The 108,346-nt window shown below is 41.2% G+C and overlaps 1 protein-coding gene across 2 annotated transcripts; it reads right to left on the bottom strand.

Annotated features, from left to right (window-relative positions):
* Positions 1 to 460: 460 nt before the first annotated feature.
* On the bottom strand, positions 461 to 86,488 carry LOC136876113 (cytochrome P450 9e2). 2 transcript variants are annotated; one of them, XM_067149785.2, is made up of 8 exons: positions 86,204 to 86,488; positions 63,906 to 64,308; positions 62,111 to 62,248; positions 51,307 to 51,518; positions 20,551 to 20,713; positions 15,662 to 15,883; positions 12,844 to 13,107; positions 461 to 1,291 (listed from the first exon to the last, which is right to left on the bottom strand). In XM_067149785.2, the coding sequence occupies exons 2-8, from the start codon at positions 64,306 to 64,308 to the stop codon at positions 1,110 to 1,112; spliced, it is 1,584 nt and encodes a 527-aa protein (XP_067005886.2). In that variant the 5' UTR covers positions 86,204 to 86,488; the 3' UTR covers positions 461 to 1,109. The 2 variants fall into 2 exon arrangements, with proteins under 2 accessions (XP_067005886.2, XP_067005887.2); XM_067149786.2 differs by having other exon boundaries at positions 63,906 to 64,329.
* Positions 86,489 to 108,346: the final 21,858 nt, after the last annotated feature.

A 108,346-nucleotide genomic window follows, 5' to 3' on the forward strand; every position in this document is an offset into this window, starting at 1 on the left:
AGCTTGCATTCGGGAGGTAGTGGGTTCGAACCCCCACTGTCTCCAGTCCTGAAGATGGTTTTCCGTGTTTTCCCATTTTAACAGCAGGTAAAAGCTGCGGATGTACCATAATTAAGGACGCGGTCGCTTCCTTCCCACACCTAGGCCTTTTCTATCCCATCATCGCCATAAGACCTATCTGTGTAAAGCAAAAAAAAAAAGCAAATTACCGAGCTCGATAGCTGCAGTCGCTTAAGTGCGGCCAGTGTCCAGTATTCGGGAGATAGTAGGTTCGAACCCCGCTGTCGGCAGCCCTGAAAATGGTTTTCCGTGGTTTCCCATTTTCACACCAGGCAAATGCTGGGGCTGTACCTTAATTAAGGCCACGGCCGCTTCCTTACCACTCCTAGCCCTTCCCTGTCCCATCGTCGCCATAAGACCTATCTGTGTCGGTGCGACGTAAAGCAAATTAGCAAAAAAAAAAAAAGCAAATTTGAAAAAAATAGAGGCATTTTCTTCGCTTTTGATCAAAATATATAATTCAAATTTTTAGGACAATGAAAGCGTAGGATTGATTTACTTTTTTTTAAATGTTGATATTTCAGCGAACATCTGGGTATGTTCCAAATCCATTCATATTATTGTTTCGAAGGTGAACTTAAAATAGTTTCTTTCTCGTATTTCTTCATTACGAGAACTGGTTGTGTGTTGAACACCCTTGAACTGTCAAACTTCATTCACGTCGTTGTACACAATCGACAACCGGGTGAGTAAAATACATTTGGATTCTTTAAATAATACAGCCGCATATATTTTACATGTAATGGTACTGTATGGCGTAGCCTATGTCCTCCGAAGAGGACTGGTGTAGATATTTCGAGTTGACTCCCTATAAACAACTCGCGTGACTGTGAGCATGGGGCCTTACCTAAGATGAATTCTAATGTTGAAGACGTCACAAATACCCAGCCCCCGAGCCAGATGAATGGAGCCAGACTACATGTATTTTTATACTGTATATCCAACCTTCTGTTGACGAATGAGAAATGCGCGGCACTATTTCGGTCTTTGTTAGTAGTTGACACGACTACTGATATACACTGTAGGTTTTCCATTAAGTTAGACTCTGATTACTTGGATTTTTCGCTGTTTCTCAACGAGACCCCGATCGAGAAGCCGGTAGCTGATGTGTTGGTAAACGTAGCAGTGCTGTATCGCATGGGAATTGGAGTCTTGTCCACCACATGTAGACTGAAGTGAGAGAGCAGGTACACGAGTGCCACTTTAGCCTCCATTAGAGCGAAGCGGTTAGCTGAAAACAAACAGATATATTTAGGCAAGTAAGATCCAATCAATCTTTTGCATAATCAATTGCTCATTTAGCTCCAAATATTCTGTAATATTGTTTAGGTTGTGCAATATAGATACAGTTTTCAAGTTAATAGTTTCCCTCAAAATGCACTGCTTTTAAAAATATCTAAACATAGTGAGGCATGATCTTCACATATTTATTATTCAATGAATAACACTTGGCTGTCATATAAGTAGCCAACAAGATGTGCAGATTAGATCAATTAATGTTGAGCTCACATCTGGCTTATGAGACATCCTGTATCAAACAAACATCTAAATGCTATCTTGGGGAATATCTACCCACACAACATACGCAAGAAACACGCTGCGACCTACTGACCGTGCAATGTTTCGAAGCGACACATTTCACTCTCACCTGCCAACAATGCGACCTCTTTCAAAAACTCAGATATTTTTCTAACATGCGCAGGTGTGTTTAGGATTACCATTTGACTATTATGAAAAATGAGGATATTTTCCTGAAAAGCGAGTGCACTTACTTTGTTTGCTAGCGGCTTTACGTCGCACCGACACAGATGGGTCTTATTGCGACGATAGGATAGGAAAGGCCTAGGAGTTGGAAGGAAGCGACCGTGCCCTTAATTAAGGTACAGCCCCAGAATTTGCCTGGTTTTAAAATGGGAAACCACGGAAAACCATCTTCAGGGCTGCCGACAGTAGGATTCGAACCCACTATCTCCCGGATGCAAGCTCACAGCCGCGAGTGCACTTACTATTTCAAAATATTATTCTATACAAAATTATATTTACTAGGCACAATATGACAAAAAACATGCTTTACTAAACAGTTTCTTCGTCTTAAGGGCCAATTTCACAGTCGATCTTTCTTCAGAACACTTCACTACCAACATTTTCAGTATTCAGTTTGGTAGCAGGGTTGTAGTGCCGTGGAGTTGATGTTGGCTGTTGTCATTTTTCAGTTGGCTTGATGTCTTAGGAAGCCCGAGCTAACTCTAGCATTGCTTGCATTTCCAAACACCAACGCATCGATGTCGGCATGGAAGAAATCTATGTCCAGTCACTGAAGCCACGTCGCAACGACGTGCTGAACGGCTGTATCTTCGTTGAATCCCTTACCATTCAGGTGGTTCTTTGAAGGTTCGAAGAGATGGTAATCATCGGGTGTATCGTTGGAACAAGTGCTTGAACGAGAATGATTACTATGTTGAATATTAATGCATATTAGTGCCCTGCTACTGTGTATCCCTACATCTGCTTCTAAAAATAAAATTTATCTGTGAAAGCCCTGTTATCATATTTTTTAAACACCTTTGTACTTAAGAGGAGATGATAATCCTATTGATTTCCTTTTTTATTCTTCACTACTTTTCCCACATCCTTATGAGGCCGTGGATACAATATGTGTTGCAGAGTTTTTCGGCAAATTCATTTCCCTTATGTGGTGGGATATAATCACTATTTGCGTGTTTCTGTGATGGTTGGTAGTGTGATGTGTTGTGTGAATAAATAGGGGTGCACTAGGCGTACACAAACATTCAATCTTCAAGCCAAATGAATTAACCAGAAGTGGCTAAAATCCCCGATCCGACAGGATGAATCCACTCCGAAAACCTCCGAACCGTAGGCCTCAATACTGACGTTTCAACCAAGAAGCCAGGCATTGTTTTTCTTCTTCAATAATAATCATCATCACCACTACCTTAGTCATATTTGACTTCCCATGGTTTCAAAAACCAGCTGTGAGCTTGCATTCGGGAGATAGTGGGTTCGAACCCCACTGTCGGCAGCCCTGAAGATGATTATCCGTGGTTTTCCACGTTCACTGCTGGGGCTGTATCTTAATTAAGGCCACGGCTGCTTCCTTCCCACTCCTAGCCCCCTCCTATCCCATCGTCGCCATAAGACCTATCCGTGTTGGTGATTCGTAAAGCAACATTTTTTTTTTCCGAATTCGGACAGTTATGGACTGCATATAACTTACATCTTCTCGGCATTTCTTCTATTCTTTTCTTAAAATCTCATCCCCTTCGGAAATGATCCGTTTGGATCTCCGTTTTAGTGGCTTCTCTTCAGATGATTTAGACTGTCGACGCTTCTTCTGAACTCTCTTCTATTGTGGATGATCTGTAGTGTAATTCCAACTTCTTCTGTACCCCTCTTGACTTCTTCTACCCATTTGGAGGTGGCCTTTATCTCCGTGATGTATTTGAAGACATTTTTAGTCAGTTATTATACGCAGAAACCGCCTATTATCTTTAATTAACAGTTAATCTTCCACCTCCGTATCGTAAAGCTAGTGTTATTAGCTGCCGTCCTCGCGGGACCGGGTTTGATTCCTGGTATTGCCAGAAATTTAAAACTGGCAGGAGGGCTGGTATGTGGTTGAAATGGTACATGCAGCTCACCTCCACTGGGGGTGTGCCTGAAGAGAGCTGCGCCACCTCGGTATGTGGACACGAGTTTACTTCACTTTTACCAATTATATTTGTACCGGGCGGTACACCTCTACACCGTTTATTTAAAAGTTGCGCCAGTTGAAACTCCTCTTCTGGAGGAAGATTGAACTTTATCTATTCTATTAATTCTCTACTTTCTCAGAAGATGTCACCACGTGGAAAATTTTGAGTTTGTGAACTGTGTCATTTTCGACGTACTTTTGTTTTGCTTGTATTAAGAAGTGTGAACTTTCTCTTCTAGAGGACACTACTGAAGATCAACAATAGTGCAACCTAGTGCGGAGTCAAAGAACTATTTTGTTGGAGAAAATTTAATTTCAGGAGTTTGTTCTTTGTTAAATTTCTTTCTATCATTGTTTAAGTTGGCAATATTTACCCCTTTCTTCCCCTTGCTTTGAATGTATCCAATCACGAATTTCTTCAATGAATTTCTGGCCAATCAGGGGTATCTTCCCCCAACTTGTATCTGTTGCGGGGTCCTACCCAATAAAATCTTTGTGGGAGGGTGTTTTCTTTCCCCTAACGCCTAGAATTCTCTACGAGAGTATTTAAACTGCTGATTTTAGGGTCTCCGGGCCACTTCTGTTCCATCTTTCAGTGTATTAAGTACATAGCAGGAGGCGGGAAGCGCCTCTTTCTTCTTCAGCCGTTCAACACCAGGTAATGGCCTATTAATATCTTCTTTTCTTGCTAGGTCGGCAGTTTAACTCTCGCGGCGGGTTCGAAGCGTTTTCCATCATGTAACCTTTTCCTAAAATGTAACTACTCTTTTCTTCCATTCTCTTGTAAAGCTACATTATGGGATAGAGAGTGCTAACCCTCTCGAGTTCCCACTCACATCGTCTTGAGGTGAACTTATTTTTCTCAACCAATTCTCCCGTAATGTAATGTAAATTGCCATTAAGTCACCTCTGTAGTATGGGATTAGCCCTTGTATTAACGGCCTAGTGCCAAGTAGGTCTTAAGCAAAGTGTATTAGGAGTGCAAGTTCGCCTCCTCTCAAGTTGTATTTTAGAGGTCATGTATTAATCTTTTCTCACCTAATAGACCTCAGTAGGTTGGGTATTTTACCCCTGTGTATATGTCCTTTGAGGACAACTTGAAAGTTGAGTTTGGTGTGGCCTGGGAGAGGCTTAACTTTAAGAGCGAGTGGCTCTTGTCTAAGACTGAGAGTTGTATGCCTCGAGGAGGCTTTGCTGTGTAATTTGGAGCAAGGGCTCCAGGGTTTGATTGGGGTCTTCTGCCCCTTTTGTTGAAATTGGTATATCGTAAAGTTGAGCTAGTTGCTCAAGAATTGTGTTTTCAGGGCTCGAAGCCCAAATTCTTTAATCCCTGTAATTGTACATTTCAAGTTGTATTTCGGCTACTAAGTACCTGTTCTATTTGTTGTTATCTAATTTTGAAAAGAAAATATAACCTCGTTAAATTTTAAAATTTAATTTCTCTTTAGTAGCTTGAGACCTATTCACCACCCAGCACCTTCTTTCATGCTTAACTACCGCAAAAACACGGTAACAAGTGGTAGCAGAGCGTGGTTGAATGGGTCTCAATTTAGCCCCTTTTGACGGCTAAACATTGCTTTAATTCAAACTCTAACCATTTTCTCAGTTGCTGGCATTTGTGAGTTTTTCAAAATCGTTCTGTCATCATGCCCGGCCCTCGCGATGTTCTCCTTCTTAACTATTTGCGCAAGGAGGAGTTGATATATGAATTGACTATTAGAAATGTGCAATCTGGAGGCACGGTTGCAATAGACACTAACAAGCTTAGAGAGTCCCTTGATTTGCCCATTTCCGTCCCCAATTTGGGAGAGAAAGAAATTGACGACTCTCTTTCCACGATCACGGAGAATATTACTGGGCTAGCTTCTGTAGTTAGTTTTTTTGATGAAAATGATCCATCTCCTAATCAAATTAAGCGTGTGCAAGGCAGACTGTATCACTTTTCAAATAGAGTTAATGATCTGTTGTCTCTAAAGGTGAATGACGTTCAGAGGAAGCAAGCTAATACGCTCCTTGAAACTATTTCTGAATTGTCTAATAAGGTCACTCAATTGCTAACCGGCGAAGCTCCTCCCAAAACTGATCAACCCGCCGCGGTGAATGTAGGTAACGAGGAAGAGCCTCCTCAGGGAGAAGTCAATAGGATAACCGTTGCTGCTCAAACTATATCTGCCCCATCGAACAACGAATCTGAACGCCGTGCGTCATTGAGTAACATCCGCTCTGAATTAACTTCTTTGCCCTTGAAACCTTTAACGACTATGTCACCTGGGTTCAGCAGCTTGCCTCATCCATTGGCAATGTTGCTTAGAGGTATCTCTAAGTTTTCCGTCAACACCACCAGTGACGTAATTTCATTTTTAAGATTTCTAGTGGAATTTCAGGATCATGCCCTTGTGTTTTCTCTTTCCCCATGTCAAATTTTGCAAATTATCTATCCTTATGCTATTGGTGTCCTATCTGACAAAATAGTTAGAGCCATCGCCGAGCAATCTTCTATTGAGAATTTCCATGCCCATTTGCTAGCTAACTTCATCCCGGCTAGGGCCAGGTCCTCCCTTATTCAGAAATACTATTATCGGGTACAGCGCTTGGATGAAAACCTGGCAGACTTCATCCAAGATATTAAGTTTTATACTAGGGTGTTTGCTCTCCACTTCCCTGAGGATCAGATCGTGCAAGCTATTGTCGAAGGGATTTCACCACCCTACAGGTCATATTTGTGTTTCGCGGCGTGCCCGCAAACCTTCTCTGAACTGGAAGCATTAGCCGTCTCTGCGGAAGGAGTTAGGTATGCCGATTCCTTGCGTGTGGCGAAAGAACCCCCGCCTTCCTTTAGTAACACTCGGCCTCCACCTCGCCGACCAGTCAATCCCCGTAAATGTTATGCTTGTGGGTCGCCTGACCATCTGCGGAATAAGTGTCCTCTGATCAAGTCAAGTGGGACAAGGAATGGAGCAGGGTCATCACAAGGCTGTTTTAAGTGTGGGGCCTTCTCACATATCGCCAAGAATTGCCCAAACTCAAATAGCACCCCCTCCTGCTCAACTTCTGGTGCAAATTCCAGCTATGCCAATAATAAAAAGTGACTAGTGGCGTCGGCTGAGCCGACTAATCCATATTCCCGAGACTCAGCCCCTAGTAAACAGGTTGTAAATGCAGAGAACGACCAGCCTTCAAATTCATCTTTTGAATGCCCTAAAGAGTGTCTTAGGATTGCGGCGGATACCCCCGCACCTGTTCCTTTTCTTAAGATTGAGTTAAATAACGAGCCTATAACAGCTCTATTAGATTCAGGCAGTGTTTGTTCCATTATTTCGGCTGTATGGTACTCGAAATTGAAATCTGTTTGTAAACTACCTGTCTATGACTCTTCTCGTATTCAATATGTTTCGGCTAATTCATCTCCATTAGAAATTCTAGGTTCCGTACTGGTCAAAATTCGTATTTTTAAATTTACCTGGAAAATTAAACTGTTTGTGGCTAAACACTTGTCTTGCCCCATCATACTGGGAGCGGACTTTATTTCTCACACTGGTCTTGTGCTCGATCTCCAGTCTAGGTCGTGCACATTCAAATTTGCTTCTAGTTGTAAAATACCACTATTAAAGTGTAATTCTGTGTCATGTTCTTCTATTTCGCCTACCCAGGATGAGATGTTGTTAGACCTTAGACATCTGCCTGAGGAGCAGGCTGATAGTATTCGCAAACTGTGTCAGTCGTTTCCCGAGGTGTTCTCTGATTCTCTTGGTGTTACTGACCTTATTGAATACAAAATTGAGGTTACGGATTCGATTCCTGTCCGTTTTCCACCGTATAGGCTATCTCCACCTAAAATGAAGGCTCTGAAAGAAATCATCGATCAGATGTTGAAGGATGGTATTATTAGGCCCTCTAAGTCAGCGTATTCTTCGCCTATTTTTCTAGTCCCGAAACCCCAAGGAGGCTTCAGGCCTGTCATTGATTACAGGGCTCTCAATCGGAAGGTGGTGTTGCAATCTGTGCCCCTTCCCGACCTTCATTCTTGCTTTTCATGGTTTCGAAAGGCCAAGTTCTTCACTATCTTGGACTTGAATCAGGCCTATAATCAAATTCCCCTTGCCGAGGAGTCTAAACATCTTACAGCGTTTGCCACGGACTGGAATTTATATGAATACAACCGCGTGCCTTTCGGGCTCCCCACGGGGGCAGCTGTGCTCACTAGGCTACTAGATAGGGTCTTCTCCGACATAAAATTTGAGTACTTATATCACTACTTGGATGATGTCGTCGTATTTTCCGAGACTTTTGAAGAACATCTAGATCATCTGCGAGAAGTTCTGAATCGCCTTCGTAAGGCTGGGTTAACTGTCAAGTTGTCCAAGGTTGCCTTTGCTAAGCCCTCTATGTCATTCCTAGGGCATATTGTGTCACCCGATGGAGTAGCAGTCGATCATTCTAGAACACAGGCCATCCGTGATTTTAAACCTCCCAAGGACATTAAAGGTATCGCTAGATTCATTGGTATGGTGAATTTCTTCAGGAAGTTTATTCCTAACTTCGCTAATAGAGCGGCGCCCTTAAACCTTCTTCGTAGGAAAGGCATCAAATTCGAGTGGGGACCTTCTCAACAAGCCGCTTTCGAAGACCTTAAATTAGCTCTCTGTAATGCCCCTGTACTTGCTATGCCGGATTTCTCGAAAAAATTCATCGTCCAAACGGACGCGTCGTCGTCAGCTGTAGCTGCAGTCCTTCTTCAAGAGACTGAACTAGGGAGGCGTCCCATCGCCTATGCATCTAGGACTCTATCGGCTCAAGAAGCCAAGTATTCCATCTATGAGCTCGAAGGGTTGGCAGTCTTATTCGCCTTAGAAAAGTTCCGTCTCTATCTGGAACATGTCAAATTCGACCTGGAGACAGATAATCAAGCCTTAAGCTGGGTCTTAGGTAGGCCGCGTCGTACTGGTCGTATAGCCCGTTGGGCCATCCGTATTTCTGCTTTCCAATTTGATGTACGACATATCAGAGGTACCGAAAATGTTGTTGCTGATGGACTCAGCCGTATGTTTCATAACGACGTAGAGACCCACGAACCGGTCGACAGTTCATCACCTTCCGAGTCCATACTATCTCAGGTTAATGCCATCTTAACTGATGCTCCCATGCTCTTTAGGGATATTGAGAAATACCAACGTGAAGATCCGACGCTGGGTCCGATAATGGAAACCCTTTCATCTGGGGAACAGGTCGTCCCTTATGTTCTGAGGAATGGTGTTTTATGTTGCCCATCGAGGCATGATAAGATGATGAAGGTTGTCGTTCCAGCGGTTCTTGTACCTATGATCTTCAAATACTATCATGAGACCCCATTGGGGGGGCATCTTGGAATCTTTAAAACTCGTGAAAAGATTCGTGAAATGTTCATATGGAAAGGTATGGACGGCGAAATCCGTGAACTTGTAAAAGCTTGTAAATCTTGTTTGCTCAGTAAACCCACCATGTCCACTAAAGTAGGCCTTTTGTCTTCTCATCAAGCGTCGCGCCCCATGGAACGCCTGTATATTGATTATGTAGGACCCTTCCCCCAGTCGAAGGGAAATGCCAACAAATTTATCTTTGTATGTGTAGATGGTTTTACTAGATTTTCCTGGTTATTTCCGACTAAGCGGGCTACCGCTCAGTCCACCATTACCTGCTTAAATTCTATTTTTGCTTCCTTTGGTCCGTGTCAATATATTGTATCTGATAATGCTAAGGCGTTCACATCAAATTTATTTCGTAAATTCTGTTTTGACTTGTCCATCTCTCATGTAACTACTTCTGCTTATTACCCTCAACCTTCTCTGGCTGAACGGGTTAACCGTAATCTCAGGTCCGCACTCATTGCCTATCATCATGAAGATCCTTCCAGGTGGGACACGTCCCTGCATTGGATAGCTTTTGCTTTGAATTCGGCGGTTCATGAATCTCACAAGTTTACTCCAGCTTCCTTGATGTTCAAGTTTGTTCCCAACTCGCCGCTCTCTAACCTCTGGTCTTTGAATGACATTCTACCCGAGACAATAGATCCGGATAACATTAAAGATCTTTGGAAGAAGGCTAAAGCTAATCTTAAAGTGTCTCATGAAAAGGTTAGGGAAAGGTATGATCGTGGACGGAGACCCACCACGTTGAAGGTAGGTGACCAGGTTATGGTCAAAAATTTTGTTCCCGCGGGCAAGCTTGCCCCCAGATTTCATGGGCCTTGTATCATTCTCGATTTTCTTACGCCGGTTACCTTATTGCTAAGTAATCCAGCCACCGAGAGGATATTTAGAGTTCACCTGTCCCAGGTGAAACCGGTGTAATTTCTGTGTTAACTTGCTTCATAGTATTTTGAAAGGATATGAAGGTTATATTTTTTTTTTTGAGTTTCACTTTTAAGGCATTCTGCCCCTTCTGTAATATTTTGGTTTTAGATGTAAGCCTTATGTAAAACCTGCCCCGACCCGTTAAACTGCCATCCTGTTCTTGCCACGGCCATTACCACGCTCCCGTCTCCTGCTCCACCTTACACTGTGGCTTCATAATAGTAAATGCCATGGATATCTACACGCCGCTGGCCCCTCAACCTCTCCACAAGCCTGTACCCTCAAAGAAGATGATTGTCCAACACAATTCTGCCGCCTAGCTTTAATGTTTCAGCGCCCCCGCAGCCGCGCAGCGCCGTGCAGCGACTGGGGAGGGGGATGGGCCCCCTCCTCTCCAGCGAGGACGACATGTGCACGGCGAGCCGGAACTCTCCTCCCGGCCAAGGCTGATGTGCGGCGCACGTCCTGCTACTGGCCCGCAGCCTGTATATGTTCACCGCGGGCGCGGCGTGCTTCTACACCTCTGCTCCCCTCATAGTGCGGGCGAGCGGTATCTCAGGGTACTTAAGGGGTCCGAGCGGCCTCCTTTGGACGCAAGCTGCAACGGCCGGTCCGGCCATCCAACTTCATCTACATCAACTACATGGACAGTTACTATAAGAGATAACTACATATGGGAATTTAACAACAATATTTGGTGGACATTGCAAAACTTTTCTTCACTTTTAAGCATTAAAGGTTTATCTTCAGAAATTCAACTACTACAACAGAAAAACTTTACTGCACCTGCAACAACAAAATTTTGAAATTGCAACCAACCAAATTACTAAAATCTTATAAATGCTTCCGCAATTACTCTTAATATCAACATCAAAACTTGGACCTTATTTTGGAAACAAAGCTTATGTTCTTCTGTGTTACCCCTTGGAGGAACTTTTGGGGGGGGAGGTCTGTACCGGGCGGTACACCTCTACACCGTTTATTTAAAAGTTGCGCCAGTTGAAACTCCTCTTCTGGAGGAAGATTGAACTTTATCTATTCTATTAATTCTCTACTTTCTCAGAAGATGTCACCACGTGGAAAATTTTGAGTTTGTGAACTGTGTCATTTTCGACGTACTTTTGTTTTGCTTGTATTAAGAAGTGTGAACTTTCTCTTCTAGAGGACACTACTGAAGATCAACAATAGTGCAACCTAGTGCGGAGTCAAAGAACTATTTTGTTGGAGAAAATTTAATTTCAGGAGTTTGTTCTTTGTTAAATTTCTTTCTATCATTGTTTAAGTTGGCAATATTTACCCCTTTCTTCCCCTTGCTTTGAATGTATCCAATCACGAATTTCTTCAATGAATTTCTGGCCAATCAGGGGTATCTTCCCCCAACTTGTATCTGTTGCGGGGTCCTACCCAATAAAATCTTTGTGGGAGGGTGTTTTCTTTCCCCTAACGCCTAGAATTCTCTACGAGAGTATTTAAACTGCTGATTTTAGGGTCTCCGGGCCACTTCTGTTCCATCTTTCAGTGTATTAAGTACATAGCAGGAGGCGGGAAGCGCCTCTTTCTTCTTCAGCCGTTCAACACCAGGTAATGGCCTATTAATATCTTCTTTTCTTGCTAGGTCGGCAGTTTAACTCTCGCGGCGGGTTCGAAGCGTTTTCCATCATGTAACCTTTTCCTAAAATGTAACTACTCTTTTCTTCCATTCTCTTGTAAAGCTACATTATGGGATAGAGAGTGCTAACCCTCTCGAGTTCCCACTCACATCGTCTTGAGGTGAACTTATTTTTCTCAACCAATTCTCCCGTAATGTAATGTAAATTGCCATTAAGTCACCTCTGTAGTATGGGATTAGCCCTTGTATTAACGGCCTAGTGCCAAGTAGGTCTTAAGCAAAGTGTATTAGGAGTGCAAGTTCGCCTCCTCTCAAGTTGTATTTTAGAGGTCATGTATTAATCTTTTCTCACCTAATAGACCTCAGTAGGTTGGGTATTTTACCCCTGTGTATATGTCCTTTGAGGACAACTTGAAAGTTGAGTTTGGTGTGGCCTGGGAGAGGCTTAACTTTAAGAGCGAGTGGCTCTTGTCTAAGACTGAGAGTTGTATGCCTCGAGGAGGCTTTGCTGTGTAATTTGGAGCAAGGGCTCCAGGGTTTGATTGGGGTCTTCTGCCCCTTTTGTTGAAATTGGTATATCGTAAAGTTGAGCTAGTTGCTCAAGAATTGTGTTTTCAGGGCTCGAAGCCCAAATTCTTTAATCCCTGTAATTGTACATTTCAAGTTGTATTTCGGCTACTAAGTACCTGTTCTATTTGTTGTTATCTAATTTTGAAAAGAAAATATAACCTCGTTAAATTTTAAAATTTAATTTCTCTTTAGTAGCTTGAGACCTATTCACCACCCAGCACCTTCTTTCATGCTTAACTACCGCAAAAACACGGTAACAATATTTACTGAAGCAACTTGTAAACGAACAAAAAATCCAAAAACCACGACACTCCTACAGTAGAGTGAGTTTCCTTATTCTGAAAGTAGCGCCGTATGTGGGTGTAATTTGAATGCTGCCAAGTCAGTAGGGGCATGAAGAAAAGGATCAAGACTAGGTTAAATAATTAGGGTATCGTTCATTTTTAACAACTAGAGATGGAAAATTATGTCTGCTTCCATACAAGCGATAAAAACTGATCTACCTTGGTGAGCATAAATAAGATATGGTACAGCCTCTGGATATATGAAAACTTTTAACTTACCTAGACACATGCGAGGTCCTAATCCAAAGGGCATGTATGTGAATGGAATGATGCTATCCTTACGCTCCTCGCTGAACCTCTCAGGATCAAATTTCTCTGGTTCTGGGAAATATGCAGGGTCATAATGAAGGCCAATGATCGGTATCCAGATAATATCCCCCTTTTGAAAGGCGATTTCTGGTTGTGTATCAGTTGCTGGTATAGTCAAAGGTCTGACACAAGCTCTGTCCACTGCTCCGACAGGTGGATACATTCTGAGTGTCTCTAAATACAGAAAACAAGAGAAAAGTCTAATTACTGTAAATAAGTAACATGTTTGATCACTCCTCTACTTGAAAGGAAAGTGATTAAGGAAGGACGAAACAAAACATAACATAGGTCAGTTTAGATAAAGTTTATTCTTTTGACTATTTCCCATCCTCTCCATGCTTCTCAAATGAAGTGATCACTACATTGCAAAGTGGATGTAAGACGGATCGGAGCGATGAAGACAACGAGTAGAGTGCTTCCATCAGCTCGTATCGGTTCGCCTCCCGAATGCAGAGCTGTAAAGTCGGTTCACAAACAACAAGTGCTCTCTTGTGCTTTCATTCCCCACCCCGATGGGGTGGGTTGGGCCACCTAAAGGACAACACCGTCTCTCTGCGTAGTGGGTGGGTGCGTAAAGATTTCCAATCCGTACCCGCACAGGGTAACGCCGCCTCTCAGGCCAGGGAGATTTGTGGCAGTGGTGTGATGTTCGGTGAATGCGGCGGCCGTGACCTAAAATAGGAACTGTCCCGGCATTCGTCTTAGTGCATGAGAATGACCGGATATGAGGCCCAGGTTAATTTCTGGGGGCAAAGGCGACCGAGCATAAGAATAACCGCTCTATCCCACAAGTGCCGAGGTTACGAAAGATGGAAACCTTTACTTTTTGCTCCTTCAAAGTATTGTATAGCCTATATAGAAATTACTTCGACTTCAAAAAATATGTGAAAATACATTTGTAGCTAAATATTGTGTAACACAAAAGGACTTGAGAAACATAAGTAGAAAACTAAAATTGCAGAAAACTCTGTCCTCACCCGTCGTCAGAGGGTCAGATATAAAAGACCGGAAATTACGTTTTTAACAGTATGTGTTACAATTTTTCGATAGGACTAATATCAAGGAGATATTTGAAAATTCCATTTCAGATCGTCCTCTGTCCTACAAATCCATTCAACTTTAATAAAAATGATGTATCATCTGAGTTCGAATCCTGTTTTCTACAACATAAATACTGAGTTTCATTAAATTATTTTCAGTAGTTTTCACATAATGGCATAACAAACAAGAATACAAAGTGAAATAAAGCAATAAGCCACCTTTTCACAGGCCATGAAGGTCCACTGTAGGAATGGAAAACGAAGACTGCTCTCTCAGAAATTTGCTTGGTAGGCCTAATCATTTATGGTGTTGGGCGAATGAACCTCAGGGTTATGTGCCTTGGCGGAAAAGGAAATCTCATTTCTAAATTTTTCGACTCCCTGCCGGAGAGGAATATATTACAACTAAACCTATTTTCTACTTACCTGAATTGAGAATTTAAAAAAATCAAGCTGCGGGACAAAAATGCAAAGGTTACTTGAAAATAATTATTTGTATAATATGTTGATATAATATGAGCCCGGTTTTTTAGGCAGTACTAGATTAGAACGCAAACTTACTGAGGCGGGTAACAAGTATACACAACTGCACAACGGTTATGCTATGAGCTTTGCATATACGTTAGGTGTTCGGCCCATCAGAACCCCTAGGATTTATGTTACTCTCACTACATTACGGAAGACGTGCTAGTCGACACTTCCTAATAACCAAATATTATAGGTCATTCCGTGTTAAGAAAACAGTATTGCTCTTATGACAACAGGGTTGCCATATTGAACGGCTGTGCTCAACAACATCACGGAAAAATGACGGCACATAAATTTGTGGAAGTCAGTATTTATGTGCAAGCAAAAAAGCGGAATAAATTAAGCTACAAATTATTTTTATGAACTAAAGGGGACGGGGGTTTACAAGGGGCTATTTTTTGGTTTGTACAGAATCATAGGTAAACTACGGCACATAAAAAATCCTCAACAATGAAGTGTAAGGCGAACTGGGGGAGAAAATAGACAAATAATTTGTATGGGCTCGAGGGCTGAGGGATGCATTAAATTGCATTTAATAAATCTCTCCAGGCAATAAAGGTTAGAAAACAGATGCAATAAATAAATACTGTAGATGACTTCACTACAGAAGTGAGCTCCCGGCGGTTCACAGAGTGAGGGAGGCTAGTACCAGAGCAACATAGAAGAAGGAAAATGAAGGAAGGCAACGAAACGATGGCTGTTCCCGCCATTGTGCTTCCTCCCTACAAACGTATTTATGAAAAAGAAAATGTTATGTAGTTATTTTCGGGCAAAAATGCCTAATCCTTTTTACCTGTCTTTCATAACACATTACAAAGTACAGTATAATATCTGTTAATAACGAGAAAATATGGGTGTCTCAGAGGGGGGTGCGTGCACTCCTTGTAGGTCCATAAGAGAAATATTTTCTTAACGTGGAATGAGCTATAGTATGCATTCTAACCTATTACAGAATAAAAATTCGGGGTGTAAAGATAAGCATTTGCAGTCAGTCATCAAGAGAGGGCAGAAAAATTTAAATTAAAATATTTCTTCTTAGTTATGTTTTAACTATATATATGGTAATTCATACTTATAAATTCACTATTTTTCCTTATATTTAATTCAAATCGACCCCCTTCCTTTATAAGGTACCAGGAGTCTGTCTGGAGTCAACTCACCATTTACGACCATATCAAGATATTTCATCTTCTGCAGTGCCTCATACGACAACTCCCCGTTGTGTTCCTCAAGCACAGAGTCAATTTCTCGCTGCAGCCTTTCTTGAGCATCAGTATGTATTGCCAGGAGATAGGTAGAAAAGCAGATGAGAGTCGTCACTGTCTCGAAACCAGCAAAGAAGAAAAGAATCGCCTGTGCAGCAATGTCATCTTCGTCCAGCTCTGTAATAACACATGAACACTACTTTCAATATCGTCGTAAATGCACGCCCATTAGTCCCAACATTGAGAAATGGTGGAACTTTTGAAATTAAATACCACGTTCCATTGCTACAGAACGGATTCTGCGGCAAAGTAGAGCTCCCATGGCTATGGTCACGATATCAACAATCACGTAACACTACACACTTGCTGTTACTTTTCAGAAATTAGGACAGATTAGTATATATTTCATTATGTTACAATCTATCCAAAAGAATCTATTGGTTTATAATTTACCTCTTTCATCCATTCTTTAAGACAATTTAATTAGATATAAAATCGGATTTCCAACCCTCGGAGGCCCGGGTTCTATTCCCGGCTCTGCCACAAAATTTTAAACGTGGTACGAGGACTGGAACGGAGTCCGCTCAGCCTCGGGGGTTCAACTGAATAGAGGGGTTCGATTCCCACCTCAGTCATCCTCGAAGTGACTTTCCGTATTTTCCCACTTTTCTGGATATGCCGGAATGGTACCTAACTTAAGGCCACGGCCGCTTCCTTCTCTCTTCATTGTCTATTCCTTCCAATCTTCCCATCCCATCACAAGGCCTCTCTGCAGTATAGCAGTTGAGGCCACCTGGACGAGGTACTGGTCCTCCTTTCCAATTGTATTCCCGACCCGACCCAAAGTCTCGTGCTCCAGGACACTGCCCTTGAGGCAGTAGAGGTGGGATCACCTGGAGGGTAAACTGATTAAGTGTAACGGTTCAAATCCCGTTACAAGATGATATCTTTATTATTTTATTATTATTATTATTATTTTATCTGTGAGATCACTATTATTATATTATCATTCTTATTCAGTTCGATTCTGCAATGCTTATCGCTTGCATGATTGTAGTTAACTGTATGCATACATATGTGTGTGTAGATTAACATTAAAGACATGCACAGTGGGAATTGTTATATATCAGATGTTGGATGTGGCATTGTTACATTGTGCAATACTGCTGGAGTAAATGCAAAGTCATTGCTACGTCATGGCTACGTCATCGTGCTCATTTGGCGGTGCGCTCACTGCTGGGAGAGACCTACAGGGAGCCCCAGGGAATTTCACCATTACATGCAATATTTGTCGCGAGGTGGGAGTATATTATAGTTATTTCTGGAGGTTACGAAGGTGCGTCAACCAACGTCTATAAAAGGTGGCTGCATCTTGTAGTGTCAGTCAGATTATTCAATTGGAAGCAGAGGCCTAAGTCGGTCAGTCAACGAGTGTGAACGAGATGGAGAAGGTTCAGTGAACCATTAGTCTTTTGTCATTGAGAGGGTGAGGCTAAAGTTGGTCGGTCACTTAGTTGAAGATACGGACGGGAAGGCTTACAACGAAGTCATAGAAGGATAGACCTGCAATGAGGTCATACAGTGCAGACTTACCAATAAGTCATATAATATGGCGAAGAAGCAGTCACAAGGATGCATCACCAAGTTAGGCGTGACACATCTACAGTAAACACCAGATCTTAGGAATACGCCGTAATTACACTCAAAGTGTTGAAGGTACAGTCAAGTGAAACAGTGAGGGATACATTTCGTATACATTGTTAAATGTCCGGTCAAGAAGAATCCAAATTCATGCCTAGTTTCTTTCAGTTGCAATGTCATAATTTCATATTCTTATCTGTTTTAATCGCAGCAGTTCTCACTATTTTATTGAAATTATTTAAAGAATATATTTTGTTCTATCAGATGAATTCATAGTATTATTTCAATGACAGTAAAATATCTTAACCTCAAATTTAATGGGGAAACCGAACGCCAATCTCCTTTTCCTAGAACTGATATGGTATGCCGTCAAAAATAAGTTTATTACCCCACACCCTAGAGATAGTCAAGATTCTCATTCTGTTATTGCTGCACTGAGTGGTAGCTGGCGCCCTTCAAATAACGTATGTGTAAATAAGCAGGTAAGAAGTGTGAATACAAGGTTTGACGATTGTGTATTTTATTTAATGAATATTAATTTTCATAATTTCCATTTTAAATGCAGATATTTCATTTTTTCAAGTTAAATTCAGATTAGTATGTTTGTAAAGTTAGTAAAGGAGTTAGGAACGTCTCATAAGAAAGAAAATAAACATCTGATTACTAAGACCTTGTAATTAATTAACTACAGTATGTATAATGCGAATTCATAACCTGAACCATCCATACAAAATAAGCCAATAATAATAATAATAATAATAATAATAATAATAATAATAATAATAATAATAATAATAATAATAATAATAATAATAATAATGGTCTTCTGAGCCCAAGTTAGCGAGTTCGGTTCCGCCTCAATCTGCTCGTAACCCCCTGTACTCCTTGCCTGTCACAAGAGACGACTTAAAGGGGCTTTAAACCTGGGAACTAGGGTTGGCGACTACGGGGTCCTAGCTGAGGCTGGTATTGTTTCCACTTGTGCAATTCTTCTCACTTTAATCTTTTCTATTTCACCTCCCTTGGTCAACTTCTGTTCTCTTCCGACCCCTGTGATATTAGGTTTGTGAGGCCTACGGAGGCGAACATTTTCACTTGCTTCAGCTGTTACAGCTAAATAACTTATAATCCATTGAAGGTACCCGTACGCTGTTTTCATATGGTAGTGAGGGGTTCGTAAAAAAATGTGCTGCGTTTTCCCATGGGATGGTTAAAAATCGAGATATCAATACCAACTTCATTTTTTTTAATGGAACTGTGCTAATTAATACATCTAGTTTAAAAGTTCAAATTGTTATAAGTTGAAAGATCTATTTTCAAAGTATAGGATTATTCGTGAAGAGATCATTTAATTTTACTTTACCTTTCCAGCGAAACGAACTAAAGAAAAAAGTGCTTTACAGACAACTTCCAAATCGTTGTAACTATATAGCAAATAACACACAAGTTCATATGAAATTTCTTTGCCATAATGTATTTAGCAATCAACTCGGTAAGAGGCTGTAACTCCTCAAGGATAAGCGCAGTTCAAGAGCAGCTGTTCGCTGGAAGTTGCCGGACAGTTAAGGCTTATGTTGCAAATGATCAATTGGTTTCATAGAGTGACAAGCGACTAAATGGCCTTGGAAATGGATGAGAGATTAACCAATTGAGAAACTCGAGAAGGAGCAGTGTCGCAAATGTGGCCCAAGACTTTGAGATCACAACAATCATCTTATCACATGTGTGGACGGTCTTCATTACAAGGCAGACCGTATTCACTCGTATATAACTCACTTTCTTTCTTCTCAACATTAGAGCTTAAAAATTGGGGTGCGAGGTTCATGCGGCAAGCTGGTAAATCGAACTTGTTTAGAATTAATACAGCTTTACGGTTTCGCATAATAGATTGTATCTTATTATGTTCCGTAACACGTTACTGAAGTTACAACTTGTAGGATTCCATTCGCAGACGAATACGCTCCCCTGATGTTTCTGCCACCTCTTCATGAATCGACAATCGACTCAACCAGCCACGGCTCACCTACAAGTCAAGAGGTTATATCCAGTCAACGAGTCCCTTTCGCCGTAAAAAAAAAGGTCGTGGAAAAGTTTCACTAAAGTAATTTACTTTCACGCGGTAGGAAACCCTCATGGAGGAAGAACATGATTATTCACCTTCTGGTTGCAGAGATACCGCAGTGGCGGTGCTTGCATTCGACAGGTGTTTCATGCAGCTGCAGTAGTATTTGTTTCCATTGGAAAATTGTATATAGACGCTCATCAACTCGGATATTCCGGAAGAGCAGCAGCACATAAGCCCCATATCGCGAAACACAATAAAGCTGGGCGACTCAAGTCGTATTTTGACCGTCGCAACTGAACACCGGAGCAGTTGAAATCGGTTCTGTGAAGTGATGAGTCGAGATTCACATTATTTCGGTCCGATGGATGTGTATGTGTGTGGCGTCTACTCGGGGAATGGCTTCTGCCGGAGAGTATAGTACCAACCAGGAATTTCGGTGGTGGTGGTGGTGGTGGTGGTGGTGGTGGTGGTGGTGGTGGTGGAGTAATGGTCTAGGGCTGTTTCTCGTACTTCGGCGTGGGACCGCTGGCGTTTTTTCTTCGCAGTCTGAACACAGAGACATATTGTAACATTCTTGATAATGAAATGCTCGCAACAATGTGGCGTTTTTACGGAATGGACCTCCAGGATGACAATACTAGATGTTATGTTTCGGAGGCTACTGTGAAGTAGTACGCCGGCAATTATGTTCGCCAATTGGACTGGCCGGCCTGAAGTCCCGACCTCACTCAACAGAATATCTTTGAGGAGCGGCCAACATCCATTGTCTAACTCTCTGAATGGTTGCAATAGGAACGGCTACGAATCGCGGTAAATGTCCTGCATGCACTCGTCGAGAGCATGCCGGACATGGGGCTGTTATAGCCGAAAAAGGTAAGCACTACGAGGTTCTAACGGGGTGATAATCACCGAGGAAAGATTGTGAGCAGGTGCCCAGTTACGTTTTGGTAGAGATTGTAGTTCGCTTCCTCCTTTTTTTTACCCGCATCCTGCGTTGGTATGAGCAAAACTTGCCGTGCGTTTCCGCATTATTGACTAGAGCGATTATTGGGAGTGCATTCTTTCCCGGGAGGGAGGCACATATCATCAACATGAAGTTAAACACAAGAATTTGAATTAATGTGAACATTGGACTCACTGATTTTGTCTGAATCTATCTCTCCTGCTTTGCTGGCCTCCTTCATCAGATGGATCATGTCAGGTCGAACTATCTTCTCTCGCTCCCTGGTAGCGATAGTGTCGTGAACAAGAGAGGAGAAGAATTGTGATGCCTCTTTGCTGAAGAACGAAATCCTCAACACCTGCAAAAAAGAAACATAGATTATCTGATACATATAGAACCTCTTGGCGTAAATAAACAGGTAGTTAAAAGAATCCTTCCCGATGTAGGTTGGGGTGGTATGCCCAGTCTGTCGTTAGAAGAGAAGGAACGGGGAAGCCCCTTGAACTGTCATTTTGGGAGAGAGGGTGTCTGAGTCTGACATTGCTTCCATTTACTTGTACCAAGCTCCTCACTCCCATCATTCCTATCAGACCTTGGGTGACTCTTATTTTCTTACGACCTCGATGCTGTTAGGTTTTCTAGGCCTAGGCGATGTTTCATTTTCAAGCCCTTCATAGCCTCTCCCTTTCTTTTGCCGACATCCTAATTCTTCAAAGGGTCGGGTCCTTTCCATTTCTTTTCCTCTTATTAGTGTTAAGATATGACGGTTTTTCAGTTGCACTTCCTCTGAAAACAATAGGCCCTAATCATCAACACCGTCTACGTATCAGGTCAGCGATACATTTGAGATGTACAAATATCTGGCCAAGGCATTGTACAACTTAAATACATGTTTGTATGTTTCTTTGTATGGCCACACATTTCTTATACGTGATGATGATGATGATGATGATGATGATGATGCATTTATGAAGAATAAGAATCTACGCTGGTCCGGGAGCTTCAGTAACTCCTCGCCCATATATGGAATGGAATCGGTTTCCGACTTCGCCTTGAATCTATAACTACAATAGTACGACGATTCGGAAGATGGTGCGCTCAACCATTTGAACACAAACTTCTTATACTCTATAGATTAACGTTTCACTAGCACTGATGTGGTTTTTTTTCGGCTAGGACTAGGGAAGTAGTGATCATGATCTTACTTAAGGTAGGCCTACGCACCCAGAATTTTCCTGGTGAGAAAATGGGGGTTCTTGATGTTGAGGATCGATACCACTCCCCCAATCTCCTGAACGTAAGTTTAAATTGCAACACTTATCGCGTAGCATACTCGTTCAAAGACAGTAGTGGGTTGAAACATGTCTGTCAATATGTACGTGATGTTCGCAGCCTGTATGTCCTTTTAACGATTTTTACTAAATCGGAACGGAACGAGGAATCTCATGAGTCCGGGAAGGCTCATTGCTGCTGATACCATTAAATGTCCCACACTACATTTAGTTCATATGCGCAATATCAACTGCTATTGGAAAGCCTTGTCCATAAAAGAACGAGGAAAAATTTACATTTGGGTGGTACGGAAAGCATCCGTCTCTGAACACAGGGTTGCCATACGTTCCGGAAAACCAGGACTGTCCCGAATTCAAAGGCAAAAATGTTGTTTGGGCCGGTTCAATACTTTTTGTTTATCCATTACGTGTGTAATACAGTATTAGTACAATGCTGAAATAAATTCAAACTTCTGCTATTAAGTAGTCGCTTTTCTAGTGGAGTGATAACTTTCACACCCAGCGAGTTGGCTATACGGTTTGTGTCCCGTACCTGTGAGCCTGCATTCGTGTTGAACAGGTGAAGATATTGATGTGATTGGCATTTCTTATTTTTTCTGAAATCAGAATATGGGCAATTTTTGCAAGCTGCAATAAAGGCTTTATGATCCCAGTTAGTAATGCTGATAGTGAGAGGTCATTTTCAATGCATTTTAATATATTGTCTGACAAGAGAACAGATCTGACTCCCATTAATATAGAATTCATGCTATCCCTTATCTTTTTCAGACTGATGTGTAAATTATGAAAGTAGGCTAGGCCCTGCTTGTTAAGCTGGCACGTAAAACGTGTCCAAAGATCCGTGCTTTGGTATATGTAATGTGCTTTCAGAAGGAATACAACTCGCACGTTTTCTGTATATAAGTAAAATTAAAATATGTTTTACTGCAATTATGCTATCAACTATCTGTTGGTTTAACTTTTATTGACAAAAAATAGAAATAAAATTTTGCAAAATTATTTACGATATGAAGTAACAGTAGCGAAAAATATACCGAAATAACTTTTTTAAATGGCAAAATTTGGCAAAAAGTTTCACCATACACAGAAGCCTCTATCAATACGTAGAACGAATAAGTCAGTTCACATACCTTGGGAGCTCCATAACAGACAATCCTGAAAAAGAGATCATACGTCGTACTGAGATTTCTAGATCATCTTTCCAAAAGATGAGGTCATCATTTTGTGATGATAATAACTTAAACCTGAAATCCAGACAAACGCTGTTGAAATCTTATATCAGTTCAATACTTCCTTATGGAGTACAGACCTAGTCTGTCAAAGCTTTCCTCTATGAACAGATTAGAGGCATTTTAAATGTGGTTATACAAGAACATGCTTTGAACACCCTGGAGAAATTTTGTAACAAATAATGTTTTAAGGAGAGCTAAAGCTGAGCGATAACTGGGAAACATCATCGAGGTCGTGTTCTACGAGGTAGAAAGTACTAGCTACTACAACTGACATTACAAGACAAGATAGAAGACAAGCAAGGAGCTGGTAGACCTCCGATGTCATAGCTCCAAAACATCAAGGACTGGACTGTCATCAACAACACCGAACATCCCTTCAGATTAGGTAAAGAAACGGGCGCTTTCTCCAGGGTGATCGCCAACGTCTGGGGGATCGGATATGGCACTTGAAACATAGTGAACTATATCAAACATCTTGAAAGAGTTATAAATAATTATAACATTTTTACGCTGTAGTAACTGTGAGACGAAAATACAAAAGAAAAGGCGCAAACATTTATCAGTGACGAGGCATATGGGGAATTCAGCGAAATTTCAGGAAATGACAATTGGAAAAAAGATGAACTCGTGGCGATTCCAAGAAGGTGTCACTTTTTAGTACCGAACGCAACAGACACCATACAGAGAGTAAGAAATGTAAGCACTAAGACGCAACTCAGCCTCATACCAGTACAAGCATTACAGACATTTATTTGCCTTTGGATGTAGACATGGATATGAGTTCCAGTGAACTCTCTCCATTCATAGGACATATCGTCGCTGCCGGGACAAAACCTCCTATGTGAAATATTTTAGCTTAAAACTTTGGCCGGTAAGGTTCTGTCATCTAAGTTGCAATATTGTGTTAATATAGCCAAGGCATACTCGCTCTTCATAATGTATGTGCTGCAGCTCAATATAACTCTATTATCACAAAGGAGGTATTATCCCGGCAACGACGATATTCACGTTAAAAAAAGAAACGTCCATTTCCTGGCACAGTCTACCCTATTTTTATTAGTACCATGAATCCTCATTTGCTACTCAGGAAAAAGTTAAGAACTCTGCCTCGATGACTTTTGAACTCCGACGATGACCGATCCTATAAACCACCTATTAAACAGGAAATTTATAGTCAGATACATCTGGCACAACCTAAAGGGTAAATTTTCAACCTTTCTTTTGGGTTTTATATTAGCAGCTGATATTGCGTATGTGAACTGGATATCGTGTGGTACTGCTAACCCTTAAATGCATAACTTATTCCGAAAATAATGCATAATCAACAGAAAATATTTGAAAATATATTTTGTCATTGAATAGTCATATTTTAGGCAGCATGGAAAGCTGTGCAATTAGCTGCATAGGGTGCTACAGCACTTCATTCTCAAGAAATGTCCGTGCTCGTGAGTGTTTTGAGATTTAAAAAATACATTTTGTAGATATTGAAAAAACTTTCGATAATATGAGTTGGGACAAACTGTTCAAAATTTCTCAAAGCTACAGATTTGGACGGTAAAAACAGGAGGCTGATACTGCGACTCTATAAAAGACAGGCGACGATGGTAGATATTGGAGGAAGTATCCAGACAGCAAAAATCAGGAGAGGCACCGGGCGAGTTGGCCGCGCGCGCGGCTGTGAGCTTGCATCCGGGAGATAGTAGGTTCGAATCCCACTATCGGCAGCCCTGAAGATGGTTTTCCGTGGTTTCCCATTTTCACACCAGGCAAATGCTGGGGCTGTACCTTAATTAAGGCCACGGCCGCTTCCTTCCAACTCCTAGGCCTTTCCTATCCCGTCGTCGCCATAAGACCTATCTGTGTCGGTGCGACGTAAAGCCCCTAGCAAAAAAAAAAAAAAATCAGGAGAGGTGTAAGGCAGGGATGCTCTCTCACCGTACCTTTTTAATGTATTCATTGCAGAAGCTACAAGTAAGTTTAAGGCAAATATCAAAGGAGTGAACCTAAATGGACATCATATCAAATGCATTCGATATGCAGATTACATAGCAGTTGTAGCAGACTCCGAGAAAGAGTTGTCCAAGATACTGAATGTATTGTGATTAGCATTGTCAGATTCACGCTTAAACATTAATGTTAAGAAGACCAAGGTATTAGTTGCGGGTAAACATCTTGAACGAATTCACACCAACAGCCAGCTTGCTGACAAGATAGTGGAACAAGTCACCAGTTTACGTTATCCAGGAAGTCTGATCACCGATGACAACAGGTGCAGCAAAGATTTAAAAAGGCGAATAGCACTTGCCAAAGAGGCGTTTAGTAATAAGAGAAATCTTTTAATAAGTACACATTTAGATATTGGAATTAGGCATAAATTTGTGATTTCTATTATATGGAATGTGCTATTGTACGGCTGTGAATCTTGGACATTCAGAGATCAGGATTGGAAATGACTGGAAGCGTTTGAGATTTGGGTCTGGATATGAATGCTAAGGATTATGTGGATTGAAAAGAGAACAAACAAAAGCGCTCTGCAAGAAATTCGAGGGAAGAAAGAACTGATGTTAACGATACAAGGAAAAATAGCTAACTTCACTGGCTACATCTTGCGACATAATACCTTTCTTACCAATCTATGAAGTGAAAATCACGCGGAAGAAAGGCCGAGGACGACCGAGGAAAACTTCCTTCAAGACTTATCATAAAGTCTTCATTATGGTTCTTATAAAATGAAATGAGGAGCTGAGGACAGAGAAAAATGGTTACATAGACAAAGCATTGCCTTTAGACAGTGCTCATTTTACTTAACATTGTTATAAATTTAATTCCAGTTGATTAGCATGAAAAGCTTTGGAACGTTTTTTCTATCTATTCAGATATCAGTTCACCTTATATTCCTTACATAAGAACAACTTGCATGTTGTGAGATTTTCCTTCCTCAGTAGTCACTGTTCGCGAGAATCCTTCTTTACATCAGTTGGTGGGATTGAAAACCCTCGAAATGTTGTTCCACATTTATCAGTGATGTCCGAACTTGGTCTCCCTCGTTGAAATTCCGCTTTCCAGTCTGAGACAGGGTTTGTGCAAAATCAGTACGATACTTTATAACGCCGAACTATACGATTACTTAGATTAATTTACTTTTCTTTGCACAGTCCAGTTGGCCCCGTAGTGTAGGGATAGCGTGCCTGCCTTTAACCCGGAGGCCCCGGGTTCGATTCCCAGCCAGATCAGGGAGTTTTACCTGGACCTGAGGGCTGGTTCGAGGTCCACTCAGCCTACGCAATTAGAATTGAGGAACTATCTAACCGTGAGGTCTCGAAAGCCAAGAATAACGGCCGAGAGGATTCGTCGTGCTGACCACACGACACCTCGCAATCTGCAGGCTTTCGGGCTGAGCAGCGGTCGCTTGGTAGTCCAAGGCGCTTTAAGGGCTGTAGTGCCATGGGATTTATACACAGTCCAAGCATTTATTTCAACTAGATGGTAAAAAAATGTATATTTAATTTTATTGTAGAAATACTTAACTGCAAAGCTTTCTTTGAACTTAAATGCTGCATTTAAGTTTGAATTTTTCTCAACAACATATTCACTGCCTTGAAGTGGGGTAGGTTCCTCGTTAGTCAGTGTGCATAACAAATACGGGGAACGCTTTGTTTATTTGTAAATATATAACTCCGGTTCAATGTACAGATCTCGACCTAGGCTTATCAGCAAGATTACATGGCCCAATAAAAGAACAGTCGCGAGGTTTGTCAACAGTTATGCAAGTGCGTATATTTTGAACGGCTCTAATTTCTTATGTTCACGAAGCGAAACAGACTTGTTTATGAAAATTAAACGGGATGATGATTGCTAGTGTTCTATTAAAGAACATCGGAAGAGATCGAAATAAATTATTAATCTCGCATAATCAGGCAGATTTAGTAATAATAATAGTTTGATAAAACCCAGAAGTGAAGATGGTTTTCCGTGGTTTCCCATTTTCACACCAGGCAAATGCTGGGGCTGTACCTTAATTAAGGCCACGGCCGCTTCCTTCCAACTCCTAGGCCTTTCCTATCCCATCGTCGCCATAAGACCTATCTGTGTCGGTGCGACGTAAAGCCCCTAGCAAAAAAAAAAAAACCAGAAGAAGACCAGGAAAATGGATCACAAGTACAAGTATCTGGCTAACGAAACAAATCTGGAATCAGGACAGAGTTGTCGTTCTAATATTGGTGGGAGCACTAGAAAGCGGTATGATGCATTTCCTCAGTTGAAATTTAAGAAAAACATCTGTACTGAAGTATATTTTTTTTTGCTAGTTGTTTTACGTCGCACCGACACAGATAGGCCTTATGGCGACAATGGGACAGGAAAGGGCTAGGAGTGGGAAGGAAGCGGCCTGGTGTGAAAATGGGAAACCACGGAAAACCATTTTCAGGGCTGCCGACAGTGGGGTTCGAACCTACTATCTCCCGAATACTGGATACTGGCCGCATTTAAGCGACTGCAGCTATCGAGCTCGGTGAATTGAAGTAGATGGTGTTTTGTGAACCTGAACAACATTATGAGGAAGTGCTGAATAAGGATTTGAAGAATCCGTAACCAAAGCAAATCAGATGGTTAACAGTGTTCCAAACTTAGCATAACAAAGCGCAATGCCCTTTCCAGTTCTTTACAAACTACTTCATTAAGTCAGAAAATGAGTCTGAAGTGTCTTAAATCCTTTGTCAGGGATAATAAAACTGTTATTGAAGAAGTAACTAAATGAGAATATCACGTCAACATATTCAATTTCTATTCGATGCTCCACCATGTGCTGTTGATCATATCCATCATTCACTCATACCCATACTCGTACTTCAGGCAACATTTAAAAATATATTTCTCTCTATGTAATTAATATTCTAAATTACCACACACAAGGTTTCACCTTTCGTGGTATTTTACTGATATATACTCGACTCTGTTGAGGTTGGTGTGATTTTGTTATGTATAATAATAATAATAATAATTGTTACCGTGTTTTAGCGGTAGGTAGAGGTGAAAGAAGGTGCGGGTGTGAATGGATCTCAAGCTACGAAATTATAGTGCCTGTAAAGTAAATTTAAAATTTAATACGGTTATATTTTCTTTTCAAAATAAATAAGTAACAAGCATGGCAGGTACAGAATAGCAAGTCAAAATAAGGTAGTTACAATATTTACAGAATTTGGGCTTCGCGCCCCGAGTTCACAATGCTTGGGCAATCAGCCCAGTTTTACCCCAAACACAAGTTTTAACAGAGGGGCAGAAAACCCCATTCATACCTAGGAGCCCTTGCTCCAAATTACACTGAAAAGCCTCCTCGAGGCATACAACATACAATTTTCAAAAGAGCCACTCGCTCTCAAATTTAAGCCTCTCCCAGGCCACACCAAACTCCACCTTCAAGCTGTCCTCAACGGACATAAACACAGGGGTAAAATACCCAATCTACTGAGGTCTATTAAACGAAAAGAATGTTAATTAAATGACCTCTAAAATAACAATTTGAGAGGAGGCGAACTTGCACTCCTAATACACTAGATTAAGACCTACTTGGCGCTAGGCCGTTAATACAAGGGCTAATCCCATACTAAAGAGGTGACTTAAGAAGAGAACAATTTGTTTTACATTAACGAAGAATAGGTTGAGAAAAATAAGTTCACCTCAAAACAATATGAGTGGGAGCTCGAGAGGGTTAGCACTCTCTATCCCAGAATGTAGCTTTCCAAGAGAATAGATGAAAAGAGTAGTTACATTTACATTTTAGGAAAAGGTTACATGGTGGAACGCTTCGCACCCGCCCCGAGAGTTAAACTGCTGAGCTAGCAAAGAAAGAATATATTAATCGGCCATTACCTTATAGTTGACCGCTGCTGGAGAAAGAGGCGCTTCCCGCCTCCTGCTATGTACTTAATACACTGAAAGATGGAACAGAAGTGGCCCGGAGACCCAAAAATCAGCAGTTTATATCCTCTCGCGGAAGGTTCTAGGTGTTAGGGGAAAGAAAACACCCTCCCACAAACTTTTTATTGGCTAGGGTATAGAAACATATTCAAGTTGGGGGAAGATACCAATGATTGGTCAGAAATTAATAACAGAAATTCGGGATTGGTCAAATGCAAAACAAGGGGAAAGAGAGGGGTATACAGCCAACTTAAACAATAACAGAAAGAAATTTAACAAAGAACAAACTTTTGAAATAAAATTTTCTCCAAAGAACAGTTATTTTTCTTCCCACTCGGGTGCACTATTGTAGTTTTTCAGTGGTGTCCTCTAGAAGAGAAAGTTCACACTTCTTACTTCAAGCAAAACAAAAGTACGTCGAAAATGACACAGTTCACAAACTCAAAAATTTCCAGGTGGTGACATCTTCTGAGAAACTAGAAAATTAATAGGGTAAATAAAGTTCAGACTTCCTCCAGCAGAGGAGTTTCCACAGGCGCACATTTTAAATTAGCGGAGTGGAGGTGTACCGCCCGGTACAATAATAATAATAATTGTACCGGGCGGTACACCTCTACACCGTTTATTTAAAAGTTGCGCCAGTTGAAACTCCTCTTCTGGAGGAAGGTTGAACTTTATCTATTCTATTAATTCTCTACCTTCTCAGAAGATGTCACCACGTGGAAAATTTTGAGTTTTTGAACTGTGTCACTTTTGATGTGTTTTTGTTTCGCTTGAAGTAAGAAGTGTGAACTTTCTCTTCTAGAGGACACTACTGAAGATCAACAATAGCGCACCCTAGTGCGGAGTCAAAGAACTATTTTGTTGGAGAAATTTTTATTTCAAAAGTTTGTTTCTTGTTAAATTTCTTTCTGTTATTGTTTAAGTTGGCTGTATACCCCTCTTTTTCCCCTTGTTTTAGATTTATCCAATCCCGAATTTATTTTAGTAATTTCTGACCAATCTGGTGTATCTTCCCCCAACTTGTATCTGTTGCGGGGTCCTATCCAATGAAAACATTGTGGGCGGGTGTTTTCATTCCCCTAACGCCTAGAAACTTCCGCGAGAGTATTTAAACTGCTGATTTTGGGGTCTCCGGGCCACTTCTGTTCCATCTTTCAGTGTATTAAGTACATAGCAGGAGGCGGAAAGCGCCTCTTTCTTCTTCAGCCGTTCAACACCAGGTAATGGCCTATTAATAACTTCTTTTCTTGCTAGGTCGGCAGTTTAACACTCGCGGCGGGTTCGAAGCATTTCCATCATGTAACCTTTTCCTAAAATGTAATTACTCTTTTCATCTTTTTCTTGTAAAGCTACATATTGGGATAGAGAGTGCTAACCCTCTCGAGCTCCCACTCACATTTGTTTTGAGGTGAACTTATTTTCTCAAACTATTCTTCGTTTATGTAATGTAAAGTGTTCTTCTCTAAGTCACCTCTGTAGTATGGGATTAGCCCTTGCGTTAGCGGCCCAGAGCCAGATTAGGTTTTAAAAACAAAGTGTATTAGGAGTGCAAGTTCGCCTCCTCTCAAATTGTTATTTTAGAGGTCATGTAATCAACCTTCTTTTCATGTAATAGACCTCCGTAGGTTGGGTATTTTACCCCTGTGAATACGTCCTTAGAGGACAGCTTGAAGGTAGAGTTTAGTGTGGACTTGTGATAGGCTTACAATTTTGAGAGCGGATCGCTCTTTGAAATTTGTTTCTGTATGCCTCGTGCAGGCTTTATGTGTAATGTTTGGAGCCAGTGCTCCTGGGCATGAATGGGGTTTTCTGCCCCTTGGCTAAAATTTTTTTTTTGGAGTAAGGCGGGGCTGATTGCCCAAGAGTTATGAAGTAAGGGCACTGAGCCCGAATCCAGTAATATTGTACCTACATTTTTGCTACTCTGTACCTGTTATGATTGTTATCTCCTGTTTTTGAAAAGAAAATATAACCTAGTTAAATTTTAAATTAATTTTACATTGCACGTTAATTTCGTAGCTTGAAACCCATTCACACCCGCACCTTCTTTCACCTCTACCTACCACGGATATCTCCGTAACAAGTGGTAGCAGAGCGTGGTTGAATGGGTCTCAATTTAGCCCCTTTTGACGGCTAAACATTGCTTTAATTCGAACTCTAACAATTTTCTCAGTTGCTGGAATTTTTTGAGGTTTTTTTTTATTGTTCTGTCATCATGTCCGGCCCTCGCGATGTTCTCCTCCTTAACTATTTGCGCAAAGAGGAGTTGATATACGAGTTAACCATCAGAAACGTTCAATCTGGAGGCACGGTTGCAATAGACACTAACAAGCTTAGAGAGTCCCTTGATTTGCCCATTTCCATCCCCAATTTGGGAGAGAAAGAAATTGACGACTCTCTTTCCACGATCACGGAGAATATTACTGGGCTAGCTTCCGTAGTTAGTTTTTTTGATGAAAATGATCCGTCTCCTAACCAAATTAAGCGTGTGCAAGGCAGATTATATCACTTTTCAAATAGAGTTAATGATCTGTTGTCTCTGAAGGTGAATGACGTTCAGAGGAAGCAAGCTAATACGCTCCTTGAAACTATCTCTGAATTGTCTAGTAAAGTCACTCAATTGTTAACTGGGGAAGTTCCTCCCAAATCTGATCAGCCCACCATAGTGAATGTAAGTAGTGAGGAAGAACCTGCTAAGGGAGAAGGCAATAGGATAACCGTTGCTGCTCAAACTATCTCTGCCCCATTGGACAACGAGTCTGAACGCCGCACATCGTTGAACAATGTACGTGCTGAATTAACTTCCTTGCCATTGAAACCTTTACCTACTATGTCGCCCGGGTTTAGCAGCTTGCCTCATCCATTGGCAATGTTGCTCAGAGGTATATCCCAGTTTTCCGTTAATACCACCAGTGATGTAATTTCATTTTTAAGATTTCTAGTGGAATTTCAGGATCATGCCCTTGTGTTTTCTCTTTCCCCATGTCAAATTTTGCAAATTATCTATCCTTATGCTATTGGGGTTCTCTCAGATAAAATAGTAAGAGCCATAGCTGAACAGTCATCTATCGAAGATTTCCATGCACATCTGCTTGCAAATTTTATTCCTGCCCGCGCGAGGTCATCTCTTATTCAGAAATACTATTATCGGGTACAGCGCTTGGATGAAAACCTGGCAGACTTCATCCAAGATATTAAGTTTTATACTAGGGTGTTTGCTCTCCACTTCCCTGAGGATCAGATCGTGCAAGCTATTATCGAAGGGATTTCACCACCCTACAGGTCATATTTGTGTTTCGCGGCGTGCCCGCAAACCTTCTCTGAACTGGAAGCATTAGCCGTCTCTGCGGAAGGAGTTAGGTATGCCGATTCCTTGCGTGTGGCAAAAGAACCCCCGCCTTCTTTTAGTAATACTCGGCTTCCACCTCGCCGATCAGTCACCCCTCGTAAATGTTATGCTTGCGGGTCGCCTGACCATCTGCGCAATAAGTGTCCTCTGATCAAGTCTAGTAGGGCAAATAATGGAGCTGGTTCATCACAAGGCTGTTTTAAGTGTGGGGCCTTCTCACATATCGCCAAAAATTGCCCAAACTCAAATAGCACCCCCTCCTGCTCAACTTCTGGTGCAAATTCCACCTATGCCAATAATAAAAAGTGACTAGAGGCATCGGCTGAGTCGACTAATCCATCTTCCCGAGACTCAGCCCCTAGTAAACAGGTTGTAAATGCAGAGAACAATCAGCCTTCAAATTCATCTTTTGAATGCCCTAAAGAATGTCTTAGGATTGCGGCGGATACCCCCGCACCTGTTCCTTTTCTTAAGATTGAGTTAAATAACGAGCCTATAACAGCTCTCTTAGATTCAGGCAGTGTTTGTTCGATTATTTCGGCTGAATGGTATTCTAAATTGAAATCTGTTTGTAAACTACCTGACCATGTCTCAGCTCTTATTCAATATGTTTCGGCTAATTCATCGCCATTAGAAATTCTAGGTTCCGTACTGGTCAAAATTCGTATTTTTAAATTTACATGGAAAATCAAACTGTTTGTGGCTAAGCACTTGTCTTGCCCCATCATATTGGGAGCGGACTTCATTTCTCACACTGGTCTTGTGCTCGATCTCCAGAGTAGGTCGTGCACATTCAAATTTGCGTCCAATTGTAGAATTCCCTTGTTAAAGTGTAATTCTGTATCATGTTCATCTATTTCGCCTACCCAGGATGAGATGTTGTTAGACCTTAGACATCTACCTGAGGAGCAGGCTGATAGTATTCGGAAACTGTGTCAGTCGTTTCCCGAGGTGTTCTCTGATACTCTTGGTGTTACTGACCTTATTGAATACAAAATTGAGGTCACGGATTCGATTCCTGTCCGTTTTCCACCGTATAGGCTATCTCCACCTAAAATGAAGGCTCTGAAAGAAATCATCGATCAGATGTTGAAGGATGGTATTATTAGGCCCTCTAAGTCAGCGTATTCTTCGCCTATTTTTCTAGTCCCGAAACCCCAAGGAGGCTTCAGGCCTGTCATTGATTACAGGGCTCTCAATCGGAAGGTGGTGTTGCAATCTGTGCCCCTTCCCGACCTTCATTCTTGCTTTTCATGGTTTCGTAAGGCCAAGTTCTTCACCATCTTGGACTTGAATCAGGCCTATAATCAAATTCCCCTTGCCGAAGAGTCTAAACATCTTACAGCGTTTGCCACGGACTGGAACTTATACGAATACAACCGCGTGCCTTTCGGGCTCCCCACGGGGGCAGCTGTGCTCACTAGGCTACTAGATAGGGTCTTTTCCGACATCAAATTTGAGTACTTATATCACTACTTGGATGATGTCGTCGTATTTTCCGAGACTTTTGAAGAACATCTAGATCATCTGCGAGAAGTTCTGAATCGCCTTCGTAAGGCTGGGTTAACTGTCAAGTTGTCCAAGGTTGCCTTTGCTAAGCCTTCTATGTCATTCCTAGGGCATATTGTGTCACCCGATGGGGTAGCTGTCGATTATTCTAGAACACAGGCCATCCGTGATTTTAAACCTCCTAAGGACATCAAAGGTATCGCTAGATTCATTGGTATGGTGAATTTCTTCAGGAAGTTTATTCCTAACTTCGCTAATAGAGCGGCGCCCTTAAACCTTCTTCGTAGGAAAGGCATCAAATTCGAGTGGGGACCTTCTCAACAAGCCGCTTTCGAAGATCTTAAATTAGCTCTCTGTAATGCCCCTGTACTTGCTATGCCTGATTTCTCGAAGAAATTCATCGTCCAAACGGACGCGTCGTCGTCAGCTGTAGCTGCAGTCCTTCTTCAAGAGACTGAACTAGGGAGGCGTCCCATCGCCTATGCATCTAGGACTCTATCGGCTCAAGAAGCCAAGTATTCCATCTATGAGCTCGAAGGGTTGGCAGTCTTATTCGCCTTAGAAAAGTTCCGTCTCTATCTGGAACATGTCAAATTCGACCTGGAGACAGATAACCAAGCTTTAAGCTGGGTCTTAGGTAGACCGCGTCGTACTGGTCGTATAGCCCGTTGGGCCATCCGTATTTCCGCCTTCCAATTCGATGTCAGGCATATCAGAGGTACCGAAAATGTTGTGGCTGATGGACTCAGCCGTATGTTTTCAAACGAGGTCGAGACCCATGAACCGGTCGACAGTTCATCACCTTCCGAGTCCATACTATCCGAGGTTAATGCCATCCTAACCGATGCTCCCATGCTCTTTAGGGATATCGAGAAATACCAACGTGAAGATCCTACGCTGGCTCCGATAATGGAAACCCTTTCTTCTGGGGAACATGCTGTCCCTTATGTTCTGAGGAATGGTGTTCTATGTTGCCCTTCGAGGCATGATAAGTTGATGAAAGTTGTTGTTCCAGCGGTTCTTGTACCTATGATCTTCAAATACTATCATGAGACCCCATTGGGGGGGCATCTTGGAATCTTTAAAACTCGTGAAAAGATTCGTGAAATGTTCATATGGAAAGGTATGGACGGTGAAATTCGGGAACTCGTAAAAGCTTGTAAATCTTGTTTGATCAGTAAACCCACCATGTCCACTAAAGTAGGCCTTTTGTCTTCTCATCAAGCGTCGCGCCCCATGGAACGCCTGTATATTGATTATGTGGGACCCTTCCCCCAGTCAAAGGGCAATGCCAACAAGTTCATCTTTGTGTGTGTAGATGGTTTTACAAGATTTTCCTGGTTATTTCCGACTAAGCTGGCTACCGCTCAGTCAACCATTACTTGCTTAAATACTATTTTTGCTTCTTTTGGTCCGTGTCAATATATTGTATCTGATAATGCTAAGGCGTTCACATCAAATTTATTTCGTAAATTTTGTTTTGACTTGTCCATCTCTCATGTAACTACTTCTGCTTATTACCCTCAACCATCTCTGGCTGAACGGGTTAACCGTAATCTCAGGTCCGCACTCATTGCCTATCATCATGAAGATCCTTCCAGGTGGGACACGTCCCTGCATTGGATAGCTTTTGCTTTGAATTCGGCGGTTCATGAATCTCACAAGTTTACTCCAGCTTCTTTGATGTTCAAGTTTGTTCCCAACTCGCCGCTCTCTAACCTCTGGTCTTTGAATGACATTCTACCCGAGACAATAGATCCGGATAACATTAAAGATCTTTGGAAGAAGGCTAAAGCCAATCTTAAAGTGTCTCATGAAAAGGTTAGGGAAAGGTATGATCGTGGACGGAGACCCACCACTTTGAAGGTAGGTGACCAGGTTATGGTCAAAAATTTTGTTCCCGCGGGCAAGCTTGCCCCCAGATTTCATGGGCCTTGTATCATTCTCGATTTTCTTACGCCGGTTACCTTATTGCTAAGTAATCCAGCCACCGAGAGGATATTTAGAGTTCACCTGTCCCAGGTGAAACCGGTGTAATTTCTGTGTTAACTTGCTTCATATTATTTTGAAAGGATATGAAGGTTATATTTTTTTTTTGAGTTTCACTTTTAAGGCATTCTGCCCCTTCTGTAATATTTTGGTTTTAGATGTAAGCCTTGTGTAAAACCTGCCCCGACCCGTTAAACTGCCATCCTGTTCTTGCCACGGCCATTACCACGCTCCCGTCTCCTGCTCCACCTTACACTGTGGCTTCATAATAGTAAATGCCATGGATATCTACACGCCGCTGGCCCCTCAACATCTCCACAAGCCTGTACCCTCAAAGAAGATGATAGTCCAACACAATTCTGCCGCCTAGCTTTAATGTTTCAGCGCCCCCGCAGCCGCGCAGCGCCGTGCAGCGACTGGGGAGGGGGATGGGCCCCCTCCTCTCCAGCGAGGACGACATGTGCACGGCGAGCCGGAGCTCTCCTCCCGGCCAAGGCTGATGTGCGGCGCACGACCTGCTACATGCCCGCAGCCTGTATCTGTTCACCGCGGGCGCGGCGTACTTCAACACCTCTGCTCCCCTCATAGTGCGGGCGAGCGGTATCTCAGGGTACTTGAGGGGTCCGAGCGGCCTCCGTTGGACGCAAGCTGCAACGGCCGGTCTGGCCATCCGACTCAATCTACATCAACTACATGGACAGTCACCATAAGCAATAACTACACTTGGGAATTCAACAACAATATTTGGTGGACATTGCAAAATTTTTCTTCACCTTTAAGTATTAAAAGTTTATCTTCAGAAATTCAAATTCTACAAACATAAAGACTTTCATTCACCTGCAACAACAACATTTTGAAACTGAATTAAGAAATCTTGTAAATGCTTCTGCTATCTATCTTCGTATCAACATCATTACTTGGACTTTGTTTCAAACTGATTTCATGTGTCACCCCTGGAGGAACTTTTGGCGGGGGAGGTCTGTACCGGGCGGTACACCTCTACACCGTTTATTTAAAAGTTGCGCCAGTTGAAACTCCTCTTCTGGAGGAAGGTTGAACTTTATCTATTCTATTAATTCTCTACCTTCTCAGAAGATGTCACCACGTGGAAAATTTTGAGTTTTTGAACTGTGTCACTTTTGATGTGTTTTTGTTTCGCTTGAAGTAAGAAGTGTGAACTTTCTCTTCTAGAGGACACTACTGAAGATCAACAATAGCGCACCCTAGTGCGGAGTCAAAGAACTATTTTGTTGGAGAAATTTTTATTTCAAAAGTTTGTTTCTTGTTAAATTTCTTTCTGTTATTGTTTAAGTTGGCTGTATACCCCTCTTTTTCCCCTTGTTTTAGATTTATCCAATCCCGAATTTATTTTAGTAATTTCTGACCAATCTGGTGTATCTTCCCCCAACTTGTATCTGTTGCGGGGTCCTATCCAATAAAAACATTGTGGGCGGGTGTTTTCATTCCCCTAACGCCTAGAAACTTCCGCGAGAGTATTTAAACTGCTGATTTTGGGGTCTCCGGGCCACTTCTGTTCCATCTTTCAGTGTATTAAGTACATAGCAGGAGGCGGAAAGCGCCTCTTTCTTCTTCAGCCGTTCAACACCAGGTAATGGCCTATTAATAACTTCTTTTCTTGCTAGGTCGGCAGTTTAACACTCGCGGCGGGTTCGAAGCATTTCCATCATGTAACCTTTTCCTAAAATGTAATTACTCTTTTCATCTTTTTCTTGTAAAGCTACATATTGGGATAGAGAGTGCTAACCCTCTCGAGCTCCCACTCACATTTGTTTTGAGGTGAACTTATTTTCTCAAACTATTCTTCGTTTATGTAATGTAAAGTGTTCTTCTCTAAGTCACCTCTGTAGTATGGGATTAGCCCTTGCGTTAGCGGCCCAGAGCCAGATTAGGTTTTAAAAACAAAGTGTATTAGGAGTGCAAGTTCGCCTCCTCTCAAACTGTTATTTTAGAGGTCATGTAATCAACCTTCTTTTCATGTAATAGACCTCCGTAGGTTGGGTATTTTACCCCTGTGAATACGTCCTTAGAGGACAGCTTGAAGGTAGAGTTTAGTGTGGCCTTGTGATAGGCTTACAATTTTGAGAGCGGATCGCTCTTTGAAATTTGTTTCTGTATGCCTCGTGCAGGCTTTATGTGTAATGTTTGGAGCCAGTGCTCCTGGGCATGAATGGGGTTTTCTGCCCCTTGGCTAAAATTTTTTTTTTTGGAGTAAGGCGGGGCTGATTGCCCAAGAGTTATGAAGTAAGGGCACTGAGCCCGAATCCAGTAATATTGTACCTACATTTTTGCTACTCTGTACCTGTTATGATTGTTATCTCCTGTTTTTGAAAAGAAAATATAACCTAGTTAAATTTTAAATTAATTTTACATTGCACGTTAATTTCGTAGCTTGAAACCCATTCACACCCGCACCTTCTTTCACCTCTACCTACCACGGATATCTCCGTAACAATAATAATAATAATAATAATAATAATTTATTTAATGTGTGCTAGAGAAAGTTAGAAGTTCAATTTATTTTAAGTATTAATATGTTAATAATATACTACTACTTCTGTAATATATGTGGTTTATTTACAAGATTAATTTTTCTCAAGTAATAATGCTATTAGAAGAGTTATGTATATAAGAAACAGAGTCCTGTAAATATGTAAACAACATAATGAGTGAATAAATACTACTACTACTACTACTACTAAAATATAAATCTGAACATCGGATTACAGAAGAATAGATAAAATCATCCCGTTCAGGCTTCAAAATGCTCGAGTAGGAGTCGAAGATATAACTTACTAAAGGGATCATCGACTCACCTAGAAGGATGTTTGATTGGTCAGGTAGTAAAAAGGAAATTAGAAAAATGTTTGTAAGTTCTGGAGAAGCACATGGCCCTGGCGTTCACTCAACCTGCATTAGAAACGAGTACGTTGTTAATGTCTGAGGACAAAGGCGATCGGGCGTAGAGATAACCTCGTCATCCCGCTTATTGCCGAAATTATTGATAGTGAATGACGTAATCAAATGATCCGCCCACTTATGTTACAGGACCGGAGATCTAACATGAACCAAACACGCGCAGAGGGAAAGGTATTTACTTGCTTCTCCACCTGTCCGCACGCCCTCCTTGCTCGATCCTGAAGATTCGCTGGAGAGGAGAATGAGAGGAGGAATCACCTAACATGCTAACATGATTGCTGCACATTCAACATGTGGTTTACACACTAGAGGCCCATCAACACTCCTCTCCCTACGGAAGTCTTGAATAGGGAACATGCATGATCCGGGGTTTTAATTAAAAATATGCTAATCTGATTCAAAATTTCATGCAGAATTCAAAAATGTGATCAGAATGTACAAATAATAACTCCAAACATGATAAAAATCTGCGAAAATGTCACGTCACGCAAGTACGCGATCTCATTGGTCTGACGTCATCGTACAGGTTGACTGAATTAGCAGACGAAATAACACATAGTGTGCTGTGAGAAGCAGGATACACTTCGCGTATTTCTACTTTACGTTAGTGTCTAGTATGGTTAAATTCGAAGTCTATACATTGGATAATAATCTGAGTGGTATATTTTAGACTTAAAACGAATCCTGCGCAGACAGTGAGGCAGAAAACTTGTAAATGGTGTAGAGTTCCGATGTGCAATAGCACATCGCATACCATACCAAACAAATTGTTTATACATGTTCCAAAGACGCTAAAACTAGGGAGAAATGGATTTTGGCGAGCCGGAGAAATACTGGTGATATATCGGAAAAGTCTACAGTTTATTTTTTTGAAGATTTTAACGTAAGATGAATTTGTTTAAATTTTCAAATCACTTTTCCATGTCAGCTGTTCTAGTGGTAAAACTTTAAATTTTAATGTATGATGCTTTATTTAAATGCTTCAATTACATCTTGGAATATGAAAGTAATAAACAGTGCATTAAATAATGCTGATTATTAAAGTATTCTCCAAACCTAACCTATGTTTTGGGCGATCCATGTCAAGATAATAAATCAAAGGGGTTATGAACCATTTTGACAGCTCTAATTCTACCAATATATCTTGGCATGGGACAGTTATGTATGTCTTTATTGAAGAGCTTAATTGGTAAAGAAATTTAGGCTATATCTAAATACTCTATAATGTAACAAAGAATAGGCGTGTACATCATGAAAGGAAACAACGTGAATTTAACAAATGTATAACTCTACACAAAACCAATGCTTGTCTGTTGGGGTCTTATAAGTTAACAATGCTCAATTATAGTAATTATCATAATATTAATGAAATAAATAACATAATTGCACACAGGTGAAAATAGTGATGTAGGTGTTTAAAATATTATCCAACTTAGCCTAAGTTTTAGGTTATACAAGCCAAGTCAATAAACCGAAGGGTAAAAATACCGCGCGAGTTGGCCGTGCGGTTAGGAGCGCGCAGCTGTGAGCTCGCATCCGGGAGATAGAAGGTTTTGAACCCCACTGCCGGCAGCCCTGAAGATGGTTTTCCGTGGTTTCCCATTTTCACACCAGGCAAATGCTGAGGCTGTACCTAAGGCCACGGCCGCTTTGTTCCCATTCCTAGGCCTTTCCTGTCCCATCATCGCCATAAGACTTATATGTGACGGTGTGACGTAAAGCAAACAGAAAAAAAAAAAGTAAAAGTCACAGCACCCAAAGACATTCCTGTATTGAGCGACTAAAATGTCACCAGGACACTTTTCTTTCCTGATATGCTCAGCTTGTTAAAAGCCAAATGTAATTAATGTTATTGGCTTCACGCCCCGCTAACTACTTCTACGATTTTCGGAGACGCCGATGTGCAGGAATTTAGTCCTGCAGGAGTTCTTTTACGTGCCAGTAAATCTACCGACACGAGGCTGACGTATTTGAACACCTTCAAATACCACCGGACTGAACCAGGATCGAACCTGCCAAGTTGGGGTCACAAGGCCAGCACCTCAACCGTCTGAACCACTCAGCCCAACTTGTGAAAACTAGATGAAGGCATATTTATCTTTATCATGTTTAACTTTTTCCCTCCACAAAGATATTTAATTCTCTTTCATGGGCCCCGGAAGTGGGTAGGCCAGTTGCCCCAACCATAAATATATATTTTTTTCAGAAATGATAGGTTATAGACCTACAGTACTATGATCTTTCTTTCTTTCTTAATCAGTTTATCCTTCAGGGTTGGTTTTCTCTCGGACTCAGCGAGGGATTTCACCTCTACCACTTCAAGGGCAGTGTCCTGGAACGTGAGACTTTGAGTATGGTGATGAAACTGGTGAGGAGGGCCATTACCTCGCCCAGGCGGCCTCACCTGTTATGCTCAACAGGGGCCTTGTTGGAGGATGGGAGGATCGGAAGGGATAGACAAGGAAGAGGGAAGGAAACGGCCGTGGCCTTAGGTGCCTGGAGGAGAAGTAGGAAAACACGAAAAACAACTTCGAGGATGGCTGAGGTGGGATTCGAAACCCTTCTACTCGGTTGACCTCCCGAGGCTGAGTAGACCCCGTTCCAGCCCTCGTACTATTTGTTTTCAACTTTCATGGCAGAGCCGGGAATCGAAACCGGGCCTCGGGGAGTGGCACACATTAACCACTACACCACAGAAGTGGACTAGTACTATAATGCTACCTATATGTTTATGTTAGTGCTAAAATCCGATTTCTTACTTTACTAATGCTGAAAGCCCGAAAATGTAATGTTATTCTTTAATAGGGGAATCAGTCTAGAAGGAAATGTTGAAAGTGATGTGATATCTGTCCAGGTTCGTTGTTATCTTAATACTATGGTTTACAGTACATTGCACGTATATAAAGGACGCCACTTACAAACTTGCTTGTTATCCGCTAATTTCTGCGGCCACAAAAGTCACGAATGATGACATCTACACATGGTAGATTGTCTGACCGTGCTGTTTTGAACCTTTCTTCTGTCATTTTGAAGTTATTCGCGATCATGAATAATACACAATCGGCTTTTAGCAACGGCTGATGCACAACGGCTGGCAGAGCTCCATGCGGTACTGGATCGTGACGTCACAGCGCGCCGCTTACGTCAGAGGCCGTTTCACTCGCCTTGCGGAAAGGCACTATTAAATATGTTTTTAATGGTAGAAAACAAGGCAACATACCACAGTGTAATACGTTTACGTACTATTTCATTGGTGTACTTTTCAAAAAAAATATTTTTGAAAATGATGCATGTTCCCAATTACTGCACATCTCTTTGGTTCTTGCTACATCTCCTCAACTACCTTGCGTCTCCCGACCAGTATATTCTTGGCGGTTGAAAGTGTTATAGTGCGGTTTTAACTACTGTAGTGCCGTTTGATTTGGCTCTACGAGGTATATCAGAAAACACCAGAAAAATGAAAATGTGATCGTATTTTTTTAAATCGAAGATTTTGTGATTGTAATATGTGACGTATGATAGTGAATCAAAATGGCCGGGGTGCGCTTGAGGAACGTTTGACGAATGGAAGCTCATTTTTAAAGTGAAGGTTCAAGATAGTAAAAATCTTCCGGGCTATCATGCCGTGGTCCACCCTTCTCATTTCGTCCAGACGTTTCGACTACTGCTGCGGTAGTCATCTTCTGTGGCGTCGCGTAGGTACTCTCTCCCGCCGTATCATTTATGAAGTATTTCAGTAAAGAAAAGAGTAGGTAAAACAACTGATCGGAAATCTGACAACTAGGTGACTACCCTATTGCAGATCAATAGTGATTGACTGATTGATTGATTGATTGATTGATTGATTGATTGATTGATTGCGACTGCTAGTCGCCAGCGGGATACAGGAGAGATTTTTCTTTTTGCTATTTGCTTTATGTCGCACCGACACAGATATATCTTATGGCGACGATGGGATAGGAAAGGCCTGGGAATGGGAAGGAAGCGGCCGTGGCCTTAATGAAGGTACGCCCCAGCATTTGCCTGGTGTGAAAATGGGAAACCACGGAAAACCATCTTCAGGGCTGCCGACAGTGGGGTTCGAACCCACTATCTCCCAATTACTGGATACTGGCCGCACTTAAGCGACTGCAGCTATCGAGCTCGGTATACAGGAGAGAGTACCTACACGACGCCACATAAGATGACTACCGCAGCAGTAGTCGAAACGTCTGGACGAAATGAGAAGGGTGGACCACGGCATAATAGCGCGGAATATTTTTATTATATTGACACCGGCTGTGAAAGCCTTCATACTTTGATGGTGGTTCAAGTTTGAAAATGTTGCTGAAGGTCAACGTGCGTGGAGGCGTGAGTTTGTAACACAATCTCCAACACGCTTGACAAACACGGCTTTATGATAAGTTTGAGACGCATGATATCACTTGTGATGTGTCCGACTCGTTGGCTGAACCGTCAGCGTACTGGCCTTCGGTTCAGACGGTCCCGGGTTCGATTCCCGGCCGGGTCGGGGATTTTAACCTTAATTGGCCAATTCCATTGGCACAGGGGCTGGGTGTATGTGTTGTCTTCATCATCATTTCATCCTGATCACGACGCGCAGGTCGCCTACGGGAGTCAAATAGAAAGACCTGTACCTGGCGAGCCGAACCCGTCCTGGGATATTCCGGCACTAAAAGCCATACGACATTTCATTTACTTGTGATGTGCAAATGGGAAGATCCGGAAGACCTCGTACAGCTACAAGTCCTGCTTCTTCGGCTGTGCTCTTAGAAAAGTTTGCAACGTCGCCTCAGAAGTCTGCTACACAACAAACGTACTTGTGAGAGAGGGGTTAGCAATGTGAATGCATGACGCATTCCAAGAGCCGCTAAGTGGAAAGTGTACGTACGTGCATACGAAGAGTATTGCACGCATTACGATCCTGATCGCCGAATGGAGTTTTGCAGAACCTGCAGGGACAGAGAAGTGCATTTGAGTTTCCAGCACATTCACCATACTCAACACCTCTGAACTTTTATCTTTGGGGGACCCTGAAGGATGTCGTGTATCATAGGCAACCACCTATACTGAAGGCCCTTCATCAATAAATTACAGCAGCATATGTAGAAATCCCCGCTGACACACAGACCAACGTTGTTCAAGCAACCATTCTCCATTGTGATGTGTGCCTGGCCTCTAACGGCAACCATTTTGAGAATCGAAAGTGCCTGAACAGATGCAGAAAGCTTGTATTAAACCTATGACATATAATTTAGTTCAGTGAATTTGTGTACGTATACATTTTTTGACGGACCCGTATTACTATTAAGTGGGTAAAAAGCCTATAGGAAACTTATGCAAGAGGAAACTGGACTCGGCAAGGTGTCTAATAACATAAAGTGACGAGACGTCCCAATTTGGCTGGGATAATTCCAGTTTTCAGGGTCATGTACCCTTTTCCTCGTCAGGTAAGGCCGGTACGCATGGATATTCTGGTTTTCCCAAGTCACGTCGAATGATCAACCTCATCGAAGCAAATACCGTGTTATAATGCCTCTACTGTCATATAATTTGTTTTATGCTTGATTGGTACAAATGTGGCAGTCGAACGTTTGTTTTCTGTAATAAGTAAAGTATGGATATTCTATGAGGAAACTCAGACTGGCTAGTCTGAAATCATTTTCAATGGTCAAGGCGAATTTGAAATACTGTTGTTTAGAGTCTCATGATTTTTAGAAGGATATATAACTTCTGCAAACAAATCCATAAAAGTATTAGGGGAATGCGAATTCACTTCATGTAAATCACATAGATTACATATGATTTGTAATAGATGAAAATACAACAAAAGTAATCTATAACTGTTAGGTTTTTCAGTCTGCCAAAACTAATTTTGAATGAATACATTTATAAACTACATCAAAAAAACTTATGGTAACAGTATTACACCTGAAAAAAAAATCAAAATTAAAATACGTAAGAATGATATGTTTCGTGGTTCCATCAAATCACACTCGAAATATTTAGAAATCTTTAAAAAATATTTATTTCTGTTTAAGTACTTAAAAACTTGAAATTTATAACTTATCTTAATGAAGTGTGATTTGATAGAACCTGATGAGGTTCTTTAAAGAACGAAACATGTCATTCTTTTTCATGTACAGTGGAACCTCGATATCTCGAATCACGTCGGGAGCTAAATTTTATTTCGACTGATCGAAATGTCGAGATATCGATAATACCATTTTTGAGCATATATAGCGCATAATTCATTCATATTTATCTACGGGTTTATACTGAATGCAGTATCTTTTACAGTATTTAAAATATAGATGGGAATCGGGTAATATGGAATAGTCGGGCAATAAGGAATACCACAATATTTTGCCTGTAAGGTACTGCTCTCACGTGGAAACTCGTCAAATTACAGTAAATGTTCTCATGATGCTTTGTATTCAGTTTCGACATGCTCGTGAGTGAGGTTAGGGCGTGGAGCAAGAATATTTGTTTTTCATATTTGAAAAGCTTTTGCAGGTAATTCTTTTAAAGCTTGTATTAATTACCAAAACTGAGTTTAGTCCTGGGAAATCCAATGTTACATATTGTACAAGAGTAGCTTATATTGCTACACCAGTGTAACTTCCTTGATGTTCAAAGTTTAGGGCATGACGAATTCTTTAATTCAAACATGGTGTGTCGGGATATATGGAATACTGTTTTAGTTTCAAAGTAAAATGACGTTTAAAATTAATTAAAATTAATTGCATTAATCTTGGTATATTATAACATTTAATTACCTATAGATCTCAGTTTCTGCATCTGTGACTTTTGTCACTGAATGAACAAGTGACTGTAAAAAGAAAACTCTGAATAATTAGTGTATACAGATTATCATTTAAGTTAATTACCAATTTTATTCTTTCGATTTTTAAATTTTCTGTACGTCTACCTGTAAGAACGTTCCTTGAATATAACTGAATGAATTTATTGAAGTTGTATTTTAATTTACATATTATTTACCCTACAATTCCATATTAGCCAACTATTCCGTATTACCCACCAAGTGCAACTTTTTGAAAGAAATAATTTTGACGTGAAGACATTAACAATTTACAATTTAAAAATATAGAGAATCTTGGCTAATTATTTGAATTTTCAAACCATATTTATTTATATTTCATAACTGATTTCGGTAAGAAGTTATACTGCCAAAAGTAAATGGTATTCCATATTGTACGACTCTCCTCTACTAACAAACTCGTATTTTACGGCATCGCTTGAATTATGACCCTTATTAAAGTAACTTTTTAGAAGATAGATTATAGTGCATAGAGTGGTGAAACAAGAAACATACCTCCGTTAACACCTTTGGAAAAAAAATCCTTAGTCTCTTCTGTTTTTTACTGTTAACCTTCTTTTCTTCCACATACTTTTCAACAACATTCATTGCTGTGAGAAACACGGTCGTTTATATTCGACTGACTCTGCAGGCCTATGTAGGTCCGAAACCGCGCAGCCAATACTCGTAAATGGAGCTTGTCATCCACGACTTCCGGGGTTGCTTTCGTACGTGACCGGCAATGAATTCACACCCGAGAAACAACGAGGCTTCGCCAATTTTCCGATTACTCGTTGTTTGTTTTTCGGTTCCCATCATATTAGCTCCCAGCATCACTGTAACCATTTCTTTACTTGTTAACTGTTCCTCACAAACCACAAATGCCGTATTGCACAGTCAATGGTGTACAAAATTCAAGTTACAGAGTATTTTTTGCTTCAAGTGAGCAAACGTTTACTTCGATAAATCGAGAAATTCGTGCAACCGAATTTCGAATAATAGAGAAATAAATACACGTGAAGAATAAAACAAACGGCCGGGAAATTGAAGTTACTTCGAGATACTGAAAATTTGAGTAATGGAGGTTCGACTGTAGTTTATAAATTTATTTATTCAAGATTAGTTTTGGCAGGCTGAAAAACCTAACAGTTATAAATTAACTGAGTCGAATCTGAAAAGAGATGGCTACAGATAAAAAAATTATGTAATAGCAAATTACGACGGTTGTACAAATCTGTATGAAGTGAATCACAGTAGCTTGCTCAGTCACTGTGGACTTACTTACTATGACCGTCTTTGCTTATGTCAATACTTTAACTCTGTATTTAACTGTTTATTACTTAACTACTGAAAGGATGCGTGTTAATAAAATGTCTCATACTAATTATTCATTTTAATTAATTACGTCGTTAGCTTCAACAATACAGTGTACAATGACTACTGAGTGAGCGTTGTTTAGACTGCGCTACGTAGAAAGAGAGGGGGTATTGTGGTAGCTGTTTGGCCCCAGATTTGATTCTTAGAAATATAGTAACCTTAAATAAGACCAAAAGTACATCTGGAGAACGAATGAGACGGTTACGGCAGTGTCGAGAACTTAAGCCACCACTACTGGCCTTTTCTGGAAATGGCAAAAGAAAACATTCAAACAGAAGCTGAAAGCGAACTATCTGCCCGGTCAGATCGCACTGTCTCTTGCAATATTGCATCACTCCGGTCAAACAGAACGCGAGCTGACTTGGCGGTGCGATCGAGATCGCGGCGGGCAGTCTTCCGCTTGTAATTTTCCACCGAGTTCGCACAGGCAACAGGCAACACTTGTACGACATACAGCACGCTGATTACAAAGATACGTCGATGAAGGCGGAAACGTGGAAGGTATGTATTTATTAGTTGCTTTATTTGTGTATTTATTTACTAACTTCAACCGAATAAATAAATACCGTAAATAAATAAATAAATAAATAAATGACGCTGTAAATCTAAAATAGGGGCTGCCTGGCCGAGGCGGTAAAAGCGTATTCGGTTCGCCCGGAGGGACATGGGTTCGAATCCCCGTCAGGAAGTCGTAAAATTTAAGAAACGAGATTTCCACTTCCGGAGGTGCATATGGCCCTGAGGTCCACTCAGCCTCCACCAAAAATGAGTAACAGGTTAATTCCTGGGGGCAAAGGTGGCCGGACGCAAAGCTAACCACTCTACCCAATCACGTGCCGATGTTAACAATGGTGGAAGCCTTTACCTTCCACTCCTCCAAGGGCCTTCATGGCCTGTATGGAGGTGACTTTCCTTTGTAAATCTAAAATATGTAAAAAAAAAACAAAAAAAACTGGCCTTCAAATGACATCAGTTCACGGCACTTCTCTCGTTTATTTATTTATTTCATGCACCTATTTTATTTTTAGTTTTGTTTACTTAAAGTGAAAAAATAAATAATTCGTTGGAGAAACTGCTATACGTTTGATTAAAACAAAACAAAAAAAGAACATGAGTTCAGGAAAGACGATATGGAATGAAGTTGGTACGCACTTGGTTGCGACTGCTTTCATACTGCTTCGCCCTGACTTGTCCACATTCTGTCCGCGACGGTTTGCAGTCATTTCATTCCCGTGGACAGTTCGCTTTCTGTTTGACTGAATCTTTAAAGATCAGTGGTTGGTGAGAGCAATTGGATCGTAGACACTGGTTTATTATTTCTAATTACTATACATGATAGACGTTCCACGTAAATAACTCTTTCTAATGTTACTTCTCCGCCTGCCAGTCTCACTATCGCTCGTATTTCCTGTGCAGGGATTTGTGTGTTCTTTGTGTTCCTCAAGTTATCAGAAGCCATGAACAAATTTTGCATGATTGGAGAAACACGTTACAAGTTTCCATTGCCTCTCAAAGTAGGAATATTTCAACACCCATTACGTCCCAACCTGGAAACGAGAGCTCTCCCGAAGGTTAAAGATGTCTCCAAGCCACGGACACCTGCAAATGAGAGCTCTAACCAAAACTAGAAATGTCTCCAAGCCACGAACACCTCCAAATGAGTGCTTCGCCCAAGAGGAAAGATGTCTCCAAGCCACGGACACCTCCAAACGAGAACTCTTCTCAAGAGTAAAGATGTCTCCAAGCCACGGACACCTCCAAACGAGAACTCTTCTCAAGAGTAAAGATGTCTCCAAGCCACGGACTCCTCCATACGAGAGCTATACCCAAGAGTAACGATGTCTCCAAGCCACGGGCACCTCTAAACGAGAGCTATACTGAAGAGTAAAGATGTCTACAAGCCACGGACTCCTCCATACGAGAGCTATACCCAAGAGTAACGATGTCTCCAAGCCACAGACACCTCAAAACGAGAGCTCTACCCAAGAGAGATGATGTATCCAAATCACAGACACCTCCAAACGAGAGCTATACCCAAGAGCAACGATGTCTCCAAGCCACGGGCACCTCTAAACGAGAGCTATACTGAAGAGTAAAGATGTCTACAAGCCACGGACACCTCCAAACTAGAGCTCTACCCAAAAGTAATGATGTATCCAAGCCACGGGCACCTCCAAACGAGAGCTCTAAGCAAGAGTAAAGATATCTCCAAGCCACGGACACCTTTAAACGAGAGCAATACTGAAGAGTAGAGATGTCTCCAAGCCACGGACACCTCCAGTAGGCTCTCAACTTGTAAGCTTGGAGTGGTGACGAAAGGAGTCATGCCACTGCTTCCACTTTCTTGTACAAAGTTCCTCGCTTTCCCCTTTCCTACACTTTTCTCTTCCGATCCCGACACTATTGTGTTAGCGAGCGCTTTCATGTTCCCATCTTTCATGACCTTTCCTTTGCCGATACACCAATCCTTCGAAATGCTGGTCTCTTTCCCTTTCGTTGTACTTCTCTTTAGTCAATAATCACCGCCTCTAGATTTACTGTGACATTTAGATTGAGAAAATACTGTGCAACTGATTCTCAATAAGGTGCGTTGCATATTGAAAAAACCACTGTGTTCTTGCAGTGTATTGGCGCAGTAAACAGTCCTCGCATGAAACCGGTTATGTAACGTAAACAGGAACATGCGACATTTGTAAAACATAAAGCATTGCCACACTATTCCTTACCGCTGAATTACAGAATACGTACTTACAGTGCCAACTACTGTTGCAAAATAAGGTCATTTAATCTTAAAGCCCTATAAATGAGCCTTTTCTTTTCACAGCTATATGGAACACTGTCAGTCATATCCTCCCCAAGGTTCTGTAACACAAAAATATCAGACTTCCTCCATGCAGAAATTATAAATAACTTCAGTTATTTGACATTATCACACTGCTTCTCTCCTTCATATACTGTCCTGCAAAGGATTCCACATAAATCTTTTCTGAAATCATTTCTCGATAAACTTTTCATGGCAGATCGATGCTTTGTCTTGTAGGAAAACTCAACACTATGTACCAGTCTCCTCTACAACTTGTAAAAGATGGTCTTCAAGAAGTTTCTTATAGTCTGTGTTTTTTGTTGTTGGTCTGAGGGAAACAGATACTTGCTTTTCTTCCATAAATGAACATAACACCAGGGACTTTCTCCTTGTTTTCTCTTAGAAAATATCTGCTATTCTCTTCTGAGTTCATGCCGGTGGTATGACTAGCCATCAGGCTCATCCCATCCCTTGAGTCATCCCAGCATTGTCCCATAAGCACTAAGCTTCCTAATTACTATAGTCGTAATACTGAAAGATGCGTTCTGACAGTTCTTAGAGGAAAGTCCGTTTACTGCCTACCTCAGTGGAGAGAAGGGAGTAAGGGATATGGTTGCCATGGAAACGTGGGTGAACCCGCTACAGGTGCCATGGACATAAATCTTCTGGCCGGCTCATGTTGCTTGGAGTTGCCAATCGTCTCACTTCTGAGTTACGTACAGCAGAACAGCGGTCTGAATGAACGAAAAAGTGAGGTGGAAGCGAAGGTAAGGAGAAAGGAATGTAGGAATGTATCAAGACCGTGTAATGGCACGTGCAAAGCTCTTCCCTCAGCCCTGTTTGTCAATACGCTTCTTTTAATATCACGGGTATAGGTCTTCTTTGTCCAGGTGTCAGCTTCTGTCCAAGTAACCTTTTTCCCTGTAAATTTCTTTAACTTCAGAAAATCGTTTACAACAGTAGGTGATCTGATACCGCTGCGTGCTACTTACCAGGAAGATGGTGTCTCTTCTATATGGGCTGTAATCAGTCCCTGATCGAAGTAAAACAGTTAGGACTTCTGACTCATTTAACTTCGGTCCAGACACACAAAATACATCAAGAAGCTCATGTTGCAACTGTAGCCGAGAAGGACTTGAAATAGAAACAGTATTCCTAAGAAGGAAGTGGGGTGATTTTATGTTGCAACAGTATTGGCACTGTAAGTCGGTATGTTCTGTTACTATAATTTACCAATAACAAATAATGTGGCAAAACTACATGTCTCGTAGATATCGTGTGTTCCTATTTATATTGCATAACCGATTTCATGCTAGGATTGATTACTACGCCAGTGCACCGTTAAACCATAGTGGTCTTATCAATATACAAGGGACTTTTTTAAAATGCTATTTATTCGGGGCGTCGACCTAAGAAGATCTTTTGCCCCTACTTTGCACCATATGTTATGATTATGAACCTGTGTGTATTTGGTAATTGCGGTAGTGTAAAGTGTTGAATGTGAGGAAAGGAACATTAAGGACGACACAAACACCTAGTCCCCATGCCAGGGATATTAACAATATGCAATTAAAAAACCTTGACCAGGCCGGGAATTGAATCCGGGGCCGCCAGGTGACAGACGGGCACGTTGCCCCCTACACCGCGGGGCCGGACTTCAACGCAGCTTACTTCATTATTCATGACGAGCCTCAGACTTACACATAATTCCTTGAACCACTTACCTCCGCTAATTTAGGCATGATGACGTACAGCATCATAACAAGTGACTTAATTTTTGTCATTGTGGTTATCTCTTTTCCCATCAGATAGAATTCATTTTTGGGCTGCTTCAGGGAGTCACACTTCACTCCAAATGCTGATGTTGCGATGACATCCGTGGCGAATCTTGTGAAGAAGTCTTTCATTTCAATCGTCAAAACAGTATCAGGGCCACCTGTAAATATAGACATTTCGTTTATTTATTTATTTATTTATTTATTTATTTATTTATTTATTTATTTATTTATTTATTTATCCAGAATATAATAGAATACTCCCATCCCCCAGTTTCGGATCACCTGAAACCTTAGGGGGAGTAAATCTTTATTTTAATCCAAAACGTGTTGTGATACATGAATTCTTCTCCTTATTACTATTGGTTTATCTATTACTACATTACAATTAAACTTAATATTTCCACCCAATTTCTATATCGTAGTTTTTAAAATTTATTTGTGCATTTATTTATTGTGTCCCAGATGTTATCGGACGTATATAGTCTAGAGCAACATGTATCTTACCCTCCCTAAGTTGTATTAGTGATTACTTTTGTGTCATAAGTCTTTATAGAATTATCCTACAATTAAAATATAGACTGCCTGACAAAAAACATTACACACCCAGAAAGAGTGGTTAGCGTATGATGCTTCATTTGACAATCGTTTGAAATGTATTATACATATAAGTGTAATTAGAAAAATATAAACACATTTATATACATGGTTATAGAGTATTTACAGACTAACTAGGAGAGACACGACACACGCACACGCACACGCACACGCACACGCACACACACACACACACACACACACACACACACACACACACACACACACACAGACACACAAAACTGCAGGTTCTGAGATTTCATCACAAGCTGATGTCAAGTCCTTCCAGCCAAGTGAGTGCCGTAGGGGTTACTTGATGTAGATCCTCCATAGGCCCATCGAATGCTCGTAGAGGACATTTTTCACAATGTGGCTGATGGTTTGCACTTCAGCACCACAGTTGCAGGAAGGAGACTCCAACCACCCCCATTGGTGTAGTGCAGAAGCAGTTCTTCCAACGCCGCAGCGTATCCTGTTTAATCTAGTCCAGATGGTGCGTGGGAGGTTGAACCCAGGAGGTTTTGCTGTTGGGTCATCAATGTTGCTTAGATCACGTGGGTGTAATCTGGTCCATTCTTTCTTCCATGCTTCGTCAGGTCTAAAAGGTATGTCAGTTAGTTCCCTGGCCGTCTTCCAGGCAGGTTTCCGGGAATTCAGTCTCGCAACGGCGTTTTCTTCTGTATCCTGGTGGATGGGAAGTGAGCTGTTCATCATCACCTTAGTCCATAATCTGACAAGGGCATTTTGTCGTCTGATGTGAGGAGGTTGAATGTGGCCGAGTACGGGTAACCACTATACAGGAGTGGAGTGCAGGGTGCCAGATATGATTCTCATTGTATAACGCAGGTGGACATCGACCAGACGAGTATGAGAACTATTCAGCCATACAGCAGAACAGTATTCAGCTGAAGAATATACTAGTGCTAAAGCAGTTGTTCGCAGTGAATTTGCATCTGCACCCCATGATGTTCCAGCTAGTCTACCCAGAAGGTTGTTACGACTTTTCAGTTTAGCTGCCAGTTTCTTAAGGTGATGGCGGTAGGTTAGGGATCTATCTAAAGTTATACCGAGGCGTTTGGGGGTACCATTACACCGCAGTGTGTGATTTCTGAACCTGATTGTCGGTTGTTAGTTTGCATTCCTGTTACCGAGGTGAAACGTAGCTACTTCTGTCTTTAGAGGGCTAGGTGTCAATCGCCACTTTGTGAAATAACCGTCCATCTTCTCAAGGTCCTGGGGTAGGATTTCTTCAGCTTCACTGAAGTCTGCTCTTTGTATGGTGATGTTGATGTCATCTGCATAGATGAACTTGCGAGATGTGGTTTCTGGAAGGTCATGTATGTATAAATTGATGAGAATTGGAGACAGCACTGAAGCATGTGGCAAACCATTGTTGAGTTTGTGGAAACGACTGCGAACATGTTCTGTATGAACCTGGAAAAATCTATTTCCCAGCATATTTTTTATTAGAGTGAAGATCCTGAGACATGGCATTGCTCTGCTGAGTTTCAGGAGGAGGCCTTCTTTCCAGACTGTGTCATAGGCGGCGGCAAGATCGAGGAACACAGAGACACTTTTCTTCTTCCTCTTAAATCCATTTTCTATAAAGGAAGTCAAAGCGAGCAACTGATCGCTGCAGTCACGACCATAACGAAAACCAGCTTGCTCAATCGGAATGAGGAATTCAATCGTAGGAACTATCCTGTTAAGAATCAGTCTTTCCAGAAGCTTGTAAGTTACGCTTAGTAGGGCTATTGGTCTGTAGCTTTGGGGTAATTTGGGATCCTTGCCTGGTTTCAAGATAGCGATAATTTTAGTTTTCTTAAACAGGGGAGGCAGTCGGCCAGACTGCATAACATTACTAAAGAAAGAGGAAAGCCAGCGCTTGATTGCTGGACCACAGTTCTTTAAAAGTTCTGGGAATATGCCATCAAGTCCGGCAGCTTTACCACTACGAAGGGAGTCGAGACCATTTTGTATCTCTTCTGAGGAAAACGGACTTGAATATTGGTCATTTGGTTGGATTTCTTCTTTTCTCTGCCTTAGTTCCAACTTAACTTGCTTTGTGAATTTCTTATTCCCCGGAGCCCGTGATACAGAGACCAGGTGGTTTGCTATAGTTTCCACATTAATGGAGGTCTGCATCCTCAGTGGTGTGGAAGTTGGATCTAGTTTACGGATGAGTGACCACGCTTTTCTACTAGAGTGTGTGAAGTTGAGATCTTGTACTGTTGTTATCCACTTCTCTCTTCTAGCATTATCTAGAGATTTCAGAAGTTCAGTTGCTTTATCAAAAATGGCTTTCACGGCCGCAGATATTACAATCACATGAATAGAACCAGCTTTTGGTATTCAGCAAACAAGCGACTTGTTTCCTTGTTCCAACCAGGTATGTAATCCTTCCGATAGCCACGAAGAATGGTTATTTTCGCAGCTGATTTTATTAGCCCAACAAACCTCCAGAAATTTTCTGGCGTTGGAGCTATCCACCTAATGTTGGCATCTGTGTGCAAAGCATATGTCTTCCAGTCAGCTTTCTGGAAGTTCCATCTAGGTATGGGTACTGCCTAATAACAGGGATCTGAAGACCAACTCTATAGATTATGGGTTTGTGTTGGCTCCGAGGGAAATTGTTCAGTATCTGCCTCTGTATTGAGGTAGTTGTCATAAGGTTATGCGAGGCAAAATAGAGATCTGGCGAATAGTCGCCGTTAGAAGGAGTGGTTGAAAGTGAATGACGCTACAAATACTAAAAGACCATGTGCCTTTATTGAACTGATTAAAATATGGGATGGAAGAGACAAGGCCGTTGGCAGTTACAGGTGGAATGTTTGTGCCACGTCAGTAGGGTGTCGTACCCCCTTGACGGTACAGCAATACGTCACAGACATTCTGCTTCCGCACATACTGCCCGTAATGGAACAGCGCCCTGGAACAATGTTCCAATAACGCAATGCAGACTTTGGATCATCTTCTGAGGCAAGTTCGTCCACAGTTGTTGCAGCTGTCCTTCCAGATCCCGCAGGTTGGTACTGGGACGGAGTCCCCTTCCAATCCCATCCCACACGAGTTCAATGATGGAGGGGGGTCCGGGGATCTTGCTGGCCACGGGAGGGCCTCCGCATGTTCTAGGCAGTCCATAGACACACGTGCTTTGTGTAGACGTGCATTACGTTATTGGAACATCGTTCCAGGGTGCTGTTCCATTACGGGCAGTATGTGCGGAAGCAGAATGTCTGTGACGTATTGCTGTACCGTCAAAGTCTGCCGAAGCACTACTAGAGGTGACCTGAAAGCATATCCTATGGCTCCCCACACCATGATGCCAGGGATTACTAATGTGTGCCTTTCCATAATATGGGCAGGGTCTGCCCTCTGCCCTCGACGCCACCAAACCCGTACACGATGGTCATCGGAGGTTATGGAGAAGAGGGACTCATCACTGAACATGATGCGATGCGAGTCGTCCTCTGTCCATTAGTGATGGGACATTCGATTCATTTTACTGAATCGATTCATTTGATTCCGTTCACGTTACTGAATCGATACAGTGATCCGATTCACGGCACATTAGGGTCACCACTCCTACTGCATCTGTGTAGTATGTAATGGTAAGACAGCAGCAGCAGCATTCATTGTTCGCTGCTGCCATCTGGTCTTCATACTATGAACTCCTTTCTTAGAAACAAAATGCAAGTCACACTAATACATCCAAGGTTTCCGGCGACGCAGGATGGGAAATGTCTTGGATTAGGAAGGTAGCAGCCATGGCCTTAATTAAGGTACAGTCCCAGGATTTCCTGGTGTAAAAATGGGGAAACTACGGAAAAATATCTTAACGGCTGCCGACGGTGGGATTCGAACCCACATCCCCCGAATGCAAGCGCATAGCTACGCGATACTAACCGCACGTCCAACTCGCTAAGTCGTTTTTCAAAATATGTACTGTATTTTTCTATCAGCAGAGGATTTTTTTTAATCGTCATATTTTGTATAGGCTACCCGAGATGTACAGTAGCCCACTGGTTTTCTGATTCAACATACTGTTGGTTTTAAGTTATTGCGTCAGTCGGCTCACTTACGGTTCACATATTATTGAAGTCTTGTGCAACGATGTAACATACGAACTGAAACAATACTGAGCTGTTCTTCCCAATATAAAACAGGTACTTTTGAGTGGTCATAAGCATGACTCATAGTCATAGGGCAGGCTAGAGTCGAGTTTAATTACTTGCCAAATGTCAACTATGTTACAATACTAAGATTCATTGAACTAATGAATAGTATAACCTAATAGCCTACTTACTTACTAGCTACTTTAGAATTATGTTTTGACTACCTTTTTAACACTGAAAATAAACCCATCTATTATTATTATTATTATTTATTTTTTTGCTAGTTGCTTTACGTCGCACCGACACAGATAGGTCTTATGGCGACGATGGGACAGGGAAGGGCTAGGAATGGGAAAGAAGCGGCCGTGGCCTTAATTAAGGTACAGCCCCAGCATTTGCCTGGTGTGACAATGGGAAACCACGGAAAACCATTTTCAGGGCTGCCGACAGTGGGGTTCGAACCCACTATCTCCCGAATACTGCCATCTATTATTTAAACCTCCCTATAAGAAGAGGACAGTGAATGCAAGTGGGTATTATTTTTATTATTTTCAAATGAGCTGAGCTCGGGAGTCCATTTAGCGTACGATTCTTCCAGTGCACCATGGTTCTGTATGTAATGCTTTAGAGGAAGCCCGGCTCTCCGCCAGTGTCCACTGTCCAGTGTACCGATAAGGAGCGGTGTGTATCTTGTGTCTCACTGAGCCGTGCTCGTTCACGATTCTTTCGGTGTGCTATGGCTCACTGTATGTCTTGCTGCAGCGGAAGCTCGGCTCTCCGCCACCCGCCAGTGTCTAGTGAGCCGATAAGGAGCCGTGTGTATCTTGTGTCTCACTAAGCTGCGCTCGTTCACGATTCTTTCGATGTGCCATGAATCACTGTCTCGCTGCAACGGAAGCTCGGCTCCTCGTCAACGTCCAGTGAGTGCGCCACTCAGCACTGTCCGCTGTAGTGATGGGACATTCGATTCATTTTACTGAATCGATTCATTTGATTCCGTTCACGTTACTGAATCGATACAGTGATCCGATTCACGGCTCATTGGTCACCGCTCCTACTGCATCTGTGTAGTATGTGCTGGTAAGACAGCAGCAACAGCATTCAGTGCTCGCAGCTGCCACCTGGTCTTCATACTATGAACTCCTTTCTTAGAAAAAATGCTAGTTACTCTAATACATCGAAGGTTTCCGGTGACGCAGGGTGGGAAAGGTTAGGATTAGGAAGGTAGCAGCCATGACCTGAATTAAGGTACAGTCCCAGCATTTCCTGGTGTGAAAATGGGGAAACTACGGAAAAACCATCTTAACGGCTGCCGACGGTGGGATTCGAACCCACCATCCCCCGAATGCAAGCGCATAGCCACGCGATATTAACCGCACGACAACTCGCTCAGTCATTTTTTAAAAAAAAGTATTTTTCTATCAGCTGAGGATTTTTTTTAATAGTCATATTTTGTATAGGCTACCCGAGATGTACAGTAGCCCGCTGGTTTTCTGATTCAACATACTGTTATTGCGTCTGTCCACATATGATTGAAGTCTTGTGCAACGATGTGACATATGAACTGAGAGAATACTGAGCCGTTCTTCCCAATATAAAACAGGTACTTTTGAGTGGTCATGAGCATGACTCAGTCATAGGGCAGGCTAGAGTCGAGTTTAATTGTCAAATGTCAACTAAGTTATAATACTAAGATTCATTAAACTAATAAATAGTATAACCTAATAGCCTACCTACTTACTAGCTACTTCAGAATTATGTTGTGACTACCTTTTTAACACTGCAAATAAATCCATCTATTATTTAAACCTCCCTGTAAGAAGAGGACAGTGAATGCAAATGGGTATTATTTTCAAATGAGCTGAGCTCGAGAGTCCATTATAGCATGCGATTCTTTCAGTGTAGCATGGCTCACTGTATGTCTCGCTGCAGTGAGCCGATAAGGAGCTGTGTGTATCTTGTGTCTCACTGAGCCGCGCTCGTTCACGATTCTTTCGATGTGCCATGGCTCACTGTATGTCTCGCTGCTGCGGAAGCTCGGCTCTCCGCGTGTCCAGTGAGCCGATGAGCCGTGTGTATCATGTGTCTCACTGAGCCGCGCTCGTTCACGATTCTTTCGATGTGCCATGATTCACTGATTCACTGTCTCGCTGCAGCGGAAGCTCGGCTCCCCGTCAACATCCAGTGAGTGCGCCACTCAGCACTGTCCGCTGGGAGTAAGCTGAATCGTGTGCCGTGAGCTCGCCGTTCCTGTGAATCGATTCACTCGGACACTTGAATGAATCGATGCACTGCTTCGAATCATGCACTCAGTAGCCAACACTACTGTCCATGCCTCACAGGCAAGGCACCACTTCAAACGCAGGCGTTGGTGTTCTGGTGTCAATGGCAACCGACACATGGAGCAGCAGGTATAAAAATTAAAATAGACATGAATTAATGAGGATCTTACAGGCATCGTACCAGATAACCTGACACCATCAAAAGCTATTTTTTAAATGATCGGAAATTCCCAAAATTTTGTGAGGAGGTTCAACTGGGAGGAGGTTGTTGAAATTGGGGCTCAGGTGCAAACAAGCAGAAATGTTTGAGTTACGGTATTATGGAGGTAATCTCTATTAATGATTTGGTGTAGCGGGGTGTATCTAAATGCAATATTCAAATTCTTAGGAATGATAGAAGACAAAACATATAATCTTATTAAATAACTATAGGTCGGAAATCAATTGCTGAATTACATTTTGAAGTAGTTCTCTAGGGAGCAGGCGTTACTTGCTCCGCTCGAGACGGCTGGCTACCGCGTGGGAAGAGAGCAGCGGCCTGGCGGGTTGCATACCGTGGCGATACTTGCAGTAACGGCACGGATATGTTACAACAACAATAATAATAATAATAATAATAATAATAATAATAATAATAATAATAATAATAATAATAATAATTTGGCATTACAACGCTGTAGTAAAAACAGAATGCGTGTACCTATGAAAGCCAATGCCTCTCAATGAATTACAAGTTGGAGAAGCTGGAGCTCCTAGAAAGAAGAATAATACGGAAAATCATGGGCTCAGTCCAGACTGAAACCGGCTGGAAACTTCACAACAACAACAGTGAAGTTACAAAATGTGGTGAAAATTTCATAGATTATCATTTCTGGACAATTGTACAGAATGAACAAAACTAGACTAATCAAAAAGTTATTCAACTACCTGTGCAATAAGAAAACAACAACGGCATGGATTAAGGAAGTTAGAGAAGTCAAACATCCAGGAAGTTTAGATTATAGACAGGAAAACGTTTCGGACCATGATTCAAAATTCAAAGGGTTTCAGGTTGAAAGAACTGCAAAGACGAAAAGAGCTTGGTCGGATGAACAGAAGAAACAGCATAGCGCCCTGATGAAGGAATACTGGAGGAAGAGGAAACTTCAGACAACTTCCTCTCCATGCTCGCTCAGATGCTCTCGTTCCTCACCAGCGGGGAACAAACTGGCTCCGAAGTTGTTTCGCTCTGTGTTGACATTAGCTGTTGTAGAGTGTGCGCAACACCAAGTACCCAACTGATGAGCTCTTCCTTGGATTCAGTTGGAGTCTCATACAGTCTCTCGCTCTGGTCTAAACGAATGAAAAGGTACTGCGTGTTGTCACAGTACAGACATAGGATTCTGACATCATGGCGTGTTTAACAGAATATGTAATATCCATGGCTTATGGAGAATAAATTACGGTACAGTTTATGATTGCCTGGGTTCATAATTCTTTTCAGACCCATGACTGTTTACCAATAAACGTTCGTTTCGGACTCTTCAGTCATGTAGGATGCTAAATGGTTTATTTTGTCACCTATTCAATACATATAAAATATTTTACATTTAGGAATTTATTTTAATTCCGCTTGAGACATGTTTCGCCCTTCATTGAGGGCATCATCAGTCAAATTACCTTCTCAATGCAAAAATCAGGTACCTGATAAGCATTTAACATGCACAATTCCCTCATTGTAATGTGTATTAATTTGTGCATGTTAAATGCTAATCAGGTACCTGATTTTTGCCTTGAGAAGGTAATTTGACTGATAATGCCCTCAATGAAGGGCGAAACATGTCTCAAGGGGAATTAAAATAAATTCCTAAATGTAAAATATTTTATATTTAATGAATAGGTGACAAAATAAACCATTTAGCATCCTACATTCAGTATCTTCAATACGGGTAACAATGATTTGTATCACTCTTCAATCATCTCTAGAAGTTGGAGTAATGAATTTTGTTACACCCTGTATAAAAATTAAAATACACCACGCGCGCAACTTTCAGGCACCCTATAAACTTGATTCTAGAAGATCTCATACGCGCACAAACTCTACAAAAATAGAAAATTCCCGAAACTCACCGAGTAGTCGAGCTGAGGGCTCGAAATCAGGACCCATAAACAAAAAAAGTAAGTACGTGAACGTCAGATTTCCTTTCTCGGCCAGTAGGAGAATTTTTTAATCCAAAATTAGCCTTTAAGATATATTGAAACTACGTGTTTAGGATCAAAGCTCATGTATTGATACTATCCTACTGAATGTATGCCCTATAATGTCAAGAACACTATGGACCTGGTTCACCAGTTTATTAATATTATCGTGTAACACGATCTATTTAATTGGTAATATATATATATATATATATATATATATATATATATATATATATATCACTGAATTTATTTCTTAAAATTTACTGCAATTAGTAGACTTCGTTATTTTATAGGTTGTCTACCTGACAGGACCCACTTCATGCGGTGACTGTAGCAAGTGCTCTTTATATAGTGTGGGCAATATAAAGCTCGCCAGGAAAATATTGATAAGGTTGACGTGGAATTGACCCTTGTTAATGAGCAGGAGAACTGCCCATTACATGAAATGCTGGAAACCGTGATTTCGATGCACCAATCGGTTGCTGTCAGATGTCTGCGCGTGCGCATCTTCCGCATGTCCCGAGCATGTCGCTGTTTCATTACGTGTGTGTGAGTAAGAGGATCAGACGTGTTTAGTGACCAGTTAAATGCAACACAAAATAGTGCTCGCGATAAAACAGCGCGTTTTCATTGTCGAGTGTTATGCGAACCAGGATTCTTGGAAAACCTGTGCGGAACTGTTTGCGCAAGTGTTTAAAACTGGAAATGTTTTGACAAAACCTCCAGCAAAGTCTGCAATGCAAAACTTGGTGGCAAAATGGCGTGAAACGGGCTCTGTAGCGAACATAAATCGTAACTATCCGAAAAGAGTTCGAACACCAGAAAACATTGCTCGAGTGAAGGACAACCTGGAACGAAGTCCGACAAAAACTCAACGCCGTTTATCTGTGCAAGCAGGAATTAAGAGATCTTCGTGTCGAAACATGATCAAAAACGGCCTGCATCTGTACCCTTACAAATTTACTGTTATGCATGCATTAAAGTTTCCAGACGAACCTTCGCGTGTTGAGTTCTGCCGGTGGCTTCTGAGTGAAGTGGAGTCAGGACTTTTGGATCCTCAGTTTTTCACTTCTTCAGATGAAGCGATTTCCAGCATTTTCATGTGATGTTCATTGTATTTTCCGGAACAGTTTTTGCCCACCTGGTACCTTCTAAACCGGGCGAGTTGGCCGTGCGCGTAGAGGCGCGCGGCTGTGAGCTTGCATCCGGGAGATAGTAGGTTCGAATCCCACTATCGGCAGCCCTGAAAATGGTTTTCCGTGGTTTCCCATTTTTACACCAGGCAAATGCTGGGGCTGTACCTTAATAAAGGCCACGGCCACTTCCTTCCAACTCCTAGGCCTTTCCTATCCCATCGTCGCCATAAGACCTATCTGTGTCGGTGCGACGTAAAGCCCCTAGCAAAAAAAGAAAAAAGAAAAAGGTACCTTCTAATACTGCAGTAGGACACTGTGTTAACAAATAAGTGTGTGTCGTCTTCTCAAGTCTTATACTGCTGCTGTTATCTCCTTATTACTAAGCAAATTATAAGTGTTGTGAGATTTTAACGATTTCACTTGAATAGACTTAGAAACTCACCTGGTTGTTCTCGACAACGCTCTTCTAGGTATTCTCTCGTCTGCCGTCCACACTCTGAAATAAGCAGAAACATCGCCTTCATCTTGCTGGAGGTAAACGCGGGACTCAGAGTAGATCTCATATCCCTCCAGCGTTTATCTGTAAGAGAAGCAATAGGAAACTGTTATTATCCAATCATTCAAATAACAATGTATTATTATTAGTATTATTATTATTATTATTATTATTATTATTATTATTATTATCTACGGTACATACAACAGTATCAACTGCCACATAATCACGCAATAGTAAATACAAAGAGTTTCTCTCATCGGTTGGCTGGCAGGCGCGGCCAGCTTATCTGCTTCCCGTTGACTCATCACTGCCCGCTCCGCGGCATAGTAACAAGGAGAGCACTTCGCTCACTTTATTCGTGCATGACATGAAATAACAATTCAAATTAAGAAAATAATCATCATCATCATCATCTGTTTACCCTCCAGGGTCGGCTTTTCCCTCGGACACAGCGAGGGATCCCACCTCTGCCGCCTCAAGGCAGTGTCCTGGAGCTTCAGACTCTTCGTCGGGGATACAACTGGGGAGAATGACCAGTACCTCGCCCAGGCGGCCTCACCTGCTATGCTGAACACGGGCCTTGTGGAGGGATGGGAAGATTGGAAGGGATAGGCAAGGAAGAGGGAAGGAAGCGGCCGTGGCCTTATGTTAGGTACCATCCCGGCATTCGCCTGGAGGAGAAGTGGGAAACCACGGAAAACCACTTCCAGGATGGTTGAGGTGGGAATCGAACACACCTCTACTCAGTTGACCTCCCGAGGCTGAGTGGACCCCGTTCCAGCCCTCGTACCACTTTTCAAATTTCGTGGCAGAGCCGGGAATCGAACCCGGGCCTCCGGGGGTGGCAGCTAATCACGCTAACCACTACACCACAGAGGCGGACTAAGAAAATAATAATTAATAAAATTAGTAATTACGAATTAAGAAAATAAGCTCGTATCTTATGAGAGGAGATGTTCGAAATGTTCTCCTCCTGCATCCGCACATTTCTGGCATCGTCTTAGGAAACTCAGTTTCACAATTCCGCAATTGAGATTATTTTTCTCTCCTGAAATGCTTCGTGGCTCTCCATTCTGAGCTCTTCGAAACCCCGGTTTCTTGTCTAAGTTGTTGTAGGGATTTTGTAGGCGAATATTCTAATTTGTCTGCGATTTTGTTTACTTTCTCTTCATTCAGCACACGTTTTTTACCCTTCACTTTTTATCGAGTAAAGAACCCGTTTCTCTAAGTTAATTTACGAGTTTCCGCACAGTCTCTCTCTATGTGGAAGGCGTACACCCAGAAATTGTGTTACAAGTCGCCTAACGACTTCCCCGCAAAACTCTGTTTTCACATAATTATCGTACATAAATGCCCTTTTCTCTAACCTTGTACACATATGGAGTCATTATGAGAATTATACCTCCAAGTAACACTTCACAACTCAAGAACAGTCGGAGCGACAGATCAACACTTAATACACGTTCTGAGCACGGACATGAACTGCGAAGTGCAGGCATTCCCGTTCTGTCTCTACGCTGTGTAACGGGAGGCAGATAAGCGTGGGTGTCAGGAAGGGAATCCGGTCATAAACCTGGGCCGTGTCCACATTAAGTACTGATCAAAATAGAACTGGAAAACAGTCGATGTGGAAGAAGATTCTGCAATATTTTTCCGTTATTCTATCCATAAATAACAAATTTAAATAGAAAATCACCCTCTAAAACTATACTTCAGTTTCATTCATCAGTCGACTTACCTTGAAGTCCAAAGAGAGATTTGCTGAAGAAGGGATCTGTTTTTTCACTCACAGCCTTACGATGATTCATGAAGTGGTCGAAGTCCTTAACACACACCTGTTTGACGATCTCTGGATCTCTGATAAAGAAAAGCGGATTCCTAAACTCGTAGATCCCTGATATTCTGTGTCCTTTCATTTTTGTGTAAGTATCTCTCACAAATTCTGATATCGACTGAGAACGAAAGAGGGTGGACTTCATATTCCCCACCATGGGAAGTGGCTGAAGGAATGGAATTTTCCTTTTCTTGAAGACGTCATATGTCCATGTCGCATATACGTAGAACAAGAGTAATAAGGCCCCTGTGGCAAGCACCCAATCAGGAAGCGCCACCGGTATTCCAACAGCATTTACGATGCTCATCTGAAACAGAAAATATTTGACCTGACATCAATGATTATGATGGATACCAGGGAGCCTCGACATGGAATCTACATGTTTAAAAGTCCATTTTATACCGGCAAAATAAAATTGGCTCGGAAAATATTTATAAGACTGATGCGGAATTGGCCCTTTTAATGAACAGGAGAACTTCCCATCACAGCAAATGCTGGAAACCGTGATTTGGATGCACCAATCAATTGCTGTCACACGTCTGCGCGTACGCATCTCCCGCATACTCTGTCTCGAGTACGTCGCTGTGTCATTACCTATGAGTGAGTGAAAGGAGCAGACGTGTTTAGTGTCCAGTTGAATACAACGCAAAATGGTGCTCATGATAAAACAGCGCGTGTTCATTGTCGAAGGTAATGCCTGTACGGAACTGTTTGCGCAAGAGTTTAAGATCGGAAGGGGTTTGGCAAAACTTTCAGCAAAGCCTGCAGTGAAAATCTTAGTGGCAATATGACGCTAAACGGCCTCTGTAGCGAATAAAAACTGTAACTATCCGAAAAGAGTTCGAATACCAGCAGAGGCAGTACAGTCGACTGGCCACCTCGATCACCTGATTTCTCTCCCTGTGATTTTTACGTGAGGGGCAAACTGAAAGGTCAGGTATATGTCTACTCCAATAACCCTCCACACACTGGAAGAGTTACAGCAGAACACTGAAAACGCTATTGCTGCTATCCCTCAGGCAGAGCTGCTACGAGAGTCTCACAGTTTGATAAATGGAGCACAGTGCTGCATCGACTTCAAAGGTGCCCATTTCCAACATCTTCAGTGATATTCGTTAACAAGGGTAAAACTCGCGTCAGTCTTATTTTGCCAGTTTTATTTTGCCCACCCGCTAGCTTCATATCTAAGAAACCATTCGTTCCAAGACTACTTTTATCAGGCAACTGTCAGCCCTCTTGAACCACCCCCAACCCCCACTCGGTATTTCCTGGAAAAGATGAGTGAGTACCGAGCGAGTGACTGTGTGGTTTGGGTTACGTAGCTGTCAGTTTGCATTCTCGAGATAGTGGGTTCGAACCCCACTGTCGGCAGCCCTGAAGATAGTTGTCTGTAGCTTCCCATTTTCACACCAGGCAAATGTAGGGGCTGTGCCTTAATCAAGGCGACGGTCGCTTCCTGCTCACTCCTAGCACGTTTCTAACCCACCGTCACCATAATACCTATCTGTGCCATTGTGACGTAAAGCAAACTTTTTAAAAAAAGAAGAAGGAAAGATGAGTGAGACAAGCTGGGGAGCTACCGGAAGTCTGCGAGCACGTGACGACATCGGCTTATGTTGTCTGTTTCGTCTAGATTATCCGTGAATTTTCTGGAAGGCGACACTAGAACACTCGTATTTTGATCGTACCCCGAAGGTACAAGAACCAGTTATACAGAGTAGTCACCTAACCTTACAACCAGCAATACTTCATGAACAACAAGGAATTTAAAAAAACTTGCACAGACAGAACGTTAGGGGCTCATGAAATTAGTGGATAATTAGTGGATAGTGGATTAGGGTCAGGGTTGGGAAGGAAATTGCCATGCCCTTAATTAAGAGCCACGGAAAACCGTTTTCATGGCTGCCAACGATGGGATTCGAACCCATCATCTCCTGAATGCAAGCTCACAGCTACGTGGCCCTAACCGCACAGTCAACTCACTCGGTCGGAAGAAAAGGAGATTAATAGTTTCGTTTGTTACAATCCAGAGTAACTGTAATGCGAAGCTGACGCTTGAGATACACTCCTCAGCAGTTACAACACCCGAAGACATTAAACAATGCATAGAAGCAGCCTGCCGTAGGATTTCATTAGAAATGCTGCGCCGTGTTGACCATTCATTGCGCAGCTAATTACAAATGGGCGTTGAAAATAATGGGAAACACTTTGAGCATTTTTGTAATTGAATGTGTACAATTCTCTGATAACGGTATTCCATGCAGTACAGAATTATTCAAGAACAATGTTAATGAAATGTCGGCATATGCATGTAATGCGCTGTTTACTATTTCTTGGACTGGCGCCTACACTGTAGGCAACACAGTGTACCCCTTTGTACGCACTACAGTCAATATGTCCGTGGACTGGCACTAACAGATCAAGATTCACATAGTCTTTTGAACCGCCTTTTCGCATCCCGTTGTGGTGATCCGGGCGATTTCGACTTGATCATCTCAAACGTTTCGCTACCAGATACCATGACATTCTCAAGTTCCGCCGCTGACATTCAACTGCCTCTTGCTGGGACTAGCGAAGAACTGTCACGCTAACATCTTGTGGTGCAAACTTTCCGCTGTAGTGCACCAAAGCGATACTAGACGTTCAGTCAACGAACTTAATGACTCTATTACGCATGTTTATTTCTTAACAAACCATTCATAGTCACCATTAAAGCCTATCTGTGTCTGTGCGACGTAAAGCAAATTGTAAAAGAATCCTGCATTGTTACATTATCACTGTCCTTTCTTCATCACATTTTCTTCAAGACACATGACTGTCCTGCTGAGGAGTGTATCCCAAGCGTCACCTTCACATTATAACCAATCGGAACTGAATTAACGTATTAGGCCTACATTATAACAAACGACATTGTTAATGTCTTGTTTGCTTGTTGTTTATAGGGGCCTAACATCTAGGTCATTGACCCTATTGTTAATGTCGTTTTCTTTTCTGCGTTCAATTATGCTAAAGTTAGCAGGGGGTTTCCAATTAAAAATACGTATTGAAAATTTAACTTCCACACATTTTAAAATTATGTTCACTAATTTCATGAGTCCCTCTACTAACGTTTTGACTGTGGAAGTTGTTTCTCAAAATTCCTTGTTGGAAATATTGCCGGCAGTAATGTTAGGCCACTTACCCTGTAAAAAAGTAGATTCTTCGCGAACAGTTGTAGTTGGTGGCAGGTACCGGTTAAGAGCCGTAAGCTGAAAGTTCACTGTGTAGAGCAGTCACGCGAATTGACTGTGTGAGTTGTCCGACTCGTTGGCTGAATGGTCAGCGTACTGGCCTTCGGTTCAGAGGGTCCCAGGTTCGATTCCCGGCCGGGTCGGGGATTTTAACCTTAATTGGTTAATTCCAATGGCCCGGGGGCTGGGTGTTTGTGATGTCCCCAACATCCCTGCAACTCACACACCACACATAACACCATCCTCCACCACAATAACACACAGTTACCTATATATGGCAGATGCCGCCCACCCTCATCGGAGGGTCTGCCTTACAAGGGCTGCACCCGGCTAGAAATAGCCACACGAAATTATTTACTGTGTGCGTTATCGATCTTGTCTGGAGTCGAGCCAAGTGTATAGTCATCATGCGTTGTGATATCCAACGTTCAAGCGTTAGAACCTGATCGCACAGAACTGCTGTGTAAAGTGACTGTGGTGCGTGTGAAGTGGAAATTGAAACATGTCGGTCAAGACTACGAAGAATCTCCTCTTCGAGGCAATGAATGCCAGCCGAAGTCCCGCTTTGGGGACAAGATACCTTTTTAAATAGCCAGTAATTAGTGAAGCGTTGGCATTTATTGTCGAGTATACAGCAATTGTGCGTACTACTAATTGGGTCATCTTCGATTAAATTGGTTAAATAAAACAGTCAGCATTTATTTCGTAACACTACCAAACGTTACTCACCTTTTAACATCAACTAGGACAAAGTACTTGCTTAATATTACCAATCGTCTGCCTAAGTTCATCAGCATGTATGCTATTAGGAAAAAAACATTTTATAATTCAATGAATTTAGATACATTGTCACGGAAAATTTCACTTTGAGTTATAACTTTCTTTTGTACCTGGATTTACATGGAATTTGTTTTGATTTTTTTTTATAAATTAGCTTTCCATACGTTTACTCAGCGCATTATCATTTTATTAATCGTCATGGTACTCACTGTTGAGCGTAATGTTTACAATACAGTTCGTAATTTTGAACTCTTACCATGACAGTACGAATACATGCCTCAGTTTTGTCTCAGGTTTGGTTTCCTGTAGTGCTTTAAAACGGAGCTGGCAATGACAGAGATGGATTTAATTTCGCGAATTTAGCCGATTTCACCTCATTTATGTCTGAAATTAGTACAGCAAACGGACTTTTCAGTAGAAATTCACTCGTGTTCAATATTTTACCAATGTTTGTCAGAAAATTGGCGAACTAACCTTGTAACGCTAAGGGGAGATTAGAGACAGCAATAACTGCCTCAATTCTCCATTGGACGAGGCAGCTCAAGAGGAAGTCAACTCTTATTACTATCATTATTTATTTGACCTCTATGTTGCTCACGGGCAAGGGGATAAGTGGTGGTTATATAAGTCAACCATAACTTCTGCATGAAAGTCAAGGTCGGCATTCATTCAACATTGTTCGATATAACTGCATAGAGACACCGTTCATAGTGATTGGGTTATTGTTTCAAATTATTATTATTATTATAATTATATTATTTATTTATTTATTTATTTATTTATTTATTTATTTATTTATTTATTTATTTATTTGTTTATTTATTTATTTATTTATTTATTTATTTATTTATTTATTTATTTATTTATTTATTTATTTATTTATTTATTTATTTATTTATTTATTTATTTATTTATTTATTTATTTATTTATTTATTTATTTACAGTTTGCTTTACGTCTCACCGACACAGATAGGTCTTACGGTGACGATGGGGTAGGGATAATGTATAATTATTGCGCCCTTCCCACTCCTGAGCCTTTCCTATCCCATCGTCGCCATAACACCTATCTGTGTCGATGCGACGTAAAGCAAATTGAAAAAAACTGATTTTTTCTATTTTAGCTGCCCGAAGCGATTATTGTACTTTAAGCCGTGTTAAAGAAAGCTGGTTAACATAAGTGTAAATGACAATAAGTATGTACGATGCAATCGTCAATCAATCTGCATTTAGGGCTGTCGCCCGGTGACAGATTACCTATAAATTCTGTACATAGTATTTTTAAATGATTGTGAAGATATCCTGATGGGGAATCGAACCCACGTTCTTCCGGGCGAACCAAGTACGCATTTACCGTTCCCCTTCTTAATGCAATGGGTTATCATAAAGGATATTTTTGTAAGGCTGCACACTGAATTTTCATATCAGCTTTTGAATACCAAAATTTGAATGAAAAGCGCGACCATCCTTGGGGCTATAAGGTATTAAACTACATTTGGAATAATAATAATAATAATAATAATAATAATAATAATAATAATAATAATAATAATAATAATAATAATAATAATAATAATAATAATAATAATAATAATAATAATAATGTTGGTTTTACGTCCCATTAACTGATTTTTGGGCTTTTAAAGACGCTGAGATGCTGGAAATGTCGACCCGCAAGAGTTCATTACGTGCCGATAAATTTACTAACACGAGGTTAGGGTATTTGGGAGGGGGGGATATTGTTTTAAGTGAAAATAGAACTAGGCAACCATCTCCTCTTAACGCTAATCACAAGAAGCAAAGAATAGGCTATTCCTACCCTTCGGAAAATTAAATTCTCTTGTCCTAAATGCTGGTGTCGATGCAAGCCTCTACGTCCCATTTTAGTCGCCTTTTACGACAGACAGGGAATGGATGAATGCTACCGCCTCCACCCACAGTGGGATTACACTCGTCACGATGGCTACAAAGTACTAGGGACGGATTCGGCAGATGTGATAAAGTCAGTATAATTCGTCTTCGTCTCATCTATTTGATATTGTTTGTTTTACAGCTCGCAGTGAGGTGAGGTTGAGTTCACATCGTGCGCTTCGCTGCAGTCCAAGAATACAGTGTTTACGTGTGTAACAGGTATTTATAATTAAAATTTACCTATCTTCTGCTAACACGTTGATTGTCTTTTCCTTCTTGCTTCAAACAATTGTAATATCAGTTCGGAAGTATCGTTTGTGTGAGTGTAATTTTGGGTGTGCTTCATGAACAACCCACCTGACACGGGTCAGCTAATTCATATTGCCTTTCAAATATGCTACGGGAACTAACACCCTGCCGATAATTTCCCACTTTGCTTCAAGTGTCAGAAGTGTTCAAAATTCCCAGCAACTTTTGTCATAACAAAAACCTGTCAACACTCACTCAACAGAAGTGCAAGGAGCAATTACTGCGATACAACAAAGAGGTCAGAAAACAGTACCCAGGTAATTGAAAATGAAAATCCCAGCCTGTTTCCAATCATTCGACTGGATCGGGAATGGAATGAATAAAGCCACCATGTAGCGGCGAGGATAGGAATTGTACCGGCTGCCGAAGCCTGTCGCACTCCTATTGGGCAATGATTAATGACTGGCAGGTGAAATAAAATTATATTGGAAAGTGTTACTGGAATGAAAGATGACGGGGAAAACCGGAATACCCTGAGAAAAACCTGTCGCGCCTCCGCTTTATCCAGCACAAATCTCGCATGGAGTGACCGGGAATTGAACCACGGAACCCAGCGGTGAGAGGCCAGCACGCTGACGCCTAAACCTACGGAGGTTCTACCCAGGTAATTCTGACGCTGAATTTTTAAGTGAATTCATCCCCCAGTATAAAAGAATGCGTCCTAATGGAAATGAACCACGTTCCATAGAGAAGTTCAGCATGCTCGTGGATACCATAAACAGTTCAGTTCAACTGATACCATAAACAGTTCTGATTTACCTCAGACTACAACTGTGGGAGAAATAAATACTTCATCCACATATATACATCAACGTTAGTCAATCTCGCAAGAGCAGCGAAAAATAGACAGTCGCAATGATCAAGGTCCTTTCATTGTTACCGTTGAAAATATCAACAAAGAAGTGGATCGTCTCCATCCAATGGCTCTCGGTAGGGTGTTATATAACAAGCAGGTCTTCCGTCGTCAAAAAACATCCAGGACATAAAACCCATACGGTGAAACGGGCTTTAACTTGAAATCACATCAGGAGCAGTGGCGAATCAACTTGTGGAATCATATTTTTTTCGTAAACAAAATCTAAACGTCTACATTCCATCTAGTTTAAATAAAAGCCAAGGCTTAATAAAAAATGTCCATCCTATACTTAGTGGAACTGAAATTTACGGTAGATACAATCCCTGTTACTATTTGTTCGCGTAAAACGCTTCACTAAGATTATTCGTGGAGAGTAAAGGCCGATTCCAGTTTGTCTATTAACGTTCCGTGTACAACTGCCAACGTATGTTAACTTACTCGGAATTAGATACCCAGTGCAACCGTTGTGATGTCTGTGCGATTATGTGAGCGTTGTTTGAGATTTAATCATTCTAGCCTGCTATGTGGAAGCGCCCAACGCTGTAGCTGTTGCTCTGGGCCTCATGACTTGAGTCAGTGTTGGGAATTAATTAGGCTCTACTCCCTCTTGTGTTCACTGCAAAGGAGCTCGTCTTTCCACAGATAAAATCTGCTCAGGATATAAATAGTATTTTTCTGTTCGGGAACTTATGGATTTTAACATAATCTTGCAAGTGACTGCGCTCAATATTTATAACAACAGAGCTCACGCGAACTTAGCATCATTCCCACAGGTTAATTATCAAAATCAGGTGGAATTTCCCCCACTGTATAATATTTCTCTAACCTCGAAAGTGTCATCACTAAGAAACACTCGGAGACAACATGAACCCCTGAAACTAATTTTTACTGTAGAACCATAATGGAATAGCCTATAACACAACAGAACTCTCCACAACAACAATTAACCAACAACTCACCCGTGCATTCGCCTCTCAGGGTAAGATATCACTTCCCGTCACCCCGTCAAGACGACCGTCACAATCTCTTCAACCTAACCACCCACCCAATTTCTCAACTGGCTTATCTTCCCCAACCTTTACCTGTTACTCCGGTTAACTACAATTAATACCCTCCCCCAATCCCATCGGGCAGTATCCAATCCTGCTAAGAACAGCGACCAGCAAATAGAGCAATAATACTCGTATTATTATGCTCATAGTAAGTCAACCTCAATCTCCAGCATCTAGCAACATTCATCCAACAGCAATCCGCGACATGAATAGTAACATTTCTGCCACTGAAAATGGTTTTTAAAATCTTACAGCCGAACAGCCGGTCGGTGAACTCGAATAGAGACGTTTTAGATCGCGAGATCCACAGCCGAAATGTATCTATAGAAGCACTATCTGAGTCCGAACATGTTTTAAACTGTATAGAATTCCATATCATGTCATTATTGAGACGATGGTAGTATCGTTCTAATCATAAAAAATTATGTGCCACATAGGGCGATACTGGTAGTGATAGATCATTCAGAAATTGGAAGGTTATTTTTTTACAAGTGGCTTTATGTCGCACGACACAGGTAGGTCTTATGGCAACTATGGGATAGGAAAGGTCTAGGACTGGCAAGTAAGCGACCGTGGCCTTGATTAGGGCACAGCCCTAGCATTTGCGTGGTGTGAAAATGGGAAACCACAGAAAACCATCTTCAGGACTATCACCAGTGTGGTTCAAACCCACTATCTCCCGAATGCAAACTCACAAGGCCGATGACCTTAGATGTTAGTCCCCTCTAAACAACAAGTACCAACAAACAAACTCACAACTGCGCGCCCCTAACCGCACGGCCAACTCGCTCGCCGTATTGGAAAGGTTATGAGGGTATTTAGGGGTTATAGTAAGGATGTAAAGGAGACGGCATATACGTCTCTGGTAATACCTCAACTAGAGCATGGTTCCAGTGCATGCGACCCTCACTACGATTACTTGATTCAAGAAGTGGAAAAATCCAAAGAAAAGCAGCTTGATTTCTTCTGGGTGATTACCACCAAAACAGTAGCGTTACAAAACTGTTGCAAAGTTTGGGCTGGGAAGCCTAAGGAGAAAGGAGACGAGCTGCTCAACTAAGTGGTATGTTCCGAGCTGTCAGTGGGCAGATGGCGTGAAATGACATTAGTAGACGAATAAGTATGAGCGGTGTCTTTAAAAGTAGTAAAGATCACAATATGAAGATAAAGTTAGAATTCAAGAGAACAAATTGGGGCAAATATTCATTTGTAGGAAGGGGAGTTAGGGATTGAAATAACTTACCAAGGAAAAAGTTCAGTAAATTTCCAATTTCTTTGCAATCATTTAAGAAAAGGCTAAGAAAACAACCGGTAGGGAATCTGCCACCCGGGCGACTGCCCTAAATGCAGATGGGATTGATTGATTGATTGATTGATTGATTGATTGATTGATTGATTGATTGATTGATTGATTGATTGATTGATTGATTGATTGATTGATTGATTGATTGATTGATTGATTGATTGATTGATTGATTGATTGATTGATTGATTGATTGATTGATTGATTGATTGATTGATTGATTGATTGATTGATTGATTGATTGATTGATTGATTGATTGATTGATTGATTGATTGATTGATTGATTGATTGATTGATTGATTGATTGATTGATTGATTGATTGATTGATTGATTGATTGATTGATTGATTGATTGTGAAAGGAGCTCACTGGAACGCATACAAGAACGTGATTAACAATGAACTATCCGCCTTTGATTCTACTGTCCCATATATTTGTTTGTTTGCTTGTTTGTTTGTTTGTTTGTTTGTTTGTTTGTTTGTTTGTTTGTTTTATTGCTTTTCTTATATGGCGGGGCTCAGGCTATGAAGCCTGCTTTTATGCCAAACCATATTGTACAATATCGTTATACAATTTACAGAATAATGTGAATAGTGTACATATAATCATTAGTTACACATATTTATAAATATCACTAAAATTAATTTACTTAATCTCTATGATTTTGTATCCTTATTGACAACTGAGAATTAATTATTACTTTTTTACGTTAGTGAGATCTACTTTCTACAGATTTGAGTACCACGTTAAACATTTCCTTTTAACTAACCTCGGATTGCCTATGCCTCTAATTTCAGCTGGGATTGAGTTCCAGAAACGTATGGTAGCAGGTACGAATGAGTTGTGCGAGTTTCTATGATGAATGGGAATGGACAAGAGGGATCGTGTGAATGAGCTTGAGGGAGCTCTATCGGAAGGGGAGAGGTATTTAACGTCTGTTCTAAGAAAGTCTGGTTTGCTTGTGTGCAGAACACTGTGGAGAAGAGAAACAGCCTGGTATTTGTGTCGTTCAGTCAATCTTAGCCACGACATCTGAGAGAGGAAGGGGCTAATATGAGTTTGTATTGGGATATTTAATACGAATCGAGCAAAAGCATTGTAGGCTCACTGTAGTCGACATGAAAGTGTTTTGCTCATACTATTATAAACTACATCTCCGTAGTCAAATATTGGGAATATTATATTCTGAACTAATAATTTTCTTTTGCTTCTTTGGAAGGAAGTCCCTCATCCTTTTTGCAGAGTGACAAATTTTTGTAACATGTTCCGACCAACTTAAATATTTATCGAATACTAATCCAAGGTTCTTTACATGATCACTAAATGTTATTGGTATTCCATTGAGCATAACACTGGGTATAGATGTGTTTTGTATGAGATTTATAAGTACCAGTTATGATGGCCTATGATTTTGATGGGTTCATTTTCAGGCCATGTCTGCTAGTCCAGTCTTTAACATTTGCTAGGTCTTCGTTTAACTTAGTGATTGAATTGTTTAAGTCATTAGGCTTCGTGTGAATGTATAATTGAATTTCATATGCATACAGGTGATATTTACAATTGGTCAACATCTCAGATAAGTCGTTCGTGTATAATGAGAACAGAAGAGGTGACGGTACTCCACCCTGTTCCACGCCCACCTTAGTGGTTTGCCACGAAGATGTATCGTTTCTCACTGACACACGCTGGTGACGACCACCAAGATAGGATAGTACCCAGGTTAAAGTGCTGTAAGAAAATTTCAGCGTCTTGAGTTTAGCGAATAATATGTCTCTGTCTACACAGTCGAAGGCTTTGCTTAAGTCCAAGAGAACAAGTATAGTCATTTGTCCTTTATCTAAAGCTAGTTGCATGTCATTTGTCACTTGAACTAATGCCGTGGTAGTAGTGTAGTTTTGTCTGAACCCCGTTTGATATTTGTCAAGTAAGTTGTTATGTATAAGATATTCAGTCATTTGCTTATGTACTATTGTCCCCAATATGTTTCCTAATATAGGAAGGATACTAACAGGACGATAATCTTCGGGTCAGTCGAGGTGGTTGATTTTAGGGAAGGGTTGGATGATTGCATGTTTCCAATTCGAAGGAAAGACCCCAGTCATGAGTGAGTTACTAATGATACGCGTGACTGTTGTAAGTATGATGTCTATGATTCTTTTAAAGAGAAATGTTGATTCCATCATGGCCAGTGGACCCTGACTTTATTTCACTGAAGACGCTCCTAATCTCACTGAGGGTCACATGAGAAAAGTAGAACTGCTCGTCATTATGTCTTACTTTTGAGGGTATTCTGTTGATTACTGTTACTTTGTTATGTTGGTCCATCTGAGAGGATCGTGTGCTAAAATATGAATTTAGGTCAGCTAGCGGTACATTACAGTCGTTGTTATTTGTCTTGTTTTTGCATAATCTCATTTCGCGAAGGGATTTCCAAATCTCATTAGAATTTTGAGTGTTCAATATATCACAAGGGTTTTGTTTCGGACTTTTTTATACTTTCCGAAATTGTCTGATGTAGGATATTTCAAGTAATAACTATAGGCTGCGTCTCTGATTTTCATCTGGTCGCGTATTTCTTCGGAAAGCCATGGGTTTGAAGGTCTCTTTACTCTGGACCAATACACATCATTTCTCAAATTAAACAACTTATCAGCTAGCAGAGGGACACTCCAATTTCAGATGTATGGATAATGATTCGGAACTTAGAAAATAAACGTGCCCCTCAACTGTTGGAAGGAAGAATGTGCAGATATTATAGCTCCACCCTCATTGCCATGCTGTACTGCATACTGTAGTTCATTTCTACCAGCAACATTTAGAAGGAACTCTTCTTCGACATTTTACTCGTGACGAGCGGGAAGATGCTTTAAAACAGACTCAGTCCGCAGCCACAGGGTATGATAATAATCATTATTTAATACTGTCCCATTTACCCACATATGCTAAATACTTCCTATTACAGTTGTTTCGAAACGTCTTGCAATTTGGGATTTTTGCTTCTGATTAGACCACTCATATTATTGTACGTATTTTCAAACCTGGTGAGGATCCCAATGAGGCAAATTCATACCGACCAATCACATAATCCTACTGTATCGCCAAAACCATCGAACGGCTTCATCACGTTTGGAATGGTGGCTCGAACATAAACAAGTACTTCCGAGTTCTCAATACAGCTTCCACAAATCTAGGAGTGCACTTCATCATCTCAGCCTCCTCACCACAGACATTGAGCGCAGGGTATTCTTCTCAAGGTTATTTTGGCAGCAGTGTTTCTGGATGTAAGTGTAGATTACGTCAACGTGGATCTGACAATCCTTGCTCAAAAATTACATTCATTGTGTCTCCCATTGCAGTGCATCAGGACTATTTACAATATTTTCAGTTATCATTTAGTCCACATTCGAGGTCATGATAGTAGTTTATATGGCCCGCGCACGCTGACTAAGGGACTCCCTCAAGGTGCTATATTAAGTCCCCTCCTGTATGGCCTCTATGTTGCGGAACTCGACAAGATTTTCAGTCCTGCTGTCAAAGTACTACAACGTGCAGATGATATTTGTTTTTGCATAGATTCTTCATGCTTGTGGGTAACGAGTTTACGCCTGGCTGATGCTTCCTCGTCTCTTCAAAGTTGGACGTTCGAGACTGACTTATCTCTATCTGCGGCAAAATCATCCGTGGTAACCTTCTCTCGGAAACGGCGAATGTTAACCTCATGAATCATCAAGCTGGGTCCATATTCCTTTCCTCTTCGAACATCAGCAAAACTACTGGGCTTCCACCTAGACAGTAAATTAACATGGTTTGCACGCCTTTAACATGTAACTACAAAAATCAATCAATCTCACAACTCTACGTGCTGTAACTCGTACGTGGTGGGGAGCGGATCCTGCAATACTTTTATGCACAGAGCTCTGATACTATCCGTCCTGGATTATGGTAGTATATTCAGTGGAAATGCACCTCACTACGTCCTTTGCAAGCTTGCAATAAGAGTGTGTTAATGAGCCTTACCATCAACACTGACTGCTGCTTTATTAAAGAAGCGTAAGGAATACCTCTCCATTTACTACGTCAATTCCCGACTAATAAGTTTTTAACTGATAAATGCTACCGTAACATAGGTTACTATTTTAAATAAATAGAAACAACTCCAATACGGTTACGTACGGCGCAAAGTACGCACACAAAGGATTCCACTGCTGGCGAACAGTTACAGAGATTTAAAACATACAGGTGCTACTGTCTGTTTTGCTATGTGATTGTCTCTCTGTCAAATGCCAGTGCATTGTTTACCCAACTTTGTAGGCAAAGAACCTAACCTATATAACGGTGTAATGCCATTTCTACGCATCACGTGAACACAATTTGTCCACGTCTTTATCGATGGCTCTAAAGCATCAGCTGGAGTTGGATATGCATATTACTGTCCTCTTCTGGGTAAATTCGCTAAATTCTCTTTACCTGGAGAAACTGCTGAAACATTTCTTCGAAAAAAAATCTTAGGCTCTCAAATTCACAAAGCCCTGTACAATCCTTACAAACCCCACATTAGACTTGAAATGTCACAAATACATTTATGGAACTCGGCAAATGGTGCGGAAATCGCGATCTTAAGGTACTGACATTAATATCGTTTGGATTTATGGACATATAGGCATTATCGACAATGATACAGTCGGCCAACTTGCTGAATAGGCAATAACTGGTGTACCTTTTGATGCCGTTGCTCTTTCGTTTAGATACTTCTTTCCACTGCTTCATCATCGCACTCGAGAAGAATGGTCTCAACTTCGGAGAAAAATTTATTGTATGCCTCACATCAACCAGACCTAACAATAATTTCGTGTGGCTATTTCTAGCCGAGTGCATCCCTTGTAAGGCAGACCCTCCGATGAGGGTGGGCGGCATCTGCCATGTGTAGGTAACTGCGTGTTATTGTGGTGGAGGATAGTGTTATGTGTGGTGTGTCAGTTGCAGGGATGTTGGGGACAGCACAAACACCCAGCCCCCGAGCCATTGGAATTAACCAATGAAGGTTAAAATTCCCGACCCGGCCGGGAATCGAACCCGGAACCTTCTGAACCGAACGCCAATATGCTGACCATTCAGCCAACGAGTCGGACATCAACCAGACCTGCCAACATATCTTTGGTTCTCCAAATGGAACACCGACAGAAGATACATAACATCTATCATACGTATGCGACTCGATCATAGAGGGTCTTAATGGTCTCAACTTCGGAGAAAAATTTATTGTATGCCTCACATCAACCAGACCTAACAAGCTTTAGAAGCCACTTAACTCATGTTGCATTGAAGATACTGACACTCCCTACTGTTCATGCGATAATGATAATTCAGGACTTAAGACACATTTTCTTTGCGTGTAACCTCTATCGAGAACAAAGACGACTTTTGTACTAGTCTACTACTACTACTACTACTACTACTACTACTACTACTACTACTACTAAAATGTCTTCATTCCTCCCCTGAAGGGTGAGGCGGGCCTCTTAGACGGTGACGCCATCTCTCAGACTGGGAGATTTGTTACGGTGAAGGAGATGCTCGGAGAACGTGAGAGGGTTGGCGGTCGTGGCTTATACTGTGAACTATCCCGGCATTCGCCTTAGTACAGGAGAATGGAAAACCACGGACAACCATTCTGAGGACAGCCGACGGTTCGGGCCAGCCGTGAGGTCCAGCCTTGTCCCGTCTCCCGAATGCAGAGGTGTAGAGCCACGGTAGAACTCGGTTGGCCAGTCAGAGTGCAGTGCTGTTGGACCACTGACCAGCCGTGGCCACTTATGGGCCGAGACTCACTTAGCATCTACCTACCACGACCTTTCTTGACCTTTCTTGAACGGTTTGGGTGTGCTGGGATTTCAGTTGCAAGTTAATATTGAGTGTTTACTTTCCTGGAACACGTTTCAGGTTTATAATGCCATTTCTTCTTTCCTAAGACAATCTTATTTACATTATTGTAAAATCATGTTTGTTAAATTTTGTTTTTGTTAAATTTATCCGAAAACAGCTTTGCAGAAATTGATTTACATATCCATCCTCTTAAAAGCAAATCTATAATTCTGAAGAAAGATTCTTTTTTTGCTAGTGGCTTTACGTCGCAACGACACAGTTAGGTCTTATGGCGACGGTGGGATAGGAAAGGTCTAGGAGTTGGAAGGAAGCGGCCGTGGCCTTAATTAAGGTACAGCTCCAGCATTTGCTTGGTGTAAATATGAGAAACCACGGAAAACCATCTTCAGGGTTGCCGACAGTGGGATTCGAACCCACTATCTCCCGGTTGCAAGCTCACACCCGAGCAGTCGCCCGGCAAAGACAAATTAACTGAAGAAAACATCACTACACTTGAAGGATCAGTAATACCATCGATAAAAACAAACAATGAACGAATCAAGTATTTAGGAATTTACTTCAACAACGAATTTTTTTTCTCTCGACAGGCATAAACTAACAAGCACTAACTAACTCCTGACTTAAATAATCTGATAGAAGCAAAACTTCTAAAACCAGAGCAAAATATCAAGATTATTAACCAGATATTTTTAAAATTCAAGTCTGGAATAGAGTCAGGTTACAATTTCAGGAGGGTTTAAAAACATCAAAAAGTGAAAATTTAATTGTTATTATTATTATTATTATTATTATTATTATTATTATTATTATTATTATTATTATTATTATTATTATTATTTGCTATTTGCTTTACGTCGCGCCGACACAAATAGGTCTTTTGGCGACGGTGGGAGAGGAAAGGCCTAGGAGTTGGAAGGAAGCGGCCGTGGCCTTAATTAAGCTACAGCTCCAGCATTTGCTTGGTGTGAATATGAGAAACCACGGAAAACCATTTTCAGGGTTGCCGACAGTGGGGCTCGAACCCACTATCTCCCGATTACTGGATACTGGCCGCACTTAAGCGACTGCAGCTATCGAGCTCGGTTATCTTATTTTTTCCTGGGTTAGTGGGTGAGGAATGTTAATCATGTTCTTAGATATGTTATAATGTGTAATTGTATACGATGGTGTTTTAATTTACATTTGTAAATGAAGTTTGTAATAAATGTTTATTTAATGTTGTCAGAACGTTGCAAGGACTATTTTTGACAGGAGACTTTAATTTGATCAGTGGACCACAAGTTGTTTTTCCAAAGTTGTTAATTTCTTTTATGTGTATTTGTGCTTTTTAATGTTGATTTTATTTGTTAGTGTATAATTATATATGATTGTGGGCTGCTGGCTGCATGGCTCCTTGGAGATCAAAGTCATTTTTTTAAATGTTCCTTTTATCTTTTTCCGTTTGGTAATACGAGTAAGGACGGATATGTTTCATTCTGGAATACATAATATCAAGTCTGTTTTATTTTAGTCCAGCGGATTGGATGAAACATGGTTCAAGGTTATCCGCCTTTCAACATCAACACTCTTAAGTTACGTCATATGGTAGAAAAACAAACTGGTCAGTTGTTAGTCAGAAATTCTTTCTTTCCTGGCAGAGTGAATGCTAATTTCACTGACAGTTTAAATCCTGCAGTCGAAGGTCGGGTGGGCTCACGTTGGGTGTTTGGTTAAATTATCATCCTTCTCATTTCCTATATGTACGACTTTTTTTTTATGACCCCTGCGTAATTTACTTTTACTATGTGTCAAATGCTTCACTAACTGTTACAGGTTTTGGCAACGATGGCCAGGACTGGGAAATGGCACACCTGCGGTCATTATTAAGGTACTACCCCGTCCGGCGGCCCCGGGTTCGATTCCCGGCCGGGTCAGGGGTTTTAAATTGTAAACGTTTAATATCCCTGGCCTGGGGACTGGGTGTTTGTGTCGTCCTTAATGTTCCTTTCTTCACATTCAACACTTCACGCTTCCGCCATTACCAAATACACGCAGGTTCACAACATATAGTGCAAAGTAGGGGCAAAAAATCTACTTAGGTCGACGCCCCGAATAAATAGAATTTTTTAAAAAAATAGGTGCAAGCCCAGCATTTGCTTGGTGTGAATATAGGATCTGGGGAAACCCCATTTTAGGTCGTCGACTTTGCGATTCGAACGCTCTATATCCGGAATTCGAATTGAAAGCTACACGAACCGTACCGCATAGTCAACTCATCGGGTAAGTAATTTTCTTTTTAAGTTGCATTCAGTTTGAGAGATCACTCAGCCAGCTCTACGATGTTGTTATTGATGATAATAATAATAATAATAATAATAATAATAATAATAATAATAATAATAATAATAATAATAATAATAATAATAATAATAATAATAATGCGGCCCCTTAGCTGAACGGTCAGCGTCGCAGCCTTCGGTTCAGAGAGTCCTGGATTCGATTCCTGGGTGGGTGTAACCACCGCACATTTACAACGCTATTGCTCCGAACCAACATTAATTTCACTCATAGCTACTTAAAAAATCACATGCTAATTTATTTATTTATTTATTTATTTATTTATTTATTTATTTATTTATTTATTTATTTATTTATTTATTTATTTATTTATTTTGAGAATGCTCAACACTTTCAGGGAATCTACTAGTTTTGGCTGTTCGAAGGTAAGTTTGACGTGGTAGCCTTGAAGATCGTCAAACGGTTAACGACTAAGTCTGCTTTTATTTAAGTTGGCAAGATGTTTCTGAATTTTTCGAAAACACGTGTTTGTATGGTAACCAATTAGTCAAGGAATAAGATATATAAGGTAAGGGTGTATTCTGCCCGAAGACAGGTCCGAACCTCCGCAGAGGTGTGCCTGAGTCGGAGTTTACGTACGGTAGGGTGGCCAGTTCCTTTCCGCTCCCCCATTCCCACCAACAGCGTGTGGCAACACATCCAAATCTTGACCACGCCCACTGTTGCTTAACTTCAGAGATCTCACGGGATCCGGTGTTTCAACACGGCTACGGCTGTTGGCATAAGATAGATATAACATTTTATCTTCCTGAAATTCTGCTCATAAGTAGTTGCCAGTCAAATCGTCTTTAACAGAGCGATAGCTGCGTGGTACTGTCCGCGTAGCTGTGAGCTTGCATTCGGGAGATGATGGGTTCGAGCCCCAACATCGCCAGCCCTAAAGATTGTTTTCGGGACAATTTTCACGCAAGGTAAATGCTCGGGCTCTATTTTAATTAAGGCCACGCCCTCTCTTATCTGATCGTCACTGACTACTACTACTAATAAAAAATATTATTATTTATGTCCGCCTCCATAGCGTAAAGGTTAGCGCTATTAACTACCGTCCTCGGGGGTCCAGGTTCGATTCCCGGTACTGCCAGAAATGAAGAAGGCTGGAAGACTGGAGTCTGATTAAAATGGTGCATGCAGCTCACTTCCATTGGGAGTGTACATGAAAAGAGCTGCACCTCGGGGTGAGGACACGAGTTTACTTCCCGTTTTTGTCCGGCTCCTTGATTGAATGGTCAGCGTAGTCGCCATCGGTTTAGAGGAACCCGGGTTCGATCCCCGTCCGGGTCGGAGATTTTAACCTTAAATGGTTATTTCCCCTGGCTCTGGGACTGGATGTTTGTACTGTATCCAAAATTCCTGCAACTCACACACAGCACTATCCTCCACTAGAAAAACACGCAGTTCCCATACATGGCAGATACCGCCCACCCTCATTGGGGGGTCTGCCTTACAAGGGCTGCACCAGGCTAGGAATAAGCCACATGAAATTATTATAATATTATTATTGTTATTATTTCTTTTAAATTTCGTGTGGCTATTTCTAGCCGAGTGCAGCCTTTGTAAGGCAGACCCTCCGATGAGGGTGGGCGGCATCTGCCATGTGTAGGTAACTGCGTGTTATTGTGGTGGAGGATAGTGTTATGTGTGGTGTGTGAGTTGCAGGCATGTTGGGGACAGCACAAACACCTAGCCCCCGGGCCATTGGAATTAATCAATGTGGGTTAAAATCCCCGACCCGGCCGGGAATCGAACCCGAGACCCTCTGAACCGAAGGTCAGTACGCTGACCATTCATCCAACGAGTCGGACATTATTATTATTATTATTATTATTATTATTATTATTATTATTATTATTATTATTATTATTATTATTATATAATTCGTCTCCTGTTTAACCTACAGCTGTGGGGTCGTGGGTGCGAACTGTATCGCACACATGGATTTGGCTCTGTTTTACGACCAGATGCCCTTCCTGACACCAAACCTGTCTGCAGGGATATATCCAGCATTGCGTGTTTCTGCGGAGGTTGGTAGTATGGTGTGTTGTCTGAATATGAAGAGGAGAGTGTTGGAACAAACACGAACACCCAATCCCCGAGTCAGAAGAACAGACGTGATTAAAATCTCCGGCCCGACCGGGAATCGGAAACGGGACTCTCTGAACCGAAGGCCTCAACACTTGACCATTCAGCCAAGGAGTGAGACAATAATTTATTCTTTGTAATGAATGATCTAGTCACTAAAAGGCTGCGCTACTTACAGTACAGAATTATTTCAGATTCATAGGCTTTGCAAACCAATACCATAGGAATTGGAAGTGAGCAAGTCTTGACCATGGGAGGTCGGATAGAAAGTGATAACGTTATTAGTTTTACGTCCCACTTAATACTTCTACAGTTTTCAGACGCCGAGTTGCTGTAACTTTAACCCGAAGGAGTTATTTTTCCTGCCGAGAAATCTGCTTACAGGAGTCTTAAGTATTTCAGCACCCTCAAATACCAGCGGACCAAGTCGGAATAGCTAGTGGCTTTACGTCGCACCGACACAGATAGGTCTTATGGCGACGATGGGATATAAAAAGGCTAGGACTGGGAAAGAAGTGGTCGTGGCCTTAATTAAGGTACAGCCTGGTGTGAAAATGGGAAACCACGGAAAACCATCTTCAGGGCTGCCAACAGTGGGATTGGAACCCACTCTCTCCCGGATGCAAGCTCAGAGATGCGCGTCCCTAAGCGCATGGCCAACTTGCCCGGTAGTCGGAATCGAACCATACCGCTCTACCGTCTGTGCCACTCAACGCAGTGGACAGGAAGGATGGTGAAGTGCCAGATCCTAATAACTGGAAGCAATCCTGGACTCAGTTAAAAGACTTGCGGTCTCCACTGAAAGGGTAACCCAAGGTATCTCAGCTTGGGAAAGTGGCATGGTGACCGCGGGGCTCTTAGATTAGTCCAGCATTGCTTCTAGTTTCTTGCGACAGGGTCCTCGCTACCCGACTTCCCGTGGTCAACTCGAATAGGCTATATTGTCTTCCGACCTCGCCAGTATTAGGCTTGCGAGGCCTGGGGAGTCTTTACGCCTTTCCTTCCTTTTGCCAATACCCTCATTCTTCGAATGGCCAGACATCTCTCATTTTCCCTCTTATGTTTGCAGTTCGCTTTACGTCGCACAGGGCCGATGACCTAGATGTTAGGCCCCTTTAAACAACAAGCATCACCATCATCATTTACGTCGCACCGGCACCGATAAGTCTTATGGTGACGATAGTACAAGAAAGGGCTAGGAGTGTGAAAGAAGCGACCGTGGCCTTCAAAAATGTACAACCCCAGCATTTTCCTGATGTGAAAATGGCATTTTCCCTCTGGTTAATGCAAAGAGAAATTACGGGCACAGCCGTTTCCTTCCCACTCTTAGCCCTTTCCTATCCCATCGTCACTGTAAGACTTGTCTGTGAATCAGCGTGAAGTAAAGCCAATTGGAAAGAAAGAAAAAAAAGTGAAGAGAGGATAGCTGTTGATCCTTTTAGAACAATAATCACAGGGCGAGTTGGCCGTGCGGTTAGGGGCGCACAGCTGTGAGCTTTCATCCTGGAGATAGTGGGTTCAAGCCCAGCTGTCGGCAGCCCTGAAGATGGTTTTCCGTCTTTTCCCATTTTCACACCAGACAAATGCTGGGGCTGTACCTTAATTAAGGCCACGGCCGCTTCCTTCCCACTCCTAGGCTTTTCCTATCCCATCATCGCCATAAGACCTATCTGTGTCGGTGCGACGTTAAGCCAATTTTGTAAAAAAATCACCACTACCATCCCGACTCATGCTCTTCCGCAAAGTTAGCGGGGTGTAATTATTACACTGATCAACAAAAAAGTGACTTTCTGTGGGTATTTTGATATCCAAAACGCGTTCTAAGACAACTGAAACATGTTGATTCAAAACATGCAAACCATTTGTCTCTAACGCCCACCGTAATTGAGATATACCCTGCCTCAACCATTTACATATTTTTAACATTGTACCAAGGAAAACAACTCACACAGACAGAAGTTTCACTAGAGCATTGATATTTACATGGAATACTAATGGACATGGCTGTAGCTATAATAAGATTAGTACAAATGCACCACATGTCACATATTGGATATGTTCGTTACATAACCTCACATGTAGCAAAACAGATCTGGTGAATTTATGCAACCTCTGGACTCCATAATGTCCACTTTCACAGATAATAAAGAAGAAGCAATTGAGATTGTTCAGCTTTGTGTGAAAAATAACGAAAAAATGAAAACAGTTCTCGATGGACGCTGTTCATGAAAAATAAAACTTTATCAACATCTTCAAAACCGGACGTGATCAGAGCAAATCGGTTTTCGGATTTGATATCAGCATGAAAAACTGCACTGGAAACAATAAACATCATGTCAGATATCTACCCCTTGTAAATTATTATTATTATTATTATTATTATTATTATTATTATTATTATTATTATTATTATTATTATTATTATTACCTTGACTAATGTATTCATTAGGGAAAAGTACTCACAGTGGATGATAAAACTGTTGTGGCACAGACTCGGTTACCGGTGGTGGCTCTGTTCTGCAGGGCTGCTGTTGATAGTCACTATAAAAATTAGTTATGAATGTGTGTAACTAAGGAACTGTATCCACTACGCCAGAATGAGAGGCGTGCAGTAACTGATGACTGATGACTGTAATATTTACAAACAATAATTTATTTGATTTTCTACTATCTTTTCATCGCTGTAACCTCAGGAGTTGCAAGTGGACACTCCACCGTGGTCGCTCAGAGCCTTCTGATACCGGCTGCTCGCTCCATCACTTTAAATACGACTGACCTCCGGGAGATGAAATTGTAGTAGGTTATCATTACGTCAGCTGCTTGTGTATTCCAAGAATGCGTTGCATAAATATGTATTGTTTTACCGAATAACTTGACTATGTTATCAACACAACCTTAACATCCGTACCGAGGTCAGATAGCGTCGGGTCAACAAACACTGCACCTGCCGAGGAGTTTGTAAACATCTTCCCAACAGCTAAATATGTTTCAAAATTTAAATTAAAATTTTTTACGTCGCAACGACACAGATAGGTCTTATGGCAACGATGGGATAGGACTAGGAGTGGGACGGGATCGATCGTGGCCTTGGTTAAGGTACAGTCCCAGCACTTGCCTGGTGTGAAAATGGAAAACCACGGTAAATCATCTTCAGGGCTGCCGACAGGGAGTTCGAACCCACTGCCTCCCGTGACCTAAACCGCTCAACCACTTGCTCGGTGATGATCAATTTATACCATTTCCTCCAGAGGAGATTTTCAGTACATCAGGGGTAGAGATGTCAGATTTCAGAGAGGAGCGATTTATTGACGGTGAACGCCTGGTACAACAATGAAGCAGTAGGTCAAAAACAGGTTAGTCTGTTTCAATATTGGGACATCTCTTTGTAACACAAAATATACTTCGGGTATTTGATACACATATAAACAAATCAATATTGTTTTAACCTGAGGGTACACTTAATAACATGGTTTTTTTTATTAGGAAGCACTGTCTTGTAACTAGGGCTCGGAAGTTCGAATTCCGTATTCAAAAATATCCACAAAGAAAGGACCAAAAACTGGCAAAAGGACGTGAAAATGCTATCCAAATTTATTCATAATTTTAGTTTTAATTACGTATTTAAGGAAGGAATATAATGTTTAAAATTGCAAAATTCTGGTGGTATGCAACATACAGTGTAAAAATATATGAATGAAATACTTCTTCTTTCAGACAGTCCGATTCGCCTGAATGGTCAGCGTACTGGCCTTCGGTTCAGAGGGTCCCGGGTTCGATTCCCGGCCGGGTCGGGGATTTTAATCGCTTCTGATTAATTCTGGCTCAGGAACTGGTTTTATGTATTCGTACCAAACTTCTCCTCTTCGTATTCACACAACACACTACACTACCAACCACCACAGAAACACGCAATAGTGATTACATCCCTCCGTATAGGGTTGGCGTCAGGAAGGACATCCGGACGTAAAACAGGGCCAAATCACATGTGCGACGCAGTTAGTACCCGCGACCCCACAGGTGTGGGAAAAGCGGTAGTAAAAGAAGAAGAATAAGACTTCTTCTTTCAGACAGTACTGCATTTAATTTTAGATTAACAAATTTAAAAAAGGAATTCCGTGTTTGTATAAAAAAGTAGGGTACTTGCAGAATTAAAAATGAAATATTTTTTCCACCTAGAATGAATTCAGCGAACCCGAAATGGACATCGTGGAGAAAGAAATTGAAATTGGTAGCCTATTTCGCTTAACCACACTGGGGTTAGGGAAATTGGAGTTCGGAAACCTTATCTCAGTTGGCTTTGCAGTATATCACAACAGTCATCTCCAGGTTCTTAGGTGTATGGGATCGTCGGTTTTCAGACAGCACAATGCGTAACATCGAGACACTTCTCTCAACGTCAACGGATGTTAAGGGTTCATACTTGAAGCAAGTGAGATCTTCCTCTTCAAAACACTCACATCAAAATTGTCTCAATATTTTACTTATTTTGCACATAATTTGACACACCTGCTTTTTTCAAGCATTATATACATTTTCTATTTCATTGTCTCTCTTTTCAGATATGGTTCAAATATATGTATTAACAAGAGAAAAGATGTTTAAGACGTGTTGAATGAACTAATGGTGATTCTAATTGAAAATGTAGTCGAAACAAGGTGAAGTTTAAAAAATGGTTAGCGTGCTGGTCTTTGGTCACAAGGGTCCGGGATCGATTCCCGGCAGGGTCGGGAATTTTAACCATCATTGGTTAATTTCGCTGGCTCGGGGGCAGTGTGTATGTGTCGTCTTCATCATCATTTCATCCTCATCACGACGCGCAGGTCGCCTACGGGAGTCAAATAGAAAGACCTGCCCCTGGTGAGCCGAACATGTCCTCGGACACTCTCGGCATTAAAAGTCATATGCCATTTCATTTTTTTCTATGAATGCATTTGTTCCAAATACAAGCTACTTATGACACATTCTACAATTAAAACACTGCGCAGTTTTGATGCACTAAGCAACTGAGTAATGTACAGCCAACTCCGCAGTATTGTCCGAGTAGTTAATTTTGACTTCAATTGTTCATTTCCTTCCTCACACAACAAATCAGAAAACAAAACTAAATACATATCTTATTAAAGTGATGCGACCTATAACACAAAGCGACTCTGCTAATCTTAAAATCACCGGGCGAGTTGGCCGTGCGCGTAGAGGCGCGCGGCTGTGAGCTTGCATCCGGGAGATAGTAGGTTCGAATCCCACTATCGGCAGCCCTGAAGATGGTTTTCCGTGGTTTCCCATTTTCACACCAGGCAAATGCTGGGGCTGTACCTTAATTAAGGCCACGGCCGCTTCCTTCCAACTCCTAGGCCTTTCCTATCCCATCGTCGCCATAAGACCTATCTGTGTCGGTGCGACGTAAAGCCCCTAGCAAAAAAAAAAAAAATCTTAAAATCTTACGATAACATGGTTCTTCAGGGGATTTGTAATACATTACGGACACAAAACTGTAATCAGCAAAATGAAACCACTTATGATATGGCGTTAGATTCAAAAATATAAGTCCTCATACAGTAATTTTCAAAATCGGAACACTTGGCGTACTGTTTGCGATTTGCACCGTACGTGGAACAGACCGGGAACATTTCATGCTGTTCTGCTAGAACCCTATATCTGGCAAGCCTATCAGCGGAATTGATATGGGGAAATGTTTTTTCTTTCTTTTTTATATATAAAGCAAGTGAATTGAAGTCGCACTAATTCAGACAGGTTTTCGGGAACGATGGAATAGGGGAGGGTTAAGACAGGGAAGGAACCTGTCGGTTGTCCTAACAATGGTTTTCTGTGGTTTTCCATATTCACTTCCAGGCAAATGCCGGGACAGTTTCAATCAATCAATCAATCAATCAATCAATCAATCAATCAATCAATCAATCAATCAATCAATCAATCAATCAATCAATCAATCAATCAATCAATCAATCATCAATGATCTGCATTCAGGGCTGTCGCTCAGGTGGCAGATTCCCTATCAATTGTTTACCTAGTTTTTTTCCTTAAACATTTTCAAAGAACATGGACATTTATCTAACATTTCTCTTGATTTTTTTTTTTTTTTTTTTGCAATCCCTTACTTCTCGTCTTATAAATGAATATTTTCCCCAATTTGTTCTCTTGACCGAGCAAGTTGACCGTGCGATTAGGGGCACGCAGCGGTAAGCTCGCATTCGGGAGACAGTAGGTTGGAACCCCACTGTCGGCAACCCTGGTTTTCCGTGGTTTCCCATTTTCATGCAGGCAAATGCTGGGGCTGTACCTTAGTTAAGGTCACGGCCGCTTCCTTCCTACTCCTGGCCCTTTCCTATTCCATTGACGCCATAAGACCTGTATGTGTCGGTGCGACGTAAAGCCAATTGTAAAAATAAAAGGAAATGTCCTCTTTATCTTCATATGACCTTTCCTACTCTTGAAAACTTCGCTCAAGCTTATCCGTCTACTTATATCTTCCACGCCAACTCTCCACTGACAGCTCGAAACATACCACATAGTCGAGCAGCTCGTCTCCTTACTTCCAAGTCTTCCCAGCCCAAAGTTTACAACATTTTCGTAACACTATTCCTTTGTCAGAAATCACCCAGAACAAATCGTGCTGCTTTCCTTTGATTTTTTTTTCAGTTCTCGTATCAAGTTGTCCTGGAACCATACTCTAACTGCGGTCTTACCAGAGACTATACGCCCTCTCCTTTGCCCTTACTACAACCCTTAAATACTTTCATAATCATGTGAAGAGATCTGTAAACTTTCTTAACAACCTTGTTAATATAATGACCCCAATGAAGATCACTTCTTATTTTAACACCTAAGTACTTACAGGCCTCAGCCTATTCTTTCCATCTCCTTACACAATTTCATTTACCATTATTCACTTTATCTTCATTAACTCCTCAACGGAGGTTGGCGTCAGGAAGAACATCCTGTCGTATAACATGTCAAAAATGTAATCTCTCCTCATCCCCGACCCCAATTCAAGAAACGAGTATAAGGGGTAGAGATACATACGTACCTGACCCACAATAACGTTGGGAATTGTCGAGAAAAAAGTTTAAAACGGCGCTGACGCAGTTCAGAGGGAAATGCTTTTAAAATCACCCAGTGGTAAACTTCCCATTGCTCCTCTGCGTCAATGTTGTCCATTAAACGTTAATATTGCACATAGGAACTAGAGGTTGTGTGATGCTTTCGATAATATTAATTTTAATACGGCATCTTATGTTATTGCCGGCTGAGTGACTCAGACGGTTGAGAGGCTGGCCTTCTGACCCCAACTTAGCAGATTCTTTCCTGGCTCAGTCTGGTATTATTTGAGGCTGCTCAAATACGTCAGCCCCGTGTCAGTAGATTTACTGGCACGTAAAATAACTCATGTGGGGAGAAATTCCGGCACCCTGGCGTCTCCGAAAACCGTCAAAAAGTATTTAGTGGAACGTAAAAACATTATTATTATTATTATTATTATTATTATTATTATTATTATTATTATTATTATTATTATTATTATTAATGATTTTTCGTGTTAGGTGTAGGTCATGTTAAGGAATTTTACATACTACATTTAAAAGACATTTGTCATACCGCTTAAACAAACTTTACTGCAATATTGTCCGACTCAATGGCTAAATGGTTAGCGTGTTGGCCTTTGGTCACAGTGGTCCCGGCAGAGTCGGGAATTTTAACCATAATTGGTTAATTCCGCTAACATGGGGCCTGGGTGTATGTGTCGTCTTCATGATCATTTGATCCTCACCACGACGTGCAGGTCGCCTACGGGAATCAAAGCAAAAGACCTGCATCTGGCGATCAGAATTTGTTCTCGGACACCCCCCGCACTAAAAGCCATCCGCATTTTTTAATTCTGCAATACTATCTAATAATAATAATAATAATAATAATAATAATAATAATAATAATAATAATAATAATAATTCGCTATACCTAATTTTGGGATCTTCTGGGATGTTTGTATTGTTTCCCCGCAGAAGTTCATGCAGGAAGTCAAAGAGATACAGTTGCCACCCCCTAAACAATCTGAATTCTACCAGCATACGGTAATCTGTGATCGAACTCACCATATTTGGGTCAAATCAACAACGTCTAATTTTCTGTACCAATGAGGTCGATCAGATATTATTATTATTATTATTATTATTATTATTATTATTATTATTATTATTATTATTATTATTATTATTATTATTATTATTATTCAGGGATACTATTTTCCGGGTGAAGTACACGTGAGAGAATAAAACATTGCTGCATTTTGTTAAGTCACTATTTACTTTGACAGGCTTCGGAGAGACTGTTTGACAAATTGTTTAACATGCTAGATGCCCGCTCCCTAACAGCCTTGCATAAGAAAACAGTGCCGCAACGATTATTTCTTGTATACATCTCGCTTGTCTTCTTTCTCTCTTTCTCTCTCCCTCTCTTTTCGTTCTCTTAACCTTTAACTGCCACACATGAGTGCAAGAGATCCAGGAGAAGCTTGTATTCAGTATTGCAAATCTGGTTCTTTTTGCATTAGGTCTAGTGTTCTTTGATAGTCATCTGGCGCCAAATTTAAATAGAATAGAATAGAATAGAATAGAATAGAATAGAATAGAATAGAATAGAATAGAATAGAATAGAATAGAATACTCCCGTCTCCCAGTTCCGGATCGCCTGAAAATGGGGAGAGAGCATTCGTTTATTGCAATTCATTAAGTATGATACATGACTTACATTTCTTTCTAACAGTTATTTGACTATTACTATATTAAATATAATTTATTTTGTCCTAGCCTATATCGTAATGAAACTTGAACTATAATGAGCCTCATTAAGATTCAGTCTTTTGGCATATAATATTTATATTTCGGCATCGTCGAGCATAAAGAATATTTTACTTTCATCCCTTCCGTGGCCTTTCTATCTCTTTTGCCGATACCCTTATTCATTGAAGGGTCGGAACTCTTTCTTCCACTGATTGGTGTTTAGAATGATGATGGCTGCCTAGTTGTACTTTCCCTTAAAACTCTTCACTCACACACACACTTTAGATTGGTGCTTATTGGCTCAACTCTTTTGGGATGATGTTCGGTTTAGAAGTGTACGTCACATTCACATGGGCTGCACGCTGAGGAACTCGAAAAGGGATCTTAGCACGGTACACACTAGTGATGGGATAATCGAATAATTTTAATAATCGAATAACCTTCATCCGATTATTTAGATAATAGAATAAATAATCGAATGAGTTTCAAACATTATTCAGTTGTATCGCATAGAATATTCGGATGCGTCATGCATCAATTTTTCGAGTTAAGTGTGTCGGGTAGATAATCGATTGAAATAAGCGAATAGATAAACTCTTATGAAAAATAGAAATACGCCTTTTTCCAGACGTATATCCAAATGTTGAAACTGAATGAGATAATTGACTATCTTAATAACATCACTTTTCATTCGATTATTTCGAAAGTATTCACTATTCAACTGCCCCATTCATTCGAATGCAGTTCCGAGTGAATAATCGAAAAATAATCGAATGGAAAAATTCACTATTCGATTGGCTCAGTGATTCGAATGCAGTTCCGGATGAATAATCGAAAAATAACCGAATGGAAAAATATTGACTATTCGATTGGCTCATTGATTCGAATGAATAATCGAAAATAATCGAAAGAGAAATATAATTGAATAATCGAATAAAATGAAATAATCGAATGGAAAAATTCACTATTCGATTGGTGTCGAGATATTTGTAGATGTTTTGGGTTTTGTGTATTCTGTGGTCGGGTGTTAACATGTTTTGATTGCGAATAAAAGTTGTTTATGAATGTTGAAAACTGAATTAGTTGATACAAAAATAAGGTGTATTTACGACATAATCTACATATGGCGACCGTGACAGGACTTAGCGTAGACTTCGTTGAGTTATAATTTGATAGCGAATATAACTGTGTCTGTATATCCAGTATACCGTATCCTGTTGTTTACATTCGTACCGGTACATCGTAATCATGACGTCTACACAAGTAACTAAGAAAAGAGCTGTTATCCGCACATTGTTCACGAAAACTTGCAATGGATCTATCTACAGGACACTACCTTCCTCACCGCCCGGTATTGAAGGAAACTAGTGCAACCACGAAAGTGCGTCTCGTATTCGATGCATCGGCGAAAGAGAGAGGTTTCCCATCACTGAACGACTGCCTTGAAGAAGGACCGAACCTCGTTGAAATCATACCAGAATTGCTCTTGAGGTTTCGACAACGGAGGATAGGTATCACAGCTGATATAAAAAAGGCATTTTTGCAGATAAGAATACACCCAGACGAGAGAGACTACTTGAAGTTCTTGTGGTATGAAGATAATGAGAAAGACCTACGAGTCCTTCTTCATGCCAGAGTGGTATTCGGTGTTACCAGTAGTCCGTTTCTTCTTGGAGCAGTTATTGGGTACCACCTAGAAAAATGTATGGAATCAACTGATCCAAACGAGGCAAAAATCGCGGCATCGTTGAAGAATAATTTTTATGTTGATAATCTAGTGACAAGCCTCGACCGAGCAGAAGAAGTAGAGGAATTCGTTTATCTTTCGAAGACCATTATGGCGAGGGCCGGGTTCGAACTTCGAGGGTGGGAGTGGATTGGAGACAACTCTCCCCAGGAGTCTACACTGTTTGGCATTAGGTGGAATCATCGAGATGACACTTTGAAGATCAATATGGATTGGTGGGAGAAATCGTGGGAAATGGAAAATCTGACGAAAAGGACTGTTCTTTCAATAGTTCACCACATTTTTGATCCGATTGGACTAACCGTTCCAGTAACAATAAGGTTGAAAATGTTAATTCAAGAGTTATGGACCAGAAAGTTAGGATGGGACGACCCTATTGACAAAGATACTCGACGACAATTTGAGAGGTGGTTGAAGGACCTGCCTCACCTAAGAGAAATCGGGATGATGCGCCAACTCGGCAGCGAGGAGGATATCTCACTGCATGTATTCTGTGATGGAAGTCAGAATGCATATGCAGCTGTTGTCTTTATCAGGAGTGGTTACCAGGGAGAGGTACACATTCGGTTAGCGGTAGCCAAAGCAATAGTAACACCGCTTATGCGCCTAACCATTCCTCAAGTGGAATTATTAGGAACTCCTATTGGAGCTCGTCTACTGAAATCAGTTCGAGAAAGTCTAGATTGGAAAGAAGTCCCTGCTCATTGTTGGACCGATTCAAGCACTGTGCTAGCCTGGATTCTTGGCAATGAAGACAAGACTGTGTTTGTTAGGAATCGAGTGAAGGAGATAAGGGAACTCACTGATGTACGAAGCTGGAGACACATACCAGGTGAGTTGAACCCCGCAGATCTGCCCTCAAGAGGATGTACTGTCGTGCAACTGCTCGAATCCGAATGGTGGAAAGGGCCTAAATGGCTTGCTGAAGGAGAAGAAAACTAGCCTGAATCTCACATAAGCTATGGAGTGGCAAACGAATATAATCTTATTGCAGTCACTCACAATACTACGTGGCTGTATCACCGGTTCAGCAAATATGAAAATATTGTGCGGATGGTGGGATGGATCTTCAGATTTCTCAACAACTGTCGACGCACTGAAATTAAAAGAAGAGGTTCGTTATCGACAAGTGAGGTAGCTGCAGCTGAAGATAAACTTGTTCTGCTCATTCAGGCAGAGCCCTTCGAATTCCCAGACGATCAGAGACTTAAGAATTTCCAAGTATTCCAAGATCAAAAGGACAATCGAAAGAGGATGGATTGGCCTTTGGCAAGAATTGAGCATCTCATTCCAGGGCGAGATGGAAGAGTCCGGGTGGTTCAACTGAAGACTAGTTGTGGTACCGTTGTGCGTCCTCTACAGAGAGTGTACCCCTTAGAGGTTCACTCTAGCATCGAGAGTTGCCAAACAAAAGCCCAGCTCAAGGAAGAGGTTTTTTCTAAATCCCCTGAAGAATTAAGAACAAGAGCAGGAAGAAATGTGGTTCCTCCTAAAAGACTAAATCTTCGATTTCATGAGGCCGGGGAGAGAGAATCCACTTGGCATCCATTGTTCAGTTACCCTCAATGTTTTGATAATTTCCAATTTTGAGAAAATTGTAAATTAGGTGGGAGTATGTCGAGATATTTGTAGATGTTAAAGTTGGCAATGTTTATTCCTTTACTCTTTGGGTTTTGTGTATTCTGTGGTCGGGTGTTAACATGTTTTGATTGCGAATAAAAGTTGTTTATGAATGCTGAAAACTGAATTAGTTGATACAAAAATAAGGTGTATTTACGACATAATCTACAATTGGCTCAGTGATTCGAATGCAGTTCCGAATGAATAATCGAAAAATAATCGAATGGAAAAATTCACTATTCGATTGGCTCATTGATTCGAATGGAGTTTCGAATGAATAAACGAAAAAAATCGGATGGAAAAATATTCACTATTCGATTGCCTTGTTCATTCGAATGAATAATCAAAAATAATCGAAAGGAATATAATCGAATAAAATGAAATAATCGAATAAGCTGCCTCCATGGCTAAATGGTTAGCGTGCTGGCCTTTGGTCACGGGGGTCCCGGGTTCGTTTCCCGGCAGGGTCGGTAATTTTAACCATAATTGGTTAATTTCGCTGGCACGGGGACTGGGTGTATGTGACGTCTTCATCATCATTTCATCCTCATCACGACGCGCAGGTCGCCTACGGGAGTCAAATAAAAAGACCTGCACCTGGCGAGCCGAACTTGTCTTCGGACACCCCCGGCTCTAAAAGCCATACGCCATTTCATTTCATCGAATAAGCTATTATTTTGTATTCGATTATCCCATCATTAGTGCACACTATCAGTCCAGAGAAAACCGACAGACCGTCTGAGGTTCGATAGAGGCTATACACCTTCAGACTAACCGGGGTCTTCATTGCAGCCAGTTGTGTTTATATCCTGTATAGAGCCGTTTGCGCTATATAATGCTTCCGTATCTTTCAAAATAACTAAAGATCGGACTAGCATTGAGTGTTATTGTTGTCACAAGTGATGAGGTCAAAGAACTATAGGCTTCATTTCGATTTTCTCTCTTGGAGTAGGTCTCGCTTTTGATATCCCACGAACATAGAAACTCTCGACGGCGTTCCATCATCTCAACCACAACATCTCTTTTATTATTATTATTATTATTATTATTATTATTATTATTATTATTATTATTATTATTATTATTATTATTATTATTATTATTATTGTACCGGGAGGTACACCTCAACTCTGCTCATTCAAAATAAGCGCCTTAATGAACTCCTCTATCGAACAAAAGTTGAAACTGATACTACATGAACTTGGAACTTTAGTCGGAAGATGTCGCCACTGAAATGCTAAGTAATTATGTTATTGTTAAGTTTCCTAAACTGATTGAATTTCTCCTTGTTTTGTTTGCTATACATCAAGAAGTTTGGACATTTTTCCACAGATGTCACTACCAAAAAACTATGATCATGCACTCTGGTGTAAGGTGGAAGAACTTATAACTTAAAGAAGTTTCGTATTTCTAGGTTTTCCATAACTGAATCTATGTTCATTTATTTTTGGGTTGGCAACACTTCTTTTCCTTTCCGCCAGTTTTTAATCTAGCCAATCAGGATTTTTTGTAATTAATTTTCAACCAATTCCGCATTTCTTGTTCACTTTGTGTTAACCAATAAATATTGAGAGGGCGTGTCTGGATTAGTCCTGAATTCTATCGAATCTTCCCTGAGGGTATATAAGTTGCGGCTTTTCGAGTTTCCTCGTCAATTAATCGCCGTCTTTCCAAGTGTGTGTTTTAAGGCAGGCCGGCCGAACATCTACAAGGTAATGGCCACGTAAATTCTATCTTTCTTGCTGTCTCCGCAACTTTATCAGAGGGGAATGTCCGAATCTTAACTACCGGTATGTAAAATACTTTTCTAAAATGTAAATTTTCTTTCGGCTAATGTAAAATTTCATAAAATCTTTAACTGTAAATCGGGGATATATAGTGAGTTACCCTCTCGAGCTCCCCTTCATCTTGGTTTGAGTTGACTACGATTTCGCAACCTTTCTTTCCTGTAATGTATTACAGTTATTTCCATGCGTGCCACCCCAGTAGTTCGGAACTAGCCCCATTTCATCGGCCGAGAGCCCGATAGGTTTTTATATTTCATTATCTGGGGGCGCAGTGTATGCCTCCGTTCTGGTTGTGTTCGGGTCCCTTATTTAACCTGTTCTTTTTTCGCAAAGGCCCTGTAGGTTGGGTACTAGATACCCCTGTATAAAACTATTTCTATTTGTAATTCGTGCCTTATGAGGCCAGAGAGTGTAACATTTTGATGTAATATTGCCTTGAGCGGGCTGTAAGGAACAGAGAGCCTGTTAGCTCTTTTCAAAGTTTTGTAATAGTAAAGAGTGTCTCTGGAAGGCTAGATATTTGTATTTAGGGAGCAAGTGCTCTTGAATTAGGGAATTTCTGCCCGTGACTACATTGCTCCTCATGTTGAATTGAAATTTTGTAAAGTTGAGTTCGTAGCTCAAAAATTGTAAAACTAGGGTCTTGAAGCCCAAAATTGTTAAAGTTCTGAATCCTGGATTTCTCCAAATCTCTTTTCAAGATTGACATTGTACCTTTTTTATTGTGATTTCACCTAGTGGAAAATTGTTAAATTTGTTTTTTTTTAATACTGAAAGAAATATAACCTTTGTTATTTTAATTCAATTCTTGGTATTGTAGTTAGACCCATTCAAATCCGCACCTTCTTTCACCATATCTGCGTTCCACAGATACCCCACAACAATTATTATTATTATTATTATTATTATTATTATTATTATTATTATTATTATTATTATTATTATTATTATTATTATTACGAAACACTCGGCAACTACTGAACTCCACTGTGGTCACGTGGTCTGGAGACTGAGAACAACACACATTACACGACTACATCGGAACTATTGTATATAGGCCTAGATGTATTCACTATTGTGTGTTTTGTGGTGGTTTGTAGTGTGCTGGGTTGTGTGTAAATAAATGTGTGTTAAGGCGAATACAAACACCCAATCCTCGAGACGGGGGAATTAACAACACTCAGTTAAAACTCCCGGCCCCGCTGGTAATCGAACCCGGGGCCCTCTAAACTTAAGGCCACGACGCGTTCACCTTTCAAACAAGGACCCTTAAAATGGGGATATTCACGAATTTATATTTGTATTGCCAAGCCCTATCAACGGCGAGCATCGTTGACGTGGAAATATTGTCCAGTCGCCATGGTAACGAATTAATTTACGATGGTGGTGGCCGCTGTAGTGATTGTTTTCTAAGCTTCCAAACTGCGTGGTCATTAGCTCATATTGGCCAGGAAGATAATGAAGATGACTTGACAATCGAATAGGGAAGGGAAATGTGAAAGAACAATCACTTTGAAGAATAAAGGCGATAGATTTCTTTTTCAAAGAGGTAGGAGTTGAAAGCCTAGGTTTTGAGTGCCGTAATATCGCCGAGCAGCAAGAAAAGGAAGTGCAATGACCTGCAACGTTCCAAGCGCCTTAAACAAACTTATCAACAATAATGGTGCTATTAGCCGAGGGTGACTAGTGGCCGAACTATGGCATGACTTCTCTCAATGTGAGGACCAATATTTTTCTTCTGCTGGGAAACGCTAGTTTAGTCCTGTGTCATTTTCCGTTATATCTTCTTTTATGGAGACAAGCAATTTGTAAATTTACGATTTCGACATGTGAAGATAATTGAAAAAATTTCTGTCATCCTACATTAGATCGTCAATGTATAACATAATCCTCTGTTCAATCGAGAAACAAGCATAGGACGTTTTCACATTTTCCTAGCCCTTTGGCATTTCTTTTTTAATAGAAGAGCAACGAGAAATCGTTCATCATAGAACGCCATTCTCACGCAGGTGACTGTTCCCCGGTGTGAACTGAGCAATTATTCACAAATTGTGCCACTAGTCACCCTGGGCTAACAGCGTCCTAACATTACACCAGTGGCGTAGGCAGGAATAGACTCCCCGGCTGAAGCCTTCACTAACATTATAGAAATATTTTCAAATTTTAATCAGAATTACAGCATGAAGAATCAATCTATCTCTACTGTTACGAGCACAAATGACACTGAAAAAGTTCCTATGTTTCTACGGAGGTGTCTATGTACTGTCCCTGTGGCTATGTTATCTTAATCCGAAATAAAACTAAATCTATATCAGAGGTGGCATATAAAACAATGGCTTATTTTTCCTAGGTCTGATCCGGCGAATGTATTACTTTAGTGTCAACTGTAACACGAGTATTGTTACTTAGATTCAGCAGCCCAAATCAAAGGAATCGATTTGCAGCCCCCTATCAAAAGGGTATTGTATTCAGTTCCAGCTAGCTGATACACCATATTGTACCGTACCCAGGGGTCGTAACCCACTAGGACGATGCCTCCATTCCTGTATAAACATCCGACTAACTCAGGGTTGGGCAGAGAAGTGGGCTGGTTGTCGATGGGTCAGGCTAAAAGTCGAAGTTTCTCACTTAAATATAAATGACAGGAAAATGAACGTATAACTCGAATGAGAAACAATAATATGGGGTAGGATGAATTTATTCACAAAATAGCCCCGAATCATACTAATAAAAGTCAAGAAAATCAAAAATAAAAATGACATTGAGATAATCTCAAAATTAGAAAAAAGAACTGGACATTAAAACGTTCATTAATCAAAAAAATTAAATGTGAAATGAAATATCAAACACAACATTAAATACTTGTAAACATTTCAAAGTATTCTTCATCTGATTGTCCAGTGTTCACTTTCAGGTAATAGTATACGTACGCGTATACTGATTCGTAATCGAATGGAGCCACATAATTTAAAGTATCACATTGATACGGGTTTATAATTTTATCGAGTCGTCGCAAGATTAAACGTTAAAAGGAAAAATTAAGATACAATAAAATTTCTAATAAAAAGAAAAATTAAGACGCAATGGGACACGATATGAATTATGTAAAATACTAGTGGCATTTCCCTACGCTGTATTTACAATAAGTACAAAATAAGCAAAGTATCTCACATATGTACATCGGATAAAGAAAGGAAAACTTACATACTACACTGACTCAACGTGAAACGCGGTTCACCAAAGGATCTAGTGAGAACTAGATTGACCATCAATATTACTCAGCACTCGGGCTGTTCCCCATTAAACAACCAGACAACATTTCCAAACAACGTAAAATATCACAAAATATCATCCTGTAAGAGAAAACATATTATTATCGTTATTAACCATGTGGCAACATTACGTTCTTCTGCTGCATTTGCCCACCCAAAAGCGCGTTCATCCCACACACACTTCCTGCTGTGCTGTGGGCTGAAAGGAAATGTTATAATTCAGTACTGTACTGAGGCTTGGATCTGTTCGCCAAGATTGTATCACGGAAATACCATTTCATTCACGCTGTCTATGTAAACACGGCTAACAAGTAAGCTTGTGAGGCAATATCATCTTCCTTCGGCTACACGGAAGCTCACGAATAATCGTACTTCTTACTGGCATGCTTCGATTATTTATTACACACATCAGACTCCTCGGTCTGGAATCAATTTCCGTCAATTCTGATAATTAATATTCTCTCAGAAGACAATAGCAGGGACACATTCACTGCACATCATTCTTTTCACTTCATCAGGCATGCAATCGGCCTGCATAATCTACTTCATACATTAGCAAGCATTAAAACCTCTTATATATCTTACAATTCTTTCCATTATGAATCTAGGTTCAATTCCCGTACAAATCATTGGGCGAAACAGTTTCCAACCTACATTTGAAGATCCTATTCCTTCAACGTTGTTATGCAGCTCTATATGTGTCAGCTTCTGAAATACCATGCGTCGTGCAATGTAACTGTTACTAACATTCTAAATAACCAAAATTAAATTGAATTTACTCTCAGTGTAGCAAGGGTTTAACTTGGAAATTGGATGATCTTGTCAATCTAATCCTCCTATCACTAATATACAAGGAAAAATCAGAATAACACTAAACTAATTCATGCATAATATAACAACAAAATAATCCTAACAACTCTCTCTTTATCCCATCTAACTAATCGTAAATAAAAATATAGAGATCATGCATTCCTCTCTTATCCGTATCTACAACATTACAAAGGTGAAATAAACACATGCCGTCAGGCTTAATTTACGTTAAAGAAAATCCCTACACTAAACTGCACTAGTATTTTAACATAACCCATATAACATTCCATAATAAAAACATGCGTCTTATCTTGGAAGATTCTCAGGACACTGGCAAAAGCTCACATCTCTGCTGTGTTATGTGGTTACTCCATGTTTATCACTGCTTTAACACATAGAAACAATATTCCTTCTTCCATGGGCGGTACCATCTTCTTGCTGAAAGTTACTGAACACTGCAACACAGAAGGCTTTAGATGTATATCTCTTCACCGCTCAATTCTGCACGTACCGAACAAACCCTTGTTAGCTGTGAACTCAGCCAACACACTGACACACAAATACACTTGAAATTTAACAAATTGGGGTTTCTATATACAGTTATTGAGAGCGGCTCGCGGTACGGATCGAGAGTTCCTCGCGAAACGCGACCGACACGAAAATATGAAACAACTGAGCGTCTCTTCTTCACTTTCCAGTCTGCGGCTAATCATTACCGTCTATTTATCTGTAGTGGACTTTGCGCCATAACATATTCTGCAATTTAACACTGCACCAGTTAATTTATTCAACTGCACGACTGAAAACTCTGTTTATCGGTCTTAAAAACCATACACTGTTATTGATATATTCACGTGGCAACTTTCACGTACATGTATCGGAGCACTACCGAACAACGTTCACATCACATCGGCTTCCACGATCAGAGTGACGCTCTCCAGAGCTTGTGACGCTAAGGAAGCGTGGCTAACGCCGTTGTAGCTATGGGATTCCCGCATGTTTAGACAAACCACCAATCAGCGTGCTTGCCATTCATTATGACTTAATATTAATTATAACATATCATAAAACACACTTCAAATAACATCAAATTTCTTCAGATTATTTCTATCGCGTACTCCTGATTATATTTCACTTGTAGACCTGTGCAAATTCGTCAAATAACAGAATTTATATCAAGCAACTGTCCATGTTGGTTAACCTGGGACTATTACTTCGCGCTATCAAGACTCCATATTTGCCACCCCCACGCGTTCTCATTGGCTGAATATTACTCTTGGCCAACATCATGTACACGTGCCGAGATGTGCTAACTTCTGATGACGCTAAGCCTTTCTCACGGTCCCGAGGAAGTATCGCGCAATATCCAGCGACTTGATGTCTCCATGGGCTTCCGGTCTCTGCTATCCTGCGATTCATTACTCTTATCAAATATGACTGAAATGCATTTCAATAAAATTATATATTATATCAAATAATAATCTGAGTATCTCTTATGGGCCGTCAGGATAGACTCAATATAATAATGCTTATTGAGAGCTCAGTTAGCTACAGGTTTTAGAGTCGACCAGTACAGTTTGGTAATAAACTCAAAATCAACAACAAAAGATTGCTGATTTTTTCACAAAAAAGAAAGCCGCGCCATTTAGCAGAAAATATGGGAAGGAGATTGTAAACTGGATGTCCGGCTCCATGGCTAAATGGTTAGCGTGCTGGCCTTTGGTCACAGGGGTCCCGGGTTCGATTCCTGGCAGGGTCGGGAATTTTAACCATAATTGGTTAATTTCGCTGGCACCATGGGCTGGGTGTATGTGTCGTCTTCATCAGCACTTCATTCTCACCACGACGCGCAGGTCGCCTACGGGAGTCAAATCAAAAGACCTGCATCTGGCAAGCCGAACTTGTCCTCGGACACTCCCGGCACTAAACGCCATACGCCATTTCATTTCTAAACTAGGTGTATCTGCTGAATCCTCAGATGCTACCAACCCAAGCTTATATCAAAAGCATGCTGCATGTAAGTTAGGGGTGAACCCTCCCCATCAACAATACATGGCTACACCACTGCCTTGCACCAGCTGACTATTGTTCTTAGTTGAGATGTCCTGTGCCTCCCCTGCTGCCACTAAATGGCATTAATGCAGCAATTACGCGAACACAACAGTTCAATCAATCAATCAATCAATCAATCAATCAATCAATCAATGATCTGCATTTAGGGCCGTCATCCAGGAGGCATTTTCCCTATCAATTCATGTACCGGTAACTGAAATGTAAGTAAAATGGCGTCTGAGGTACGCAAATTGATATATCAAACACGTTAAACTCGGTACTACTTATTTTAATTTTAACAGGATTTATCGTACCAATATGTGTATCATATCACCTTTAATTTATGAATTTTATGATTTCGGTTTGTATCTATCTTTAATACTACAGGTACTGGCGAAATGGTGAAGATTCAGTTCGAAATCATAGATTCAATGGAAAAGGTTCACGCAATAGTTGCCGCGGTTTTTGACAATGAAAGAAGTCCAGAAATTCCTTGTGTTTTAGCTGGGTAGTGTCCCATGATTAAATTCATACTTTGATTTGAAATAGTAATTAATAGTGTTATTTATTTTACGTCCCATTAATAACTTTTACGGTTTTCGGAGACGCCGGAGTGCCGCGATTTTGTCCCGTACGAGTTCTTTTACGTACCAGTAAATCTATCGACACGGGGCTGAAGTATTTGAGCACCTTGAAATACCACTGGACTGAGTCAGGATCGAACCGGCCAACATGGGCTCAGAAAGCCAGCGCCTTCACCGTCTGAGCCACTCAGCGAGGCAAAATTGTAATTCTATAACCTTGTAGTTTACGAATTTTCATTATTATGTGATGATTAAGTAAATGTTTAAAATGGAATTAATAATAGTGAAAGTGTGTAAATGTACCTCGTCAATAAAATCCCCTCACGTAGTCTCAACTGATGTGAAGTCTGAGCAATGAGTTTGAAAACGAAACAAATCAATGACTTGTGCTTCAGAATGGAGCAAGTGAAGTGGCATGTCTTGTCTTTCGAAATCTTTTCAAAGTCTGGAGTGTACGAAGTTTCAGGAGTACTTCACGTGCCTTATTAGTTATTCTGAATCTGAAACTGATGTTCACAAAATTCATGTTGGAAAACATAATTTCACACCCATATGTTGACCCAACATTGTTAGCACATATTTCGAAAATTTACGCATGTTAGGGTATGAATCTCTTTTAAAAGAAAGGCAAAATGGCCCATCAACTTTCTCTGACCTTTCTTCAGTCATCTGCAGCTGTAGTTGGGAAAATATTTGACAATTTTCGCAACAAACCTTCGTTTCTTGACACCGAACAAAGTTTGGGAAAATGAATTATTTCCTCTTTTAACTCCTGAATAAAAAGAACTTAGCTCGAAAGAGTCGTACAGCATCATGCAGTTCATATACCGATTTCCTGGTCCCTGTAATGTAGTAGTAAGATTGTTTAAGTGGTAAATATTGGCACTCAAGAAAGGGATTACCTTGACTGGTTCTTAGTCGTTGAGGAAGTTGACGAATTGACGTTTCTTGTTAATGCCTAAAGCCACACTCATCAATGAAAAATTCTGATTTCGTCTTTCAGTTCAAAGACTCTAGTTTTGAGATTGCTCAACGATCATTTTTAACCGGACAAAAATCTTTATGATTGCAATGCAGAGTATCTGGGTAAGAATTTCAGCTTGTGTAATTATTTTTATTAAATTCTCAAAATATTAGTTATAACTTTCGCTTTTCGAACAGACTAGTTTTTAAAGACCGTAACTGTATGAAAACCTATTTTAATTCTATTACCTTTTTTTCTGGAGTACAGTAGTGTTATTTGTCGTTCATATATTTGCATATCAAAATTTTCATAAAAATGAGATTGATAAGTAAATAAATGCATTATTTTGTTACAGGAGAAATACAAACTAGCACTGATACTGAAAACATTGAGGTTCCAGTCAACAACATTAAATTAAGCACGTAAGAGATTGCACTCATCTTTAGGGCTACGGTATCAGTTAAGTTTCAACTTACCGGGCGAGTTGGCCGTGCGCGTTGAGGCGCGCGGCTGTGAGCTTGCATCCGGGAGATAGTAGGTTCGAATCCCACTATCGGCAGCCCTGAAGATGGTTTTCCGTGGTTTCCCATTTTCACACCAGGCAAATGCTGGGGCTGTACCTTAATTAAGGCCACGGCCGCTTCCTTCCAATTCCTAGGCCTTTCCTATCCCATCGTCGCCATAAGACCTATCTGTGTCGGTGCGACGTAAAGCCCCTAGCAAAAAAAAAGTTTCAACTTTTTTTTTTAGCTCAATTCAAAATTATTATTTATTTGCATACATTTATATCAGTATTACAATTACGATCCATTAAATATCGTGCCAATATCTTGCTCGTAAGTAGAGGAAGTAAACAAAACAGGAAAAGGAGCTATCAAAATTGGAGATAAGGAACTGGAAACAGTAGAACACTTCAAATACTTGGGAAATGAACTGATAGAAAATGGAAGACTGGATATGGAAATTAGTAGAATGTTACAGCTGGGGTGTGCCTTTTACCACCAGGTATGGAGATTAATATGGAATTAAATTTTCGTGTGGCTATTTCTAGCCGAGTGCAGCCCTTGTAAGGCAGACCCTCCGATGAGGGTGGGCGGCATCTGCCATGTGTGGGTGACTGCGTGTTACTGTGGCGGAAGATAGTGTTATGTGTGGTGTGTGAGTTGCAGGGATGTTGGGGACCCTCTGAACCGAAGGCCAGTACGCTGACCATTCAGCCAACTAATATAGAATAAAGATGTGCCAATGAGAGCTAAGAAGTAATCTACAAGGGATATTACTTACCTATAATGGCATATGCAGCAGAAACTTGGACAATGACTCGGAGAGATGAGAGTAGAGTAGGCCTACATCTAACCTAACACCATGGCATTACAGCCCTTGAAGTGCCTTGGCCTACCAAGCGACCACTGCACAGCCCGAAGGCCTGCAGATTACGAGGTATCGTGTGGTCAACACGACGAATCCTCTCGGCCATTATTCTTGGCTTTCTAAACCGGGGTCGCTATCTCACCGTCAGATAGCTCATCAACTGTAATCACGTAGGTTGAGTGGAACTCGAACCAGCCCTCAGATCCAGGTAAAATTCTCTGACCTGGACGAGAATCGAACCCGGGGCCTCCGCTTCATAGGTAGGCACGCTACCCCTAGACCACGGGGCCAGCCGGGAGGCAAGGAGGGATAGAGTAAGAAATGAAGACAAACGGAAAGAGTTTGTTCTTCGTGTATTGCCTTCTCCTTTACTGGCGGTTGGCTACAATCACAACGGAGTCTGCACGATGTTCCCCTGTTCTTATCAGTCTACTCGGACCTACTGCTCTCCAGCCTCGTAAGTTCCTCAGCCTTAAGTGTTTCCTTCGACTGCAACCTCAACGTGCTTCAATTCTACCCTGTGCGATACATTGTAGTACGTTGTACGCACTAACATTCGTTCCCTCCTCATGCGTCTGAGTAGAACAGCATTGGTGACGTAGTCAATCCACGAGATCCGTAACATCTTTCGAAAAACTCCTATCTCGAAGGCATTCTCCTAATGGTGTCAAATTTCAGGAGTCCGTATTTCAGCGCTGTACAGAAGCACTGAAGATACGTAGCATCTGATAACGTTTTGACGTGTCTACAAGCTGAGGCTTCTGTTCGTAAGAATGTGCGTGCTTCCAATGCTACGATTTCTAGTGATGACCATCACCTTTTTCTTGTTGGTGTTAATTCTGAGTAAATGTTTATCTCCTTCTGCTACGATTCTGTCTACCAGACGCTGAAAACCTTCAGTACAGTCAACCGGGTGAGTTGGCCGTGCGGTTAGGGGCGCGCAGCTGTGAGCTTGCATCCGGGAGATAATGGGTTCGAACCCCACTGTCGGAAGCCCTGAAATTGGTTTCCGTGGTTTCCTATTTGTACACCAGGCAAATGCTGGGCTGTACCTTAATTAAGGCTACGGCCGCTTCCTTCCCACTCCTAGGCCTTTCCCTTCCCATCGTCGCCATAAGACCTGCCTAACCGATCTTTAATGATTCTATTAGAAGTACAGGGCCCTTTGTATTATCCTGTATCACAATGATTGTTTTCGTTGCTTTCCATCCCGCAGCATCACAGCTTCTGCAGTGCTTGTAGTTGTATGATATGGCCCTAAGAAGCCTCACTTCACTGCTGCCTATTACTATCCGTGGATTCAAATGGCATTTCCTCCTCTGAGGGTCCACTGCCCTCCTAAGGGAGCTCACCCGCCCGGAGCTAAATGAAAGAAGAAACACTGCAAAGACTAGTTCCGGTACTGGTAAAGCATATGACAGGGAAGAGAGGGCAAGGAAGATCAAGATATACGATGGATGGACTCTGAAGAACAGCACAGGACCACGGAACCTGTTGGTTGGGTGAGGAATAGTGGAGAGACAGGATGAGGTAGAGAGGAACCACATTTGCCCCAACCTAGTGTCAGCTGGAAAATGGGTAATGATGTAGTTGTATGATATGGC

The sequence above is a fragment of the Anabrus simplex genome, chromosome 6, assembly GCF_040414725.1.
Source record: "Anabrus simplex isolate iqAnaSimp1 chromosome 6, ASM4041472v1, whole genome shotgun sequence".
Lineage (NCBI taxonomy): Eukaryota > Metazoa > Arthropoda > Insecta > Orthoptera > Tettigoniidae > Anabrus > Anabrus simplex.

Coding starts and splice junctions, on each gene's coding strand:
- LOC136876113 (XM_067149785.2), bottom strand. CDS start 64,308: ATGAGCATCGTAAATGCTGTTGGAATACCGGTGGCGCTTCCTGATTGG. Junction 51,519..62,110: donor GCGTTGTCGAGAACAACCAG/GTGAGTTTCTAA, acceptor CTATATTTACAG/GTGGCCCTGATACTGTTTTG. Junction 13,108..15,661: donor TCTTGATATGGTCGTAAATG/GTGAGTTGACTC, acceptor TTCTGTATTTAG/AGACACTCAGAATGTATCCA.